The sequence below is a fragment of the Poecile atricapillus genome, chromosome 3 (genome assembly GCF_030490865.1).
Source record: "Poecile atricapillus isolate bPoeAtr1 chromosome 3, bPoeAtr1.hap1, whole genome shotgun sequence".
NCBI lineage: Eukaryota > Metazoa > Chordata > Aves > Passeriformes > Paridae > Poecile > Poecile atricapillus.
The window spans coordinates 24,782,550-24,910,367 of NC_081251.1; the positions used below are offsets into that span (position 1 = coordinate 24,782,550).

At 36.4% G+C, this 127,818-nt stretch overlaps 1 protein-coding gene across 2 annotated transcripts; it reads right to left on the bottom strand.

Moving 5' to 3' along the window:
• Positions 1–7,669: 7,669 nt before the first annotated feature.
• On the bottom strand, positions 7,670–94,293 carry HMGCLL1 (3-hydroxymethyl-3-methylglutaryl-CoA lyase L1). 2 transcript variants are annotated; one of them, XM_058836596.1, is made up of 9 exons: positions 94,204–94,293; positions 61,228–61,305; positions 60,108–60,215; positions 56,592–56,687; positions 55,241–55,389; positions 40,994–41,057; positions 36,257–36,445; positions 13,323–13,448; positions 7,670–9,143 (listed from the first exon to the last, which is right to left on the bottom strand). In XM_058836596.1, the coding sequence occupies exons 3-9, from the start codon at positions 60,213–60,215 to the stop codon at positions 9,030–9,032; spliced, it is 846 nt and encodes a 281-aa protein (XP_058692579.1). In that variant the 5' UTR covers positions 61,228–61,305; positions 94,204–94,293; the 3' UTR covers positions 7,670–9,029. The 2 variants fall into 2 exon arrangements, with proteins under 2 accessions (XP_058692579.1, XP_058692578.1); XM_058836595.1 differs by lacking the exon at positions 94,204–94,293 and adding an exon at positions 82,784–82,926.
• Between the last annotated feature and the right edge of the window lie 33,525 nt (positions 94,294–127,818).

The following is a 127,818-nucleotide window of genomic DNA, read 5'->3' on the forward strand; positions in this document are numbered from 1 at the left end:
CATTGTGGGTGTCAGCAGGGAAGAGTGAAATACAATATGTATCTACAATGCCCTCCATTCATGCAGAGATTCCAGGTTTAGGAAGTTTCATTTCCTGTCCCATGGCAGGGAAAGGTGAAATCTGAATTCAAAAATTCTGTGAGACTACCTTCCTAGCCCCATAGCAGGCAGGGCTAATGCAAAAAGGAAATGAGAATATTCAGCATTATAACATACTTAGAAACCAAATTGTGAATGCTGCTATTGTAGTTAATATTCTTGTCAAATGCCATTTTTGCTCATAGGAGTCTGTAAACATCACTCACCATCCCTACCATCCTTTCCCTTCCCCCCTCTCTCCCTCTGTCCCTCTCTCCATATGGGAAACTGCCCTTACACCAATGCTTTAAGAAAACAGAAATGTGCATTCACTTAGTTAAATGAACATGGCCTTTTCTTAAATGATACATTTTCTTGGACCAAATTAAATGGCCAGATTTCAAGAATTACACTGTCAGATGATAGGTAACAGAACATGATGTAGCAGGAGCTATATATAGTGGGAGGGATATTGGGTCAAATTTCATTATTAAATTCCGAGGCAGATCAAAGAGGAATTGCAGAAAAATGCAAAAGGCAAGTCAAGGATATATGGGAACAGAGGCTTTCTCTCTAGGTTTGCAGTTACAGGAATATCAGCATATAAAGAAAATTCAGATTTAAAGAATACAGAAAATAGAAGAAAGAAAAATGCATTAATAACAATGAAGGGGATCATTTTATACCACAGTGTTCATCATAAAAAGAAGGGAATTCTGCCACTTATTTCAATTAAGCCAAAGTTCAAACCAAAATCTGGATAGTTTATTGTTAAATACATGCACATTCTTTGTTTTCAGAGCCTGCAGAACAAAATATGAGTCAAGAAGTCCCTCGCCAGACCATTCTTCTGAAACATTTATGGCCCATTATAAAAGTCACAGATGAACTCTGTTGCTTATGCTTTTTAAGGGTATTCCTGAAAGCCAGCCTGTTGTACATATGTGATAATAAAATATACATTAGGAAAACTACTATAAATTATGGAATTTTGTAGTTAAGCATACTAAATATTTTTTATATTTATTAGCTTATTTTAAGCCTTTCAAAAGCTGAAAAAAAGGGTAAAAAGTGGTAAAACTGTGGTATCTCTTATTTGTGTAGATTCACAGATCTGTCCTGAGCTGTACATTTCCTACATTTTTAGATGCACATAACATCTAAATGGTATAAATGGTGTATCAACAAAAGCAATCTTTGAAGCCCACCCTTTCTGATCTCAACTCATCTGGAAGAAATAAAAAAAATCCACTCAGAAACATTTTAGAGACCTGATAAAGAGCACATATGTGGCAGTTTTGTACACCAGGCTCCCAGGTACCAAGTACCTGAAGCAGCAGTCACAGCTAAGCTGCCTGGAGTTTGATGGTGGAGCATTTGCAGGGTAGGAGAATATCACAATTACAAGCCCCTTCAGAAATAAAAAGACTTTCTGGAATAATGCTTTGACTCCAAAATGCTGTTGCTGAAACCATTTCTAATTTCTCCTCCAATATGCTTCTAAAAGAAATGAGTGAGGTTTGGCCAATTTGAATACAATAACTTCAGAAAGCATTTTTTGGTCTAAATGCCCAGTCAAGAAAGTCACTTGTTTGGGGCTGAAGTGCCTGCTTCTCAAGAGAGAAGATATGACCCATCTCTTTATCTGTTTCCTATTCATTGTCCCTAGGCAAGACCCGAAGTGCCTAATTGTCCCCTTGCACTGTCCTGGGAGTCATGGTCCCTAAACACCATTCTGGATCCCACTTTGTGGCTATGAGCCCTGGATTTCTCTCTGTAGCTGAGTTGTTTTGCTAGTTTTAAGCTTCTGTTTACTACCAGTGAGTTGTCTTTGTTAAATCTTTGTAACAATCTGGTTCTGATGAGCACAGAGTAATGGACTGCCATTTCTTATTCAATTGTTACCATGAATAGCTCATGTATTGTCTTGTTATAATAGCATCTGATTAATTAACTTTATTTTGAATGTGATTAATTTTAATTTTGTTTGAATTATCACTAAATGTAACTCACCTCCAGTTTTGACCATGAGATGACTGATCTAGGGCCATATCTAGTGCTAGATGACAGATGTAGGACTAGAAATAACTGTGATCAAAAAAGCAAGAATCTCTGCACTTCAGTGTGACTCTTGCTTCTGGCTTTGGTAGCTCACAAAATTATTACTGTAGAGCAAAATGTTAAGTGTGCAGTTCTGTTGGGGAGAGGCTTAGAAATCTTGAACAACTATTACAACATGGATTTTCTTTGTCTTTATTATCTGCACAAACCAAAGAAAGTCCTTTTTGTTTTGCAATCAAATGTTCTGTCATTACTAAATCAGCATTTGGACAGAAATACAGAAACAGAATAGTGAGGTTAGTTTTTTAATCAAAAACATTTCCTTTAGCAATCCAACAATTTTTACAGTATCTGGCTTAACTCTCACCAAAGTGGCATTCATATTCTGAATTTCAAAACTGTGAAGTGGGAAGTCTTAAAACTGAAAATACTGTTGAGAATATGTTGGATAAAAACATTTCATTATACAGGAAATTTAATTCTGACATGAAACCTGTGCTGGTTTTCAGTCTGACTTCAAAAACCAGTGAATCCTCTGCATCACAAAATTTGAAGAGATCTATTTAAATTCAGATTTAACTAAACCTCGATTGACAACAACAATAGAAATTACCTTCTGTCTTGGAAACTTGGTTTTCTAATTATGTTATATCTAGACACTAGAAACCCATCTCATATATGTGCTTAGACACACACATGCTCACAAACAAGTATGTAAATGTGTTTGAAACTGAAGTTATGTTACTCTGAGAGGCAGCAAGATATTTAGTGGCTATTGTGTTCTGCAATTTTACAGGCTCTCTCTTAAGAGATTACTAAAATGCTTAATGGGAAAAGTACATTCCCCCCACTCTATGTGTAAAAAGTAGTCTGTCTGTATCTAGGTGTATCAAATAAAGGAATTTCTGCTGGGATGATCTGTATTTCTGTGATCCTGATTATACTCTAACTGCTTCACAGTTTTCTGAACAGAGAATGATAGAACCAGTTAGTTTGGAAAAGACCTTTAAGATCTTTGAACATGATGGAAGAAAAAGCAGTATTTTGTAAGAGCTTCATTACGAAAACATTTTAAACCATCTGCATCCAATACTCAGATAAGGAAAATTAAGTCTCATTGCTGACAGGATGCCCAGGACACATAATTTTGGGTAAAGATGTAGCCTTCGTCCTCTTTCCAATGGGACTGGGACATCCCAAAGTGAAGAAATGAAGGCTGATTTGGCTAGAGGGAGAAAGCATGAATTTTTGCCTTAGAGAACTCTCATCTGAAAGGGAGAATGCTGGGTTCCAGTATTTTCTTTGAAGATTGTTTATGTGTTTTATCTAACAAGTTTCAAATTAGATGTGTGCTGATTTTTTGAAACAAGTACACAGGACTAGCTCTTCCTTATGCATTGTGAAGCTACAAGGCTGTAAAGCCCAAGTTTCTACTTCTCTCATGCCACAGCGAGTCTTGAATTCTCTAAAAGGAACATTTTTCCCTGGCTGTCTCCCCTGCTTGTGTGGTCAAAAGAGTGAGCTACTTGGATAGGCATGGGCTCAGCCTTTTGAGGCTGTGGGGAATCACATCCTGGTACTCTGAGCTAGACATCAGACCAAGCTAGGAACACAGAAGATGGATGGAAGCAGCACCAACACCAGAAGATGGTGCCATAAAACAGAGAACACCATTCAGTTCTTTTAAAAAATTACTGTGGCTGTCTTTCCACCAAAGAAAATACTAACCTTTATGTTCAAGCTAGTGAAGATAACTAACTGCAGCTCATGTTGAGGCACTTCAAGAGTAGCATGGGGTAGAGAATTTTGCTGTTGACTTTGCCAAGAAAGTTCCTTCATCAGCATTTTCATGTTTCAGACCACATGCTGAAGTCATTCAGTCTCCCACAAAGTGTATAGGGAATCTTAGACATCATTTAGACGGCATAGATTTCTATCCTGCATTGGAACATCTGAAGTTAGATAATGCCTCATTGAATTTTTTCAACTCCTACCTCCATTCCTGCCTGTAGCTTTTAATGTTTAGTTAATGGAGGAAAGAAATGTTTCCCCAGTAACTTAAAAGAGATTTGTCTGCTATAAAAACACACAGGAACACCAGATTAAAAGGTAATCCTAAGAAAAAGCACTCAAAATGGATTACAAGGTAACAAAGTCAACACAGGCATACACGTTAGTGACAGTTTATATTTGCTAATGCTGTATGCATGAGCTGGTTAGTCAAAGCTGCTGAATCTGGCATAATACATGAGCATATCAGTTTCAATAAACAGCGAGACAGATTTTATTTCAGCTTCAACACCACATATTGCAAAATCACAAATGCATTTAACCAAGCGGATACATGACAATTCCTTGACAAACATCATCTCTTTGACATTGGTTTCAAAGGACTAAGTTGACTTTGGCTGTAGTCCTTCTGCCTGCCGTGTTATTGCAGCAAAGAAGATCAACACTGCATTACAGCAGGACTGTAGAGAAAAATAATCTTCAAAAATATAACAAAAGAAAAGCATTTATCAGCAAGTCAAGAACTGGAATTCATTTTCTTCTTGCCACTCTTATACCTGTTTAGCCACTTTTCTAGATATTTCACAATCAATGAAGAGAACTTCAGGCAGTGTCAGGAATCTTAGAAAAATTCAGTGGCAGAAAGTACCAATTTTCTGATAATCACAGTAATTAAAAATATTTCTACCCCTTAAAACAAACTCAGTGAAAAAATAGGCAGATCTTTCTATATTCACACTAACTCTTTGGATAAGTATTATGCACTGATCCCAAACATAAGAATTTTACCTCAGACTTGAAGTCTTCATTTTGTGACTCCTTAATACGATAATAAAAGTTTTATGAACTCAAATGACACTATTAAGAGAGGAAAATTAGCCAAAGCCTCTCTGGACTTATTCACAGCACTAGAATATTTAGTTCTTATTTCATAAGCTCTGGTTATACATGAAAATGAACCATTAAAGTGCTGGTCCAGAGCCAAGTTGTCCTAATACATCGAAGTTTAAACTACAAAGCAAGCTGCTGCTGGAAGACATTAGAACTGTATGGGATCTATGTCATTGCTGTGTTCTGGAAGGCACTGAAGAATGATTATGCCATACTACTGGAACTGATCAAGTTCCCCTCCAACAAAGCACACCAGTCATGCCTTTAACAATGGAATATCTTGACTTACGATTTTTATGACACAGAGTTAAGAACACCTGGTCATGGACACCTGGATGTAAGTAGCCAGGAGGCTACTTGAGGATGAAGAGACAGCAATGTATTCAGCTGGGACAGTGACGGGGACTAAAAGTGAAGACACCACTAGTGATGGGTCACTCTGAATATAGGCATAAAGGTTTAGGAAGTCAGAAGCACTGGAGAGCCTCATCCCATGTCTCGACAAGTTTCTGAAGGGGTATAGTCTCAGCTGTTTTACTATATGCTGAATTCAATGCTGCCTATGTGAGTGGTGCACGCTCATGGCATAGCTATTGGATTAGCCTTTGCTATTAAAAGCAATAGATCCTTATTTTGTGAAGCCAGAGATTAGGTGTCAAATGTTCTGCGTAGTCAAAATTATGCCAGCACAGGAAGGCAGAGCAGCAGCATTTTACACACCTAAAAAATGTCAGTAGGCTGAACGTAAGATGTTGCAGGATTCTCAGTCACACTACAAGTAAACAAGGATTTTATAGGGACTGCTCACCTGGACCCACAGACCTAAATTCATCCCAGGTGGCAATTTTGGCACATAAACACTGGGTTGAGGCTTTCTTTCTTTTTTATTCTGGCTCTATGTTTCTTTCTCTCCTGTAACCATCCTGACAAACAATCTGTCTGTGACCTCCACCCTGGCTTACGATAACTCACAATGTGGTTGAAGCTGAACATGTGGGTAAAGTACGGGCTCCAGATGTGACTGCTCATCTTTTCCAATGCTCACATCATTACAGAATAACAGACCTGCAATTAAGGCTCTCCACAAGTTTCCAAGTAGTTTCTAAACAGACCCAATAAAGAACTGAGACATTTTAGGTTGTTCATCCACATGATTTAATAGGTACCCTGTTTCACTGCGTAGCAAAAATCAAGAGCCTTAGAATTCCAAACTGACAGTCCAGATGCTGAGAAGCCTAGGATGCACTGTGCACAGAGGCATAAAAATGGACACCAGCTGTTCAGTTCCTTACTTGGATAATTGAAGGTCTCACCACCACCTTCAAGGAAAAAGAACCCTGCCGTCTGTTGCAGAGGCACTGACATTATTTCTTGGGATTTTTCTGGTCATAGGAATTTTTCATTCCATTCTACCCAGTGGCACAAATTCATCCAGGTTTACTAGAAAGTGTGTTATTTTTCAGTTCATAATCACAGGATAAGCTGAGTTGAAAGGGACCCACAAGGACCACGAAATCCAGCTCCTGGCCCTGCACAGCACCATCCCCAAGAGTCACACTGTATGCCCAAGAGCAGTCAAAACACTTCTTGAGCTCTGTCAGGCTTGGTGCTGTGACCACTTCCCTGGAGAGCCTGTTCCAGTGCCCAACCACCCTCTGGGTGAAGAATACTTCTCTAATATCCAAACTAAACCTCCTGTTACAGCTTCACGCCATTCCCTCAGGTCCTGTTATGGGTATGTATTTAATCTCCCCAGGCTGGTAGCCAGCTTAGTCTCAGTTCAGTTTTTAGTCTCACATTCAGGTTTGCATCACAACTGCTTTTTTTTCCAAGGGCTGACTTCATTTTCAGTCTTTGAGAAGCTCAATATTGTTTATGTCAATTAAACATGCTTGCTCATAGGGTCTTGGATGGAAGAAAATTCATCAGGACCTACAGTAAAACTGCATACTTCAGCTCAAAATGAGCCAATTCTGTGCCTACAGAGAAAACTAAACAGGAAAATTTATTATTAAACGGGAAAATATTACAGTAAGGTTAGTCACCTTCAGGGGAAAATGGTACATTAATTAGGGAGTCTTTAAGATGTCAATTCTGGCACCATGTTTAGGCTTAACTACTAATTATTAGACAGAGTACAGTCTAAGTACTGCTCACCCCTTCACTGGGTGAATTTCTAAGCCTGTGAATGTTTCAAGACCTGGTTTTATTTAAGTTTGTGTTTTGATATATGAGCTACAGTGGCTTCTAAATAGCAAAGCCGCAGCTGAAACACAGGAAAAAGAAGAAAGAGCTTTTTTGTGGTGATCCAACCATGCATCCAGGGCAGGTCAAGAAAATCAGGGTGTTCACACCTTCAGAAGTATTTGAAAGTCTTCTTACTAGACAGCAGGAGAGATTTAGTATTTTGGAATGATAGGCAAGATATTTCTTGCCTCATCTGAACACATTTCTTTGTTTATCCTTTGACTTTTATCATGAGAAGAGTGAAACAAAGTACCTTATATTAATTTTGACTATCATTTAGGTCATAAACAGGATAGAGATATTATATCAAATTTATAGTTTTGTGTTGCCTGGAATGCAAAGACTGACTTAAGCTATGCCAATTCTAAACTACACAACTGGCTAAAAGATCTCAGAAAAATTCACTTTGGTATTTCAAAGGCAAACTGTGCCTCAGCTGTAACTTGTCAGACTTGAGTTCCAGACAAAAAAATATTCAGCCTTTTCTTTTTTAATGTGTTATCTTTCACTTTATTTCATCTTATCCTTTTGACAAGATTTCATATTTTTGAGAAAAATCGAGAATATTGATGAAGAGCACAGTCCAGGGTTTTAGATTTTCATGTCAACAGGTTCAGAAAAAGTATAGTTAAGCACACAGAGAAGTACAGACAGATCCTACACAACCAACCAGTAAGAGTACTGAAGTTTCAGGCTGAAAAACATGACGATATTTTCATGGCACACATGAACATTTATAGATAGGATTAGGCTCTTTGAATGTGTCCATTTGTTCATTATTGATCTAGAAATGACAGTATCATTATCAGTAAAGCACAAAAAAAAAAAATTTTAAACGGTGTCCTTTGTGTAAGCTAGTCCAGTAAAATACTATTATCCTGAAAAACCTGTGACTTCTGAATGAGAATATCAATTCATAGCCTACAGAATGAAAAATCTAATTGTTTGATGAAACCTTGGATGAAAATGTATCCCCTTCGACACCACTATGAACCTGAATGATGTTGAAAACCTTGCCAATTTTTATTTGCTTCATATAATTAGGTTTTAATAAGTTGACCAAAAAAGGCAACTACAACAAATTTAACATATGTAACAAATAATGAAATTTGCAGGAGGATTTGAAGCATCTGGCAGAGTGCCACTCACCACAATGTCTTGGAACAAGATAAAGTCATCCATAATTTAACAGATGTTAAACAAAATTTAAAAGAAGTTCTATTGCTAAAAAATTCTTATGGTGAATTCAGATTTAGCTCCATGTTCAAAACAGAGTGACTTGACAAATGAAAAGCAAGAATTCATATAAATAAAATACATAATAGAAAGACCCCACACAGTGTGAGATCTCATAAACTACTGAAAATATTTGTACTGTTCTGAAAGACATCTTGATTAAAATTTAACTATGTATTCATTGCTTCTACCTGGTTTTCCTGAAAAGAACTAAAAATTCAATTTAAAACGTGGTAAAATGTCCTAATGTTTATACATTTTTCTCATCTGTAGAAGTACCAAGTACAGGGTACAGGGTTCTATAATGCAGTCATTTTTTTCTTACTTACAAATCTGACAATTCCTGACAAGACAGTACAGTACAATAAGTCCTCCCATTAAAAAAAACCAAAACAAAACTATTTTGCTTCTTTGATTCAATGATTTTCTTGTTTCTTTTCCTGATGCAAATGTCCTTGGTCAAGGTAAATGGAAAATGTAATCAAGCTGCAAAAAGAAAAATCCATTTAATTGATAGTTCCAGTACTGAAGGAAGCTTGTGCAACCTTCGAGTTTGTTTTCTTGCTCAAAGCTGTGCAGATGAAATTTCCAGCTTCCATCACAGCACAAAGATTTACTCCCTAAAAAAGAGGTTAAAAATGTTAATAATAATAAATGCACATGTTGAAAATGCTTAGACTCCAAGTTTTTTGCTCCAGGGTCTAATTTTTTCCAAAGGGCTTGATTCATGTTATAGGTCAGTAATGGAGATCAGTAAAGCTACAGTGATTTATGGACAGTTACAGCTTCTAGTTGTTTGAAAGGTTCTACTACTTTGAGAGTGATTCCTTGTCCCATCAGAAGTGGACCAAATACTGGAGTAATATCTTTCAATCCCAAAAGAATCTGGAATAAAGAACTGGAATTACAACTAGAAGTTAGAAGAAAAATATATGTCTAAATATGTGCTATACATATTTATCATTCAACAGTATAAAAATTCTTGCTTGCAAGTGCCCTACTTGCAGCTCAGGAAAATGGAGGAGACACACTTGTATCAGCAACTGAATCCAGGAGAAATGGGATCCTGTATTCTCTTGAATAATTATAATCTCCTTCTTGAAGGAGTCCATTTCAATTCAAAATTACAATTTACCTTGATAACACAGCTGAGCAAAAACTCACAACTGCTTCATCTGCCCATACTAAAAAACAAGCCCTCTGAGCAGCTGTTTTTAAACTACATATCAGTACTGCTTGATTGCTAAAATTTAATCAGATCACTGATTAAAGAGGCAAAACCACTTCATTAAGTCTCCTTTATTACTCATGTATAGTAGAAGTTTTAAAATTAGATCATATTTGTGATTTAAGTACTTCCTCCAAAGATTGCAATATAGAAGCCAGAGTAAAGTTCCTGTAGAAAGGATGCAAAAGGAGACTTTGAATGACCAATACACCAAGCAGTCATTCAAAACTGGGAGAAGGGTGTCACTCTTCTTTAAGGAGTACAAGGTGTATTGCAGCAGAAATTACACTTTCATCACACTTCCAAATTGATGCACTAATATTCAGACCAAAACCTGACTTTAACACTTAATCCTTTAACTGGATCTAGCACTTATTTCCATGTTATGTGGTAAACTTTGCCTTTTTTATTCTTGGAATTGGCTAAAAATGTTAATGAGAATAGAAATGACTTAGCAGAAATGTAATCAAAAAATATTTTTAACTTGAAAAAAATGCTAGCACCATCTAAACCACATAATTAAAAGACATCTATCTGTCTATCTATCTATCTATCTATCTATCTATCTATCTATCTATCTATCTATCTATCTATCATCTCACTTTAATACAGTTATAACAAGGTTTATTTCAGCTTATTCTGTTTATCTTTTATTGGTCATTACTTAGATTTAGTTTCTAAAGTGCTACCACACATAACATAATCTAAGAAATTTTAATCTATCTGCACTTTCTAACAAGGAAGAAATGAGCAATTTATCCCCATAGACATATTGGTAGTTAGATTATGAAAGTTGTCAAAATAAACTCCCCAAACTACACAATAGTCAAGTTTTCATCACTGCAACACTGCACCATGTGGTATGTGTTGGTAAGAAACATACTTTCACAGTTCACATTCATTAAATGGAATACATGAATCTCTGCTTTTTATACTGTCTTCTTTAATATAAGTATTGTGAAAGAGGACTACCATGAGAAAAAAACCCAGAATTCATTAGCATGACTCAGAGATAGGAATGGGACAGAAGTAAGCGTTTGCAAGGTTGTCAACAAAATAATGTGTCTTCAGATAGATACCCAGAATGTATTTCCTAAGTATACTTGGTAATCACTCAATATATCCAGAATTACTCCTGCACTCCAAGGAATTCATTTCCCCCCCAAAAAATCCAAAGAAAAGTGCCTCTAATAAACTTGGATAGGTGCCTTAAATCACAAAAGCTTCTGCCAGAAGGCAAAATCCTTTAATTCTCATTGACTTTAAAATCATTTCACATTTAGTCTGCCAAAGATTAATTTCACGGGTCACTTACTGTTTATGTGTACTGAAGAACAGTATAGAAAAAGCAACCATTATTATTTTGATGTATCTTGTCAATCTGAACTCAATAATTCACTGATATCACAGAATACTCTGAATTGGAAGGGACCTACAAGAACTATTAAGTCAAATTCTTAAGTGAATGGCTCATCCGGAGATCAAACTTGTGACCTTGGTGCCATCAGCACCATGCTCTGACTAACTGAGCTAAAATAATGTATGGTTAAATAATGTCCAACATTGCCTGACACTTAAGGTGAGTTCACTCAACTAACTTAAAACTTTAGTGTATAGTTGAGATGAACATGAGAAACTGTTCCTTGCAAATGGACAACATTAGCAATTACAATTTCATTTTTTGCCATTACACAAAAAGGAACATATTAATATTTTTCTTCAATAACGATTTTACAGAATTGGCAGTGGTACCAAAAACAGCCAACATTATAAAGAAAAAAGCTCATATATTATGGTAACGACTTTGAGTGTCCAGGTCTCTCATCCAGTAAAACATTTAATGAGCCAGAAAGGATTCAAAAAGCAAAGTCTTGTGTTTTGCTATTGCATAATCTAAAATCTAAAATTAAACAAAACCTGAGTAAAATCACTACTAAACCAAACAAAAGAAGACTTAAGCATTTAATGATGAGATTGTCTTCATGGGATTTGGTATCAACCTTTAGGACAAGTTGGATTCTTGCTTAGCCACCAGATTGTTAAAAGATTAATCAATCTCATCAAGAAGCCTGGGACACTTAATATTTCATATAATCAGACTATTTTTGCTTAATTATTTTTTTTTGCTATGAGTCAGTTGGAAAGGTCAATGAGTATTTTGCCCAAGGAAAGACTATACTAAAAGCCCAAGTCTAAGGTGCACAGCAATGTAAAGTGAAATGCATTATTTCTCCTCCTTATTACAAAGAATTGTGTTGTTTCAAAAGAATAAACATCTTCATGAAGAAAAGCTACCCCAAAGTGTGTACAAACAGTTCAAAACAGAGTCCACTTGTACAGTGGACACTTGTGATTGAACATTTTCTAAATAAGTGTCTGACATCTACCCTGAACTTCCTAAAAAGCAAATGAGAGCAGAAAATTGCTTACAGTGAACTCTGTAAGGCACTGAATATGCTTTAACATTGCCCAGAGAATGTGCAACTCAGAAACAAGTTCTGTAATCCTTTTATGTCAAGGAACTCCACTGGCATGTACACCACACAGAACTGCTGCCTACAAACATGTGATAAGTTCCAATGAGCTCCTCAATAATTCAAATCTTCCTATTGCAGATATCAGGCATTTAGATTTCTTTCTGCAGTAGTTTAAATGGAAACCACTCCCTTTGTAGTTTTCGCAGTTCTTTATTTGTTCTCCTTTGAACTTGGCTCTCCAAGTCTTGCGCAAATTAAACATAAAGTTACTGCAATGCCTGAGTTAGCGCAAACTCATTATGCCACATATCAAGAAAAATGGGGGCCGACAGGAAGACCAATGAGCACATTTATTGAAGAAGGCAGTAATTGAGTCCTAGGAATACAGAATAATTAATATGCTAACCAAGCCAGGGATACTAAATATGTGCTCTTAAGGTGTGGATATTCACTGGTAAGGTTCATTAAAGTGCAGCTCAGTGCATATAAGCTGCTCTGCCCTCTCCTCCAAGAACAGGGCTGGTAATAAAAATGACTGTTAAGCCTCCTAGCCAGTAACAGTTTCTGTACAATTTTGAAATATATTAAGTGGAGACTTGAGAAATAACAATGTCCTGTGCTTAGGTGCCAAACATCACAAATTTTTTCAACTCAGAAGTCAGAAAAATTGACAACAAATTAATAAACACTATGAGCCAAATCCAAAACTAAGACAAAAGCTGAGCTCTTCTCAGCCTTTCCAATGTTGAGATGATCAGCCGTTATGAGCAATGTCTACAGTAATTATTTTTGTGGTTACTGAGGCAGAGCAATGACACAAAGCAGCTGCTACTAAGTTACTCATAGCTCCAGGTAGGAAGAAGTGGACTACTCAAATTATGTTAAATACACAAACCATTTCTAGTCTAAATTGATAATGAACACAACATCACTCCTTATGTGTCAAGCCATATTAAAGCATTGAGTTTGCAAAAACTACTATGGGCTCAGAATATTTTATTGTACAGCACAAGTTTTTGTGCGGTATGTATTGTACGTTTCCTAAAATTGTTTTTTTTCCTTAGAGTCTTAAGTAGAAAATAAAAATATCTTACTGTGTTGATCCCCAGACCATTCAGCATGTATATCACATCCTCTGTGGCTACATTTCCAGTAGCACCTTTTGCATAGGGACAACCACCAAGTCCTGCAACAGATGAATCCACTACAGCAACTCCCATCTGGAAAGTAAAAACACAAAAATGAAGCGTCAGCACAGAGTATAATTTATAATTTTTCATAAATGGCAGGTCATATGTATTAGTTACGATGCATAAAATATGCATTTCTCCACAAATGGATGTGTTCCTTGAAAATTCCTAAAATTAGAACATTCCTAATAATAGCTTTAGTCCTGACATCTTTATAAAGTAAGACTTTTCAAACACAGGATATGGAACAAAGAACTAATGGTCCATTACATGTGATTTTGGCACATAAGATGATTGCTGTTTTATAGACAGAGGTTTAAGTCTTTTATCTCTTTATCTTTCAACCTGATGTTTTTAAATAACCTGCATCTAGTATGAAAGGTTTTCATGAAAAAAAACCAATCAATGGAAGTTCTCCGAAGATCTAAGTAGGTTCTGAGCTTGGAATCTTTTTAAGAGAATACTTAGTGCACTGTGTTATGCTTTTTCATTTAAACTGGACTTAAATACTTGAAAAAACACTCAGCTGTGGTAAATTCATAATTTTTCGCTTTTTATTTTCGTCCTTCTGCATTCAAATGTCTTCTCTCTTCTGAACCACTCATCATATTCATGATAAAAAGTAGTAAACCGGTTACCAACTCCACCCAGGAGATAATATTACATTTCCTATGAGTTAACGTCTTCCCTAGGAGACTAATAATGGAAGAGACAAAAAATCGAGCCAGTGACTTCTACTGATATGTGTAATGAGCTTTTGCTCTTCCTTCTTTCTATGACTTGACTTTAAAATAAAGCTGAAACTGGAAAGCAATATTTTTCTATTACATCGTATTAGGTATATGATTCAGGACACTGGGTCTCTCTTGTCAGAGTAGGCTCTTCAGTCTTTTCCTTGCTTCTGGAAGCGTTCAGGCTCTACAGAAAATCAGAAGCAGGCAAGGGAATTAGGCAGAAAAATTATTAGGTCTTCAAAGACACTAGCTACTTTCTGCTTTAAGCACACTAGAGGGTTCCCTTCCCCAAAGGAATAATTTAGAGAGACATACACCGAAACTGCAAGACACGTCAGGCAGACTGAACTTCAGAGCAGTATCTCTTGTGCAGAGATAAATTTTCAAAACCCTGACTTTGGGTACGGAGAGATTCAGAGGTTAAACCATGCCTGTTACAAACATATGCACATCAGGAAGTTTGGCTTAGAGGCCTGACTGCACAGATTGCTGATCTCCCTTCTGAGAAACCTACCTGTCCCTGCAGGCTGGCCAGGGAGCCTGAGTTTCTCCTTCGCAGACATGTACACAAGTAGCTGGCAAGGAAGGAAATGATACATTGTGCATGTTGCAGTTGCTACCCTTCCCAAATATACCTACTAGTTGGTTTTTAAGTTCTGAAATAAATTACTCTAACATTTTTGGGTTTTTTGCATTTGCTTCTGGTTTTAACAGTGTGTTCCATAGTTTTATCATAGGACTTACAGGTTCTTTGAACTTTCAGCATCTCTGGAAAGCAATAATAAAGAATTAAGTGTTGTCCCAGGTTCTATTCTTGAACAGAGAATATTATCTTGATCTAAGTAGCTACTCAAAGCCCGTAATGAAGACCTCAAAGGAATCGAGGTGCATAATTGTGACAGGCAAAAGACTATTTAATATTGCTCACAAAATGAGTCTCTAAAAAGAGATACTGCACTTTAAAGTACAGTAATCTGTGACTTATGGAGTGAATCACCAAGTGTATATTTCACATTTCTGTCTCTTTTCACACTCTTTGTTTGTGTAAGCTACCAGTCAGAAAATGTGTTACATGACACATCTGTATCCATTACTTGGAGGACATGGATTCATGACCACTGGAAATTCTGTCTTTTTTTGCACTAGCTCCTAGGATTCTTATATTTACTCTAGAAGTCATTGTGCCAAGCTCCACAGTGGCAGCTTTCAGCTCACAAGTGTCCCTGCAGAGACACACATAAGGCTCCTTATTGTAACAATTTGGAGTATGGTGGAGATATGCAGAAAAAAGTATCTAGTATGTGGATGTACAGGTTGATACAAGCATGATCCCACTACTATGCCTGCTCTCTTAGTCTGATTTTAAGATTTCCATTATAAATTATTGTTTCAGAGATGAAAAGATAAAATAAAGTGTCTTTCATTGAGGTTTTCCCAATCTGGAAGGTTATATCGTAACTGCTAGAGCATTCTTCTTCATGTTATCATTTTCAGTAATTTTTACATGGGGATAAACAATAGGCAAATAATGTGGTGAGGTACATCATGGCTGTTAAATTCCCAAGGAATATCGGCAGACTCAGAAACAGCTTCATTAGCATATAAACAGTCACTTTCTAATCCCAGAAAATTATCTCAATAAATTCTTACCCTTTTGCACAAATGGGAAAAAAATATCAACTAAATAGTATTTTGTAAAAAACAGCCAAAAATGTCAGTAGCCTGCTCTAGTCCTTCACAGGGTACTCACTGTAAGCAAAACCAAGAAAAATATCCTCCAGCATTAAAAGAGCATTTTTTCTAAAGGCATTGAATATATATACACATATTAATTCTTGATATCCTTGTACAAACACTAGTGATGCCACCTTAATTCTGAATTTGCAGTGCAAATCTCACAGCAGTGGGGTACGTTGTTTATAATTGTTCATTGAAAGTGAATATCACAGGGATATCACAGTGACTTGAAGGTAACATGAAATACCTATCTTTGTCTAACCACACCCTTGTATTCTTAGGCAGCCTTGTCTGAGTTACTGAAAGTACCTTCACTGGAAGCCAGAGTAAGCTCAGACAATTTATCTTACCATAGATGCAAGAGCATATAAAACCCTGATGCCTTTGGTTGGCTAAGCAGTGGGAGCAGTAATTTCCATATGACAGTGATAATTGCTCTGTATTTTAAATCATTGACTATTTTGGCTAAATATAAAAAAAAGGAGAAAGTCTAATAGTGCCTTTACATTGGTAGCATACTTGGGGGGATGGTTTTAACCCTAGTACAGGACACTTAATCCGTTACTTCCCAGAAACAGTGTATAAACATGAAGTCTTTAAAATTGTATATCAGGATGTATTTACTATTTTAAAATTAAGCCAGTGGTAGACAAGATATAAACATGGCATATATAATACAGCAACCCTGACTGACCTCCAAATTTGACAGTTCTTCAAACCAGTGGTCTTAATATGCAGTGAGCAGGTGCCTCTCCTTTAAGATAATGTCTTTTAAAGTTGTCTTCATAAGGCTTTTGATAGGATATCTACTGAAATGTACTTCTGTTTCAGCAACAGGGTCAGCTGCATCTCTGCTCTTGCATTTTGTACAGACAGTTAAAATATGTTTGCTGACTCAAGCACAGAATCACTCCAGTTCATCTTCAGCGTGGCCCCATCCAAAAAATTCCTTAAATAATCCATACTCTAAGCCCCAATCTAACAGTGCTAAAAACAGATGTTGGAAAACATCCCTCAGTAGTGCTACTAACTAATTTGGAGGTTGATATTACAGGCTAGCCTGTCCAAGCACAGAGTCTGCAATAGCACCTAATAAATAACTCCTCTGCACATTTGAGCAGCTATGAAGCTGTTTTGCTTTTGCAGCCATTAAAAGCACAAGGAGCTCTAAAGTAAAACCTAAAAATTGACAAAATATGTAAAACAAGGTCTTTTCCTTCATCATATCTTACATATTTGTCAGACTTTTACAGGAGATAATGAGTTTCAATCCTTTTAGCAATCCAAGCTTGCAAAAAATTCAGTCAATCTGACATTTAAAAAGTCCAGTCTCACTGTCACTTCCTGACAGGCACTAAATTGTGCTGACATTCATGAGAAGTTGTACTGCAGCTCTTTCATAGGATATGTCCTAGATGACCACTCACTGAGCTGCTTATATATGGATATGTGTGAGGGTGAACAATGGCTTGGCTTCCAGGACAACTATAGTACTTCAATATTTTTTGACACTTTTTGATAATCACAAAATTTCTGACAGTGGTTCCTGAACACCTCCCAAACCTTAGCTTTGGCTAGCTTTAGGTTACTCTCTAGAGAAGGGAGAGGACTTTTTGCTCCTGTCCCATGCTAACTTCCTAATTCCCCAATGAGAAAACAAGGAATTAAATTCATCACCTTTGTCAAAGAGCCAGTTTTAACAGGAAACCATTATTTCCAGTGAATAATAAATGCTTCATGTTTCTGAGTTTGCTTTACTAGCTCCCCATAACTTCTTGTTGGGACAGTCAGTCTCCTTCCTTACTGATATTTAAACCTGGTTTGTCTGGCAGAAGTTTAACTTTGCTTCTCTCTTAAAAATGGCAAGGTCAGAATCAGTAACTCCAGGAAAGTATGTGGTATAAATCAGAAGCTATAAATCAGTTGTTTCATAAATTAGGCTTATTCTAAACTATGAGATTTTGAAAGCATAATATCAAGGAAACAAGGTACACATTAAGCAGGAAAATATTTGTGCCACAAAGTCAGGGGGCCACAGCACTGTGAAGTTCAGTAACCAATGTCTTAAAGATAGGTGCATGTAGATATGGCAAAGAACCGCTGAGTTAGTTCAGCATTTGTTCAATGAAGGGAGGAGACAGGGAGGAAGAAGTAGGATATGTCAGGTGAAAGGCTGCCCACACAAAAGGCAGTAAAAGACCAATTCTATTTAATCCTGCAGCCTGGTCAGTGCCCAGATAGCACTCTGGTGTGGTTCTGTCATATCACTGTGTCTCTCTGGCATCAGTCTGCTACACACTACAGGGTATGCCACTAGCAGAAATACCCTCTCCTGTAGAGAGACAGAGAGGTAACCACAGAAACAGAAATAACTATGCCAGCAATGCTTTGTAAGGTTCAGTGGCTACAAAAACCCTTCTCTAATTTACATTGTCAAGTTGTCTAAAATCAAAGCATGCCATTCTTCTGTATTTCAATAAAATAAATATATGCAAATAAATATTATTTTGGTATTTAAGAAATTAAAAGCATCATTTTCTATGTATAAGGCAATAAAATGGGATAACATATCTCTGTGGAAATCCCTGAAAGTTGTCTGCATTTCCTTCCTGCTTCTTTTTTTCTCTGCTTTTGCTAAAAGTTAACACATCACAAAACTGCCTTTCAGTTACCACCATCCCTACTGACCACAGGGTGTCACTGTTAGATTAAAATCTCTAATTTCCCAGTTCATGTCGTTTGAAATTAATACATTCATTGGGGAAAAAAAATCCTTTTCTTCCAAAACATATTGAGATGCAAGCAATTTGTGGGCAGACGTGCCACATAAAATAGGTTAATACTGCATTCTTTTAACTTATCATACACATCTTTTCATATTGCTACTGACACATTTATTATAAGCAAAGCTGGCAATGACATCTAGAGTTAAAGTTCCCTAACACTTTCCATCATAAGGCCCCACTTTAAGTTGTTTATTACTTTGTCAGTCTTTAACTGCTGGAACTTATATTTTCCATGCCTTGTCTCTGCCTCAGACTGGATTGTTTTGAAAGTTTTAGTGAAAAATGGGCTTGGTCACTTCGGGGAACAAGTTTTGGGGAAGAAAAACACTTTGTTACGTTAATATTCAATAAGTTTTACATGCGTTTCTTGGAGATATTTTTGTAGCTTTGCACTCTCAAGTTTGGCACAGATGGGATACTGATCTTAAGAGATCCCAGTCTGGACTTAGTTACAAGCTTCCACCTTATTTCCACCTTTTTGTCAGGAAATGGATCAGTCTGGGAGTTAAAATGTCCAGGGGTCATGAGAGCAGCAGCTGACCATAATTTTTTCTTAAGCTCGACAAAGAATTGTGAAGCAATTTCTCTCAGACTGAGTTGGAAAATCTGTATCTGACTGACAATGCATTACCTGCACAAAAAGCCTGAACAGTGAGGTCTGTGTTGCAGATCTGGTTCTTCAGAAAACATTCATGGATGTTCAGGGGGAATCAATTCCATTCAACATGAGACTGGTTTTGAGATGAAATCCTAATAAAAATCTTATGCCATGACACGATTAATGAAGCAGCTGTTCACAAATCATTATTCTTATTGCCTATGCAGGCTTATTGTGCTGCTTTTAGGGAATATGTGCATTCTTTTATTTAAAAACAGTGCTGGTGTGGGGCTGTGCTCAACTCGAGCTCTCCCTTGCTAAGGAGCACAAAGCTGCAGGGGGAGCAGGAGGCATGTTAAGGTCTTGTTGGAGCCCATGAAGATGTAATGATCATCAAAACAGTAAGTGACCTTCCACTCTCCCTTCCTTCCCTCCCTAGGCAAGCCAGGGCATTGCCAGATGCTGCTGCTGACGCTAAGTAAGTAGCTACTGCCCCGGATGCTCTTCAGCAGAATTTGCTGCTCTCAAGCAAATCTGTGATGGTTTAATAATTTATCTGCTTACTATGTCATGAAATAATCTGATCTATAACCAAACTGTATTTTTTTCTATAGATAAAAGTTTGGACACAGTCAGAAGAGCAATGAAATAGGTAGGGCAGAGAAGATAATAATCTGGGGACCTGGAGGGAAAGGGGGAACTAGACAGAAAAGGCAAAGAGAAGCTTTGGGGTAGGCAGGGATAGAATTGTCTAATCCAGAGGTGCAGCAGGTGTGCCAGGTTGCCTGTGCCCTACATGTCATCAGGTAACAAGGTTTTTCTCATATTCTACATGCCACTGTAAATGAATAAAAATAAACTGGAAAATAAAGAGAGCTTTGAATGGACAGGGGAGATAAATGATTACTTAACTCCATGGTAAAGTAATTGAGGGTAGCTTTGGGAGAGGAAAATTTAGCTGTGACTAAAGAAGAATGTTTGGAGCTGCTGACTGTTAAGGTCCAATGAAGAAAGAAAGAAAAAATCCACTTACTTCCGTGGATGGCTCACGGAGGACAAGCTGAGCAGACACTAAAATAGAATGGCTGAATTATCATAATATAGCACATCAGCTGAGAATGAGTTGAATGAAGGACAGAATAGGTAAAAATCAATGTTTGAGATGAAGGCTGCAGACAGGGCACTTCTCTGTGAGCCACAATACTGAAAAGGGCAGAGGACTACTATGAAGAATCAGGGAAAGGCACTGATTTGAAAGGTCTAGTATTTGAAGTGCACGTGGCAAATGTGGAACATGTGAATCTATCAATGAAAATGACAAATCTATCCCAAGCAGGACAGTATTTGAAAAGCCCCCTTTTTCCTACATTAAGGGAGCACATAATAAATTTAATCTATTTTATGTATCCCTTTTACTGTATCTGCACCTTAGAAAGAAACTACAAATTCTTTCAACCTTGGTTTTTTTTTTTGTCCTTGCTAGCTTCTGCCAACTCCTAACCCTTCTAGTTACTAGAAGACCAATTTGTGTTGAGTCACTCTTCAGCTTAAGCTGGGTGACCAAATACCAAATTGTTCCTGGAGGTGTAATTTCCCTCACTTCTTACAACCAGAACACTTGCAGCATTATGCACTAAGTGGCAATGAACACTACCTTGTAGTAATGTGAGCAGATGAAATAGACGGATGGCAGAAAACATCTATTGTTTTAAAATAAATCTGCAGCAATGACAGCATTTATAAAAACACAGGGAAAGTAGAGCAGAACTATTTTCATTCCACAGTAGCATAATTGTATATCAACATCAGGTTATCTAAAGGAAAAAATAAAACCATTTAAAATGCCATCTGACTTCAATTCAGCCTGAGCCTTCGTGCATCGTTACAATTTTTCAGATTATTTTAGAAGATACTCCAAAAATTTGTAGAATTTTGAATCCTAGTTTGGTCTTTACATAACCCATAGTATCTTTTGCATTTTATATTAACATACGTAATAGATGCTTTATACTTGGAATACACAATATATTTTTATAGCAGTTATTTTCTAAGGTGAGAGATGCCTTTTCTCATTTCTGGAGATAAATCTCACAACACAAATGAACAATTGTACATCCTACTCAAGCTGAATAGATATGTATCTCCATCATTCCCTATCATTATCACTATCACTATATCACACATTCCTTATCACCTATATTAGATTTAGAGTCAACCAAAAATAATTTGTACAGTTAATGCTGTTAAATAAAACCTGCACTTTTTATTCAGACTTAACTACTATTTCAAATATCTCTTAATTCTATTTTCAGAATCCCTTGAGTGAAACAATACCTAATTCTACTTTAGTATGTAGGATATATGGCAGTTCAGAGACTCTGTCCACCAATATTCATTGACAAACCACACTCAGCATAAAGAAAAGTGTATTTCCAAGATGTATGGTAAACTAACCTTAGAAAAAAAACCTCCTGGCATTCCTTACATCTTCTGGATTGCACAGGTGCACATCCATCTTCTCCCATATACGGAAAATAAGAATTGCATCCTCATTCAAATGCTTTTAACTTATTTACAGCTAGACTGGAGACAATATTTATCATCACAAAGTATAAAGCCAAACATCCTTTTTCTTCAGGAGCACCAAAGATTAACAGATTAGAATGTTTTCCACATGTCCACTTTACTGTCAAGAGAATATTAAAGAAGTTTTCCAGCTTCCGCAGCTCAGCCAGATGTCAATGGATCCCACAGCGAAGCAAAATTGGCAGAGTAGCCTTCTCATGACCCCGGCATTGTTTTATCAAGGATCAGTTTAAAAGTATAAAGGGCCATTTCTTGCTGAGATCTGTAATGTTTTTCAGCCCTTTTCCCCTGCAATTACACAAAAGTGCTGACTTTGTTGAACTACTGATATGCAGTAGTATTTCTTATGACTTCTCTCACACTGTGCTGTAATTGCTGTTTATGTTGGCACAAGAAAAGTACCACGTCTTGTTTCCACTGTACATTTCCGGACTCTGGTTTCAGTAACATCAGTGTAGGATATTGTACTGGGCATATGTTTTGTTGTGTAAACATTAACTGGTAATTTACCCTGTCAATCTCCACAGTATGGCTTCTAATTACCAGTGGTTGAGGGGCTTCAGATGGACATTTTACAAAATATTTACAGCAGCTATCCTGATGGCTTTTTTTTTTTCCTTCACTGGTATTTGTGTTTTGAAAATCATTGCAAGATAAAAAATACAACTCCATCAAATGCCATAAAGCAAAACACAAAACCAAATGCATCCATTCTTGTGCACCTCATTCTCTAGAGTAATTAAAGACTAATTTCCCAATTGTTAAGCAAAAATCATGGCAATATTACAGTAAACATGATAGTATAGTAAAGTACCAGGTATTTCTGTTTGCTTACAATTTGATTATTCCTTTTATTTTCTTTTTTTAACATGAAAAAGAATTATTTCTATTGGCATTTTTTTTCCTTTAAATTCATTCTTGCTAAATAGCCTGTGAACTTGCAAATGGCTGTGCACATCCTTATTTGATTCAAGACTCAGACAAATGTACTTAACAAATGGAGCCACTATGGTCTTGCTGGAAAATCTACTGCAAAGATTTAGAACCAAGGAACAATCTCCCTTTAAGAGCTATGGAATATATGTTTTAGTCATTCTTCTGTATAATTTCAAGGAAGTAGCACTTTATATTTTGTGCAAAAATACAGTGTCTTGAGTGGAACTCCAGGATGGGATTATACAGTAACAATAAGTACAGTAACATGGGCAAAGAAGATTCAATCAAGTAAGGCATTTTTTGGCCACCCTAGGCAGAGAGAATTTTTATTTCAAATAAAATTTTCATCAAGTTTTTCATTATAATGCAAGAAACTCTTTTTTATAAGTATGATAGTTTCTTACCTTCTACTGTTCTGTTATATTTGGATCAACTTTATAATGTTCATCACATTACAGTACTTTAGCATATTATATTGACTCTCCTTCAAATACATTGATTAATTAAACGGCAGCATTAAGGTGGGGAGCCACAAAATGTAAAATGTCTTGAAAATATTTTTCTCTTGTTTTGATGGAAGTTCCCTTTTTATAAAAGGACATTTGTAATTGTCTATCCAATGTATCTGCCAGCAGTAAAGCCAGAACACTTCTTTTATTTAAAAAGACATTCATATTAGCATCTTATATTTTGCTATAGATGCATGTTACATTGCTCTGCTAAATCTACTTTTATTTTGTTTACTTGGCTTATTCTTTAGAGGAAAAAATACTCCATCAAGTTAAAAATTATTTTCTATTGTTGCAACTCTTAGGGCAAGCAAAATTTAACTGCTATGAACATTGATTACAGAAAAAAAATCTTTCTTTCCAGAAGTGTTTACTTTATGCATTTGAATGGACTCTGTTAAGCAAATCACATCATTTGCCTCTGGCAATCTTACCACATATCATTTGCACTAGAAACAAAGAAGAAAAAAGTAAACAAGAAAACATGCAAGCTGGCAAAATTATGGAGTATATAGAACTACCATTCATTTATGTTTAAAAATTGTAAAAAAGTTTTTATTTCTGAATGCCTGGCTGTTTCAATTAATAACACAGTATTTCAAAAGAAAAAAAGAATGACAAATTATTTGACTCAGGAGACTGTTTCTGTGTTGCTTCTGCACAGCACAGAAAGAAAAAATGATTGTCATACTTTAAGTACTACATCAGCTTTGATTTCTGTCTTAGCTGAAGAGTCATCTTCAACTTATTCCACTTATGCAAATTCTCACTTGCTCTCCCAAGCTACAAAGATCCACCCAACACTCATTTGGATGAGGTCAGAACTCCAGCCTCCTGATCACAATTATCTACAGAATTTCTGCAGTTTCATTTACCTTAGAAAACACCCTAAGATCTTGTTTAAAGCAACCTGATGCCTCTCAGAATAGGAAGTAACTCTCCCTCCTTCATTGTTTGCTAGATGATAATAAAATTCCTTCTGAGGAGCTGTAAATATGCAAGAATGGCCAGAGTTTTAGTTCCACCCCCTCAGCACAGCTGTCTGTAGAGCTGCCCAAAAAGGAAGGAAACATCATCCTGTAAACACTACACTTCCCTACTGGAGACTCTGGGATTTGTCATTTCCCAAGTCTGTTCCAGCTATGGCAAACTCCTCTGATCCTTGCTTAGGTCTGAAATTCAGATTCTATGTAATGTCCTCTTTTTCAGGCAAAAGCTAGAATACACACACTCACAAATAATGAAAGGTCATGAAAACAATAATTTCCAAGAGGGAACCATTGCGGTGATTCTGTCCTTTTTTTTTTATAGTTGCTAATAAACTTTAAGAAAAACTACTTTAGGGTAAAAAGGAAGGGGGAGTCATTCCCATCAAGCAGAAAAATAAACATGTCTAAAAGCCATTTATCTTCTTCTAGCTGATGCATATAAATTAAAGTTCCATATGATTATAGGGAGAACTTCTGAAAACAATTCAAGTAACACTTATAGAAATAATTTATTTTCAAAAAAGAATGTAAATTAAATGAGGAATTAAACTCTGAAAAAAAAGTTATTTTAAGGGTACTTAAATTTTAATTGTTTCTTAACCAAATTTTTGAAATTTTTCTTTTATAATTATTTTTAAAATTATTTTGAAATATACTATTTTATTTCTTTCACTGCTCTACATACCTTTTTAGTCCAGCATATAAACTCAAATCCCCAGTGGCATCAGCAGCACACTCAAAACGGACCAGAACCTCTGAAATCCCATCTCCAGAGACATCCTTAGATGTTATTATGGAATGCCATTTGTGGAATGCTACAAATGTTACTAGGAATGACAGTAAAAATCTCTCTTTTGTGCAGCTAATGCACAGGAAGTTGTGCTCTTTTGTGGCTATATATATGACCAAAAACCAAAATGGCATCAGGACTGGAATTCAGTTGTCCACTGTGTGTAACTCTTGCAGAATCCTTGGCACAGCTTTGTCCTGGGGCAGACAGAGCTCCACCAAGCAATTTCAGGCACAGTCTGGGAACTAGCATCCTTTAGGGACCATCCATAGTTGTCAGTCTGGATTTTTGGAGGGTAAGAGTTTGGTTTTCAGGATGCAAGCTTTACACAGCAATTTGCCTTAGTGCCACAGAAGCAAGGAGTGCTGAGCATTGCCACCCTTTAAAGGAGACATTGAGCAACTGTAGGAATGCAAACCCTATTAAGACATACAACATCATCTCTAAAATTACCATGGCAGCTGAAGAGCTACCAATTGAGGAAGAAATGCATGTTGTAGCAGGGGTGCTGAGAAGGGAGAATGGGATAGGCTTGCAAGCATGGGTTCTGAGATGAGCCCGTTGTGCAGGATTGCATTTGTGGAAATCCCATTTCATTTGTTGTGGAAGTTGGAAGATGTGGGAGACACGAGCAAGACACAATAAAACTAAAAGGGATAAGTAACAATTGTGGAGAACTAGCCTTTCTGTGGATGAGAGAGTGCTTATGTAAGTGTGCTTATAGAGTGCTGAATAAGGCACAAGATACAATCTCCAGACCAATGAAAATTCTTTATTTTTTATTCATCTAGCTAATCAAGACTTTCATTTTTTAGGAATTAAATCAAACACTATTTTAAAGCAACAGTTATCAGTTCAATTTCTGATTGCTACAGGCAGTCATCTCATTAAACCTACAGCCAGTCACTATGGATCATGCAAAAAAACACCTCAAAATACTACCTTTTATGCACGCAATCCAAGGTGCAATAGAAATATGCATGGGGAATTTGATATCAGTGTGCCCTCACCATACTTTCTATGCATGCTAAAGATCAGTGATTTCATGTTTTTAATGCTGTATTTTGACAGCTTCCAAAAGTACTAAATATTTATTTTAAATGTGGCTTATCATTTTGAAAACTATTTTATACTAATTTGTTCTATAAACACCTGAAACCCCTTTTTTTAAAAAAGACTTCTTACATTTCCAGCATTTGGAAGTAATTTGTTTCTAGTCCAAAAAAATGAATGTCTGTCTCTAACAAAAAGAGCTGGATTGCTGCCCAATCCACTTCAGAACTGGATGATGCTGACTCTTAGCCATTTAAATAGTCAAGTTAAAAAAGACACAGTTGGAATGATAAAAAGAGGTCTGTAAAGAGACTATTGCTCTGACTATGTGGACTTAAAACTGTCGAACAATGACTAGGAAAATAGTGAAAGAGAAAAAAATTAACATAAATACCAAGGAAAACATTTGGGTTAGGTGAATGCAGGAGCACGGTATCTGTTCACGTCGTTTTTTCCTCTTGCCAGTGAGCTGCCAGCAGGATATTTACTCTGCTTAAGCACTGACGGAGGCAAAGAATGGCAAAAAGGCATTACAAAGGACAACAAAGTGAAGGGGGACGCAAACACTAACAGGCGGTGTGGAGTGTTATCCTAAAAAGCAACTATAATCTGCTAGTTTTGTATCTAAATTGTATTCTATGCTATTTTGTGTGAGCCTTGTTTGCAAGCGCACTACTTTGCAAGTTTCTTACAGTCTGGAAAAAGATGAAAAATACAGAACTGTCTTCTCATATCTGATTAATACTAGTTCCTTTCCCTTTTGCAAGCTCTAGTTCCACATATGACAACTAAAGATGCAGCAGAACAGAATGTGATGAAGACCAGAGAACCATTTAAAGTAAATTCTCTGAACCTGCTTATTTTTGCATAGGAAGAAGTGCATTTACAACAGCACAAATATGAACAGTAATGAAAACAATATTAGAAATGCGTTTTAGGTACTGATCAACTGAATCCATATGGCCTTAATGTTTCTAGATTTAATGACTCAGAAAATGATCATGAAGCTTAAACTGGAATGTACCACTGACACTGCAGAATTAAATGTGTAAACAAATGCCACTTACAGGATGGAGAACTCAGAAATTAAAGCATTTAAGATGTGATTAGGCAAGGTACAATAAAACAGCATTCCAAGAAAAAAAAAGTAGAAGCATGCAAGGAGGACATAAGCACAGAAAAAGAATATTTGAGCCAAATTAATTTTTTTAATGAATGCACAGCTTCAATACTATTTGTATAGAAATGATCTTTGCTTTTAAGACAGAAAACTAAAACCACTTCAGATTTTTTGTATAGCTGCTGCAATGATTTTCCATTCATATTCCATTTAGTGATAAGTATGTATGAATTTGCAGAAATATAAAGAAAGAGGCATAGATTTGCATGTGAAAATCAAATGTTTAAAAATATTTTAGAAGACAATTGAGGTTCTATTGTAAGCCATAGGAAAGTCATGTCCACTGTTCCAAGTCAGCTCTAGTGAGGTAATTTGAAGATGAGAATAATCTATACCTGATGAAGGCTCTCTTTTTTTAGTATCCTGAAACAGACTTAGACTTGAGGTTTGTTGGTTCAGTAACTAGGTCTGAAAGCTTCCTAAATCAAATCAACATATTACAGGCAGCTAAAACAATGTACATTTCTATTACTCAGTAATCCTTTATAGCATGCTAAATTTCATTTCAAATAAAACCAAAAAACTTTTCATTTTTCATTTTCAAATAAAAAACAAAACCCACAAGACCACACATACAGGCTATACTGTTGGTATATGCATATAAACAAATCTTTGCCTCAGGAACTCTCACTGCTATTTCAATACACAATAACAAATATATTCCCCTTCTTTTCCAAAAATGTTCAAACAATAAGAACCTTGAAACAAAGTCTACCATTTAGATTTTTTTCCCAATTATACTGTAACATTTGTAATTATAGTAATGATTAATTTATTTGTTGATTCTCAGACAACTAAGCTTTTCTGAAGCACAAGGATGGGGATCAAAAACCTTAATTTCCTCAGAAATTGCATACTGTGCACATTCTACAAAAGCAGCAGAACAATAAAGTTGCTAATTCTTTTGTACTAATCTAAGAAAAGAGCATGAGTAGTGCTGCCTGTTCATTTGCTTAATTCCTTATTTTGCTGATATTACAGGCAAAACATAGTACCAGTACCAAAAAAAAAAAGACAAAAAAAAATACAAAAAAAAAGAAAAAAGAAGACAAAATACTAGAAAACATCTGATGGATTTTGAGCATGAGCACCTATGTTTTCATTTTCTTCCCATATGCAGGTCTGATTTATCCATTTGTGCAGTATGTTTTTTCACTTACAATAGTAACTAGCTGACTGTTCACAGTAGCAATATTATTTGATCAAATGAAAGTTTTTTCTACTTTCTCAGACACCCTTTTTTTAAGTTTTCTTCAGAAGAAAATGAGCACTTTGCAGCCTGGTACCTTTGCCATTTTCCCCCTAACTTATCTGCTTTCAAATAGAGTTTTATTCACCTGTCTCATTAGCTTTCAATCTCAAACAATTCTACTCGTGCTTTTCTAATATCATATACTTCGTCTCCAACATCTGCTTTTTTAATTGCTAGATTTAGGTAAGTGCTGTGTCATTTCCACAGTGAAGGGGGAATAAAAGGAAACAGAAACAAAAAGGAAAATTGATGTTTTCTAAAGAATTTTATTTTACTGCCAACATTTTGCCTAGCTTGCTAACAAATAATCCAAAAGTAGTGTTTATACTTTCAAACCCAGAAAATACCTAGGAAGTGCCCAGGATAATTAAATTCTTAGAAAAATCCAAAAGCAGAAATCTGGGAATAGCCTTATTCAAAAGAAGAGGCATGTTGTAAAAAAGTTTCTTGTTTTACCTAAAATTTTGTCTATTCCCATTTCTTACGTTTGATCTCAAACATTTCCTTTTGCCTGTTTTAGAATATTACACAGATTTCCACTTACAAATTGTGCTAGCTATCCTGTTTCTCACAATGGAAATCTAAAATTTGAAAAAAAAAATAATTTCTACAAGTTAGAACAATTGCCCCTAACATGAGCATTACAGTCAGTATTGCAAATTATTTATTTATTTAAGCAAGTCCACACGCCAATAAATCCACAACTCAGCTTATGGGTGCTTTCCAACTTAAAGAAATTCCTTTTCATAATTTAATTTGTTTCATGCCATTTGGCTAACTTTCCACTTATTACATGCCTCCACACATTAATATTAACTTCCAGTGCAGAACACTGTAAACTGTTTTCTAAAAATTCAAAGCATGTGATGGCCATTGAACATCCTTTGTCTTCTTTGGCAGTGATTTCCTCAATGAATTCCAGCAAAATACTGAAGCATGACCAGCCCTTCCTGAATTCTGTAAAGCTATTCTCAGTCAAGCTGAATTTTTTTGTAATGTTTACCTATCTGAACCTTGAAATTAGTTTCTGGAGATCTCTGTTAAGTCTTCTGCAGTTTCCTGGCAAATATTTGTAATCAGCAGATGACAGCAAACTTGTGAGGTCTGCTGAAGCCTTTCCATTTCTATGCTTTCCTCAAAAGGAGTAATGCAAACATATTAAATTTTTTTCAATATCCCCATATATGCGCATGCTTCATATGGCAAGTCTCTCCTATGCTCACATTGTGCTTCATAACATCTTCAGAGTGCCAGGTTGTGCAGAATAAAAGAAATGCAAGGTTACAGGGTTCAGATAATTTAATTAGGCATATATGTATTTTCACCATTTGCTCACTCATATACTGTAAGTTTTTTAATCTAAAAAGCGCAAAACTAGAAATCTATTCTATTTTTAAATTTCAATTTCAAAAATTAAGTTTTAAATCTTAATAAAACTATCTGTACTGGTCTGATGATCTTCCTTTGTTTTTTTCCCAGCATCCTAGCACTTCACAAAGTAAAACAGAAAAGCCTTATTTCTGTTTTACAAATAAAATAAATTAAAAAAACAAAAAAAAAACAAACATGAGTACAGTGACATGTCGAAATTAGGAAAGGAGAAGCCAAGGTGTATGTTATGGTTCCTGTCCTCTGTACCTCCTTAATTCCATACAATACCTCCCTGTTAGCTTAGAAAAACAATCTGTAAGACAGTGTTGAAATTTTAACTGAATTGTCATGATTATTTTTTGCTCTGTTAAAATTTAGTTCAGATATAATAATTTAATTGCCAGGTAGTAAGTGCCCCAGCATACTGCTGAAAAAAACCCAAAATACTAGTATCATTTAATCCATAACTGAAGCAAGAATTTTGGCAGGTCAATACTTACAAGTTCATTTTGTCAGTTACTACAGAACTCCCCAAAACCAGTATTTTTTGATGAGTGTAGCAGCAGACAAATCTAGCTGGACTGGCTTCCTTATTCAAAAATTCATATTCACTGTTAGAGGAGAAATTCCTAGCACAATGAGAACATGCAAGGCTTCATACTTTTTCACAGTGACTTATCTATCTTCTCTGCATTAAAACACAAGTGTCAATTCATTGTACTGCACTATAGCTCTGGATGATTGTGCTTTTCAGGGAAATAAAAAGGCAGTGTTGCTCACAAATGAAGAATGATAAGGTATTGTTTTGGAGTGTTTTATTCCTTTCTTTTTCAGTACATAAAGCTTGTGAAAACTAAACTAAAGGTATTGTGCTTACAATTTTTTACAACATAGTTTCGTAAAACTGTACTTGAAGAAAATAATCCCGTTGCTTCTTTTTAAATCAAGAGATTAACTGGTGACTGTATACATGTTTGTATGTATAATTCAGTAAAAAGGCAATAAATCACCAACAGAAACCCTGAAACAATTTATCTGGAACTCCTACACACATGCATTTGCCTTTTTCCCATTCAACCTTCCACCAGTTCTATCATGATATTCATGCCATTTTACCATCATTTTATTTTATCGTTCCTCTATTCTATTCAGGTACCTTGCTTGGCTTCTAGCTGTAACTACCAGTGTTCACTGGGATAAGCTAGGATGAGCCCTCTTCCTTGTATATATCTACTAAAATATGCCAGACAAATACAAGGTGAAAGAACTGACTACAGGATACAAATGTTAAGTGAATTTCCTAGTACAGAAGTGTTTCTTACATACGATTTATTTATTTGGAAATTCATCACTACAGGTATTACAGGTATATTCTTTTATATCAGTCACAGAAATGCATATCTGAAAACTTAAGAGGAAAATGCCAGTGAATGTAGTCTGGCACCTGAGAGAGGCGTTTAAGTGCTGTCAGACACCAACACCCATTTCTCAGGCTTTCTTAAGCCATTTTTATACCAACAGAGCTGCATGTGGAGAACTGTTAGGGCTTTATGTACACTCAGACACCAGGAAATGTTTTCTGAATTTAACTAAGTAGGAATATCTTGCCTCCACAAGACAAAGCCTCCAGCTGAGCTCCAAGATCAAAGCCCATGAGACCTGCCAACTCTCAGCACACACTCCACTACCTACCATTAAAAGCAAAGCTCAAGTTATTGGTTGCCAGTCCCTTCGCTAAAGACTTGCAGTGGTGGCAACATCACCAGAAAACAAAGCCAAGAAGTTGAGTCAGAGATTCAACATTGGAATCAGGTCTGGACACAATAACCAGGATCAGACAAGATCAGCCAGATCTGAGGGTAAGCCAGTAAGTCAAGCTGGCAGGTGAGGATGAGAATGAGAATCAGGGAGGTACAAGATGACACAAGTGCAAATGGCAATGCTGCTGCAGAGTAGCTCAGGCAAGGGCCAAGCACTAGAGCTTCAGGTTTTAAGCCACTGCCAGATGAGGGAGAGGGAGACTGCACTGAAGATACTCAGTGCAGCTCCTGGACAAGAGATCTCAGCAGCACCTGAAAGGGGCCATGACAGCTTGTGACTTTAAGCAAGTTCAACAGCTATAAAAAACCAAATCCTGTATTTGAAAATTGAAAAAAGGACAAGATGAAAAGCTACATCTAGGAGACAGTTTTGTGTAGAAAATTCGTCTCATCTAATGTTTTGCATGGAAGTTCATGTAAATCACAGAAGAAGGAATTTTAAACACAGGGTTTTTTTAGTCACTTAACTTAGGCTCTACCATTTCATGCTGCTGGCTGTAGTGAACTCTATTCCTGTAAAAAATGATTCTTGTAAATTAAAAAACCATGAACTTCAGCACCTACATTTAGAGTCCTTTCCTGCTTCTGGCAATTAAAGCAGCCAGGCCAATACTGAGTGGTTTTGAGTGAACTTATATTTTACTATATAAGTACACTGGATGCACAAAAATATTCAGTTTAGTTAGGGTCTCCAGCATGCACCAAGAGACTAGAATAAATTTAATTAAGTGATGCAGGGAAAAGGTCAGCAGTCAGCCATTCTTACTTGGATTTACTTTTCTCTCAAGTTTATTTAATCTTTAAAATTCTAGGATCTTGAAGAAATTCATAAAACATTATTAAATATTTTAAACTCTCTAAAAAGGATATGTTGTTTATAATAAAAATCTGTGCTCTCAAGTCTGGATTTTGCAGTCTGAACCTTGAAAGTTTAATTAAAGGCTTGCTAAATTTTGTTTTTAAATCCTCACTAAAGTGGGGATTTTTTTTTTCAAAATTCCTGTTCTAGAAAAAGAAAGAACTAATAAAATGAAGTTTCATTTGGTATGTAATCAATTGCATTCATCTCATTGTGTCCAATAAGGTGAACAAGGTGATAAAAATCCTTGGTCTTTCTAAGTCATTACAGTTTTACGCTTGTTTTCCTTAAGTTAGAATTTCATCCTCATAGTGCAGGGATCAGTTCATTTTAATGAATTAGTATAGCAATTTGAGTTTGATAGAATTCTATGGGACTATCATGTGATTGTTTCCTTTATTCAGGTATCACGGCCAGACAAATATCCTCTTTGCCTCATACTCTTTCTCATGTTTGAATATATGTTATAAAGACAGACAAATCTATTTCTGACAACTACACAAGCTTTACAGGAAAAGAGTTCTATAACACTTCCATTAAACACTTTCCCTTCCATACCCTATGTGTACATATTCTGTACACGCAACGGGAGTCAATTGTCAATGGAACTCAAATCTCCTAAGATCAATGAGCTACCTTACCAGGGCCTCTCCAGAAAGAAGTTCCCCAACCCACTTTTTTACCCTTCCTTGGAGGTCTGTAACAATCTCCCATAAATGTTTTACTATTTCTGTTAGCTACACTATGTGTTTATCACATTTGCTAACCCACACATGTAATTTTACTTAAAATACCATAACCTCTAACTAGATCTCCACATCATTTCCCATCTTCTGAATTGTCTCTTTGGTAAATTCTATACTCTGGTAGTTTTATATTAAGCCATGTAACCAAGAGCCAGGCATATATCTACTTTAAATGTTTACTGGCTTGTTTTGAAGCATCACTTCATGTTCCTCATATTTTCATATAGATTCTTTTAATAAATAAAGTAAATTTCCTTTCTATCTGTATTATTCACTTCAGCAATTCAAAAAATTACTTATGCTTTAAAAGTTGGCTAATCTCTCTCCCATCTTTCACTACCTATCCCTTTGCTAAAACAACACATATAAAACTGAATACTAAAATTGCAAGACTACTGCCCTGCTAATTTCTTATACAGATACGGCCTGTCAGTTCTAGATGACTTTGGATCAGCCCCAAATGAAAGAAAATATTCTGGGTAGCATAATCCTGCATGACACAATGTGATCTGTATAAAAAATCACTTACTGAATCACCAGCAACTCTTTCCACTCCTAGGAGATCTCCCATTGAAGCAATGCCTGAATTAGTGCAGAGTGATTTGTGGCTTTCCAGCTGTCATTCATTAATTCTTAAGAAATACAATATACAATGCAACGGTACTCAGCCTGGGGTTGTTCAGTGATGTCTTAGGAAGAGTGTAATTTGTCTGCTGAATGTTCTTTAAACTTGTTTTCAAGCACTAACTGCAGCCTATTATTTCTACGACCCCCCAAACACATTTCACTCTTGCTGAAATATTGTGTCGGTCACGCAGACCCATAAAGGGGGAAGGGAAAGAGATTGTGTCTAGGAGTTTGGTTTAGGAAACAGCAGCTGAGTTGAAGACAAGGGTTTTTATTCCAGTGCTCTGCCATTCCTGTATCTCTGGCAGAAAGGAGAGCACAGGCAAACCTGACAGCAAGGACTAGAAGTGACCTGGGCACTCTGATCCACTGGCTTTAGCACTTCACCACACAGCCAACCTGCAACTAAGAAGGAGTCCCTGTTTTAGAAGGAATATTGCTTTAGAAAGAGTTATAATCCACTGCTAGCTGCCTTGGTTTTTTGACCAGAGACAAGAGAGGACGCTGGGAGGTGCAGGATCTGTTTGAAGATCCAAAAGCCTGGGGACCTTCTTTTGAGTGAGCCAAGGAGCTGCTTGCACAAAGCCAGTCACAGAGACTGTGTAATGCCTGCTTCATCAAGGACTTTTGGCAAACTCTATGACAAGTTCAGCTCAGCCAAAACCACTGTACCTTTAGACATGTACTGTAGGAGACCTTAACAACAGAGGGAAGTTTTCTGGTGGGTCTTAGGCACCCCTGCCTTCCCAGAAATCTGAGAAAGTTGCATAGGAATTTCTTTTTAAATATTTTTCTCTCTTGAATTTGCAAGTTATTTATCCTAAGCTGTACATTGGGTACCTAAGAGGTTTTTTGTTTTTTTATCTTTAGCTCTTACACAGCTGGTTTAAGAACTAAACAAAAACATAGGAACAAGAGGTAAACATGAGACAAGAATCACTTCCAACAAATACTGGAGTTAACAAAGCATAGCCATTGTTCAGTGTTTAGCAGGCACCATGACAGCAATTATTTTAAGGAAGGATTTAAAAAACAATGCTTCAAGTATTTTTATGGCCAACTCCTCCCATGCTCAGGGGTTTTCATGCTTTTAGCTATTGCATCTGCAACTGAAGCTAACTGTGAAATTAGCAATTTATTTATCCCATGGTACATACACACACATTTGCAACAGTATAAGTGAGTAAGGATGAATACTGAATGCTGTGAGTAAAAGTTAGAACCTTTCTTACCAGATTTTGTCATTCCCCGTTTAATAGAATACCTGTGGATTCCCATATTGAAATTTTCCTTGTTCTGTCTTGTGGTGTAATACCACTAATACTATTAACACAATTGTATCTAAATAACATAGTTTGAGCTCTGCCCAAATAACAAGTCAGACAAAGGAAACTTTGACCTCCAAAAGGACTGACTGAATTGCAAGGAAACAGAACATGCCATTAAGTATAAAATAGAACAATAAAGGCCTACAATTTTGATTCTGTAATGCTTAGTAAAAGTAAATCTCCTTAGGAAGGCATATGCATATTAATATATTTCCCAGGATTATATCTTCACAAAAACTACATTAGAACTTGCAGTCTATTTTCTGCATTGTGTCCTATTCTGAAAAATATATTAACATAAGGGAAAAAACCTCTTACGGAAGTTAACTCTGATTATTTAGGCACAGATTTGCAAGCTGATTAAATAAGATATAAAGTTGTTGCTAATCTTACTTGGAAGGCATAACTGATAAACAAAAAAGAATAATGAAGACATATGAATAGTGATAAAATTATCTAGACTATTCTGTGTACATAACTACCATTATTTAATATTTATCCTTCTGAAATCAATATGTAATTATATATTATTCCATTTTATTTTTAGATACATCTATAAAGCAGAAATTTTAGTTTAGTGGAAAACAAACATACACAGCTGTTCATAAGAAAACTGGAATGTGAGATACCAGAAAAAAAAAATTATTTAATGTCCCTCCTTCATCTAATGTCAATTAAATATAATAATCATCACTGTTTCTTAGTGATTTTGTATGGAATTGAAGGTAATTAATAGATAAGGTTTAACATTTCCTGGTAAAAGCAACAGCAATAATACCAGTAGACAATCTGATGTGTGAGCAATACTTTGCTGAAGTTTAGTGAGTGCCTTCTTACTCTTATACTGATTTCTTTAATGGCAGGATTTTTTAAAATTGCACATTGAATTAAAATAAGCATACTATTATTGTATATATAAAATAAGAAACCAAGTCACCTGTATGGCTGTGAGGATATTGGCTAATGCCTGACCATACGTGTCATGACAGTGAACAGCAAGAGCACTCAAAGGAATTTCTTTCATAACAGCTTCCAGCATTTTTTTCATACTTCCAGGTGTCCCCACACCAATTGTATCTCCCAGAGAGATTTCATAACAGCCCATACTGTACAGCCGCTTAGATACCTGATTAGAAACAGAAAAACACCAAGAGGTCAAGATAAAAGAGTATAAAATGAGGTCAAGAACATACATTATAGAGGACATACTTCTGTACAGGTTTTAGGTTTTGACCTAGTGAGGTGGATCAATCTATCAGACACTCTATATTCATTCTTGAAAACTGCCATCAAAGAAAAACATCCCACAGATCCTCTTATTTTAAAATTACAGTTCTGCTACATTCTGTACATGGAATTGCTGACCAAGTAAAATCCATCAAAAGCTTGCTTTCTGACTTTCCCACAGAATCCAGATTTTAACATTATGAATTAAGTTTCTGTCAAGCACTTTCCTAACATTTTCTTCTCTCTGGAGACTTCCTAGCTGTTTGGTTTTCTCCATGTACGTTTCAGCTTACAAGCTGTGCAGTATAAAGACCTGTCATTTTGTTTGCATATTACATGAAGCCAACAAAAATAATAAATAAATAACAAAAATCATGATTTTTTTCTTAGCACTTAAAAAATCCAATGGAAACTGAAATTTTAACATGCTGCAGTCAACATTGATTTTTCAATATTCATTTTTCTTGTTTTTCATGAAATCAAACATTAAAATACTAACAAAGTAAAACTGCAACTTAATTAACATTCTAGTCCTTAAGTTTTAAAAAAATTCTTAACATCAAACAAAACCATATACAAGTAGGTCTTATTTATGTAAGCAGAGCCCTAAATATTTCTGGAATTATGTATTTGAGGAGTTCTTTGCAATAGTGAAAACTGAGGTCTGGCTCCATAATTTTTGCATGGAGAGAAACACATTCAGAAGCACAAAATCATGTTTTCACTGAAAATATTGCTTCAGGAGTTGAATGCAGGATCATTCCATCTTATTTTTGTTGGATTTATTTGGAATGACTCCACCTTATTTTCAGCTGCTCAATATGTTTGTCCCCTTTAGAATTCCCCACTGCATATGAAAGATCCCAAAAGACCGCTCCAATGGAATGGAATCCCAGTTTAGAAACTAACTGTTTAGAAATGAAAAAGCACAACCCTGTTCCAGAAAGACGTCTTATGTCACACTGCAGTCTGCTGTTAAAACAATTCCAGGACTTCAACAGTGGGATTGCTGCAAGCATGTCTGAGGAAGTGGACAAAGTGCTGCAACAGCAGTCTCGGAAGTGCTGGATTAATATTGCTGTTCACTTACTTCAAACAGCTGAAAAAGAACTTCAGATGGTCTGAATCATCCTGCTTAAGGCTTGGAAGTGTTATGACTATTGCAAATGTGGTGAAACTGTGCTTTAAACTCAGATTACCTGATTCATACACACATAAATTCAACATACATTTTAAGAAAGGGACATTCACTGGAATGCAAAGGGTTCATCTCACAGAAATTTTGATGACATACATTTTGATGATATTTTTATATCATCAAAATATAGCAGGCATTTAAACTAGACTACTGTTGTAAAGAAAAAAAAAAAAGGATCATCTGCAGTTAATGGTGAATTACATTCAGTTAAACTCCAAACCTTAGTGTTTTTTTAAGATCAGGGCAAAGAAATGTACTGCATTTTTCCCCCTGTTCTTTTTAATGCATGATTCAAAGTTTTTCTAGATGAGTATCTTAGTCATAACTTGAGCTATATAAACTGCAAGAAACCATATTGCATTCACTTCTTTTTCATGCTCAGTCCTTAGGCCTTTCAGCTTCCTGAATGCAGAGTTCTGAAAGATGGAAGAAGAGAGTGTGAAGCTATTAACAAGATGAGCATCATCACTGACATGTCATGATCTAGACTTAACATGATCCTTAGAAAGAGATATATATTTAAAGAAGAATAAGTATGCTTGGAAGCTGAATGGGAGTTTTTTGTACTGAATTTTCTATTCTACTATATATATACATCTACCATCTATAGCTTGTTAGTTATAGTTTCATAAGTTTTCAATGTGGTTTTTTGGGAGGAGAGTGTGGGAGAAGAGAACACACTGTTTTTTCTATGTAATCAGGATGTGATTATGAGCTTGCAGATTTGTTGATTGAACAAGGTTGTGCCCTGCAGCACTGAGAAGTTTAGCTATGCATGAGTCTTGTGCTACTCCCCTTGGGAACCTTGTCCCCTTGACACCAAGTATTGATCAAAATGGGAACTGGGGAAGCAGCACTGCAACATCTTAGCCATGTGAACAGTCCTACTCCTGGAAATAATATCTAAAACTATACTCTTATATTCAATACCAAAGCTGATAATCCAGTTATAGATTTACTTGTGTAGATCTATTTACATAGATTATTATTAATCTATATATATAGATTTATCTAAATCTATTTAATGCAACTAACAATCTAAAAAACCTGCAGTTCTTGTGCTGTAAGGGAAACTTTATTGATGCAACAATATTCAAACAAGAGTAGATACATTTTCTATAATTTAATCAGAATGTGTCCTGGATAATATTTAATCTATTTAATTCACTGCTTTAGGTTAAAAGGAAGCTAAGGTAAGAAATAAGCAGGCATAAAGATAAAAACAGCCAAGGATATGATGGAATTATATGATAATGGATTATACAACTGACTTCAAGGATGTTATACAGTGTTTCCAACAACTTTCAAGCTTTATACGCCTAAAGTTGAACTGCAAAATGATAAATGGTTAAGCAGTGACTCAAACCACAAAATGACAAATGGTTAAACAGTGACTTCTATTCAAGAATCAGTAGAGTAATAAGACTAGGCAATTTATTTTAGGATATGAAAACGGTTTGCTTGTTTGTTTGTTTGTTTTAAAGAACCATACAAATATACCAGTTAAATTCTACAAGTCTGAAGGCATCTGAATTTTGCACTCACTAGATTACTATGTGTAGTTATGTATCTAGTATGCTAGAAATTAATGTAGTCTGTGACAATCTGTAATAATGCATGTAGTTTAAAATAATCCACCTCTTCTAACTGCTTTTGCTTCAGTTAAAAAAATCTTTTGTTTAAAAAAATATAAAAATGGTCACTGTTACTGGCTGCAAGAGAAGCTGCCTAAATCTTTCAATCATAGCAGCTGATTGCAATACACAGAGAGTTAAAATGTTCCCATGCCAAAAAGATGATGACCAGAGCAGCAACACTCTGAAGGAGTTTGGCAACTCAGCCAGTAATTTTGATAATGCTGATTCTGTGCATATATTTACATAAAAAACACTAGATGCTTCTATGTACACAGCAGAGCTTGCTGAATCAGGGATGGAATTAATAAATTTAATGCAGTAGCTTTTATTCATGAACATATACACAGTGGTATACAGGTATGCAGGAATACATTAGGATGAAGATAGAGAATAAAATAGCTGTGTGAGTAAAATTTTGCAGGTCTGGAACATTAAATAGCAATCCCAGTGGTAAACTGAGAAGGATCTCTTCTGTGCAAGGAGAGTCAGTAAAAAACAAGCAACACATGGAAAGAAGCCTGTTGGGGAACATGGTAAGCAGTATGTCATCACTGCTCTAACTAAAGCTGTGTCATTTCTATCCCTCACTTCATATTAAAGCAATAAATTTAGAAATACTGGGCACCTTCCAAATTAGCTTTTCTTTTTTTCTTTTCTTTTTTTTTTTTTTTCCAAAAGAGTCTGAGTATGTGTGGATGGTGTGGGAGAAGTATTACCACAAATTTCATCTGGAGTGTATACTAGAAGAAGATGCAGGAGAACAGGACCTGGAGAACGGGACTTGAAAACCACCCACACAGATAAACATCAGATAAATGTTGACTAGCTGCTAGTGCTACAAATTAAAAAATAATGGTTTGGATATTCTGCTAGATCAACAAAAATAGTTGATTAAGTGTAACAGAGAAGACAAGTTTGTCTCTAGGTGGAAGGCCAGCATGTCCTGCCTTAAGCCTCTTCGAATTTTTACTCCACTTTCTTTTTTACCTGTCCATTTAAGCTTTGATGCCCTCTTTGCCCTCCTGCAAAATTTTACACTTGTGTTTCACTCATTTCTCTTCTGGAAAAAAGGCTGGACTAAGAGATCTTCTTCCTTATCCTTTATTCTAAATGGGAAAAAAAGGGACAGGGAAGGAAGATGCAACTTATTCCATGACGGCACTAGAGCAATTTAAGAAATTATATTGGGGATGAGTTTTGGTTCATGTGTTAATCACATGACCCTCACCTGAAGCACAGTGTGTTTATTCCAGCATGAAATGGATTTAAAAGCAAGAAGCTGTGCTGGAAACCCTCTTGTACAACTGCCCACTGACATATGTGCTTGAGTCTATTTCCTTAAGTAATTTCTTACCTTCTTTCTAGATGAAATAGTGCATATTTTTTCTCATGACTGATAACAATCAAAATATACTATTTTTCTCACATTTGACTGTACATGATTAAGTGAAGTTATGCACCAAGTTTTAGCATTAGCTAGGATTTTTGCTTGCTTTCCTTAAATTTATCCATTAAAGATCTTTTTTTATGATTAGGTAGAGAAAATTGATTATAGACATTTTAAAATGTATTTTTGGTTCATTAAAAAAACGAGCCAGAAATTCACTCTTACTTCTGCCACTTTATCTGGTACAACATTTCCTTCATATGGGCATCCCAAGGCACAGGACACATACCTATAACAAAAAGAACACAAAATGTTGTTTTATATACATCTGTATTCATCCATGTTACATAAAAAAATATGTTAAATATAATTCTGAACATATAAACCAGTCAATGTAGAATAAAGATTTGAATGAAAAGTTAAAATTACATCAGATGAAAACAGAAGGTTTATCAATTTTCTTTTCAGATCATGGAATAGTGATTCATAGCTTTATTTATGCTCAGTATGTCACGAGTTGTAAAAGGCTGGCAATGCGGTCAAGTTTACAATGTTGTAGGAGATTCGGTTTTTATTGGTATTTCCTTCTGAAGTTGCAAGAGCCAGCTCAAACTTTGCCTTGCCTTGCTCTCACAAAGTTTTGAGAAGAAGATATCACTTTCTTTCTTGTACTACCTACCCAGATCATAGTGAGCAATCATGGACACAGTACCTCTGACAACCCCATCATCTCATCAGAACTGTGTTGAGGACATAAGTCATCAGGACTGTGGTGAATGAGGAAGCTTTCACTCTGTCTCTCTGTTCTGGCATTTCTGTCCCAGTGCCCCATAAGAAGTATAGCTCCATTGCAAGCTGTAATTTAGGTATGCCTTGGGACAAGAAGAAACTGAGAAGCCAAACTGTGTCCCTCAGCAGCTATTGGATCCACAAAGAATAAAAATTGAAAGCCACAACCAAACTTCTGTTGTTCAGCCCAAATGCTCTATTAGCATAGAATTCAGTTTAAATTTCCTCTTTTTAATGACAATTAAGAGCCATGAAATTCTAATTAAACTTCTAATTGTGTATCTTAAATTGATCAGGAATATGGTTAAACTAACCAGAAACATCCAGTCAAAATCAAAAGTGTGACTGTAAAAGGATTTACAACAGATTCAGAGGCCTGCAGAGCCCCAGTCCCAGTGGGAGGTTGCTCAACTGCTTAAAAAGAGAACAAGAGCCTTCATCGATCTCCCATCATTCCCTTTCGCTCAACACTGAAGAATATAATGTAAAATTATACACTGTATAATGCAAAAGGGATTGAACAGATGCCAGTTTGTACGTAGTCAAGGTCCGTGGGGTAAAGGATGTATTGTTTCTTTGCAATTGAAGGAGAAACTGATTGATAGAATGTGAAATTAGGATCAGTAACACGCAAAAACAAATTGTGAAAAAAATTACATATTTTAATGCATAGCATATATTTCATCCCTTATATGAAAGCATGGTGCTGGCTCACTAGAATTAATGGTAAGAATGAAGCAAACCTTAAATCTAAAAAGAGCTTGATTAGCTCTGACAAAGAAATGGAAATGAATTTGGTTTCCACAAAAGTGGTTGGGTCCATTACATCCTGCTCATAATTCTAACCCAGATGCCTACTAGGCATGATTTCAATGTCATTATGAAAACCAGGTTTTTGAAACTTGGCCACAGAATTCATTAACTATCAGCCCCAATTTAGATGTCACTGTTTAAATTCTAAAATTCTGTATTTTTATATCTACATTAAAGATAAAAATGTAGCTACTGTTAACAGTTAAACACTGTCCCGATTTTCAGTGACACATAACTCAAAAGCAGTGAAGGATAATTTCCTTAATTTTTTTTATGCATACAGTTTTTCAAATGAAACTAAGCATGAAGGATTTCAGACCCAAAGGATTCCTTTTTACATAATACTACATACAGTGCCTTGAGCTAGTGACTGCATACACCTACTGAAATTATTTTCAATATCAGACACAGTACATTTTGCAATGTGATTAAGAACAGTACAAAGTAAATGCAAAACACATAATAAGTGTGTGCACATGTTCCCTTTACTTACATATCTTAACAGGTTCCTAATAGCTACATAGATCAAGAAGACAAGTATTTGGTAGTGATAATGTGGCATGAATGACATCTGGAATGGAGTAGGACAAACAAAAGTAAAAGCAGGCCAAAAGGTATCTAGAGAACAACAGAATACTCCCTGTGGTTCACACCAGAGAGCAGTAACTTGCCTGAGCTCACATAATTCAGCTGGGCCTGCTGGGGTATGAAAATATGTGGTGACCTGAGGAATCTGCCTACTACAATACACAAATCTGTTTGAGATTATGAACTCTCTGCATACTTACACCATTGTGACTAAACTGACATTTTAAACAAGGAAAATATGGTAGATGTAATCTATCTGGGCATCTGATATTCAATATTAAACTGGAAAAAATAGGGATTACTGAAAGAATTTAACAGGAAAGGAACTTTCTTCCAGAGAGACAACGAAGTCCTGTAGAGAATGAAAAAAACAAATTTTCAGTAGAGTTCATCAAGAATGAGGTTGGCAGAATTTTTTCTAATATTTTCATTTAATGAGTTGGAATAAAAAGTAGAGATGTGGTGATAACATTAAATTTGAAAGCAAAATACTTAAAATGTAGCTATAAAAGAGTAAAGTGCACTCCAGACATGTATCAGGATAAGCATTTTTAATAGAGGACATAAAATAGCAGACAGAATCACAAAATAAGCTGAGCTGGAAGAGATTCACAAAGATCACCAAGTCCAGCTCCTGGACCCCGCACAACACCATTCCCAAGAGTCACTTCATGTGCCTGAGAGCATTGTCCAAATGCTTCTCAAACTCTGTCAGGCTTGGTGCTGTGATCACCTCCCTGGGGAGCCTGTTCCAGTGCCCAACCACCCTCTGGGTGAAGAACCTTCTCCTGATATCCAACCTAAATCTCCCCTGACCGAGCTCCATGTAATTTCCTTGAGTCCTGTCACTGATAACCACAGAGAAGAGATCAGCACCTTCCCCTCCTCCTCCCCTCACAAGAAGCTGTAACTGCAGTGAGGTCTCCCCTCAGTCTCCTCCAGGCTGAACAGACCAAGTGCCCTCAGCTGCTCCTCATACAGCTTCCCCTCCAGGCCCTTCACCATCTTTGTTTCCCTTCTTTGAATGCTCACAAATATCTTTTTTATAGTGTGGCACCCAGACCTGCCCGCAGCACTGCAGGTGAGGCTGCCCCAGCTCAGAGCAGAGCAGGACAATGCCCTCCCTTGCCCCGCTGGCCATGCTGGGCCTGATGCCCCCAGGACAGGGCTGGCCCTGCTCTGGCTGCCAGGGCACTGCTGGCTCATATTCAACTTGACATCAACCAGGACCTCCAGGTCCCTTTCTGGGGCACTGCTTTCCAGCATCTCACTCCCCAGGCTGTCCATACACTCAGGGTTGCCCCATCCCAGGTGCAGAACCTGGGACAATCCCTTCATATGGCTGGTGATCGCCCAGTCCTCTAACTTGTCAACGTCTCTCTGCAGGGCTTCCCTGCTTTCAAGGGAGCTGACAGCTCCTCACAGATTTTGTATCATTTGCAAACTTGCTTAGTATACCTTCCAGTCCTATGTCCAAGTCATTTATGAAGATGTTTCAGAACACAGGGCCTAAGATGAAGCCCTGTAGAATTCTTGTTGAAAAGGTCTTGCTATATTCTTATAGAAGTTGCAGAAAACTACATGCAAGCTGGAACATATGCAGGCAAGCACTGAGTACTGCTAGTGGGGGTACACAGAGCACATGAAAGGAGAAAACATGCATGTCTGTGTGAAAGAGCAAAGATAATCATGTGCCTGGTCTGCATACTTGCCAGTATATCTAGAATTAAGGCAGTGCTGAATGAAATGCTTTGTAATTGCATTTGTGTGTTTATAAACCATTAAGTGAATGTGTGAGGAAATAGGTTTCAACATAAAGCTATTTATTTGTTATCTATAAATTTGGCTGTTATAATTTTCTTTAATATTTAATATAATTAATATTAATATGGGTACAAAAGAACCCATAGGGCATTAAAATGTAATCAAATCAGAGCCCCAGGACCTCCACCCACATTAGTCCAACATGGGAAACAACTTTGAAGGGCATTCTGCAGAACTACTTGGAAAGAAGAAAATTACCAAGACAGAGCCACAGAGAGCAATAGAAGACACAAGTTAAAGGAATAGCCTGGTCAACTGCAGACAAATCAAGAAGAATGAGGATAGACTACTGTTTCCGAGATCTTGTCATCAGGGAGTTTGGTGAGAGCTGTTGCAGTTGCAAGCAAGGAACAGAAGCCAAAGTGTAGGAGTTATAGGAGGGAATCACAGAAGAGGGTCTCCAGACAGTAATTATAAACAGCGCCTTCAATGAGCTTAGGAATGAAGAAGAGATAGGCGATGAGATATGATATGAAGAACCAAGTAGGGTCAAAGGTGCAATTTTTAAGAGGCAAATGCTTGCTTATATTGCAAGTGGAAAAGAGCCAGAGGACAGCAAGAGGTTAAGAAAGAGAGTAAGGGAGGGAAGAAGTAAGAGGAAGAACAGAACATGGGGTCACTGGGGCAAGTGGAGGGGGTACAGATGGAAAGTAGACAAGAAACTTCTGCTGCTCTGACAGTGGAGGAGAAAGGATAGAAGGAAGAGGATATGGTATCTATTTTTCTTAGGAGTAAAAGCAAGATCCTATGTGAAGAAAAGCAGCAGAGGAAAGAGAAGAGTTTGAGCAATAAATTACAGAGGCAATTGGGATTTAAATTGTGAATTCAATTAAGTTGGAGAATACAGCTGTTTTCTAAAAAGATAGCAGGACTGAAAGAAAAAAATATACCATAATGAAAAAGACTGTCCCAGTCTCAGAATATTCACCAGAGACACTCCACAGTATGAGAGCAGAAGCAAATATCTGAGAGTGCACAAAGTGAAATCTGGAATGAAGTGTTTAATTCTAAGTATGTGCTTAAATCTTTGCTGAATAAAGGCCAGACATAGCTTAACTACATCTTCAACACACAAAAAAAGAAAACAGCCTATGAAGCCAGAGATGGAAAGACTTGCAAGAGAACACATTGATACAGCTGCTTTAGCAGCTCACAGGTATACACTGTTTTGCTCACTCAGGTTTTGAGAAATCAGAACCTTTCCCTCTAAAAAAAGCGATAAAAAGTTTTCTACTTTTTTCACCTTGCAAAGTTTACCCAGTCTCTTGTCTGTCTGCAGGTTTCACTGCAGATGAGTATCAATCTTCTACTAAATTGTTCCCTATGCACATAAAACAAAAACAAAAAAAAACCTCACATCAACTTTACTGTGTAATATTTTGCACAAAAATGCTGAACAGTCTCTGGGGATGGGGAGGGAGAAGGAAGAGGAAGAGAGTTTTCAATTTCTTCCAGTATGCCAAAACCAAATTTCAGTGTTCCGCAAATGGAATAGACAGTACAAGGTCCTCATGATCAAGGTCACTAGGAATGGTGATAATTACATCAGCCCAGTGCCTGTGAAGTGAAGGATATAAAACCACAAACAGGGTAAATGAGCAAACATTTCTTAAGTTAAACACACTTAATTTAAGTGTGTTAAAAGGAAAATGAATTCAAGCAGAAACTGAACTCCATGTTGCAATCAGCCCTTTGTCAACTTATTTCAGCAGGAGCCCCAGAGCCAGATCCACAGCTGCTACCACAGCTGGAAGCATGAAGCCTCCTGAGAAGCCAGTTGCAGACTCAGATGCTGCTGTTTCCTGTTTATTATTATAGTGTAAGTTTGCATATAATTTACCATGTTCACTGCAGATGTATTTATTTTTATTGGATGTTTGTGCTAAAATGTACATGCCTATCATTCATAATATTAAGGCTGATCTATTCTGTCTCTTTGCAAAGAAAACCATTTGTTAAAAACAGAATCATTACTGTAGGGAGAGAGAAAACACGAAGAATAGAGGAGAGAGAGAGAGAAAGGAGAATCTTCCAGAAATAGACTCTCCAAGCCAAGTCCAAAATGTGTAAATAGGGCCAGGATCTTTTTTCCACATTTGATTTAAAAAACAACCAAAACCACCCCAAACACCCTCCCTCCCTACCCCCCCCCCCCCCGAAAAAAACAAACCCAAACAAACAAAAAAAAAACCAGACAAAAAACCACATAAAATCCCCCAATCTTTCCATGTATTTAGTGCCCAGTTACAAGTAATACATATTCTTTTCTCAGCGAATACTACAGAAAAAAAATTTGGTCATCTCTTTTAATGCCAAAAAAACACTGTTAAATTGTGAACTGATCTAGAAAATAGTTACTTCTCTAAAAATATAATGAAACTGTTACAATAATGAAGGTCCACTTAACCATTTAACTTTCAATAACTCTCTCAAGTTACCTATGGAGCTATCAGTAACATACTAGCAAACACATCACATTGTTACCTTATCATTTCATACTAACATTTCACATCTGATTTACGCTACCCTGTAAGAAGACACGGGGATTATTTTCACATCCCACAGGGATTACACTTTTTTTTTTTTTCTTTTTAAAGCAGCTCTTCTGGCCTGCCAATAATATTTTCTCTCTGCCGGTACTAAAACAATGGGTAAAAGTTGGTATAAATTTATTCTTCAGGAAAACCTTCATATAGTGTAATCATTTGATACAACAGAGTCACTACAATGACTCCAAGATCCTTTTCTTTAACTGTTCCCAGTACAGAGAAATTCACTAAGTCCCCACATCCCAGCAATCTCTGGATTCTTAAACTTCTCCAGTGCACTGATTCCAGCTGGCTTAACACTGCATAACACTGTAGATTTCTTCATCATTCACATACAAAATCATGTTTCTTCCAAGTCTATTAAATGCTCATCTACATTTTATTCTTTCCATAACCCCAAATATAGGCTCACTTTTAGTGACATGAAGGTGTTAGACTGGTTTTACTATCTCAAAAAGTAGTAACAGTATAAATCACAATATTCTCAAAATAATTCTGAGTATGCTAAACTACACAGTGTAGTCTTTAAAATGGGCAATCTAAAGCAATGTGAAAAAATGTGTATTTGAGCCCTAAGTATTCCAGAATACCAGAAAATATGAGTTCTGAGTTTCTGTCTATATTTGTAAGACATACGCAGCTTCAAACTGTATGTATTTGTGCAAAACTGAATTGTTGAGTTTATCTTATGGTATTTCTAATTACATATAAAAGATTCACTACTGTGAGGCCAACCAAATATCTCAAGTCATTTAGGATGAACTGTAATAAAAGAAGAAAAAAAGAACATTGTTGAACTGAATTATAAAGATCTGATTATCTTGATAATGAGGAGTTTTAGATAATCAGGATGTGTCTTTATAAACAAAACAGGCATCTCTATTAGTTTCTAAAACCAAATAAAAGGTGATAGTAATAATAATAATAATAATACACAACAAAGTTTGTTATCTATTTGTTATGGAAAAAATATTGCTATCTTTCAAGTATATCAACAAGTATTTGAATTCTGTACAAAGACAGATGCAAGCCAAATAGTGATAACATTTCAAAATGCTTTTATGTACTATGAACTGCACTAAGAGGCATAAGACATAAACAAAGAAATTACATAGAGCAGCTCAGAATTAATGTGTGATTGCATGTGCTTCAATTTATGAAGCAGCAGCTTTGTAAGGAAATGTCTCTAGAGGTATTGTACAGCAATCACTTGTGGCTGTTTTTTTTAACACTGAGCCTCTAAACATTTGCATATACATTCACATTTGAACAAATGGCCCTAAAAGAAGTATTCATATGAAAATTTTTCAGGTCTGGGACATAAATACAGTTTTTAATTGTTGGCCATAGAGAAGTGGTTTTTTTAGTAGAGGAAGAAAATTACAACCTTTCAGGCTTATATCCCTGGTTCATTTTTTATTAGGAATAAGGCAGTCCTATATTGAATATTGAATGTTTCAGAAGGATATAGTCTGATTGTATGTCATGGTCAGAGGACCCAAAGCACCATTTCTGGAAAAGAGAAAAAAATACCAGTCCTTACTTCCTTTACTGTTCTATTATACTAAATGCAATTCATTCCTGTGTATTTTTAAATTTTAGAATACATTAACTTAGAAGAATCTAGCTTAATGGAACACAGTAACTTGGAAGAAACCAGCTTATTCAGAATTTACTCAACATTTTCTTCATATGTACATTCATGATACACAAGTTAAAGGACAATCCAAGTGACTACTTCAAATTACCATTTCTCACAATTTTTATCAATCCTGGCTGTTAAGACTTAATTTTTAATCACTGAATAAGCTGTGATATTTTCAATAGTACCTGAATTATGCATTGCAAGGTGCAAATAAAAACTAGCACTATTTTGTGTCACTTTACATGTAAAACACACACAGTAGTAATTAACTGACCACACAGTTCATAACTGATTTGGCTCAGTGTCTTCACAGAGTGTGTCCCAGATGTTATTGTAAAGTTTTTATGCATGTAATAAAAAAAACTCCCAAAAAAAGTCAAATCCCCAAAGAAAAACCAACATAACCCTACCCCTTTATGATGCTAATAAATGGTCTAACTTCTAAGACCATATGCAACATTTCAATTCTTCATAAACATTTGAACTGATTTAGTAAACATTTAGAAAATTGTGGACTGCGCTACAGATTTTAAATGTGACAGCTGACAACATAAATTTTCTGGATGATGATGGAGTCAATGTTAGTGCAGCTGTAGTAACAGTAAGACATGTGAAAACTTAAAGTTTAGTTTCAACTATTTGAGTGCATTTTTCATAAGATTCAAGGATTGCCAATGATTTATGCTCACTACATAAATTGTAAATTGCCAGAAAAAATAGGAAATACAATTTGAACCCCTTAAAATTATTTTTGGAAGTATTTTTCAACTGCTCAAACATGGAGTTAGGGCAAGGCATGAAATTATCCATTTCCTGCAAATAAATAACGCTTTAAACAATAATAATGCTTTATAAAGGAAACAATCTCTGTATTGAAATGAACACAAATCCAGTTTATGCATATTATTATTTTTATTACTTTAGTAATTCTAGCAAAATATTTAGCCTACAAAATTTATATTATAATTTAAAATGTGTGGTCCTGGGAGCTTGCTTGAGGAAGGGCTGCAGGTTTTGACTATGGTTCTTTAAATCAGCCAATGTCTAAAAGGGTGATTAAAAACTAAATCCACAGAGTAAAAATCTTTCTCTGTACAGTCAACAGCTTCATTTTGTGACACCTTGCAGCACAAAGCCTATTAATACATTTCTTCTATTTCTTGTAATTTACACAAGTTACAAGGTCCTAATCCTTTGCCTATGCAGAGGTAGGATGGAATTAATTTGTTCTTTCTCCTGAGTTCAGAGATAGTCTTCCACAGCCTAGCCTTAGACAGGCTACCTACAGAATGACCAACACTGTATGGAGCAAACTCCTTTGCAGCCAAAAGGATGGACCATCCAGAGAGTGTTTCATCTTATCTTATGGCAGGTACTTTTAAAAAGCACATACAGCAAACCACAGCAAGAAGGTTGCCTAATTCGCTCTAGTAACAACTAGAAAATTTAGGATGACAAGTTCAGGCTTGTGTGGTCATGATCATGTTACAACAATAGCAAAAAAAACTATATATAATTATTTTCAGTAAATAATAGCCACACAACAAAAAAACTGAAACTAATCTTCAGTTGAGTAACAATCAGTCAAACCACGAGCATCTATTCAAATACTGAATATCAAAAAAAACTTACCACAAACCCTTGACTGCAACAGCTTCTAAAAAATATTGTATGGAATCAGGATACCAGAATGCCACTTAGTGTATCTGTCACTAAAAGCAGCTTCTGCAGCAGCTAAATAGGGGATCATATATCACAGACTTTAATAGCTAATTCTTTTTTGATTGTTTTATTTCCTGGAAAAAGTCACCCAGATTGCACCAAATACTTCTATAAAATCTCAGTTTAAGTTTTACTTTCTGATTATCTTTTCATTTTTTTCTCATTGAGGAAGAAAAACCCTTCTCTGAGTGTTTAATCTCATTAAATACAATGAAAAACTCCAGAAGTCTTTCAAATGAACTGCAATATTTGGGAACTAATAAAGTATTTTTTCTCGAGTACTAATGAATTCCCTATAGTAGTGCAGACTTTTCTACCAGAGAAAATCATAGTTTAGTTTTCCAGGATTAAGTCTGAAATGTCAGACTGCTTCCATAACCTCCCCGCCACAAGCATCTGAAATGTTGTAAACAGATTTACTTCCTGGATTTGGCATTCAAAACTGATGCTTCTTCTTTACTGCTATTTTTTCATTTCTTAACTAATTAGAAGTTTTAAGTCCACCTTCTAGACCTTTTTTCTACTGCTGGGAGATCGACTATTAAAAAAGAATAACGTGAATTTTGGATCCTCTCCATATTCATGCTTCTGCTATTTTTTTTCTGGTCTTCAGAATTCTACTCAAGAAAATAGACCAGAGATTTAAAGAAAGTAGTGAAGTATATGGACACTAAACAATCCCTTTTGGTTATTATTCCTGAGCAATCATTCTGTCTCAATGCTTCCCACAGACTCCTGTAACTCTGCAACACATGAGGACTGCACCTGAATGAGTACAAACAGGGAGGGTCATGAGCCAAAATATCACAATACTTTGTAATTATTCTCTTTAAAACATATTTGTCTACAGTCTGATCCATGTACTATTTTATTTCTCATTAATTACTATTTTGACTCCTCAAAATCTTCATGGTCTGGATTTTTTAAAAGTGTACTTAAAATCCAAATTTATGGGGTTAACCAGTTCTCTTTTATCTTCTAACTTATCATAGTGTTTAAAACCTTCTTTCCAATATTTTCATATACTGAAATCAAGGTTCAGTGGATACAAAGAATTATTGCCTCAGAAAGGGTTTTTTCTTATGAAATAAGGCTCCAAATTCTGCAATTTAGATTCTCAGCAGGTTTTTAGCAGATTGGCTACTTTATTGTTGAGTTGTATTAGATCACCCTTGGAAAAATACCAGCAGTTCTCTCTTAAACATTTCAATTTGTTAAAGTATAACATTCCTTCATCATCTTACCTCTTGTGCCTCAATCTCTGTTTTTTACTGGATGAATTAATTCTCTAACGAATATAATGTGATGAAGATACTCATAACATTCACATAAATGTAGCTTCTCTTCAATATACATATCCTCTCTATTTGGATCCTTTACTTCATTATAATCCCAAAAATTGAATTATTCTGTTAATGGCTATTTAATTCTGAATCATTCACTTTTCCTAGCCCTGTAAGCCTAAGGAAGAAAGCTATAGCTGGAGTGCACTTACATAATTTCCATTCACAGCTCTGAATCTGCTCACTTTGTAGCTTATCTGATATTAAGCAGTTCTCTGTTGAAGTGTTCTGTAACATACAGTGCTTGGCATGACAGATGCAACAAAGTTTTCCAGTATGTACTGTATGAAGTTTATCTTATGTTTGCATATTGCACTGAAATTAGAGATATCTGTACTGGATACACAAAATCAGTGTTTTCAAAATATAATCTGATTGTATTTTCCCTGAGTTCAATTATCTCTTTTCTCTTCACCTCTGCAGCGTTTTGTTTGCTTCACCACCTGGTTCTTGATATTCTTCCCTTTTATCTCTTTGCTTTGTTTTCATTCTTTTTTTTTTTTTTTTTTTTTTTTTTGCTGTACTGTTCTTCTACTTTTTTTTGTTGGTTTTTTTGGTTTTTTTTTTCTCTTTTTCTCTGTGAAGAAAAATAAAAGCCACACGGTTTGTCAGATAGTAGACAATAAATGTTTGGGAATGTTGTAGAATCCTGTCATGGGAACAGGACTTCCATCACGTCAGCATATCAGTGCCAGAATAATTGCTTCTGGTATGTTACAAATGCAGTAGACATAATCTGTGGGGGAGAAAAGCACCAAGCTGCCACTTTTTTAAACACATGAAATATAGTGCACAGAAGACAAGTTAATATTTTAAGCAGAAAGCCAATCTACAGTGACCTACAGGGGCTTCTTCATCACCTACAATTTACATCTTATGGACAAGTTGAAAAGTCCCTTTTTTTGACATCCTCTATAATTATCCAAAAACTTTGACAATACATAGGCTTTGAGGATTTCCTGGATGGTTGGTTGCCTACATTGTACCATTTAGTTGAATTTTATTAGTTAAATGCAAGAATATGAAATAGAAAATATCTCCTGACATGCCTAGAGATCTGAAAAAAACAGAAAACAGAAGTTTAGTGTAAAAATGTTTGCAAGTGGATAAGATTTGTTGCTATACACTTGCTGTTTTGCCTGAATTGACTGCCTACTCCTTTAACTGCACCTGTCTGAGACCTAAAGTTCAGGCATCCCTGAGCTTAATCCTCCTGGAGAACTCAAATTGCTAGTTATGTTCTCAGATCAGAATTCAATTTTAGAAAAAATGTGATAAACAGTGGTGGTAGAGAGATTTTAAGTAACAGGCCTCTTATATGAGAAGTTGCTCAGGGAGGCAAATCATGACTTTACTGGCAGATTAGCAACTGGAAAAAGTATTTAAATTCTCTTTACTGTAACTGTTACTATTTCTTCATACAGCAAATGTCCTTACTTCTCTATTTGGTGATTTTCCTCCTGAAATATACCCAGGCTAAAGAAGAAGAACCCAAGCATTTATGAGCAATCCTTGGTTAGCTCTTGTGTGTGAGTGAAAATCATGGAAGCACAGTATAGTTTGGGTTGAAAAGGACCTTAAAGATCATCTAGTTTCAACACCTCTGAAATGGGCAGGAACACCTCCATTCAATAGATCAGGTTGCTCAGAGCTCCATCCAACTGGCCCTGAACAACACCTCCAGGGATGGAGCATCTACAACTTCTCCAGGCAACCTGTGCCAGTGCCTCATCACCCTCACAGTAAAGAATGTCTTCCTAGTGTTTAATTGAAACCTACTCTTTCATCTTGAAGCTTTTCCCTCTTGTCCTATCATTACAGCTCCTGGCAAAGAGTCCCCCTCTGGCCTCCCTGCAGATCCCTTCAGATACTGGAAATTTGCTATGAGGTCTCCACAAAACCTCTTCTCCAGGCTGAACAGAGTCAGCTTTCTCTGCCTGACCTTGAGCCATGCTTCAGTACCTCTGCTGGACTTGTTCCACCAGTTCCATCTTGTCCTTCTTGTGCCAGGGAACCAGAACACTATGCAGCACTCTAGGTGTCATCTCATCAGAGCAGAGTGGAGGGGCAGAATCTCCCTCACCCTGCTGGCCATGCTGCTTTTGATACAGGACACAACTGGTTTTAAGGGCTGTGAGCACACACTGTTAGCTCAGTTTTTTTGCCAATCATCATCCACAAATCCTTGGGTTGGACAAGATGATCTCCAGAGTCTTCTCTCAATCTAAACCATACTGCTGTTCTGTGATCCTCTGGGGCAGAGGTATAACCAGAAATCAGATTTAAGGTAAATACCCAAACAACCACACGCTGCTGTGAAAAAAAGCGTGCAGTAGCATTACCTCATCACTATTTCTGGAAAAAAGAGAGAAACCAGTATTTATTCGCAGACTGATTTTAAAGTACTCAGTCTCTGAGATATCTACCTCTACCTACTTTCAAGTCCAGGTATTTTCTCAGCATGATGCAGTTTGAACTACTAGCAATCCTAGTAGATTAGGATTAAGTAGATTCTAATCCTAGTATATTAGATTAGATTCTCTGCTGAATTTCTCCTTGAATCTATATGAGCCCTTCTACATCACAAGGACCTTCACAATTAATCTTAGGTAAGTAGTTTTTACCTGTGATGCAAAAGAAAATGGAAATGAAAATCAGTACCGTTCAAGGGTGAGTACCATTCAGGATAATTTTAAGTTAAAAAAGAAATGCTGGACAATTCTAGTTTCATGAACTAGAGACTCAAAAATTTCAATGTCTGGGTTTTCAAAATAATTCATATACAGAAAAAGTTTTTTCTTTGGAGTAAATTTGTTTTCTCACTTTTTTACCTTGATGCTGCAATGTATGTAGTGATATATTATGAATTCAACAATAAAATAAAAATTTGTAAGGCATTTTATTAAGGTACCAGAGTTACGAATTCTCAACAGCACAAAAGAAATTTTATTGTCATCTGTGATAGTGAAAATTAATTAGAATAATGAAATTTCATAAACACAGTTGTCATTTTTCAACTTCCACAGCAAGAGTCACCATCAGTAGCTAAAAATGCAAAAATAACTAAGTACAGTAAAGACAATTATTACAATTCATCTAAATTGTAAAAATTTGGTGATAAACTTTTCTACTGGTACCAAATAGCCCCTGTAACAATGACTCCAGTCACTCTGTATTACTTCAGAATCTGTATATTTACCCACGCACTGGAATATTCATATTCCTTGCAGATTTAGTGACTTCTTCAAACCTTTCCATGCTTTCTTCAATTGAACAATTAATATTCATTTTGCTAAAAGATTCAGACGCTGCACCAAATACTGAGACTTCTGTAGCTCCTGCTGCAATCTAAAAATACATTTAAAGAAAAAAGAATCATAGCAATATATAAAAGTATCAGATTAGGCATTTAATTCTGTATAACATTCTAAAATTTTAAAGTACATTAAGTATATCATCCATATCTAAAATCTAACTTTAATTCCAATTTTTTTTTAAGCTAGAGCATACAGATAGATTGAATAAAATTTTGTGATCACTCACTATGGCATATTTTCTGCCTCTTCTTAGCAATTAATTAAACTTGTTTAAATAATGAATGATAAAGGTAATAAGATGTAAGAAATCACATGAATCACCTATACAAACAATGATTGATATCTACATTCATCTTTTCAGAAACGGAAAAGATCATACAAAAACCCTGACACTGTCTGTTCCTCCTGAATACCAGGAAGTCATTCTCGGGAAAGCTCTCTGTGTGCATGTGCCCAGAGCAGCAACAATAGCCAAAAGGGATTTCCTTGTTAGAGCCAGCTCTAGGATCAAGGGCTCCATTGGTCTTGGTGTCACAGTCAATAAGGATAATATGGAAAATGTGTACATGAGAGTCTGCTGAGAGAAGTCTCAGAGCAAACACCAGTCTAGAAAATGTGTAAATGTGGTGACTTCACTGAACAGGCAATTAGCCTGAGCTTGTATTCAGTTCCTCAGTAAATCAACTAACATGAGGCAAACTAGAAGGCTGAAAGCCAACTGATAGGAGAAGAAAACATTTAAGCTTAGGAGAATAGTTAACTAACTCTCACTCTCCAGTCAGAATAACACTTTTGTTCAATGAAGAAGTATGAAGTTTTTGCATTTACTCTCTGCAGGGTAATGTCTAAAATTCAGCAACGCTTACACAAACAAATATTCTTTCAAACAGAGGGAAAAAACACCAGCAAGGAAGAATGCAGGAATAATCGACAACTAGTTGTTTTCCCTTCATTATATCACTAAATACAGGATAGAGATAAAGCTCAATTAATTAAACTCATACAGGCTACCATAGAGGCAAAGTTGTAGCACTATAATCTGTCTGTCAATACTTAAGTCAACTATATACAGGTTTCTGTTTTAACAGATATTTCATTACAGGAACTGAATTTTTCAGTGAAAAAAAACCCTACAGCTTACTTCTAACATTAAAAGCTAGTTTCTGGTACTGAACAGAAAGTGTCTACAACATAAAAGAGGTAAATGTGGACAACTCTTATGAAGGCACTTACAGCAGAATGAAAACCTTGAAGATTAGGTGTAAGAACGGGATACTGTACTCCAGGATGCCGCTCAATACCACTCATTACTTCTTTGTGATCTGCCATCTAAAATAATTTGTATTGATCAACAGTTATTTTCTGATTTTATATAGCTAAATAGAAATTTACTTAGACTGTGGTTTTGCCTTCATTACTTATACGGTTCATATAAAAAGTCTAACAATAAAGGGGTTAAACTGACTTTACACAAATACTCTTCTTTAATTTTTTAACTTCTGACTATTTGTCGTGTGATCTTTTTAGATCTATATGATTATAGAACTGGGGCTGACTTCTACAGTGTTCCTTTGTGTGTATTTGTAAAAATATAATGTCCATCATAAATGGACAGACTTATGACCATGCTGTTCATAAAGTGTTACAGCAACTTTTATTTTGCTTCACTGGACTTAATAGGTGAAATTAACAGAATAACTGAGATTTAGAAATCATAGAAATCTTGAAAACTTCAGGACTGATAAATTCAACTTCACAATGTTAAGCATAACTGAACTTGAATTACTTAACACTGTAATCAGAACATTTGAAGATTAAACATGTCTATTCTTAAAAATAAAGCAAAATCCAGCTTTCCACATAGTGCAATGTTTTAATATATTCAGAAGTTTCTTTCTAAAGAAGAAAATACTTCTTCATTATAGCAAAGATCAGAGTATTTGTTTTCCTTAGTCTCCCCTCACAAAAGAAAATCTGCTTTTTTAAGATACTCTTACATTTTTCTCATACATTTAAGATTAAATATATTCCCTGTACTAATGAAGAAGATGAATGAAACACTTACTCATTTAATAAAAGACAGACTCTTTAGATAAGCACATTTTCTTAAAAGAATTGGGTTAAAAACAAATTTTTTCAATGGTGTGCATACCTGAAAACAATACAATTAATAAAACATATCGCTCTTATTTAATGTCTTAAAGATTCTGAGTTTTAAAAAAAGAATAGTGCATTTTAAATGCTTTTTAAATGAGCTCTCAAAGGAGCAATCTCTCAAGCAAACACTATTAAGTTGGATTTCTGTTTCTTTCCACACTGGTGAAAAGTATTTTGAGAAGTACCATGTGAAACTATACATGAACTACAGAGCTTTTATTATTCCTTACTTTCAGCAGATACCTTATTGATAGCTATGTAGTGCCACAATTCTAAATACATGATATTAAATTATAAAACATTATTAACTAAGAATACTACTTATAACCTGGAATCTTCCTGTCACCGGCTTCCTTCTATGAAATGAATGGATTAAAAATATCAGAAAAATCCATGTATTCATCTTCAAATATAAACCCAACATGTATCTATAAGGAAGTGGATGTGTGGTGCAAGAAGTGTTTTAAAGCCAGACACAACTTGCTTCTTATCAGGAAGTAAGTGATAGCACAAAACTTTATATTTGCTCCTATGTGAATTAAATTAGTCTGATAACATCACAAAAATCTCTGTTAGTATTTTAGGAACAATTTTTCATTCCTCAATTTAATATAAGTAGTAGCTACATTTCTCAGGGCAAAAAAGAATGTCTGAAACCAAATGATAAATTACATGGTGAATGCTGGAATTAAATTCACTCTCCACAATTATAGCCTGTCTTAGAATATACTGGAAAACCAAAATGACACTTTTTCAACCAGTATAAACCTGCCAGATCCAAATAATATTATATGTATTAAATCTGTCCCATTGTTATTTTTCCTGTAAGTAAAATCCCATCTTTGCACATATTGCATGTTATAAGATTTTAAATTGTAATAATATATTTCTTTTCCCAATTTCTTAAAAAATAAGCTTCCTAATAGTAGATATTTATAATTTTTTGCTGTTTATGTTATAGGTGGGGGATCCTGTTTTATATGGCACCTTGCTACTGTGAAACTTTTTCTTTTAGATTTTTCAGTAAAAAAAAAAAAATCTTTGCCAAAAACAGCAGTGGATGGGAAACCATAAAATACCATTTTAAATATGAAAATGGTATAAAATACTAAAAACAGAAATAAGTGAATGAGTGATCTAAACCCTCATAATAAATTCTATTCCTATGACCTATGAAAAAAAGAAAGAGCAAAGAAAAAGTCAAGACTGCATTCTCTGTCAAAGCAACACAATCTTATCTTTTAAATAAAAATAATAATAAAAAAACACTAATAAATAAATAATAAAAAACCCCACTAATTAAGCCATTAAAACAAAGTATTCAGACATGGATTTAAGACAAGAAGGGATTGCTCAGTTTCTTCTAAACTGACAAACCTGTGCTAAATTTGGTCCTCATAAAGGATCACAGGAGAAGGAAATAACTAAGAAAGGAAGAAATACACCTTTGCTTCAGACTTGTTTTTCTAACATTTAAAAAACTACATCATTATCTGTTGCAGTAACTGACAAAGCGTGATGGCACTTAGAAAAACCTAACCTTTTCCAGTTTAGCAGACAAGATATCATGCCCCTGCATTGACGCCAAAGAAATTGTCCATTGTCACTCTTCGCCTTTCCTATTATCTTTCTTCTAGACTCTTCCCTGGTGACCCTGAGAGCACTTAAATAAAGCAAAGGGGTCCCTCAGAGCATTGTACAATTTGCTTTGCTAACTCATGAATAAGAATGGCTGTACTATGTTTTTCTCAGAGAAAAGCCTAGAATACAGACCAGGCCCAGGATCTATTCTCAGTTTAAAATGTAAAAATTTTATCTGCATTTTGTCAGATGCGCAACATGCAATAGACATTGTTAAAATGGAAGTATTTTCTCAAATTAATTAACTTCTTGTTTTAATTTTTAAATAACTTATATGCTCCTTGTCCAATATGAAGTATTCAAATGCTCCTGTACAAACAAGTGTGCAGTTTCTTGAAGAATAGTTTAAATTACATATACAAGTATTTACTTATTTCCTTATTTGCAGAAAATAATTAATTTGCAATTAATTATTTTAATACAAACAGGTGCTAAATATTAAACTTCAGGACTAAGCCTGAATTTGCAGTGTTAAATCTCAAATGGAAACATGGCAATCTAATGTCAATGCAGTTCTGCTGCCAATTCAAGAAAGGCTAGGTTTCTGCTGCATTCTAGCAAATGTAAAAATTAATTCTAGAAAAATAATAAGCAAATTATTACAATCTTATAAAAAATTAAGTGTAGTTGCTGCTAGAGTGGTAGAACTCCAAAATAAGTAATGTGCCTTACTACTACATATACAGAAGTCCCAAATTTAGATCTTCCAAACACATTTCCAAATGTGGAAAACTATATTTCATTTAGAGTAAAAGAAAACAACGTATACTAATTTTCTTTTTTACATCAATGACTACTAGTTTTAGAAGAGTAGCAAAGAAGTAGGAACAACATTAAATTATATTAATGTTGTGCCACCATCCCAAATCTCTATTTTCAAATTAATGTTACATAAATAAATGGAATGTCACTTAAACTGAAATAGTTCTGAATGAAGCTGATTTTACATACCTGAGGCACCCATTTGGATGAAACAAAACTGGTCACTTCTATTGCAGGCAGGCCTGTCTTGGAAAGCTGGTTGATGAACTCAATTTTTGTATCAGTTGGGATTATCATCTATAGACATGAAGATATACTTTAGCAAAGTATTTCATGCATAAGAAACTTTAGTAAGACAAATGTTTCCTGTACATAACCAATACTTTTTTAAAAATAATGAACTAGACTTACACATTTTACCATAATTACCGTTTCCTGAAAGAAGGAAGTATAAGGAAGGTATCAGGAAGGTACTAGGCAGTATACAATGATCTTACTCCATTTTCTCTCCATCACAAAAGGAAGCACTTCTGTGTAACTGGCTATAGACCTGTCCTTGTTATTTCTTATTAACTAAACACCAAACTAGCAAGAACTGACAAAGGAAATACTAACAGTGTGACCAGCAAAAAATGGGAGGAAAAAAGTTGCACAGCTGAGGCAGAGTAACTCTATTCTGCTAATACCACTAGTATCTCTGATATCAGTAACTGTAATCAGTTAATATGTGTATCAGTAACTCTGATATGTGATCTTATCCTCCCATTTGTGGAAATAGATGACTGTTTCTACACATGTACCCCATAATCTCTTTCAATCTTCTTCCCTGCTTCCCTACCAAGCAATTTCCCTTCCCCTCCCTTCAGGCAAATAATGCTATCAAAAGAGCAATATTTTTTTCCCCGTGTCTCTCCAGCAAGAAGCATGACAAAACCTATTTCACTATTCCTTCTACATTAACACTTGAAGCAGAAACTCAAGTTACAAAGATAGCCAGTGTTTCATAGTGTCTACCAATTATGTCACGACAGAATGTTACTGACTGACAAGACAAATTCCAGTAAAAAGAAATGTTGAGTAACAGAAAGGCTAGATAGCCAAGTATAGAAAGAAATTATATGATCTAAAAGCTGGGTAAATAGGAATACTTTCATTCTAATAAAAAGGAAAGTTATCAATATGAAAATAGATATATTTAACATTACAGAATGAAAGAAACATAATTAGCAGGATGGACATGTTCTACACAATGAAAATAATGCTAACATCCAAGTCAAAGCACACATGAAAATAAAAAGAGAAAAGTTACCTTTTCATTTTGTAAACCATCCCTCGGCCCAACTTCTACAATCTTTATGTACTCAGGCAGACCAGATGCTTGAGGCTCCTGAAATAAAAATCAATACTGAAATAAAAACCCATTAAGGTCACCAAGATCAAAAGGTACAGCTTGTACTTGTCCTTTTACATGATTCAGGGTATAAAGTTATATTATCAACATTAAGTTTGCTCAGCGCATTTAAAAATCTGTGAGAGCATGTTCCACACCTTGACCTAAGGAATAAAAGTTAAAAACAGGAGTTAGTGAATGTTCCATTGCTCCTTTTTGGTCACAAAAGTTTATTAAAAATGTATATAGAACCTTATATGAACATTGAATTTTACAGAGAGAAATATTTCCATTTCAAAAATCTTTCCAATGAACAATCCAGTCCTCCAAACTTATAACTGAATGTTCTCAATATAACTAAACAGGTACTTCTCTGTAAACGTTTGTAAGACTTGGCTATAAATCTGAAAAGAACATAGCAGTCAAGAAATGTTAAAGAGATTATTAATGAAAAATTAAAGCTATTTCTCTGACTGAAAATGAAGGTTTTAAAAAAAGATTTAAAGGAGAACAAGGAAAGCCTCTAGTAGAAAAGAAGAATTTTTCAGGTGTAAGAGCAGCTATGGAAAGGCAGGAGGCTGACAGAGACAAGAGGGAAGGAAGGCAGCAGTAAGGTCAAAGGGCTAAGGAGAATATGGGGAACTGGAGGGGGAGGAAGGAGAAATTAGAACAGGAAAGCAGGTGAAGGGAAATGAAACTTCCTTTTTGATTATTTAGCTGCTCTGTGATTGAATCAAGTTGACAGGTGTGGCAGTTAATGTAAACTGGACCTATAAATCCTGAAACAGTTCAGAGCAGTTGGCTGGATTAAACCCCAAAAGCTGTGTGCCCTTAAAAACACACCCCATGGCTAATTTGGGGCATGCTGCCCATGATCAGGAGTGGACAGGAGAGACACAGGCAGCCTCGCCAGAAGCTCTGGAAATTTGCTGTTTTCTGTATTGCACTGAGGAAAAAAGCCAAACCAGTTCTCCATTCCAGTGTTGAAAGCCTGAGCTGGGACTAGCATGAGCTACCTGCAGGACAGCTGCTCCACTGAACCCACCACCTCTCCTGGGATTTTAACACCACTGGAAGGGTGACACTGTCAGCACAGGGAGACAGCTCCTGGCCATGGGAGTAACAGCTCCTCCAGACCGGAGACTCTCCGTAAATACAGCCACTAATCTCACAACATCCACAGGCAAAGGAAAACCCCATATTTTACTCCTCCCTGACTACTATCATCAGGGTTGTTCTAACCACACAGCAGCTAATTTCTCCTCAGTAATGGAAAATGAGCATGCCTATGAGCACCCTTGGTTTCTCCCTGCATTCTTGGTGCCTGTGGGCAGTTCTCTGCAGGACTTGCCAAAATACAATAAATATATTTCAGACCATTTACTGTGTATTTATCTGAGCCCGGTAAAAAGAATGGGAAACAGCTGTATAGCATCTATTTGATCACATGGAACATCTGGTAAGTTGAAACTCTGTCAGGCCCTGCTAAGCCCACACTCACTGACAGTATAAACCTACTTAAATGTGAAGGTAAAACCTTCACATCTGCTGCATATTGTTCCTCTTAAGTTATTTTCACAAATATGGCACTACTTCAGCACTAAGGGCATAAATCTGGGTTATTTCATGATTATCAGATCCTTCTTATTGCAAGACAAATGCCACAGCTGTGCTATGAGTGAAGCTGTGACTGGAAAATAAAAAGAGAGCTAAGATAGATTATGTGAACCAAAGCATAATTTAGAGCATGGAAAATGTCCATAAAACTTTGAGAGAAAAAGTGTTCATTTTCTAGACCAAATCTTGTAAATCCTGTTCAGTGCCCACTATGGCAAAATTTTGTGGAAGTGAAGAGCTGTACTTGTCTTTTCAGAACAGTTCACACAGACACATCAGGTGATGTCCACAGCCCTTGGAGTTCATAGGGGTCAAAAGTTTGGAAGGTATATTGCAGAAAGGCATTCAAGTATTGGTTTTATTTTCTGTCTGTGATATTAGATAAACAATCTATCTGGAACCATAGTCCAGGCCTCTCAGCCCTTGATTTTCTCTATAGCCTTCCTGTTCACTAGTCAGTCTCAACTTCAGTTCAGTGTTTATCAAGTGAGAGCAACACTGAGAACCACATAGGGAATGATTCCCACATACTGGAAACTCAAGGCAATACTATAGACCAATCTGTATACTCTTCAAGCTGATGAATTTACAACAGCTTGGAGTAAACTTCTTGGCTCTGAGTCCAGAAGAGTCTTGTTTTGCATTGTATTTAATCTAATTTTATTTATGGTACCTTGATTGCTCCTATCTTCAATGCTACTCAGTTTCTCCTGTGTGGCATCCAACATTGTACTGAAAATGTCTCCTGTCCTTCCGTTATCAGCAGATATTACCACCTTGATACTTTCTTGTGAAAACCTTTGGACTAACATCATTACCTTATTTTAGTACAAACATATATTATCTCAAAAAAAATAGATTAGAAGAAAGATGTTTTAAAAAAATCATGGAGAAACTCCACCAGCAATGTCTTTCCAGTCTAATAAATCTGCTTTCAGTATTATCTCCTATTTCCTCCTCAGCCAGTTTCTTATGCATCTCACAAATTCTGTTCTGATCATCCTTCTCACCAGCATAACTAATAATTTCTCTTGTGCTTCATTCCTGAAGCTCAGATAAGAAGCAAGTCAAAGACCGGCAGAATACTTAGGTTCAAATCCCGGTGTACTACTTACACATTTTACAGTCCATTGCTGCTGGATAGAACTCAGAAAAAAATTGGAGACTATAAGAGTATGTGTACCATCTTCTGCTAAAGTGACTAGCATTCTTCTATGATGTGGCCCAAGTGGAACCCAAGGAGTAAAGGAATCTTGCCTGTCCTGTGAATAATCTGTAACTCTTGGGACATTCTTCCAAGAGAGAAAGAAATATGTACTTGACAAAGCTGTTGGGAAGAAAGAGGAGACTCCACTTTCTAGGAAGTTTTCTGATCACAGTTGCACACTTGCAGAATATCTGGACATTACTTAAATAACATCTGACGAAATCACCTGAGTCACGAGTCACATTCTGTGCCAGGCTCAATGCCATCTGCACTCACTAGTCAAGCTCCAAATGTAGAGAACACACTGAAGTCTGTAAGAACTTAGGCAGAGTTTAAACATTTATCTGTTTACTACCTGGATGGCATCAGACCATTGAATTGAAGGACTCATTTCCCCAAACTCTGACTGGAGCATTTCAAATGTACAGCACACTCTTGGGTAAAAGGGATGATTTTCTGAACCAACGAGGCCAACTTAGAGAATTTAAACTCCTTTAAGTATGGTATTAAATGCCCTACAGATAATAATTAGAAAATAGAAACAGAAAAATGAAAACCAATTGCTATATTTTCAATGAATGAGAAATCGTGAACTTTGCAGAAATACACAAGTACCAATTTTAGTACGACTAAACATGCTAGGTATACAATTTTGTTTCAGAAAAAATATTTACTAACTTGAACTATATGAACTGTTTTTATGTAACAATATATGAAAAGTAGTAATGGCAAATACCTAAGGATGACTGCTTATTGAATAATACAGGGTCTCTGTTAAAAAAGTATCATGTTTTAAATATCAAAAAGGAAATAGCTGACATAAAAGACTAAGAGCCTGGAAAATTTTTTTTCCATGTATCAAGTCTTGCCAAGGGAGCACAAAAAGCATATAAAACCACAAAAAAAAGCCTGCCTCCCTCAAAACAGAATGCAGCCAAAGAGTATTTTTAAAAGAAATAGAAAAAGGAAAACCAAACCATTTAGCTTGAGACATTGAATGCCAAATTTCTGCATGGAAACATTTTCTCCCAACTATAAATAGCTGCAAATTTAGGTTCATTATAGAAAACCCTAGTAACTTTTAATTAAAGCAGTAAAATCTCCCTAATGTAACAATAAATGTAAACAAATTAAATAAACACACCTTTTAAGCTCTGTCACTATTTCATTACTTCTACTAAAGGTGCTGAGGTTCCTTCAGCTTTCTGATTTTTATTCCATGAAGGTCATTCATAAGGACAGACACAGCAATGGCAAATATTCCCTAGAGCTTCTCAAAAGTAACTGAAAAACATAAAAGAGAAGGTTCTGGAGGTTCAAGTCTTTTCAATCCTTCTTAACAAGCAAGATAAAGCTCTGCTTTCCTTTTCCACAAGGTGGTGTTCTGGCACAAAGGACAACTGAACAAAGGTAGGTCCATCTTGTACAAAGAACTACTCAAGAAAACAGTTTTCAACAAGAATCAGCAGAGAGGTGGCATCAAACTCCATAATGTATATCTGCAGTGACATGGAAAAATACCCAAAAAACCAGGAGAAAGCTCTATGATATGATTGGTGAAGGAGAACAAAGAAAACTGGTCAATCTTCTAAACACATAGATGCCTCTAAACTTTACAAGACCTAGACGAAATAAACGGGAAGAAATTAAAATCCTTGTTGACATAGTTCACACTACTAGAAGGCAGATATAAAACATATTCATTCCCATCTTAACTAGATAAAAAATGGAGAAGATTCAAAAAACAGTGCGATGCACCTGAGGAATATCCCTCAGTAAAGATAAACTGAGCATTCTAGAACTGCTGCTGTATGCTGCTGACGTGACCACTGGGTGAAGAATAGCCATGAATGGACCATGACTAGCAAAAACTCTCAACCCCTGATAATCTTTCTTCAAATGAAGTTTTCTTATGATATCGCTTTATATGCATGACCTGAATGTTAACACAGACATACCCCAAAAATTCCATTGACATACCAGATGTGTTTCAATAACAGCAATACATAAGATAACACTTAGGACCCTCCATATTGTTTCTGATGCTGACTAAGTAAAAAAAAATGAAATGGCAAAACTGATCCTGGGCTATAAACCAGATGTCATAGATAAAACAGTAGCCTGGCACTTAATGAGTAGAAATATTGGGACTTCTTACTTCAAAAAATAATTCAGTCAACAAAGACATGTCCAAAATATAAAAAGCAAGTAAATCATCACAGAATAAAATTAGTTAAGAACAGAGATAACTTATCTGAAATAAACCAAATAATTGTTGAGGTCAGAAGGCCTGTTTGAGCTCACGAAAGAGTAGTGATTTACATATATCAAGAGATTGTCTGAATTGACAGAGAATTCACTGTAGGGATTGCTATGGTAAAGTATTGGTCCTAAGATTCTAGCTGTCATTTACGTTAATTATTAAAATCCAATATAATCTGATAGTACACTACTTATTGCTGCAAAGTTGTTTACAGTAAAAGTCTTTCATATGAAAATGTAAGAAATATGATTTTAAACAGAAAGAAATTTAACTGAACTACAAGAATTATGCTTATGCTGCTGGAGTGGCCAGTTATTTGCTCTAATCCTGCTGACAAAGAGGACTTTAATGGTAAAGGCAAAGGTCATAAAGTACAAATAATATTAACGAATAAACAAATAAAGAAAAAAAAACTATTACTTTTATTTAGAAAATAGAAATTAGGACTTGGGAAAAAAATCTGACAAGTATTCTGATGTGCTGGCAAATCAAAAGGTAACAAATTACATTAATAATAAATGCCCAAAAGACTGAAGAAAAATGTTGCTGTATTAAGAATACTATTCTTATACAAAACTACAACATTCAAGTCACACTCAACTGCACTACTCATGAACACAGCTACAAGTTTTAAAAAGCAATAGAATAGGTCTTCTAAAGCTACAGCAGACAAGGTATTCAGATCAAGATTAAGAAACTGCACCTCACTGCTGTTGTCTACATAGATCTACCTGGAGTCATTCTGGATGACTTCAAGAGCTCTGGCCTCCAAGTACTGCTCAGAAAGGGAAGGGTCCCACTTTGTCCATTTAATGCAGGTCTCATTTCAAATCTATCAAGATGTCTTTAAATAGGCAGGCACTTGAAATGGCACTAGAACATCTGTTTGGCAACTAACTGAGCCTCTAAATGGTCCCCCCCGTGCACGTTTATGAAGGCATAACAGATGTCTAAATTGCCATTTCAGCTGAAGAAGCTCCAATATGGCTGATGGAGATAAAATATAAGTCAGGTCATCCTAAGGTTCACACCTAGCCTAGTGGCTGATGATCTCAATTTTCAGGTGTGTTTAACTGCTAGGAGACTGAATGACACTCCAGAAGGGCACAGGTGTCTTGTGCATTTTTCAATCCATAGAATATCACTACACCAGAAAGACGTCTCATGTATTGTTTCAAATGTCATTAGGCACCTATGTTTAGGCAATTGAGTTCTGTCCCATGACTACAATGGCTATCACAGGAACTTCAGATAGAAGTGTAGATACCTACTTATGTCTTAATTCAGGTGCTGTAATCTCAAGGAAACATTTCCTTCATATGAACTATGTATTATCTAGAGATGATTTCAAGACAAATCGGAGGAACTTCTTTGAGTTCCTCATTCCTTCAGTAGGGAATATATTCTTTCCATCATTCTAAATCAAGTTTTCAGCCTTCCTTGATGACGTAATTCCCAATCCATCCTGCTGCTGATTTCACCTTTGCCATTAAATTCTTCCTCACTGAAAAACTCAAAGGAATATAAATATGTAGAAGAAAAGATGAAACTTCACTGTTTGCAGCAGACAATCCAAAATATACTCTATGTAACTGTCACCTTGAACATCAACAATTTTCCAGGTACATGAAAGGCATCATACAGCACGTGGATACTTAGGTAGCATCAGGCCAATTAAGATACTAAGTCATTTCAGACCATCTCTTTGGAGCAATTGGTATGATCTCCATTCTTCTGCCCAAACAACACCTTAGAAGCAAATCAGACCAATTTAATTCTTGCCTCTTTGTTTTCCCATGACTCCTCTGTAAACAGAGAATTCACAGTGATCCAGACCTAAACCCATGGACCAAGTTTGCAGTTTGACCCTGGATCTCTCTCATCACTATGGACCTGCCTGAGGGGCACAGAGTTGCATGGCCAACTCTGCTTACCTCCACTGGACACAAGCCAGACCATGACTCAATGGCCTGCACTCCCAGCTGTAACCTTGGACTTCCTTTAGCATCACAAACTCGCCCAATGACCTGGACTTGTGCTTGAACCCTCTCTAGGCTTACCCTCTAGGATACCACCTCTAGGCCTACCCTTCTCATCCTACTTAGCTCCCATGGAATGCCTGGGGACCTGCCTGTTACCACCCTCAGGTTCCTCCCTTAGGGAGCTGCTGGCCCTCACCTCTCCTGACAGAGGAATTTCTTATTCTAGAGTTCCTTGCAATATCTGAACCTTGTTCCTTAACATCCAGTTCAGATATATACTCTTTGAGTATTTCTGTACCCCAAGTCAAACAGGCTGGGATTAGAATGCAGCCTATTTCTCCCTTTCTTTGCCCCTTTCTATCAGTTGCATCTGAAACAAAAGTGTAGTTGTTGTTAATACCTAGCACTCTAAGGATAAGCTTTGTTGATGAAGGCCAGAAATACCACACTTTTCAAATTAGAGTAGCAGCACTCATAAAATACATTGAACATTAGTGTTTTGTCTATTAGCTCTCTCTGATTTATCTCCTTATACACTGGAGGATACAGCTATCAGATGTTATGACAGTAATCCCAAATAATAATGTTTTATTCAAGCAATGAACAAGGGTTTGACATGAAAAAATACACTGAAATCCAATAGTAAAAGAGCTCTGTCTGATAGACAAACAGAACCATGTTTATAAAAGAGAAAACTTAAGTATAATATGTAATTGTGGTAAATCACCTATAACACAGACAATTACCACACAGGTACAAAGTTTGCAAACCAATTTCATAGCACTTCCCTGGTCTAAGCAAAATGCAGTGAGATGTAGCATAACAAGTAAGGAACTCCTTTCTATAAGAATGAACACTTCTTTCAGACAAACACAAAATAGCACATTTTCTAAAGAGCTACAGAGTTAATAAATCAATATAATCTCTGTCTGCAGGAGTCTGAGAGAGGGGAAAGGAGGAATTCCTCACTTTCCAGACTATTTTTCTTTATATTAGATCAGAAGAGATCAACTGTCACATACTTTGGTGAAACACCTGCAGATTACTTTCTATGATTTGTAGTTTACTATTTTGCTTACAGTGGATGTACTTAACGGATGGGAAACCAGAACCTGCAGCTGCCCTCAGTACACAATTTACCTCATATGACCAACTGAAGTAAACTCAGCTTGAAATATGAACACATAAACTGAAAGCCTGGAACTGTTTGATTTAATTGAAAGGGCAGTCATACATTTGAATACTGTTTGGAGGCGTCTACTTTCATTTTTTAAAAAGCATAAGAATAAAATATAACAATAATACATTTTAAAATGTATGAGAGGGTGAAAGCTGTTTTCTGTCATACTTTTCATATCACATAAAAGACTAAACTCATGCTCCTTCTTAGGTTATTACCCATTTTTGCCTTCCATGAGGAAGTGCATAGTTCAGAAGTAGTAAACAAGCTTAAAGAGTCCTCACTGTTTTTTACCATGTCCCGGGTTTGGAATGCATTCTGAAACTACTACTCTTAGTCAAACTAATTACATGGGTTACCATAGTGATCTTGCAACAATATTATTCTGTATTTCTTTATGACCTTCTCAGTTTCTTCATAAACTAGGTTTTCTTCTGGATCTCTAGATTATTTGAAGACAACACAAAATAAAAGAGTGCCAAAACTGACAAGTTACATGGAACTACTACACCAGGCAAGTGCTTTTCTGAGTAGCAAGATATAAAGCCATGATTTGTTAGACCATATTCTTTAGCTTTACTCCTGATTAAATCCTTTCTTTCTAACTTTTCATGTATTGCTTTCAAACTCCAAAACTCAACAAAGCATAGATATGGTGAAATGATAGCACACAGCTTAACTGGTGGTGTTATCTCAGGGATACAGTACAGGCTATGATGAATAGAGAATCAATAAAACAGTATTTCCCACTTCATATAATAGTCAGGAGCAAAATCTATTAATATACACATTTATGAAGAAATACGTAAGTTTTACATAAAATACAATTACTAGTAGTATTTGAAATAATATAAATAAATAAGAGGAAATATAAGCACATAATTATTAACATTTAAGATTTATTATGAATTTAGACATTTCATTGTTATTTTCATAACTCAATAGAAACAAAGCCAGTGAAAATATACTGGAAAATATCTATGAAGCAATTTTGATGTGAAGATAGTTACAGACCCCCAGAAGTTTTCCCCTTTATTAAGCAAAGGGAAAAAATGTGAATTATATACATTGAATTATATACATTGAATTATATACATATTTTAAATTGTGATCATCAAAATCATGAGAGTCCATGCTACATTCTAACAATGTGGCCAAGGGCAACTTGTCAGTATAAAGTCACACAGACATCTCCGATAGTCATGGCTTAAAATTTACCAAACACAAGCTCCAGTGGGTCAGAAAATCCCACAAGCCTATGGCAGGTTAACAAAACTGCTGTTCTGAAAGCTCTTCAAAGAAAGGAATCTCAGGAACTGGAGACTGAGTGTCTAACAGAAGCAGCCACTAGTTCTAAGAGTAACTGGAAACTATGTCCAATGCTCTGCTATGATGTTGGATGCTCTTAAAAAGAAATGAAGTAGCATAACAGGATGAACAGAAAGATAAAAACAAGCCCAAAATTGTACACTACCTTTGAAAACAAAGAAATACCATCTCTAATATTCATGTCTATATTTTACAAAAATTCATTCATAACCTGACAACAAAAACGACAGGCTACATTTGTCAAATAACAGTCTCCTGGATGAGATTGAACTTTCTGAATTATCACTGACAACTTGATACCTTCTAAAAACCATTTGTTGCTGTTTTCAACAAATGTAGAGTACGTTTGTATACCCAAATCTGAAGATCTGAATACCCAAATTACAGCAAACAGTTCTGCAACCTAAAAAAGCACATAGATGTGCTGGAGTCACAGACAATTTTTGGTAACTTGAAAAATAATGATCAAGGAATCAATTAGTAGCGTCAGGTGGTAGCAGGGGCATACACAACCACAGTAAGACTTGTGTTACAAGGAAATCAATAATAAATGGTACTAGATATCTCTATTATTAACAGGAGACCAACACAGCCACTCACTTCAGCAAAAATTAAAAATGTATTTTCAGGACATGGTGTATACATTACCTTTTTCTATTTCCCTAAATGCTTCCCTTGGCTAACAAACAGCATTTCTCCATTAACCAAGCTGATTTACAGCCAACTCACTTTCATCCATATCCCTATCTTGGTCAAAGCCTGGAAAAGCAATTATACTCTGCCATCTGGGCTGGATTAAAATGATACAGAGAACAGAGATCAACAGCACACTGATGACACTGGAGCCAAAACCTCCCACACTTTCCTCTACTATTATTTATGGTAATAGTATTATGGTGTATACAGTGTTTTACAGGCAAGACTAAAGACAGAATTCAAGAAGGCAGAAAGAGTGGTGTTTTTCCACACACATTGAAAAAGCAGAGGCATGATCATCATTACAAATCCAACATGTGCAAGTAATTGTCTCTTTAAAATACTTTGGGATATCAGTGACGGGGAAAATGAATATACTGACAATTCAACCCATCCACCCTATCAGGTAAGTCTCTCTAAACAACTCATTGTCAATAAAAGTGAGTTATGCATAGTTCTTTAAGAATTAAAATTAAAAGCTGAAAGTAAATCAACTATTCTTCATTACTATTGCAATCAAAATCATCTTCTGTGTCCAAATGCTGGGCCTAAAAGATCAAGTAAATCATGAGTTCAACTACAGGTGGCCCACCACTATGTTCTCCATAGCTCTTTTTCCAAAAGATACTAATTAAAATTACAGTATTTTAATGGCTATTTATTTCATCACTACTGGCAACTCATCCTGCAGGAGAATTTGAAATTTATAAAGCTCTTTAGAAAAAAAAATCTGTAAAGTGTTACCATAATAATTTCCCAATAATGGTAAGGAAATTATAACTTGAACACTACACCATTCTTGATGCTATAAAAATCTTCCACTTTCACAATGAAATTAGTCAAATGTGAGCATATTTAAAGAATATAATTTTCTTCCTATTTAGCTGAAAATAGTTAAAGGCATCAAAAATTTTCCTTATATGAAATTTTAAAAAATGTATAGATATAAGGTGCTAGTTTTAAAATAAACATTTAAAATAAATTATCACATTCTATAAGCTTACTAAAATACACTCATGTAATAAGGATATGTCACAGCATCTTCTGAACTGGTTAAATTTCTAATTTATTACAGTAAATAGTAATGTAATAGTAATTTTAGCACATTCTAATCATGCAAACCTGAAAACAGTGAAATGGAACAAGTGGAAGAAAATATAATGGTACTGGAGGAACTATGACAAAGACAAACTCAAATTGGTAACATATCACTTCAGACAGTTTGAGAAGATTAAGGGTTGTCACGACAAAATGAATAATGGTACTTCCTCATTTTTTATTGCTTTCCCTTCTAGACTTTCAGGAAGTTTGGGGTTTTTTTAAGCCTCCATATTCTGAATAATAAAGTGATGAGAAAGAAATGTATGTTATTGTAAAACAGGTAATAAGACTAGTGTTAACGAAGGACAAAAAAAAGATATATAATAGTACTACTATTTGCTGTACTTTCATTTTACTGTGACACATAATCTTAACTGAAGGATTTTTCCGAACACTGACAAAAGATAATGCTACATGGACTAAACGGCAATGCAGCCATACCACTTTTTAAGTTCAAAATGTCCTGAAACGTTCTTAATGATAGGACTCAACTGGACTTTAAAACACATGAACTTAAGTATCTACAAGTTATGTCTACAGGTGTCCTAGGTATCCCTGTACAGCCAACATAAATATTAGCATAAACTGTCTTAAGGTTCCCTAAACACAGCATGCAGGACATAGGACCTGTGGCTTTTTGGAAGCTGGAGATAAAGGAGGATATTAAATGGTGTCATCAATGAAGAATGGCCAACTGAATTAAGCCTCTTCTCAGCACAGTCAGCAATGGCCAAAAGTATATTCAACCACTCAGCTAACAGTAGGGGCACAAGTCAGATTGCTAATTACAGGCACCCTTGTGCATTTGGGATGCATCTGACTTGACCTCTAGCCATTGTGCCAGAGAGCACAGGTCTCCTGTAAATCCTGTTCGATACCTGCCAACCCTATAAGCCATCTCAGCTACCTTAGGGCATCTCATATCTAGTGCTTAGGAAACTGAATCAAGTCATGAATATCAAAAAATGGCATGGAGACAAGAGAAAATTCTCAATCACCAGTTGATTCCTCTCTGCATAGCCAACAGCAAACTGACTTAGCAGCTTAATTTTCCATCATCTTCATTCATCCCATTCCAGCAAAAGTGATGTGCCAAGGCCAATGAATTGGCCTATACTCTGTCTTCTCATTCCCCAGTAGAGTATTCATGTATGCTGCTTTACTTTCTATGAAGCTAGTATGTAATTCAATTCAAATTATGTTTCCAGGGTTTTAAAAATTCAGCTGTGATCAGCGGCAGATTTTGTTAAATCTCTTCCCTAATCCCAGTGTTCCACATGATATACCTTTATCACTTACCTTGTTCCTCCATTTCTCACATACTAACACCTATATTTAATCTCATCTTAACTACTTGCATTAAAAGTAAGCCCTGAAGCCACATACAGTTCCTTTCCAGATGCTGCTGTTGAATTATTTCCCTATGGGTTTCACCTAACATTCCGGCAATGTCCTCTGGCGCTTCAGTCCACACATCTCATCCATTCAAAGCCTTTAAATGTGTTTTTCCAAGAAACTCATAAACTAACACCTTTATTCCCACACAAAACAGCTAACATCTGCGGACAAAAAAACCCCACTCAAACAAAGAAGAAATGTCTACACAGCACAGTTTTTTCACCAGTGCACCTTTTAGCAGTTTTTGCATGTAATAAATCTGTGCTTCTGTCACGAGAGCTGCTGAGAATGACTCTCATAAGAATATTTAATCCAAATAAATTCATGTGTAATGCCGCAGTTGGAGTAATTTTCATTCATTTACACTAAACTGTAAAACAAATCTCCATTTAACCAGGGAATTATCTAAAAATAGTATCAGCTACAACAACACTCCAACAGTAAGCACAATTTCCTTCTGATCACCTGCAGCATCTTTTGCAACATTAGAATTTTGTCCCAAATGTTAATCAAAATCTTCACCATTGATATGATGCCTAAACCAGTAAAAGGTAGAAAAGAAAAGCTGTAATAAACTGTAATAAACTCAAGTTTGAAAGGCAACCCTTAGAACTGTCCCTGGAAGTATTTTTTTGAAATATAGACCATGCATTTAGCAGTTTTCTGGTATCTCTGAAGTGATTGATTAAAAGAACAGATAATAAAATATGTATCTGATTAATAATCTCTTCATGTAATAAATTTTTATTATTCATTGCACGTTATGACCCTATCAACATATTACAAAACAGAAAAAATCCTTCATTTCTATTGCACTGCTTAATTTTAAAACACGTGCATCGTTTTGGCACTTCTACCCTCAAAAGGGTTATAGAAACATATGTTAACACAGCAGTAATAAAATATTTCCCTTTTACTGAAAACCAAAGATGCTGAATTTTTTTACAGGTATTTAGCACAGTATGAAAGTCTGATTTTGATCATGCTCTTATCTCAAAAATTTCAGATCAAGCAATAAAGCAACATCTCTCAGAATTTCAATATCCTGATGAGTTTTCCTAAGAGACAGAAGATGATGGATTAGATAGAACCTTTTCCTACAAATTTCTGACTGATTTTTATTCCCATTCTTAAAATTATATTTTTTTCTGTTTTAGCATTTTCTGAGGTTCTATTAATTGATGAGCCTTACTGAGTGCATAGTATATGACATGTATGTCAAGGTCCTCATTTTGCATTATCATGAGCACCGGCAAACTTTTAAGGCAGCACATTTTGCCCAGCAAGTTCACAATACCACACAACATCATCTCTTTCATACTTCATCTATCTTTTTAAATATACATTTGGGAAAAGAAGGATGATACAGAAAAATATTATACCTTTGTTATATGAGAGATTATGCCTTTGTTAAATGAACGAGAGAGCTAAACAATAGAAGTGAATTCAACATAGCCTGAAGTACAAAATAACTACTTTTCTGAAGCCCTCCACAGTTTCTTTAAAGATACCTTCTTTCATACTTACACATGAAAGATTCTCAATAGCCTTCAGTTCCTAAAATTTCAGAGAATCATCACTTTTTTAAACACCTCAAAAGTTTATGTAGGCAAAGCAGTATGGATGACAAGAACTCAGGTTTATCTCTGGACTGTACCTACAGGGCACCAGTGTCTTACTGCATGATATTCACATACAAACTGAAATTCAAACACACTTCCATAAACATGTGAATCTTTCAACCCAGGTGCTGCAAGAGTTGAAGATACCTTTTTCCTCAGAAATACCAAAAAATAGTAGAAAATAGGTATAACTTCATCCTATGTACCCAGCATTCCACCCTTAAGCATTCTAGGTATTCAGCATTCCTTCTAAATGAAAAAAACCCTAAGGTGACATACAAGCCACTCCAGTGACAACAGTTACTACTATTTATTAGTAACCACATCAGACAGTTCAAAACCTGAAAATTTGATTAATTAGGAACAGTAAATATTTTGCTTTACGATAGCTGCTATGTCTAACCAGCTGGTACAGTATTCTTCTAAGGTGAGATTTCCTTACCAAAACATAAATACAGAAGATCCACAAATTGTAAATAAGATCCTTATTAAAAGATACTTTCATTTATTTTAGTAGGAATTAAATTTGGATGTGATTGATCTTTGGCAATTCACTTATTTTCACTCTCAGGTAAAGCAATGAGAAAAGAATTATCTCAAGATGCATGAATTTTAAAATGATGATTTGACATGATGGGGTGTCTTAAATCAATCCTCCTCCTTGAGCTGGCATGCAAGGAAATGAACATCATTGTGCCCATATTTAGGCTTTGAAGGAGATGGAGGTGAGTAAAGTCAAAAATGGGATCTCACCGAAAAACAGATATGGGGTCTGAGTAAAAACTTCCTGTGCACTTTTTAGTTCCTAAATTTACAAAGCAAATACTTTACAGTATTTCCACCTTTATTATAAAATTTTAAACTCCCTTAATAATCCCAGTATAGCAGAGCTATTTATCAACTAAAAAGCTCCTGTTATCTGTCCAGTATTTACAGGCCAATGGTATATAAGAACTGAATGTCAATGACTGCTGTAGGCTTGACCGACACCTTATTACCAGCTTCTTAACTTCTAACATGCTGTTTAGCACCCCTAACAAACCAGCTGCTCAGCCTTTTCCAACTGTCTCTCTTACACATTCTGGAGATGTTATTCAGCATATAAAATACCTGACTGAAAAAGTTGGCATGAGCCTAGTGACTGGATCTTGACTTCAAAGGACATTTTACAAAGACCTCAGCATTGCACTCTTCCTACTCCAGTTAAATTCAGTGTGAGGGCATTTTATTTACCTTCAGTGTCAGTATGTATCATATGTCATTCATAATTTCAAAATTCAACAAGGAAAAACAGCATGTTGATACAAACTTAATATATATTGATATATCTCTTCTACTTTATTCTTCTATTTATTTTATTTTTATAATAACTTTGTACGCTTTACATCTTATGAACACTAAGAAAATAAATGTTCCTTGGAATCTGCAGCAAAGCAGAAAACAAAAGTCCCATTCTTGGGACATTCTTGTATTCACTGAGGAAAAAAATCCATTTACTGGGTTCCGTATTGACAGGGCCTCTGCATGTAGAATAATACAGAAGGGCTGGAAGAATGTAGGACTGGAAACCAGGAATTTTGTAGTATCTTAGTGATCATTATTTGGTCTTAGGTTATATGAAAGACAACATAAGATCAGAATGAAAACACAGAATAAGGGAAGAGCAGCGGGCAAAGGAAAGAGGAGAAAAAAATATCTTTGTCCAATGAAATTAACATACTTTTTCTATAAAGATTTAATTAATTATCTTTAAATAATGCCATCCTTTGGAAGAGTTAAGAAACAAAAACTTCAACATAGTCCAGGAAATCTACCTTGTTTTTTCTCTACTTATATGCAAATTTCATCAGATAACAACAAAAAAATGAAAAACAAAAAAACAAACAAACAAAAAAAAAAAAAAACCAAAAAAACAAGGGTGCAAACAATAATGTATGGTAATTGTCATATTATATTAATAAATTTTCAATATTGTTATCAGCAATTCTTTTAGTACTTCTTAACTAGATAAATTAAATTAAAAAATGAAAATAGCCTAAATAGTTCTTTGATGAGAGCCTGAAAATGTTAATTTATTACTGGAATACATAATTAAATGGAGATAAAAAGAACATGAAATACAGTATGTCTCAAATCAGCTCCTCTGAGGTGTACCTAAAAGACTCAAATAAAAGAGATCTGCTGTCTCCTCCCAGGCTGCATAATACCATATGCCTCATTTTTCATGCTGTAATTTGAATCAAGAATCAAACATAAGTGAGTAAGACATACATAATTGTCACATGGACTGTGGGTTTTGTTATTCTTGAGTTACTTTAAAAATAAATGAGAGGTTTCTAGCACATGCTTAAAACATGACAATCTGTTACAAAATCTAAACTAGCAAATTAAAACTCCAAAAGTAAGACACTTGTGTGCATCTCTTGATCCAAGAGAGTCATGCAGTGAGGAGATGAGGGAGTCTTAGTCTGTGTATTTTCAGTCTGGATATTTAGGCATATAACATATAAATCATTGCAGTCAAGGCTCTGAAACAGAAGTTACCTGTCTAAATTAGAGGACCCAAGATTTTGCTCATTATTTTACATATTTAGCACCTAGCATTTCTGCTAGCTGCTAAATAACCTCTCCAGTTATAGAACTTTCCAATGGTAATATCCTGAACAATTCTGGATAATGATTCTGAATATTGTATTCCATATGACAGCCTTTCTGTGACAGAAATCATACAACATAACATAGCACACATTAGAATTGCTTAGATTACACTCCTGAGAGGCACAGCTACATCCAGCAGAATAAGAGACTAGAGTCCTATTTTTGTCTTATTTTTGCTTTATTTGTTGTTGGTGTAGGCAGCCCTCATCAACCCATATGACTCCTAATATATTCTTATTTTACTATACCCATTAGTACACCTAAGTAGTAGTACATAAATGCAAGGGTTTAAGAAAAAGATGCTCATAATTTAGCTACGTTTAACCACTACCCTCTTGCAGAGTAGGATTCTCCAGGTTAAAGTGGCAGATGAATACTCATACTAAAGTTGACAATGTGACCTTAACAAAGTACTGTAAGCCATGCAATATAATTTTAAAAATTGGACATGGAATTGTCTCTATTTCATAACATTTAAATTTCTAGTCCTCTATTCTTTATATATAATCTTTAAAAGATCTTAAAAACCAAATAATTTTCACTGCTATCGAAACCACATCATATAATCCTTTTAGGAAACCTAAATCATATCCTCATTACTGTAATTACAAAGCTCCTAAAGAATTCCAGCAATGGACAATTGCCTTTTAAATTTCTACTTTATATTTATTATATGGACTCAATATAAGTTTGGATTTGTGGGTTGCAATGTTATCCTTTATTTTAAGCAGCTCTTCCCACCCTGCACATCCTCCATGTCTTAACACTTGATACCAAACAAGCCCAAGTCATTTTACATTTCACCTCCTTTTTCCCAATCATTCCAGTGGCGCAAAACCTAACTTATCCCTTAGCTAGAATTCAATTTCTTGAACATGACTAGCCAAAATTTAACAGATAACTGTTCCTTTGCAATGGCATCAACATCTCCCTGTTCGACTGGAAATACTTGATCTACTCTATTTGAGGACCTAACTTGATTTTTTTTTAACAGCTATATTGGCAGCTCATAGTCATCCTTTGATTTGTGAGGATTCTAAAGCTCTTCTTCAATCTCTTCTGACAATAAAGTCAAAGTTTCTAGTTTGGCTTATAGGTCTCAAAGCACCTAATTATTCTGTATCCTTGAATTTCATCCCAGTCTTTTACACTTCTTTAGCCATTCAGCTCTTCCATGCTGTGTCCTCAGCATATTCCTAGTGCATGAAAATTCCATTCTAGCCTACATGAAAACAGAACATTAAGTCTGTAAGATGAGACTAATGTCAGTTACTCTCAGACCATCTCTTCTCCAGCAAGAAGGTTCCTGCTAAACCAGAGGACACCAGCAGCAGAAAAACACCTTCCCTGCTGCTCAGCCTGAGCATTTCACAAAACAGACCATAAAGTACATTACATTACACACTCTGGTCAAATCCTGTGAGTCACCATCAGTAATGACATTGATTGCTGCAGAAATATCCCCAATATTGCAATATCTACAGCCACCTTTTTTCTCCATAGATGCAAACACATTTTACAGTTCTGATATAAATTCATGTCTTTAACAAATTCTTGTATGACTGTAGCTCTTATATAGTAAAAATAAATTCGACCTTTAATATTCAGTTAATCAGGCCTGTTAATAAAAAACATATACATTGGGGCAATGCTAAGCAACTGAAGCTAAACTGTTTTCCTTGTGTGAATCATTACAGAAGCATTCTGAAGCAAACGCTTAAGAAATTAAGAAAATGGAGAAAGATGAACACACTGAAACAGGAATGTGGTGTCTCATGGACTAGTCAGGTGTTCAGTAATTTTCTGACATAATACAGACTAGTCTAAATAAGACTGAAATAGGTATTAGTAACTTCTACAAATAGGTAGTAGAAAATTCTCTTTACTGTCTGTTTAGTCACCTAGCCAAATTAACTATTATTTTTCATCTCTCCTTTTTAATAACTTTACTACTCAAGCAAGTTTTAAAGTCAAATATTGTTCTAAAAATACCACATAAATAGCTGGCTAAATGAAACAGAAAAAATAAGGGAAAACAAAAACTAAGACATCCCACTACCCACTTTAGAACCCATTATTTCACCTTCAGTACAGCTTCAAGTGGTTAAACCTGGACATGACTACAAATTAGTCAGCACAGTATATAACTAAATTTTTATATATTTGGGGTTTTTAGACAAAATAGAATGTTTTTATTTTTACAAGAGCCCTGGCAGCAACATTTACATTTTACTTGGAAGTTAAAGAAAAATCCTGAGGAACTCCTGAAAATATTTCCAGCAAGTAAATAAACTCTTTATTTTTATCAGCCATGAAAGCATTATTTCTGGGAAACTGCTCTTGCACCTAAACTCCCTTTCCTATTTTATTTCTTATTTCCTCATAAATGTCATTATAGTGCTGCTGCCATAACTATCTTGCATACACTGGTCATAAAAAAAAAAAAGGACCAACAAACCTTTTTACAACCATTATTTGAGCCAGTATAGTTTCTAGATCAAGTAACAAGAAACACTTTTTTTCTTGAAAAGGATTGGTATGGAATGCACTCCTACATCAGGAAAACCTTTGTGGGTTGTTTAAGAATCCACGTGAGAAAAATGGAAATTTGAACAGATTCATGTAAAATCACAGCAAGGTAATGCAGAAGCAAATGTTAAAACAAACAATGACCAACTCTGGATTTAATTAGTGTGCTGTGCAGCTCACACCCACACTATGTGCACAGGGAGGATGTTTGCTGTTAATTCTCATGTTTGCTGTTTACTGATGAAGACATCTTTCTGTATCCTCAGAGGAAGAAAAATGGTGGTGAAAATGAAAGAAGAGCACTGCAAAAATTAAGTAAAATGATCCATTACAATAAAGAAAACCTTTTTTTTTTAAATCTATTTTCTAAGAAGATGTTAATGATAGTTTTTGACTGCTAATCCACACTGTTGCAAAAGCCTTTTCAAATGCTTCATCTGATAGGGGGGGAGAGAGAGAGACTGACAATCAAGTAGCATATCAAGGTATTTTGAAGGAAACTTTTAAAAAATGTTCGGATCTGAGAGGAAATGATGCACCAAAATGTAGCAAGGGCACATGAATGGAATTATAGTGCTTTGCTTCAGCCCTAATATATAATGGTCCATTAATTCTATTTTATTTCTTTACCATAAAAAAATATTTTTCCACTTTAAAAAAGTTTATTTTTTCCCCAAAATTTAATGCTACTGGATAGACACTATTCCCAGGGAAATATGATAGCTGGAAGCTGTATGGGGCTTACCTATACAAAGCCCTATGCTCACAACATTGCTTTGGGTATTCAATATATGCATTTTTTGAGATATGAGGCTCAGACTACCTGAAGCAAAATTAAAATGTTGCCACTCAGAACATTTTTCATCATCTCTACCTCTGAAGACACATTGTTACCTAGCAATTAAATTTCACTTTCTAAGAGTGGAGAAAAATGGAAGATGATCCCACCGCCTATCTGAAAACAGAAGATGCAACAAACAAGAGGTGCTCAAAAAATATATATAAATTTATTTAAATATAGTTTAAACGATTTTGTTCTAGGCTTCGCTTATGTTTTTAAATGTTTGAAGCACTGATTGCTGAAGCTGGAGTGAATAACTATTCAATGAGGATATGCGGGTAAACTTTCCTTCACTTCTTCCTCTACAAAGCCATGTTTAGGACAGTCATGGCCTACGGTGTTGACCTGGCAGCCTGCCTGGGCGCCTCATGTGTCCCTGCAGCCGCTGTCCTCACCTGCTCACAGCTCACAGCTCACAGCTCGAGGGTGAGCAGCCCTCCGTGACAGCGCTCCGGCTCTGCCCCCGCACCCCTGCGGCTGCAGGGACTCCTCCCTGGACAGCAAATTCGCCTGAGCAATACCAGCTGCGTGGAGCAAGGGCGGCGCCGTGCCCCGCCCAAACGCGTGTCACTCTGCCATTTTATGATTTTCACACAGTGTACGATCACGCGTGGCGAGGACCACTGCTGGGTGGTTTGCCACCTCCTCTCCACTGTCTGTGTGTGAACACCCACCTGCGTTCGCACTGCCTGGAACACCGTGTAACACCGGCCGTGTGCCGAAACACTGCCCAGGCACAGCCCAGCGGCGCGGGGCGTGGGATAAGGGGCTCCCCCTCTTTCTCCTCCCCTCCCCCGCTGCCGGGCGCTGCCGGGCAGCAGCGGAACGGGGGACGAGAGGGGACGAGAGGGGACGAGAGGGGACGAGAGGGGACGAGAGGGGACGAGAGGGGACGAGAGGGGACGAGAGGGGACGAGAGGGGGCGGCGAGGGGGCGGCGAGGGGGCGGCGAGGGGGCGGCGAGGGGGCGGCGGCGCCCCGTCCTCCCCCTGGTGGCGGCCGCGCTCCGTGGGGCCGGCCCCGTCCCATCCCTTGACCCGCGCCGGGCGGTACCTGCGCGGGGTGCGCGGCCGCGGGCGGCTCCGCGATCCACAGCTGCTCCTTGAGGAGGTGCTGGTAGCTGAGGCAGTGCTTCAGCGCGGACGGCACCGTGCCCATGGCTCGCCCGGCAGAGGCCGCCGCAGGGTGGGTGCAGCCTCCCGGCCCGCGCGCGAGCAGCTCCGCGATTGGCGGAGCGCGAGCGCCGCCGCGTCCCCTCCCGCGCGGCTGCGGCGGCCGCCGCCTCACGCCCGCCGGCCCCGGGGCTCGCTTCTTGGCTCTCCTCGCGTGCTCCTCTCGCCTCCTGCCCCAAGGCCTTCTGCCTGTCCTCGCCTCCTGCCCCTGTCGCCGTCCCGGCTGAGGAACCGCGGCCGTGGGTGGCCGCGCTCGCTGCGGGCTCGGCGGGAGCCGCAGCAGGCTGCGGTCGCGGGGTGTGCGTGCGGGAGAAGCCCCTGAGGAGAGCCGGGAGGGCAGAGCGTGGGGACCGCCAGCCGTCCTGCTCCACGTCCCCCCTGGCGCACCGCACGCCCCCGGGACACCGGGCCCAGCTTGACCTGGCGAGGCTTTGGGCAGCAGGGGGGAAAGAGAGGAGCAGGGAGAAGGGACAGGGCTGCTTCCAGACCAAGCCTACGTGTCCTGTTCGGCATCCCGGAGCTGGGCAAACGATACAAGATAAGCGTCCAGGTGACACGAGGCTTCGTGCTCACCCTGGCATTTCTACTTTCCGTTTAGGTAGCAAAAACTTAGAGCATAGCAAATAGAGTACTGTTCAGGTTTCAACAGCTCTCTCCACAGCAGCAAGTTATATTTTGTCTGTTCCCTTTCATTGTGTCTGCCAACTCTCCAAACTCCTCTCAAGCACAAATTGTTTCTGGATCATTCCTTTTCTGGGGTATCAGGGATATTTGGTTAAATATCATTAACCATCGATCATTTTCTGCAAAAGATTATCACGTTTACCACCAAGTCTCTGTTTCAGTTTTTCACAGATAGACATGATGCTCTCAAAGCCCCATATTTTGCAGGTTTGCATTTCATCTTTCTTGTGCTGTACATCTAAAACTTGTATTTCCACAGCCATTGTAAATCAAAACTGGATGCTAATTGATTGGCTGGGAAGCTTTTGTTTTTCAAGGATAATCATGGCTTTTCAGAAATAAGATATTTAAAATACAATGTAAAAAATTAAAAATATTACTGGTGTTCATCTTTGCAATTTCAAATCTGGCCACTGAAAAGTGCCAGGAGGTTTTTTTACTGACTACCATCTGATGCAGTTAGTATCTTTTCTGCCTTTTTCCAGTAAAATATTTGTGAATTCAACATTATTTTATTTTCACAGTTCAAAATTCCACTAAGCTTCCATTAAATGCTTGCTCTAGGTACTTGCTTTGGTCTTGTAACCTCTATAGTTAGGGATAAAATATAGAGAAGCTGGCAAAAAAATCATGCCTTTGTTTTTTGTGTCTCAGTGAGAGAAAGTTTATCAATGATGTGGTATATGTGAAGGGAAAGACTTTGTTAAGATAATTTCTTTATTATAATAAAATTAAATAGTTAATTAAAATTAATAATTTCATTTTCACTTTTCTTTACATTTCATAGACAACTGAAAAAGGATAAAAACTGCAATCACAAGAAAGTTAAGAGTATGTGAATAAATTGTACCTCTCCTACCTACCTACCTCCCCTGTTCTCTAGTTACTCCAGTTCCAAAGTCAAATTTCATATGGTCTTTAATCATCTTTCTTACAAATACCTCTGAAATTAGCTGCGTTGTAATGCTTTGCAGGTAGCTTATATGTCAAACTGCTATTTTCTCCACATTAAATCCCTTCTAATGGTATTGTTTTTATGTCTGTTAGTGTTTTGTTTTTGTAGGGCCTAAAACCTTGGTGTGCTCTTCCAGCCTACATCCAGTGTAAATGTTTACTGTCACAAACATTTTTCAAGACTCAGAGTGCCACCACATATGCTGAAAAAGAACATCTTTATCTGCAATCCTGGTGTTGTTGGGCAGAGAAGGAAAATATAACATAGACATTTAAAGTAATCCTAAACTGCGTTCTCATGTAACAGTTTTTCATTGTTTCTTTTCTGTTCCACCTCTCATTTTCCCTGCAATCAGAATTTGTTTTTCACCCTTGCCAATTTTGCACTGAATTTTTCAACTGGTCCTTCTAAATGCAAGGAGTTGTTTCAAAAACAAGAGACATATAAATAAAACACATTCATCTGAAACATGCATGTTTCTTGGGAGAAGGGTGTGATAACTTTTTCTACTGAAGGGGGCCCTGTGTGTTAAAACCCTCAGAGCTGAAATGGATTGTTGTTGCTGAACGTGAGTCATATTGGACAGCACAGAGAGAAAGAAGCTCCAAGAGGATTGTGTTTTAGGCACACAGAATCATCTTGATACTCTGCTTGCACAGGCTACAAAATTTACTCCACCCCACTTTATGAGTTAGCATGAAGGCAGATACCCTGGTCCTGTGATAGTACCAGTATATTTCTTTACAAATTGAAGGGTTTGCAGGGTCATGTAAAGAACAATGGATAAGGGGCTGGCAGATCTTTCTGTAAGAGCAAGTGGGCCTCTTGTGGTCTGGACTTTTATGTGCCCTGTGCTGCTCCTTATTTTATTTCTGCACATCTTTTGTTCAACAACAGCATTTTGGAGCAACTTCAGTTTACTAGAACACATGGAAGGGCTCAGATGTGTTTAGTGCTGTATCAGGATAATGAGTAGAAATTGTGCACAACTGGCTTTTGGCTTTCCATCTGTCTCTTAAAACTGTTTATCATTCTGATACTCCTCCGAATTTATCATTGTCATTGTCTCACACTGTGTTCTGGTCAAAGGTTTTAAAACGTTTATTAAAATAATGCTTTTCACTAAAATAAATAATCTCTCATAGAAGTCATGCCACCAAGCCAACCAGATGGTGAGAACAGGCATATTTGTGTAATATGCAGAGTAACTCCAAACACTATCACAAGAGATGTTTCTGTACTCCTTATTGTTCCCATGCAGTTACACAGGTAGTTGGCAGTCAGATCATTAGTGGAAACATAAAGCTGTTGGATTTCCTGCAGTGTGACACAGAACCTTGGCCAAGAAAGGCATGGTAAAAATAGGTTGATCGTTTATAAGCATCTAAAAGAAAATAAGAAAGTTGTTTAAAGAGTGATTTGATGACAGCAAGAAGGACAGAATCAGAAGCAAGGGAGCTATTCATACTGATGATAATCATAAGTGCCAAACTGGCAAGCAGCCAAAGTGCCTACTAGGCAGGGATCAAAGACACATATGGTGAGTCTCAAACAACAAGCCATAGAATTCTGGCAAGCATTGCAGAAATAATATGCTCCAGCCCTGACAAAGATGAGGGCTAAAAAAAAAAAAACCAATGGGGCTACCAATACTGGATCATACCTCAGGGAAAGCAAAGCTTTCATCATTTCAGTTTTATTGGAGAAAAATGTAGATAACTTCTCACATATGGTTGGTCTAGTTGATCTAAATTGATGGGAAGTGTAACACAATGTTAAAAAAAAATCCTTTACAGTTGTGGCATTAAATCAGTATTCCATTAGCTGCAGCATCATTCGGAGACAGCATTCTTCAGAGAGTTAGTAATAGATTTGCTTTGCCAAAGTAAAACTATATCCCAGGTGATAGACACCTGGCATTTGAAACAGACACAATCAAGAAGAAAGTCCAAGTTCATGTCTTGCCAGATGTTGGAGCCTGTTCTTTTCTATTCTTTCACTAATTTGGTCAGATGGCAGGGTGTATGACAATTAGAGCACAGTGTAAAACAAGCGAACACAAAAAGGGGCACATTTTAACTTTATTCTCACGCTACTATGCAGCATCAAATAGGAAAAGAAGGAAATTCTGTGAGTTTAGACCTGCTTTCATAGTTGTACACCCATACACAGAGTCATTAAAAAGGGGATGTGTCATAAGCTGTGTTATTTTTCATTTTTCAAGTGTGCTGACTTTTACACTGGCAAGAATGGTACTCGGCAGCCCTTTGGGTCTTTGGGTGGTCTCCAAAGAACCAGCACTACATAGCTACATAAAATTGTGATGAGGCATATCAAGGACAGCAGAGAATTGCAGCAGAAAGTGATTATTTATGGCTAACCTTTTCCATTTGAGATATTTCCATAACTGACAGAAATGCTGCTGAACCTAATGTGTTCCTTGTCTGACTCCATCATTTAGACTGGAATTTCTTTGTCTCAGTGACCTGACCTACCACTCGACAGTATCAGGAGAAGCTATGAGCCAATTCCTGAATGGATTTTCAAGGTGCTATTATAATATTTAAGAAAATATTTCCTTTTCAGAGCAAGTGTTTTTCCTACTGTTATATAGACTTTGTTTACATCTCTTTTTTTCACATCAATGTACTTAGTATCTGCATCTCCACCCAGCCTCCTCTGCCAATAAATACTGACATGATTTCTTATAGGGATTATAAGGTGCAATATGCAGTAACCTCTGGTGTCCTTCCTCTCTTTATATTATTAAGAAACAACAAAATAGTACTGATTGTTACTGAAGCCAGTTTTCTTGTTCTTCAAAAAAGTAACCCTTTTACATCATATAGGATAAAGAGAAACTATAAATTACTCGTAGGAAGTGTTTATTGTATAAAGAAATGCTGTGACAGCTTTTATGCTATATCCATTGCTTCTCTTCTCAAATAGAGAGCAATTATCAGAGTTTAGTCAGAACAGAACAAAATAACCACCTGAAAATTGTACCTCTGCTACATTCTGAGAGTAGTGCTTTCCAAACAGGAAAAAAGGGTTAAAGACCTGAACCTTTTCTGTTTTCTTAGGGAAAAAATATTCTGATTTATTTTAAATATATATTTTAGTATCAAATAAGCCATCTTCTACAAACCGTATGCAATTTCTCCAATTCAAACTTGTCCAGCAAGTGAAAATGAATTAGGCATTATCTAATAAAGCACAAGTGTATGTATGTGCTATGAACCCAAAAGCTAAATTTACATGTTCTTTTTTAATTTTATTCTTCTAATTACTAAGTTAACACACAAAACATATTTTGTACACATACCAGAAATAAGTGTTTGAGGGGTTTTTTGAGACATTTGCCATATAATGTACTTTTAAAATTACCTGCAGTATGTCCATATTGCTATACATCTGTCATTAAATTTTTACAGAGCAATAGCAACAGTTTAAAGTCTGACACTAGAATTTTTCTATTTCTTCTGTCACCAACATTATTCAACTTAGAAAAAAAAAGTCCAACAATGGAGAAATTTTCTGGTGCAGTATAAACTTGATTAATTTGGCAACTAAACAGTAAAAAAAGCAGAGTTATTATTTAAGAGACAAAGCAAAGTTTGTGTTTGCACATAAAGGATGTGCTTGACAAGGTAGTTTCCTCATGTTTAATATGGCAGTTTCATGTTTTTCAATTTACTTCATATAATTTTGTCAAAACAATGTGCAATTAAAATGTATATCCACAGTAACTGAAAGCAGTTTTTAAATTATCAACACAACAAAAACTTTTGGACAAAATACCAGTAAATAATGAAAAATAAATTAGAGTAGTGTATAATGTAGAATAAAAACAAATATCACATGTGCCATAATGTAAAGTAATCTGAGATCATCAAGTAGATGTGTGCATCATTTTTTTCTCCATTTCTGTTCGTATTTAACTTCAGAGTCAGATTGAAGTTTTCAGCTGAGTCCTACGATCTAAAATTCTCCTTGGTAGTATGCATAAGTAGGACAAAGAATTGTGTTTTTTGGCTTCAACAGTAAAGACTGAACCAGGCAAATGAATACTGTAACTCTAGAAGAAGGATTGACATCAGAATTACTGGAATGGTATTGACATTCAGAGATTTCCTTTTTAGCAGAATGGTAGCAACAGCACTATAAAGTAAAAAAAAAAAAAGTGAAAAAATTTGGAAAAAGACAAGTTTTTTACATCTTGTTTTGCTATCTTCATCACTAATACAAGATTTAGTCACATAAAAACTGATGTGCACTACTTCCTGTTGCATTTGCAACAAAAAGCACATGCTTGAATTCACAGCATTTCTAACAAAAACTTATCTGTAAATTCCATCTGGACAGAAAAAACCTACAATATCTTTAAATTAAAATGCTAATGTCATATTGTGAAGCAGAATAGTTTTACTTTTGTTATGTTTAGGACTCACAGTGTTGCTTAAGCAAAATTCTGTGAAACAGAACAGTGTTCTTTTTCATAAGAATGCTATTTGCAGTAAGAACCATTCCATGCTAGCCTTAATTATTTCTTTCCCCAATTAAAAACACAATTCACCTCCAAAGCAGATGTTTGTATATAAGGATGAGAAGAGATTTGTTTCACATACTACATCTGGGATTTTTAAGGTTTATGTGTCAGCTCATAGAATTATCTGAGAATCATAAAATTGCTTAGGTTTGGAAAGACTTTTAGAATCATTGAATTCAGCCATTAACCCAGTACTGCCAAGTCTATCGCTAAAACATGTCCCTAAGCATCACAATTACTTGACAACATAAGAACTAGAATTTTTTTAGGAAAATGCATAATTTTCTTATGTTTTTGATTGCAAATAATGACTTTTAGAACTGTTAGTGTGGTCCTAGTACAACAGGGTGCTAGTTTTGGCTGGGATGGAATTAATTGTTTTCATCACAGCACAGTATGGTGCTGTGTTTTGGATTTGTGATGTAAGCAGTGTTGATAAGACACCCATGTTTTATTATTTTATTCCTGATCATTGTCAAAGCCTTCTCTGTTTCTCCCAGTGGTAGACTGGGGGAGGGCAAGAATTTGGGACACAGCTGGGACAGCCAGCCCCAAAGTGATCAACATACTAATAAAAGATGAGGAAGGAGGAAACAGGGTTATGGCATTTGTCTTCCTAAGTTGTATGTGATGCTTTGCTTTGCTGAAAATGGCAGAACACCTGCCTGCCAAAGGGAAGTGCTGAGTCAATTCCTTATTTTGCCTTGGTTGAATGCACAGCTTGGCTTTCCCTATTAAACTGTCTTTATCTCAACTCACAAGTTTTGTCACCCTTGTGCTTTTGTTTCTTTGCCCCATCTCACTATGGGGAAGTGAGTGTAGGGCTGAACTGCATACCAGGGTTAACTCACAACAAACAGATCCAATCTGCATGAGACTTCCCGCAGAGGAAAAAAATAGACATGGACAGCATTAGTCAAACCTGCTATTTAAGGCACTTAAATTAGGCAGTGCAGCATTTATAAGCCTTTAGAGAGATTTTAGCTGCCTAAGCTGAATTTTTTCCAGAGTAAGTGGAGGGATCTAGGTGTCCACATCACCCTCAGGAAGTGTTTGCTCTAGTTTGGCTACAGACTTGCTTTTCCAGTGTGATGAAGGAAACTTCCGTTTTTTCTAAGCAGAGCAACATCTGCATATGTTGAACGGGTAGGCTCTGAATTTTGGCCAGTAGGAAACATCAAACACAGAGGAATAGCTAGAAAGTTCCTGGTTGAGTTTGAGAAGCCTTCTGAGTATTGGACCTACACTTGACATTTACTAGGAGAGAATCCTAAATGCCAAACCAAATATTGACAGTGCGTCACTGTATAGCCAGGAATTTGAGTGATAAGGAATCAAAAAAATAGTATAGAATGTTTCATTAAGTTCTGTAGTAATACATTAGTGGTACCGTTCTGACTTTTCTTTGACCTTTACATTTCATGGGTCCTAGTGCAGAAAGATTCTTTAAGATCTATGGTTTTCCATGAGGTCAACAGGTAAACAGACTTTTGGACTTAAAACTACCGTGTTTGGGTTTTTTTTTGGTTTGGGCTTTGTTTTGTGATTTTTTTTGGTTTGGTTGTTTGAGGTTTTTATTGGTAAATTTTTTGTTCCCTTTCTGCTTATGCAGAACTTCAGTTAAAATTTTTGAAGTGTTCTGTGTCATGCTAAGGAACATCATTTGACACAATGCCTCAATTATAAATTATATGTCAGATTTGTTATTCTGAGCTCAGGGAGAGTGCTAACTGAGATTGGAGGTAGTATGAATGAGTTTTTATAATTCTCTTTTAGTGGGTCTGTTGAGATGTACGAGCAAAGGAGAACAGGTCACCATGGGGTGCCAGAAGACCCAGTGCAGACGGGAGAGACAGCATTGCAGCCACAGAGGCAGTAGGACTGCTCCAGTGCTTGACAGCCAGGAAGGGGAGCTTTAACTTACTTTCACAATTGGTCCCAGAGAGACTTTGGCTCTTCAGCCTCATTAGCATCCATTTCCTGATCCTTCCCATAGTCTTGTCACCACATACATTCATGAGACAATGACCCTGTGTTCCCATTGTAAACACAGTGGTGTTTACCCATGTTACATCTGGACCTGATGTAGTGACCACTCTATTTAAGTTGCCAAAACTTTTCTGTTACAAAAGTATGTCCAACTGTTTCTAAAAGGACAGAGATCTCCATGTCTTGTAGCAAGAATTTGGAGTTTAGCAGTGGTATAGCCTGGAGTCAGGAACATGTCTTCTGTTGTCTCAGTGAAAATCACTTTAATTTCTAAGATGTTAAGAAATGTCATTTTCTAGCTATGATTTACTCTTTTATGTTTACCAAAGACTAACAGCTAAGCAGTTTAATATTCCAGTTGCTCTGAGCAGATTTTGCTCTTGCATGTTACTCCAGCATGGGAAACAATACTGAACCTACATCTGGAGCCCACATAACTCAATTCCTGCCACTGCTCCACGACAAACACTCTCAAAGAGTAAAACTTAGTGAGACACTAAAGAGGAGTTCTGGAATGAAGATAAAATTTCATGCTTTTGGACTTCAGACAATCTCTTAAGTATCAGGGTTTAGGATGAGACCTCCTTAATAGAGAAATAATCCAACATCTGCCTACTGTAGGGGGGTTTTGCACCTTTATGTAAGACATCTGGTGCTGGCTACCATCACGGACAGGATGCTGTGCTTCAGAGATTACACATTTGATACATATGTTTTTTATAGTATGGATAGAAAGTTTATAGAATGCTAATTCAGAAAATGCAAGTTCTAAAGGAATTTGGTTGTACCTGTAGACTATTTTATTTCTACTAAAACAATGATTTCCAGCCAGAGATCATTCAGTTAATGTGTATAAGATGCTAATGATGAACATATGAAAATATAACCATACTTGTGTGCTTGCCTTGAGATCGACTGTATCCAGACATAAAACATATTTCCTACCCCAGTTTATCAAAAGAGAATAGAAATATGGTTAGAGAAAGGTAGTCAGAAAAAATACCAACTTTTAAAAGCCTGTTATTGACAAAATAATATAAAATATAGCCAGCCCTGTTCCTTTTAGACAGAAGCATCTAGGAAAATATGATAGACAGAGTAAAGGATTTCTTGCTGTTCTCTGTTTATCTGTGAGTGGATTTTAGGAGTTAACATGTTAATTATGAAGAAGTTGCATGCATTGTTACAAACATTTTAACAAAACCAAGAAAGATTTTTATTTGTCATAGTTAGATATCTGAATAAATCATTGCTATGGCATTTGAATAGTGATATGGTGCAAAGGGAGTTTGTTCAGCCATTCTTAGAGGGAAGAGAGGTCAAAGCTAGCTCTAGCAGCAGCAGAGTAGGGGGGGGATATCTGAAGCTGGAGGTAAAATACTAACCAAAGCATAAATTTCTACTTCAAGAGATAAATTTGATGAAGGCTACACCCAGAAAACAATTGTATAAAAAAATCAAAAATAGTTTTTTTCTGGAAAATATAGAACAATCAGCTAAATTAATGAATACTGCCTGATGAATAATTCACCACCATTATTCTCATTAATCCTCTAGTCTGTCCAAACAGATTTGGGATCATTCTGTAAAAACGTAAATGGCCTGTTGCATTATATTCAAAGTGTGGTTTATCTGAAATATATAGTCATGAATTATTGTCCAGCTGGTACTATATATACACATGGAATAAAATAATTCATTGAGGAATTAAAGAAATATAATTTTTTATTGGACCTTAAAGGTCTTTATGAACAACACCAGTGATTTGGGCTTTCCAAAGAACGAATCAAAGTGAGAGTGAATGAAGCCCACAATCTATTAGATGCACATTCAGGATTAACTGAGCATAAAATAAGTGGCCTGTTATTCTACATATTCCAACAAAAAATGGAGACTTGGAAAAAACCATATTTGAAAGAAGTCTTTATAAAAACAATAATATGCCTTGCTTAAATAGGTTGTATCGCTAGTCTGAGAGGAAAAGGTGGGGGGAGATATAACTGAAAACATATTTCTTAGGAATAATATCTGAAAACAGTGATTCAGTTTTTAAAAACAAACCCCAAATTATATCTCCATACCATTAAGAAAACAAGTGATTCTTTTGATTCCTAGTACTTCATCATGACAAATCAGGAAATTACGACTTTTTAACCAAGGTTAAAATTGAATGTGTCACGTTTTCTCTTAAAACTTCAAAACAAGGATGTATCACATGCCAGGCAGAACACTTTAAACTCATAACAATGTTCTTATTACAGTACAAATTTAGACAATTCTTAACTTGTAAGGATTGTTTTCTTTGCCTAAGATATCTTGGAAGCTAAGAGCTCATCAGAATCCTAAGGACTACTGCCTATATGCAAGAAAAGATAGCTACAAAAGAAAGTTTAAAAATATAATAATTATTTATCCAGTTGACATTAGCTGGAATTAGAGACTTCTACTTAGAAACATATTTAAATTACTGTCTGATTTCTTATAGTAACAAATGGATTCCAGATCCTGAGACAGTTTACTTCTTAGTGAGACCTTACAGCTGGTGTTAACTGTTCCTTAAAGGAAAGGTATCTTAATTCATACATCTGATGTAAACAAAACACATCATATGCACCAATATACAATGTTACATTTTTAATATGGATACTAATCCGGTCATAATTTTAAAGACTTGATTGCTCCCTTTTATGTTGCCATAAGGAAGCCCTTCCATCTGTAGCACTACAAACATAAGACTATATACAATAGCTGAATAGACAATAACCATGATAACATGAGCAACACATGCTCAGTTGTGACTTCACCTAGCAACACAGTGAGGGATGATGTCAGAAGTCCATAAAGTTGATGGATCTGTGGCTGTGATTAAATCAACTCTCTCCTGAAAATGCTGCCTAGCAGTAAAGGATATCAAGGCAGCAGGGGATACCTGACTTCATACAAGATATGAATCAAGACTTTGATTGTGAGTCATCTTTTTTTTGGAGGGGGGGGGCTAATTAAATGGAGTATTCTATTTTTGGTCACTCAGTACTCTGCAGAAGGAAAAAAGCTCACTAGCCGCTGGTCATTGGGCTGGTAATTCTTAGCCATTACTGGTACGCTGGTCTGTACAGATACATACCGCCAAAGTCTCTTGTACTGCCCTGTGCTGCCAAAATACAAGTGCAATGCAGAAGGAGTAATCTTGGCCTCAGAAGTAGGATTTGCCCCTAGGCAAAGAGAAAAAGGAGAAAAAAAGGAGAAAATGCACTTTTTTTTCCCCTTGCAAAATAAGAAATCCTGAAATCCTGCATAGTGATGAGATAGTTGGCCTTTGTACAGGAGTTACATCTAGGGTCTGGAGGAAGACAAGTAGCCACATGTTCACTTTTGCTCTACTCTTGCACTACCCCAATGAGTATTCACAGATTCACTGAATCAATTAGGTTGGAAATGACCTTTGAGATCATCAAGTCCAACCTATGACCAAAACACCGCCTTGTCGACTAGACTGTGACACTGAGTGCAACATCCAGTGTTTCCTTCAACACCTCCAGAGATGGTGACTCCACACCTCTCTGGGCAGTCCATTACAATGCCCAATCATCCTTTCTGTGAAAAACTTCATAATGTCCAGCCTAAACCTCCCCTGGTGCAGCTTAAGACTGTGTCCTCTTGTACTGTCACTGGTTGCCTGGGAGAAGAGACCAAACCTTAGCTGGCTACAGCCTCCTTTCAGGCAGTTGTAGAGAATAATAAGCCTGAGCCTGCTTTCATGAACAACCCCAGCTCCCTCAGCTGCTTCTCACAGGACTTGTGTTCCAGACCTTTCATCATCTAGTTGCACTTCTCTGGACATGCTTCAGCAGCTTAACATCCTTCCCAAATTGAGGAGCCCAGAACTGGACACAGTATTCGAGGTGTGCCCTTATTAGTGCCAAGCAGAGAGAAAAGATCACTTTCTTAGACCTGCTGGCCATGTTATTCCTGATACAGGCCAGTATGTCACTGGCCTTCCTGGCACGCACTGGCTCATTTTCAGTCTGCCATTGATCAATACCTCCATGTCCCTTTCTACCTATTGTCCAACCACTCTGTCCCTAGGCTGTAGCGCTGCAGGGAGTTGTTATGGCCAAAGTGTAGGACTCAGAACTTGTTCTTGTTAAGCCTCATGTTGATGGATTTGGCCCATCTATCCAGCCTGTCCAGATCCCTCCCAGAGCCCTCCTACCCTCCAGCACACTGACATTCCCCCCAGCTTGGTGTCATCTGCATATTTGCTAGTAGTATTCATAACAGATGCAAAGCTCACCTTTTTATGATGCCCACTATACTGTCACCCCTATTTCCTTACTTATCCCTTCTTAAGAGCACTCATATAATTTAACACAGAAATTTTGTACATGAAAGTTCTTCTGCCACACAAGGCTCAAATATATCTTAGGATAACATCTGTGAAACTATGTGCCTGGGATTTTACACTGCTGTCTCTTCCTGCAGTGTTTGATTACTTCATATATAGAATCAATAACAGCAATTACTTTGGGGGGGGGGGGAATAAAAACCTCCCTTTGGACTACAGTTTGTTCTTGAGAGGCAAGATTATAGTTGCTAATTTTTGTTTATATGGATATATTCTCAAATACTAACACTAGAAGCAGCGTTGTGACTGTGATGGATATGCACAAGAAGATTTTTGGTCAGATGCACTATCTTTAGTGTATTCATCAATATTTTTAGAAAGAAACAGATGATCTCTTGGGCACATTAAGCCATCCCAGTCCATCAGTTTCTAGCTACAGGGTTAAAGAAGTTGACTAGTTGATAGATTCAGTGTTTTTATGAGCAAACGACAAGTCAGGGTTACAAATACTGTTTTGCAGCAGCAAGTTTCTTCACAGAAGGATTTTGTTAATGGAATAAAAAGTTTAATGTTATAAAAAAAAAAAAAAAGAAATCTGTTTTGTCTAGTCTTACCAGATTAACTGGTAAAACAAATGAAAAACTTAGTTCCTCTGGAATATGATCCTGTAAATTTCTGTGTGTTGCTGTTAATTTAATGCTTTGTATGTACTTTTACAGCTGGATTCATGAGCTAAAGCTGTTAAATTTAATTTCTACCAAGCTAAATAGCTTATGGTCTAGTTTTATTATTATTCATATTTCTGAATCTTAAGCAATAAGACATTGCCTGCAGGGATGTTTTGAACACATGACCAATCTGCCCCACAAGAGCATGAGCAAAGGAGTGGCAATATATCCACAGCAGATCCCCAGTGACTTTTTCTCATTATTCCTGCAGTCAAAATAATATCATTTTAAAATTAGTATAATAATAGAGAATAAAGATTGGTGATTAACCTGATGAACTGTTTAAAAAAATCAGTAAAGTAAAACAAGACTGAAAGATAAAGTGGACTGGAAAAGGTCTTCTTGGTATCATTCTTCACCTTTGACACACTCACCTGCTGTGAAAGTAAAGGAGATTTCCCACTGAGATATTTTAGACCCTGATCTGAAAGTCACAGAGTATGGAAACCAGTCTGAGGTGGGCTTACTCTCCAACTGGAATTTATTTCAAATCATTCTGGAATTCTGAGGATCCATACTGGTTTTTATACCAATACTTATCTTAGTGATAAAGTATATTTTTTCAAATGAAGCACCAGTCTTTATTAAAACAATAATTCTCTTTGATATTTAAAGTCTACTTAAGTGGTTTTCAGCAAAATACAAGTTATGCATATTTTTTTCATGAAAAAATGAGTCAGACTGCAGTTGTGTTATTTGATGTATGAGTTATGCTCTAAATTACAACTTTCAATTTGACCCATTTTGTTTAGGGGAAAGCCTCTGTATGGATGAAACCTACCTCATGTCAGATGAATGCGTCAGACACTTGCCTCCCAAATTTGATAGCTCAGCAAAACTGACATGCTCATGTCTGTGATAATCCTGGTGTGGCAAATCAGAAGCAAAGTGGAACAGGAAAACAGTACTAGGGATGGTTGCTTAGCATTTCTGCAATATATTTGTTTTTACCAAAGTGCAGCTGGTGGTGCAACATTGTAAACTGGCCTCTTACTGTAAAGCAAAAGCAACAAACCTGAAAACAACAAGCCACCAAAACATGTGAACAGTATAAAATTGATACCTAGTCTGGAAAGTGTATGTTTAATGTTAACATAATGAAACACAACTTTATTACTGTGTTGCTTAAGAACTCTCTTTTGTGAAGTGCTCTTAACTTAAGACATATCTTAAAATGAGGAGCTGTGCAAGGCAAAAAGAAAGACATTTCAATATGTCATCAGGTCTAATAACCCAAAATGACAGCGGTTGAGTGCATATATCCTATATACCAGCTTTATATGAAAGCTATTAAAACTTAAAAGCATCAAGTCCATAACACCTTCAGTGTCTGAGCAGATTCATTATTATTATTATTTTGTTCTATATAACAAGGCTGTTACACTAGAAAAGCATTAGCTACTGTGTTTAATGTAAAATTTAGAAATCTAAATAAATGTAGCAATTTTTACATAGGAAAGATACTTATTGATCCCAATTGGATTTTATAAGCATGTGAGTTAGACGATGGTACATAATGCATATCAATAATGTATGTTAAGTTTAAAGAAATAGTTCCTTCTCGGTATGTGCGAAAATGTACTAGATTAGGATTTCCAATAATGTATTTTCTAGGGAGAAAATTTGCACATGCAAACGCATGCACATACACACACACACCACACAAACACGAGGGAGATGTTATTGAGACATGAGCTTGCACATCGTTCACTTATATTTCTGCCAATATTCACATATTGATGTATCTACATCTAAATTATACACAGTACTTGTTGACCCACAAAAGCACCACCAGATATAACCAGTGAACCATCCGTCATAAACTCTTGCAAGGACCGGTTTCCCTTATGGCTTCTTCACAATTAGTTCGCCAGTGACTCAGGTTCATAAACATGGATGCCTGATACCTTTAAGCACTGTAGTTAACAAGATATTGTTGTGAAGATAACAGACAAAATTAGAGAGGATACTTTGAATGGCGTTGGCAGACATACGGGACTGTGACTGCTGCCTTTCTAGAAGGGCTGTGCATCTGCCAAAGTTGCCTAACAAGTGGTTTAAGACTAAGAAAAAGAGTAGCAGTTTTGGGTCCTCTGAATTTTACGCTCATACTCTGTCACAAAAGCTTCTGGTTTTATTTTCTAATGAACAAAACAGAAAGGAAAGAAAGGGTATCCATATATATCACTCCATCTCACTTATTCAGCTGAGTATTTTGCATAATTCAGCAAAGTCAAACAGCTTTTCTGTTTGCTCAGTCCTTTTGATTTCATGTCTCCCATATGGCCATGGGGAGTGTCAAAATCTGTAATATAATCTCAGAAAGATTCGTTCTTCTCATTCTGAGAATCATCCCCAGTGTTTTTGTTCAGCCAGAATTAATTATTTTTTTCATTTGCAATTATATGTTTTGGGCCTGAAAAATTGTGTATTGCCACAGTGAGAACTGATTTTGTTGGGTGCCAGCACTGTCAAAAAGCCCCAAAAACTTAATTTTCCAAATTAAAAAAGATAAACCATAAAAAATATTAAACCTATATTTTGATATTTTCCCTCTTTTTATATTTTGAAGGGGTATTTTACTTTTATTATTTTCACAAAAAACTGCATCTAAAATACTGAATTTATCCATAACTCCAAAAGCCCAAATTTGAATTACAGCATATCAGCCAGCAGTTCAGAAAACTGGCCTCTTCAAACATTTCAGAATGGCTGGAAATATCATCTGCCAAAAACACATAGAACACCTCTTAAACAGATGCAGATCAGCGTGCTACAGAGGACACTGAATTCAAGTGCTCTTTAAAACAGTTATCCACCCTTAAATACAAGCTGAAATGAAAACCAAAAGATATTCATGAGACTGAAACAGCTTGGACTTCCTCAAGCTGTGTGCTGAAGAAAATGCTGGACTGTAAAAAGTCATGAGCTGAGTTTCCATTGACCTTTGCTTTGCCCTCTTAACTGTGAAGAGTGCAGTGCTTCAGGACTGTAGATAACTGTAGTCATGCTTCAAGAAGAGATATTCCAGATTCAGGATACCTGCTAATGTGCATAGAAGTACCAGAGAGGGTAAAAAATCAAATCCTCAAAGGTAACATATTTCTACTGGGTAATTAAGCAAAATAAAGTGGTTTAGGAATATCATTTCTATTTGATAACAAAATTTTAAATTAATTTTTTTTCTAACTCTATGCTAGTTCCTTTTTTATTCTGGATGTTCTCCTGTGTTGGTTTAATGGAAATATTACAGAAGCTGAAAGATGGAAAACTACCCTCATTTTTGTAGTCCAGATTATTTTCTATAGGTTGAAAGCACAATCTTGAAAGCAGTCCTGTTTTGCCAGATCTCATAATGGAAGGAAAAGGAATAGCATGGTCCATTTCTAACTCCTTTTCCATCCTTCTTTGCCCTTTTCTAGTCACCAGTTGCAAGAAATTTCTGTATGGCCTCCCCAAGCTTATGCCCTGTGGAATTCTTTTACTTCCTACTGAGTTTCACCAGCAACAGCAGAAGCAAATTTGTTACCATGATCTCAAAGGAACTACCTAAGTTATGTCTTGAACTTACAACATAACTAAAAATTTACGGAAAATCCAGAAAAAAGTACCAAATACTACTCCCTCTTAACTCTATTATTGATCTTACCTGGTGCAAGATGGAGTCTCATAGATATATATAAACTTATGTTGTGTAAGTGAAAGACTTATAACTTAAAGTTTATTCATTCCTGTGATCACTGCAAATAAAAAGCCAATTATCTGGTGGCGTTTTGATTCAAAAGCATAATTTCCTTTTTTTTTTTCTTTAAGCAACTGTTTTTCACAGCTCAAATTGTTAAGAACTGCACCAAATTCTTCCTATAACTGTTGATTTCCAGCTGTTGAGATTTGCACTCTGCCCACACCTGTGAATCTCTGCAAAGTGCCTGTAAGCAAGGTGCGGGACCAGGAGGCCTTCAACTCTTTCTATTTGAGAAAGACAGCAGAAAGGATAGCTGGTAAAATGATTAAGTCAAAAGAGAAAAACTTTCAACAGGTAAGAAATACAAGTCAGAGAACAAGAGAGAAAAATGCTCCTCAGGAGCATCACAGAAGGGTTCACTTGCTCCCACTGACATGAAATGAAGATAAGAGAGAATGTCAGAGTGGGAAATAGGTGATTAGCATTTCGGAAGAGCTAGGAAGCAAGAATCCCACTGGAAGGGACATGAGCCACAAATATGATCCTTACATTTATTTTTCAAGGGTAAAAAAGAACTGTTATGAAGTACATCAGGGAATACACTAAAGAGAAAATACAAGTAACAAGTTGTAAATGGGGGAGAGAGCGAGATGTTTTCTCTACATGGGACAAGCACCTACACAGAGCTCAGTCCTGTGAATTCACATGCCTTTTGAGTAGCTCTGTTGAAATCAGTGGACTCACTCCAGATCAAGGAAAGACATAGACTTCAGTGGGCTTTCAGTTTTCACTTAGGTGTGGATATAGAGGGTAAGGGGGTGTTGTCAAGGCTGGGGACAGTTCTTTGTTTTGGAATCAGGAAGGTCCTGAAAATCTAATGTTTTGAATTGTGGAATGATGGGAGTGTCTTTCTCAAAAAGAATCCATTCATGATATGTATCTCATGTCAGAATATCAGTGAAACTGGGTTTGATCCCCTATTAAGTTAGCAGTGGGGGATATTTTTTTTTATTTTTAGCAGAAGGCAGAGCTTTTAAAACCTACATGGAATCCAGAGGTTTGCCTGTTTTCCATAAAAATACTGTGAAGAGAAGATGGAGATATCTCTTTTCCACCCTTCCCCAGTGCTACACCTTCCATAAATTATGCCACTATATTTGTGAAAGGCTTTCTTCAAGGTTAGAGTGGGAAGAGCTGAAGCAACTATAGGTGAAGGTAAAGTCAGCACTCAAAGGGAGTGATAACGGTGTCTGCTTTTAACATTCCTCAGCATCCTCTCTTTCCTTGAACTCAGGCCCCTCAGTACTTATTATAGAAAAGTTGCTCTCTTCCTGTAAGCTGTGTGTAAGAGTTCGATTGCTTCACCATATTGAAGGCAAAATACATACTTTGAAGAAAGCACAGTTCATATTTTAAGGTATTTCATCACTCAAGACCACAGCTGGCCAATACCAAAAGAACGATCAAGAAACTAAGGACTGTCAACAAAGAATAGTTCTCTACATCAGAGAATCAGACACATTTGCACTCAATTAACACTTTGCTTAAAAATAGACAAAGATAAGCCCTAAAGAGTGTGATGCCCAGCAACCCCATCATTATATATACAATAGCAATGCATAGCAGCAGTTATCATCATGCCTTACCACTCCATTTGCTATAACAACAAAAACATCCGCTATCAATTCCTTATCATGTTTGGATATATTTGGAGATATTATCATAAAGCTGTGTCTGAGATATGGTCAAAGGGATGATAATCTAGTTTGTTTTAAAAGTGAAATTTATATAATCTTATTCTTTTCTACTTAAATTCCTTACTAAGTGCAGATTAAGCACAAGCCCCTGTCATGTATGGGTGGGAAAGATTGTTTTATGTCACTTTCACTGTTTTTGAGGTTCAGCAGAAACTATTTTGACTGTTGTTGAAATTAGCTCTGCCTCAAAATGACACAAATCTGTGCATAGAGCCAAAGATACAGGACTCAGTGGAGTGCAAAAATGCTGTGGACTATCACCTCTTCAGGGAGAGCCCACTTTTTTTTTTATGGCTGGAAGTCAATTGGTACATAGTTTTTCATTCCTTCTCCATCCCCATGACACAGGGATTTAGGCACACAAGAAAATTCAAATCTACATAGATCAGCTAATCCAGCAGCTGTTTTGCAGCACCTGAGTAATGCAAACCAGAGAGAATTAGGTTAAGAAGAAAATTTATATTTTAGCGGGTCACAATTCAGTAAGGCATTCATCCTCACCTCAGATATTTCCATCTGCAAAGCAGTATCTGGAGAAGGCATACAACGTTTACAGAGCACTCAACAAAAGAGTAAACTCTGTCATTTTCCATGGCAGCTTTCTAATGAAGGAAAGCACTTGTAGAACAACAGTAATAACTTTCCTTTTACAGAAGTACAGTTCACTTGAGATGGTTCCCACATGGAGAAGAAATGCCTCAGGTTTTTTTTTAGCATTTACTTGGCAGTTGGGACCTATTTATTACTTCATATACTTGGATGTAATGGCAGTTAACACACAGTTATGATGGGGAAGTGATGTAGGATTCTAAAAGATACAAATTGCAGTATGTATTAAACTTTAGTTTGCTGCCAATCTCAACTTCTTCAGATTTTTTAGGACTGGAGTGCCCTTCCAGAAGTGTGGTGGACATGAGCTATATTAGCTGTTGGTCAAACCCAGTGCTGCTAGATAGCTCACAGGGGGAATAATGTCAATGTGTTCTGTTCTCTTTGCACTTTCCTGATGCTGTGGAGAAGACATGCATAAATAATTGCAGTTTTTGTGAAAGTTCACATATACAATACCTGGCTTCCATGGCCAACTTAGAGTTAGGTGATTTTCAACATTTGCTTTTGCATCAATATGTTCTCTAAATCCTAATAATTTTACTGATCACAGTGAAAATAGTAGAAAATGTGACAACTAATTATAAGATTCAGTGCATGATTAAGACACCTGAATTTATATGCAAAATAATATATGAAAAAAATATATCTACATGCAAATGTTTCTCCTTGTGCTAGGCACATGAGCTCCAGTGGCAGCCAACAAAATCTTAGCAAGTGCAGTCCTTAGAGATGGAAAAGCTATTCCCAGCTCCAGGCACAAAGAGTTAAATCACTCTCTAGACCGTGCTGATTAGATAACTGCTATCACACCAGCTTAAATGCCCTTATTGGGATTCAGTTGCCTAAATTCAACATCCTGCTTAAAAAATTTGAGATGTCATAGTCCCCTGAATACCCATCTAGAGGAATAGTCTCCTGCAGGCCCTATGACATCTGTCAAACATGCCACAGATGTCTTGGACATTCCTGAGCACCTCAAATTTAAATGCTGTAAATAGGAGATTATCTTCAGCTTCATGCCTTAAAAGTTTGGGATGCTTAATTACAGATTAAAGAGATACCTCTCTCTCTTGATGTTTCAGTTTGAAAACCCAGAGCAAATTTTTTCTTCAAAGGAAACCAGAGCAATCAAATACCTGCTATTTAGTCCATAGTCTAGTGGTAGTGATCCATATCCTGCCTGGGCAAGGTTGAGAGTATTTAACTGCAGAAGTTCCCTAGCCATCACCATAATTTTTCTGGCGTTAATATGAATCAGCAGGCTGTGGAGTTACTTAATCACAGCCACTGACTAGAAAACATTTAATCATGCAGTGGAAAACATTAATTAAGCAGGAGAAACTGACATCTCCTATTCCCTGCAATCTCTGAAGCCTGGCAGTTTATAAACACTGTTAGATTCAGACCCTTTCAGCCAAAGGATGGAACTGAAACCATGTTTCTCAACAGTGGTAAGTGCATTGTGCACTATGGAATTCAAAATTAAATCTGCTCTCTTTTCACCTTAAGACTGAGTTGTCTGTGTGTGTGCTGAGAAATAAAATTTGTGATACTAGAACAACTCTGAAATGACAAGTTTAAATCCATAGTAATTTTATATACTGCATAGTCAAGTAAGGAGTCAGAAAATCTGTGCTTTAGAGTTAAGCTGGTAAAGAGGCATTTAGGTATATAAACTCTTCTTTAATCTCCATTAACCCAGTTCTTAAGTAACTGGATGATCAGTCAGGAAGGTAATTGTCTGTTCATTGAAAAAAGTTGATTTAAAATGTTCAAAATTTTAGAAATCTTTTAACCTCAAGTTAGAAGTGAGTTATCACATGTTTTGTATATAAATCTTTTGTGGATTAACATTTAATTTTTCTGTCTCGTTTTCTACCTTAAATCATTATATTGCCTAAGGAAAAAGAAACAACAAACACAAAAACAAAAGCAAGCATATAATTATTTTATTATTTAGTACTGAAGCATAAAAATGTAAGAAAATGTCACTGAGAGCTTGCTGCACTGAAGTCAGCTAATCACTGCAGAAATAAATACAGATTGGAAATATAAGGTAATCTGAAAAATAACAATGGCTATTTTTAGATAATGGCCTCCTTCCACTCCTTGAATGATGATACAATAACCTTCAAGCTGGGAACTTATAAGGAACTTGGACTGAGTTCCACACAGCACGTATAATCTCAAGAAAGGACAGTTCACAGAAAAATGCATCTGAAATTTTTCTTTTGCCTTTTAGTATTTCCTGCTGGAAAATGGTATAATGATTTCTTTCTCTTTTTAATTACATTTTTCTTGCTTGTCCCTTTAGAATATTTGTAGTTTTTCAGAATGAGGACAGCAATCAGAAATGCTCTGGCAGCCTAATAGTGAAAAAGCACATGAAGTCTAATAGTTGCCTAAGAGTTAACATTTATGCTACTGAAGGGTTTCTCAGTTTTCAAACAATACTAGCGAGCCTAGTGAATTAAGTTTTACATATTTAAACAAGAAACATTCTGTGCTCAAGGGGAAAAAAACAAGGATACAGTCGGAACTGTACTATACTTAGGTTCAAATGATGAGCATCTTTCAGAAAGAGAAAAAAAGGTCTGTTAGCAGTCTTAGGCAAGAATGGATTAATTTTTATCTTAATCTGGTTTATAGAAAAGCATTTCCTCCTCTTTGATGTGGTACATGCTAAGTGAAAACATCATGCTCTACCCATCAGAATCATGCAAGTGGTCACTCTTTCTTTTGCACTGATGTTACAAAAGGAGATAGCCTGCATGGCTGGAAGGTATCCATGATATTAAACAGTTCATGGGGCTGTGAAGTGCTGAGAGCAATCATGCAGAGCAACAGGCCACAGGAATGCAAATCATCCACAAAGCCAAAAGTGGAGCTAGCAGGTGGCCTTTCCTATTCATCTGATGTCAACACACTGTTCAGATCAAGCCCTTTTAACATCTGGGTAGGCCCACTATTGCTTTTAATTAAATAAAATACAGCCATTCAATGTTCTCGCATCCATGAAAACCACGCAGTAAAAAGTGTATCTTCTGCACACTGAGGGTCACTCTAGTTATATAAATAAATAGTACCATTTAACTTAGATTGTGAGGTAGTTTAAATTTCCTATACTTTCCATATACTGCTCAGTTAGAGCCTCTTTGACATTTCAGTGACTGACCATATTTCCATGGAAAATGTTCCTGCTCCTTCAGTGGATTTAGAACGGGGGAAAAAAAGCCTTGTAATTAACTTTTTCTACCTTTGAAACATTTCCACTGTAAAAGATTTTGAACAGAAACATTTGTTCTCAAAATTAGTTTACAGAGACAATTTAACTATGTTAACATATAAGCCATGGAAACTGTCATAATATCTAATTAAATTATTACTGACATTCCAATCAGTAGCAAAAAAACATCTGTAACTGTAATTCTGCTACAGAGAAAGTATAATTAAATCTATTCAGTAATGGGTAGCAAGCTATTGCAGAAGTATACTGCAATGCTTTAGAAAACTGGAATGCTTCAAATATCTTTTACAAGTATAATAAACCTTTTTTTTAAGTGGGAACATGAATATTCTTCTGAAGACCCTTTATTAGGATTTAATTTCAATGCATTTATGATTACATTAGTTCTTCTGTTTGAAAAAGACTGGAAAAAATGCCATCATTCAGAGCCCAGGATAGAGAAGCCTGTAAGCGTGTTTTCGTTCTATCTCTATGGAGAGCAAACGGTAACAGCATGCTTCATTTTGATTTCAGGAGATAAGCAAAATAAAGCACACAGTGGAGTGCTTTCTTGAACAGAAACATTTTCCAGAACTGGAGCCAGAAATGTGTGACAAAGCTGAAGAATATTACTGTAAAAAATTAGGAAAATAGATGACTTGGGAGGAAAGTAATGGGATGTGAAGCATTTAATGTAAGGTCGCAAGGTCAACTGTTGATAATGGACTGAGAGGTTTTATGTGAATGATGGCTGCAGGGTAACTCTGTGTACAAAGAGAGATGGATGTCCAGCCCCTAATAGCAGATGTGGTCACCCCAGAACTCCATCACAATTACCTTTTTCTCTTTCTCCAGTCAGAAAAGGCTGTATCCAACTGGAGTCTCAGTCTATGATGCCCTTTCCCATCTGCACTGAGGTAAACTGATATTTGTAAAGGAGCTTTGCCTAAATTGGTCTACTTTCTAATTATGCACATAACATGGATATTTGCTCTCCCTCCTCTAAAGCTGAAGTTCTTACTGAATAGCAGTTTCTCAGGAAGAGACAATAAAACCAGCACCACATCAAAATTCTGTTTCAGCCACTCTTTATGTCAGAGATTGAATTATAAGCCGTAATATTTTTCTACTTCCTTGGACATACTATCCATCCATAAATTCCATTTCATTAATTCAGATGTTCAATAGCATATATTACAAATAAACAATGTCTAGTTTTCATTCATTATTCTGATATAAAAGCCCATATGTCTACTAACAACCATACTATATATAAGAAAATGGCACCTCAGTAGCATTTTCACAGTGAACATCAGGTTTCAGCTGCATAATCTGTGTTGTTTTCAAAAAACCCATTAAATGCTTTCAGAATTTATGACTATATAACTTTTCCCAATGTTAAGTTAGTCTAACTGCAAGCAAAAATATGTGGTACAAATATGCCGCTGTCACTGTCCAAATAAGAAGTTTATTGGCCTGCTGGAGTAAAGGAGGTTTAGAAGTGCTGCTCTTACTGAAGTCATTGGCAAAACTTCCATTGACTCCACCTGCCACAGAGTTAGGTGTGAGGGAATGAGATTTTCTTTCTCTTTGGCAGACTATGGAGTTGGGTTGGGCAGGGTTGGGTTGCATTGTGTTGGGTTGTGTTAAGAGTGGTTGCCTGCACTGAAGAGAGGGGAAGAGGAGAGAAACTGCTGCCCAGGGCCTTGACATTTCTGAAACGCTTCAGGACAGGAGGCACCATACTGAGTAGAGATCTGCCTGTTCAGCTGATTGCTCTTGAAGAAGAAATCTGTAACAATGCCAGTTACTCCATTCTGATCACCTGGAAGCTGATATTAAGCAACAAGAGCTGGCAGATTTACCGACTACATAGTTAAGGAGCAGCTATATGTGGTTATGCAGTTCAGACACCTAGCATTGCACATTTTAATGTATAAACAGAAAAAGGACACTACTTAATTTTGATAAATGCATAAAATTTCTAATTTTTTCCATGCTGAAAACATCTGTTTCATATATTATTATTCCTTTTTAGAAATATATGTTAATATATATTAATATATATTAAGGGAATTTAAATATATACTGAATGAAAGATCTTATCAGATGTCTGTCTTTTTAACAATTCTTTTTTTTTTACCCAGATATGCTTTCTATAGTTTGCAATCTCTTCAGCAAAGACAGAAACACTACCTGAAGTAATCAAAAGGAAATAAGTGTCTCTATCTAAGTATAGCTCTGCAAAATTTTGAAATCTCAGAAAGACAACAGAAAAAAAAAAGACTCCAGATTTGCCTTAGTTTATAAACCAGTTTGGCAACTATACTTATTCAGAATGTTATGTCTTGTAGTGAACTGTAGTGGTTTTGAAAACAAATCATTAGAATAATTTTCACAAGCCTTAGAGTTAATTTTAAAGCCCAACTAAAATACTTTTCCTACCAATCTATGTCTTAAAAGTCCTAAAGTCACATTAAAAAACTGGTATTTTGGAAGCCCTCCTTAGAGTGCTGATATTCTGCCCTGCTCTCCCCCTCTCCCTCCCCCCCCCCCCCCGCCCCCCTTAAGAAGGTTCAGCACTTTTCTTGGAAAGATTGGTCTTTCTTAGGTACTTCAATAAAATATGTAGGCTTTCAGATTCATTATATTGAAGCCTTTTTTTAAAATTAATTTTAATTTGGAAGCAATTATGTTTTGGAGGTGTTATCTCTGTTAAATAATTTCTGAAATGTTGTACATCTGTCAAATCTATTTTGCAAATATGATACTCTTCAGAGGAATTCTGAGGCATTCATACAAAATTCAGCTAGATTAAGTGCTGTAATGAAAATGCTGCCCAAGTGTATTTTATACTACAGTAAATACTTCAGAATTCAGTTATACCTACAAGAATATATTCTATGTCTGACTGCCTGGGAATGCCAAAGATACACAGTGTTTTGGCAGAATGACTACAACTGTACTAACTAAGTTAATGACTTTGAAGAGGAAACTGGTTGAAAATATTACATACAGACTGAATTTCTTCCTCTGGTTTACCAAACAATGGCATTTACTTGATAGAAGTGTGAGCAAGAAGGTTTGTATCTTTGCTATCTCTGTACAAGCTTTACCACTACAGCTATATGATTGGAAATGTAGCTGAAGAAAAATAAGAAAAAGAATATGACAGTCAGGGCAAGTACTTGGTAAGAGCTAGGCTAAGATCCTCCTGCAGTACAAGCAAGAAAGAAGGGAAAAGGGAAAGAAATTGCTGGGCAGAAGAATGGGTTGTCTCAGTATTTCATTCTGAGTATGTTTTGGGAAGTAGCAATCTTAAATTTTTACTGTGTTTGATTAGCACCGAATAAGAAAAATAAATAACATTTCTGTTTGCGTTTCTTGTCGTTTACATCATTCACTCCTAAACAGAATTCCTTGATAGTCTTTCCCCCTTTTAGCTGTAGTAAGTTCTTTTGATGATATCTTAATGTACATTCAAGAGCATTTCAGTTTTACTGGTTCATTGACTACTTGAAGACATCATATCCAAACAAATTCAATTTTACCATCAGTTTAAAGTAAATTTTGTAGTTTTATTTAGATGTCAGATTTACGAGCCATTTAGGACTGTTCTGTTTTTAATTACTTTTTTCATTATCTTTATTCTTGTATTATAATTTTGCAAATCAGTTTTTTTAATCAAAATAATGTTACTGTTAGTATTAAATATATTTCTGCTGTGCATATAAAGAACAAAATATACAAAATCTGACTGAGAATGTAATTCCTGCTAAATAGTATTATCATTTTATTTATAATTTTGCACCTCTTAATCTTTATCAGCTATACTATTCCTAACTTACTGACCCATCCTTTTGTCTTTATTAAGAGCAAACTAACACATTCCTTTCTTATCTTTCTGGCATCGTGATACAGTGAAACATTTTAAACTTTTAAAAGTTTTACAATGTGTTATATGATAGTTCCCACATAGAATTGTCCATGTCTTATCTTTAAAAGAGTTTAGAAAACTCTGTATATTTAGCAGATATCCAAAATGAATTTACAGACAATCTCAGAATAGCTCACCTACAGATTCCTTAATCTGTGGTTTTCAATAATACAGGGCAAGGATTTTTAGGGGGAGTAGGTATTTAAAAGATGGTGTTAGAAGTAACAGATACACTTAGAAACACAGAATCTGGCTGTTCTGAAATGCAGGCAGCAAACTTCAAATTAATTACAGACTGATTTTAGCACTTCTGAATTAATTATATTGTCCAGATTATTTGAATAAAGATGTCAGCAACAGGAAAACTTACAAAGTTTGCGTTCCTTAAAGAGACAAGAGACACATGTTAGGGAACTCTGTTCTCTGAAGGATTGTATTCAGAGCTTTTTGACTGTAGCTGAAATAGAATGTTAAACATTCTATTCTATATATTACAGTGAACAACTTCTGTCCTAAGATTCCCCCAACACTTCCTTGCTAAAAGCAAGCCAATGGCTATGTCAGGCAGATAATTAAAGAAACCTTTCTAGTATATTCAGGATACCAAAATATCAAGTATAAGGGGGAAAAAGAAGTTTGGAAAGAAGTACAAGTGAATACAGAGATGAGTTGCTCCCCAGTTGATCCTCTGCATGCAACAACTTATTTGCGATTTGAACTGCATTGTAACGTGCACTTGGTTTGACTGATACTCTCTTGCTTGGGCACGTTCTGAGAAGAGTATGTCACTGTGGCTTAACTACATCTGATTTGCAGGTGACACTTTTAGGAAATGGAATTCATAACACTGAGTCAAGACTCTGCATTCCCTATAGAATAAATTGATAAAGACAGCCTCCTTGGGAAGGTGTGGATAACATTAGCTTACGTGAGTATGAGGGACACAGCCAAAGGAGAGTGCTCAGACTTCTGACCCTCACACATACTTCACCTGCTCTTTAATATGGATTCAGATGTTGAAACTGCTGTTCTAAAGCATTACATTTGTTTTTTTGATGCAAATTGTTGGCTTGTTCTTCAAATAAGAAGTGACAATAGTACTACCACCATCCAGTAGTATTGTGATGCCTATGGTATACAGCCAAGGTCCCACCTTAACTTCAGGTGATTTGGATCCTTATCTTCTTCAGAAAATGAAACCATTTAGTGACTGTTTTGCTGAAGGTGCATCACAGGACTACCAAGAACACAAATTGTGGAACCTAAAGGAACTATGTTTCTTAAAATAAGGGTGAAGAGACACTGGAATATATTGCCTAGAGAAGTTGTGGATGTCCCATCCCTGGAAGTGCTCAAGACCAAACTGGATGGGAATTTGAGCAAGCCAGATGTCCCTGCCCATGGCAGGGGGTTTAGAACTAGATAATTTTTAAGGTTCTCTCCAACTGAAACAATTCTGTGATTGTACAAATGCTGTGTACATAAGACCAAGAACATGCTTGCATTTTTTATCTATATGCTGAACATGCATAGAAAAAATAAAGAACATCATCTTGATAGCAAAGACTAAAACAGATAATTTATTAGATTATACTGATAGATTTGGCTAGAGAAATATTTTTTATATCAGTGTTCTGATGCTAATTATTTTTTCAATGAACTTGACAAATATAACCATCATCATTTTCACTTCATGAAGAGCTGTGTTATAACAGAATACAAGAATCACTGAGTACACTCCACTTAATTCTACTGACATGACTAAAATCAGAAAATGTGAGCCCATGTCAGACAAAGTTCTATTAATTTTCAGATTATTAATATCTTTTGGCTTGTCAATGTTAATTTTATGGAAAACAGTTTTGTTTAATTACAGTTCTGTAAAGATTTTCAAATAAAAATGAGTAACTACATCAATTTTCATATTTACATTAAGATAAAAATATCTGTAGTGTTCTGAAATGAATCTGGCAATAAATTGTTATGCTTTGACTGAAGAATTCAGTGTTTGGCTTCAAGATCTTCTTAGCACTTCTCTCATCTAGGCTCCTACGAAGTCTTCAAAATATGCAGAATGATATATGGTGTTCTGTTTAATCACTGAGCATATGAATTGATGGGAGTTTTTTAGATGGGAAAAGGGGCTCTGAAGTGTATTTTTTATGGTCTACACTTCTTTACTCATGTTTAAGCAAACACAGACGAGCCCAACATTGTATGTTCTCTTAGTGAAATAGTATTATAATCAAGCTGATATTCTTCTCATTTATATAAGCATGGGCCCTTTTTTTCCTGTTTGGAATCTTCTTGACTAACATAACCCATCTGTGACAGCTGCTGTTGATAAAAGCTTTTTAAAAGCTGCTCTACTTGAAAACATCATGTGCTGTTTTAGGGGTTCTTTTTTTCCTTTCACAACACTAAAAATTTTTAGAAATGATTGATTGGCTTTTTAATCTGGTATTTTCAGTATCTAAGTGATTTGGTTCATTATCCACAGAAGGCAATTCTAGTAAGAGGGAGCAATCAAGCTGAGGAGTTTTTCAGCAATTGATTAGAATTTTATATTAGACAACTAATAGATAGTTAATTGGAAAAAAAAAAAAAACCTAGTTCAAGAAAATTTTGCAAAGCAGAGTAATAAAAAATTACATGTTGGGAAACAGAGAAAAATGTGATTAAGACTTGTAAAAAAAATCTAATTGTGTTTTATACCAGTGCAAACTATAAAGTATTTTCTATATGTTTTATTAAATCATAAATAAAATCAAATATTTAGAATATGTACTAAGAGGGTGGAAATGCCTTTTGGTCTGGAAATTCCTATATTATGAGTATCTGAATAAACTATTAGATTAGTATGCTTTTATGTATGAAGAGGGTCTGAGTTTTTCATTTTAAAGGAAATTTAAGGAATAAATAAATAAATAAATAAAGATAAAAGAGAAACCTGATATAACAGCTCTTTGATCTCCCACTAAACCAGACAAAGTTTCTTCCACTTGAACAAATGAAGTAACTTGATATCACACTTGGATGGGTCTTCTTCTTTGTTGATTATCACTGGAAGGGATAGGTCACATTGCTAGCATTTGCTGATAGTGGTGTGATAGTGGGGACAAGTGTGGCTCTGGATGGAGAAGAGCTGCCTTTGGTGAATAAGGACTGCCTGCTGTGATGTACCCCTTCTGGTCCTTCTGAACCGCTTTGATTTTGTCCTCTTCACCAATCAGTCTGAAAATATGATTACTGAATATCAGAGTTTTGCTATAAATACCCTTATTTTTTTCTTCCACAAAAAAATTTATCCTGAAGGGATTTGCATACCCTATCAGTGTGCCTTTCTGGTCAGGCAAGTAGCTAATTGGGCTACTGAGTGCTGAGAAACATCAAAGGAATGGCTACAATGCACAGGCAGACTTGGAGGAGTAGTGAATTCAGTACATCATATAGAAACAGGTCAGTACAGTAATTTTAACATGTCACAAATAAAAAAATTTAAGTGCATATATACTGCACATATTTGGGGACACTAGATTGAGTGTTATATAGTACGGATGCAGCCAAGTTATCAGGTGTCAGAGTTAAAGGGTGGTTCCTGGCCCTTTTAGATTGCTGAATGTTGGTCACAAGCGTAATGCAGAGCTATCAAATGGCATAATGCATTGTGAGGCATGTCCTAAGGACTTGGAGGATTGGTGTCAGCCTCTTGAGTTCTGGGAACAGTAGAATCTGGAGCCCTGTCAATCAAGGGACACTAGAGTGCAGCTTACAACCAGCTGACGTTCCTTCAGGTGGCCGCAGCAACAGCAAACAAAGCTGCAGTTGCAGGGCATGTTGCAATTTTTGATGTGTTCACTTAAATCTCAGCCAGATCTGGACATATTATCAGTAAAAGAGCATTCACCTAGATTAGCAGCTGCCAATATGCCAGCAACTGAGTTGGCAGACACTCCTGCTGCTATGAAGGCATCGGTTCTCACCAGAGAACTGTGTTTTTTAATGTGGCAAAAGTACTGCTTGTAAAGCAAAGTATCGGTGATCTTAACTTTCAGGAAACTACTGAAGGGGCTTGCCTGATAACTTCAAATAAATATGCACTTGCCCTTTACAAACTTCTGAATCAGAGGTTAGCTGTTGACTTGAAATATGTAGGATCAAATAGTTCAATTTTGGCAACGGGAAATTAGATTTTGTAGTGGAAAGTGCCAGGCAACTTTAAATAAACAGAGCTGCCAGCCCTGCTGGTAATAAAAAATTGTGCATACACAAATGCATACACATGCACTTCCTCAGAAACCTCATTTGTGCCCATGTGTCTGCTCCTGGATAGACTCAGCAGAGCTGGCCAGAGGCAGACAGGAAGAGAGTTACAAGAGCAAGAATAAACAATCTGAAGTCAGCCAGAAAATGAAGCTCCCACCTCTGCAGATGTTGCTCGTATGTCGTGGTTGTGCAGCGTGTGTGAGTGACAAGCTTGAGAGCTATGAGTTCTTAGAATGTCTTCCAGGTCATATGTGTGCAGACATGACCAAAGGGGAAGAGCGAAGCTGGACATCAGTTCTGCCAATAATGAGAGTGGCACCATTCCTTTCTCATCAGCATTAAATCAACCCCTCTGTAACATTCCCTGACTGAACAAATAGCTGTCAAACAGGATAAGGTACTCATGAAGACAGGAGTAAAGAGACACACAGAGTATTTCATTGCACCCCTTGACATCATTCCCATTGGGCTAGCTGCCATTTAGAGAGGATAGAAATGTGAACTGTACTTCTTGAATAGTGGGTGGCCTATTTAATGCCTAGACTAGTGTGTGGTTATTAATGTACCCTCTCAAAACAGAGGAAAACCGCTAAAGCTGCATGTTGAGGGAGTTTAGGGGAACTCCCATAGACTGACAGCTTCAGGGAATGCTCTCTAATAAACACAGGTCCCTAAGAAACAAACCAAATGGTAATATATTATGAAAATTAAACCCACATTATTAAAAGAAGGACTTTATGAAAGTACTTGGACTATTTTTCAGGTTTCTTGGCTCACACTTTCTTCCCTGCTGTTCCAGACTTTCCCACAAGCATTGTCATAGCTATAGGATTCGACAGCCCTTCATCTACTCTTGAGATTCTTACAACGTTTTTTCCCCCCATTAAAAACTGCACATAGAGCTCTTTACTAGTGCCAGTTTTGTTTTCTTTTAATTTAAAAAAAAGTAGCTTATAATGGGAAAACTTCTTTCTTGAAATGAGAAGTAATAGTAAAAAACCACTAAAATAGAAAGAGAAAATACCAAAAATGTTCTTCTGTTTCTATTTTACATACTTTTTTTTCCTGGCTTGCACTTATATTGCTTATTGCATTTCTCTTTTTGCAGTGGTGGGTTCACCTTCCTCTCCACGATGGTTTTCAATCTCATCCGTGATAGCTATAGGGGGGAGGGCGGGAAGGAGAAAAGTCAAATTTGAACAATAGTCAGATCCATGGCTCAGAAAACAATTGTTCCCTGCTTTGGACAGTGGGGGATTAAGAAGTAGCTAAGTACTTGTTTGGGCTGTCTGAGAAATGTGTAGGTTCTGTATGTTGGAACCAATAATCCATTTACTAGTACTTCTACTATATCACAGTTGCTCTGCAAATAACTAAGCAACAAATAGTATGGGGATATAATTAATATAATTTTAAACTTATTATAATTTGTATTCTCTTACTTTAATAAATGGGCAAAAAAAAGGAAAACAACTGTCATGGTATAAACAGTTAAGTCTGTTGCAATTGGTACTGCATTTTAATATCAGATGGCAGAGTCAAAAAGAGGTATTTGTATGCATTGTGCTCTAATTATAAAACAGGATGTCTTTTTATTTTCCTCCTTTTATCTTCTAGGTTCATGACACAGTTAACTTTTTTGTCCCTTTGCAAAATAAACTATAGACAAGCAATGTTCCCTGGTCTCCTGAAGACATTTAGAATATCTAAACAATACTCAGGATATTGTTCTCATAAGAGTAACAGCTGTTGTCAGGTCATATCTTTCCAGAAAAGAGTGAAGACATTATATTCAAAGAGATCATGTCCAAACATGAAGTACAACTTTGTATGACTAAATGTGTTAACACTTTAACATAATTAAAAGTGTTAGAAGAACATCTTAGCAGTAGTTTACAATAGTAAGAAGGCACCAGGTTTTTTTTCCCTTGAAAAATTCTGTCACCTAAAACTATACATAAATCCTGCTGAATATATACAATAGCTTCATTTGGTTTTCTTCAAGCCAAAATTTTTCACAAAATATCTGGTGTGAAGGACCTTTCTCTGTTCTTTTTATCCAGGAGTTCTGGGGTTTAAGCACTAATCTAGGCAGCAGCCAATGAATTTTCTGGGTTCAAGGATTTTAATCCATACTTCTAAAGGGCTTGAAAATTAGAAACCTTGTGGAAGCAAGTTTAGACTCAGCTTCTGTTGAAGCATCACTCTTTTATACACTATTTGTTTTATACACTAGATCATGTGTATAAAATTCATGTGTGGACTGAAATCCAAGCAATGAATAGTTGTGTGGGTAACTTAACTAGAATCAGAATTTATATTGCTGAGTGGGGAACATAAATCAGCCCTGTCCTATGCATTACTGGGTCTGGCTCATTAGCCTCCCTCTTGCAGTCTGGTCACAAGACCAGTATTGATACTGTCCTGCAGAAACAAAGCAATCAGGTCTAAACATTAGTTTAGACCTGATTGCTCACTCATATTCTTTGCAATCATGCCTTATCATCCAATTTGGAAACCACTGGTCTAAGGTTTACAGCATTCATCTGGAGCAGAATGACCAAAACTTTAATTTCCCTGGTGTTAGAAGACAGGATAGTGCTGGAAGCTCAGCCCTAGCTTGCTTGGAGGTGTGTTTTTCCAGGAATATGGGAACATGTTCACTTCTTAATCACTGAAAGTTCTCCTGTTGCTAGCTTAAATCTTCCATACTGTAGTTTCTGCCTAATACTTCTTGACCAGTCTTTATCCGACCAAGAAATCAAACTTTTTTCTTCCTCTATTTCAGACCCTCTCACCAGGCACACTTCTTGAAGTTTAACATCATTAATTCTTCCCAGATAAATCACAACTTCAGGACCTTAGATAAATCACTCTGCTTTCCTTTCTTATTTGAAATACATCTTTTTTCCTGAAGTGTGAGGCACAAAACTGGGCACAGCAAGACTTGATCAGAATAGGATTATTTAATGAGTCCTTCAGTCTGTTAATCTCACATTAGAAAGACTTTTCTTTATACTTCAGAGACTCCTGAAAAATTCATGCTCTGTACATGAGTCCATTTTACAGAGGCTTCAGAATCTTCTCCCCACTCCTGCCACAGCTCCCAGGAAATATTGAGGATCTTAATGATTAATTAAACCCAGCTGGCTTTTTCCTACCTCTGATAATTCATCCTGTCACAACAACCATGTAATTAAAACAAAATAAAACAGTCATTAAGAACCCAGGTTATCTCATGTAATGGTCACTAAGAAGTAAGCAGTCTTTAGACTAGTGGCTAATCCAGTCAGTTTTTGGACCTTCCCCTACCCAAAACACAGCATCAAATTTCTGTATTAGCTCAACATAATGTTTCCAGGAAATCATCACCCAAATATTTAGGGTGTGAGTAGCAGACTGTGCAAATAATTGCTTTTTCTATATGACCACAGAACCAGAATATACAATGCGATTCTTATTTCCTCTCTCACTAATCAAAGTAACATTAACTAATTGTTTCCGTGATGTTTGAGGAGTTTAAACTGGAGTTCACAAAGAGTGGCAGTGAGAACCATCACTCTGCATTCAACTGGAAGAGGTTTGAAACACTTCAAAAGAAAAGACAATAGAAGTCTTGAGTAGGACATAATTTAATCAAACATCCAGGCTACCATGTTACATTTTACCTATGGGTGCACTGACATTGGCAAGAGGGTTTTGAATGTTGCCTTAGACTTGCTGTGAACAAAACCATAGAATTTAAAGCATTTGGAAATTTCTCATTACCAAATTTTGCCTTTATTTATCATTTGGCAGGAACAATTAAAAAAAATGCAAGTCAGATTTGCAACTTTTTTTATAAATCACCTCAAATTGTATTTTAGAAAAGGAAATGAAGGGGTAAAGGTAATTGTTATGGGAAGAAAAAAAATCATCCAGTTTCAATAGTTAGACAGTGTAAGCAGAGTACACATCTGAGTCTCTATTTACAGCAAAACACTTGGAAAAAAAAGCCTGCAAATTTATCATGACAGTATAATAAAAATTTAGACAATATAAACCACTTTAAACTGCTATAAATAGTAACTTCTACTTAAACTCACATGCAGATGAATTTTTCTTAGAATGGAGGGAAAGAGATTAAAGATGTTCTGCCAAAAAAACAGGATTAAAAGATAGACTTCAAATGTATATTTAGGGCTGGGAAAGATGAGGGATGGTAGTGATTATTTTAGAGCTCCACCAAGCACCTTTGTCCAATTATCCAAATGCTTTCTTTTTCAGAACAGCTTGGAGGAGTCCAAAGTTGCTGGCTGGTCTATGGAGCAGATGTAAGTACTGTTGCTGGAGATTGTTAATCTTATTGTTTTTAAACTTGGTACTCTGTAGAGTGAGAGAGAAATACTACCACTTATTCCAAAATGTTAAGTGCAGGTACAAGGGCTGAATAAACACATTGAGACTTTGCTTCATAAGAATTTTGAAAATGTATTCTTTCATTTCACATTTTTTCTTTCTCTCACCTAGACCCCAAGCTTGAGATTCCTCTTTCAGAAAAAAAAAAAGTTTGGGTTGTCTCCCTAAGGGGCCCATTTCCCTGATTGACTCAACAGTCTCTCCCTGGTGTCTATTTTTCTTGAATTCCCTACAACCCAGCATGTAACAGTTTAAATGACCTAAAATCTTTTGGTTGATGTGCAGGAATCTTCATAAAGATTACTTTAGCAAATGCTTTTTATAAAGCTGATCATCTTCAAATCACAAATATTAAATGGCATAAAAAAATTCCATCTGAAGGTTGCTGGTAACATCAGACGGTTCTCATGGCAAAGTTTTAAATTATGACTAAGACCGAAAAACAATAGTAGTAGTAGTAGTAGTAGTAATAATAATAATAATAATAGCAGGTTTTCCCTCTTCTTTTCAGTATATGTGAGAAAAACTATCAGAATAAAATGTCACTAGGCCATACTCTAACTTTCTCATTGTTAGAAGATGGTGGTTATTTGTGTACTCAAGAATCCTCAGATAGTTCCAGAATCCTGTTGCATTTTTTTAATTACATCAGCTTCAAAGTACAAAACACACCCCAGGGGATTTCTCTTCAGCACTAGAATAATTAACACAGTGGTAGCTGTACCACTAGAGCAGTTATTATCAACATAATGAGTCAGCCCAATGTTTGCTTTAACAAACAAAAAGTTTGGGTCAATATAAAATGATTAGCTAGGCTCTTTTGTTTAACTCTTTACACTTAGTTAAATCTTTAAATTAAAATCTTTTCAAATGCAGAAATAAGCTTTAGCTTTAAAAGTTCCAAAACAAAAAGATTTTCCGCTTTTGTCTCTATGCTCTGAATTCATTGGCATTTGCTTGTGGTTTCAGTCCTCATGAAACTCCTATTCTGTATGAGTTTACAAGGTCAAAACGTTTCAGCAGATGTACTTATACACAGTGAACAAGTCACCACTTTGCCTTCTTTTTGATAACCTAAGCAGATTGAGGGGGTTTTGACATTTTCTCCAGCTCTCAAATCATGTTGCAGCCCCTCCAGTTTCTCAACGTCCTATGCAAAATGCAAATACCAGAGATGTCTATGATGTTTTTTTAGTATCCATCTCATGGAAGAAGTTGAAGGTGCTCCCTAGAGTGTCAGGAGAACAGGATAGGAAAAATAATAATGTGGAAAATTCAAAGCATCAGAAGATATTATGAATATAGTGGAAGTACTCTTCCTTTTCAGCTCAGAATAAGTATGGATGGTAGGAAGATTATGGCTGTGTCTCACTTCACTTTGGGCAGTGAAGCGAGTTTTCTGTGAGCAAGTTCAGAGCATCCTGCACATCTCTCTGAAGGCAGTATGAAGGCTTGTATCTTTTAAACATCACTAATATAGCACTGATTTTAGAAAGGCGGTGTCTCAGTTTCAGAAGTGAACTGATACTGAATAAGGAAGAAGCAGTTTCTCCAAGGATTGTGGTGGTGTGCATCTCGGGTCTCCCTGAGGAATGAAGGTAAAGATACAGAAACCAGAAGGTGGAACTGCCCATTCTATTTGATCAGATATCTGTTTCAATCTCTACATCCTTGTGGATTAGATTCAACACAAAGCACGTGCTGCCTTGAGGGCTCAGTGTGTGCTTACTGGTATTTACGTAATGGAAATGAAGGAGATGGCCTGGAAAACAGTACAGTCTGAAGATATTTGCAGAGGAAGGAAGAAGGGTGTAGTCTTCAGGCAAATACTCTTTTGACAAGCCTGCCCTTAGTCCCATCTCTGTGGCTCCTTTGGAGAACAGCTGTCACACAGGTGTAAGAGAAAAACAAAGTCCACCATGAGAAACAGCCCAGCATTAGTATTCCAAATTTTATGTCCCAGTAGCCCCACTATATTGATCTTGCAAACACTTTCCTTCTGCAAAGACAAGTGGGAAAGATTCCTACCACTGTTGTCAACCTTATCTTGATGATGATGATGGCGATGATGATGACTATTATTATTAGTGGGTGGTGGTTTTTTGCTAACTTTATTTCTACACTCCTTTCTTAATTTTTTTCAGCATCCTCTTCTGTTACAAATGCCCAGAACACTCCATTAGATACAGTGGAAAAATCAGTCTTCCTGGCATGCTCTGACAGATTAAAAACAGGCTGTTAGAGGAATAAAAATGCAAAAGTAATTGCAAATATATCGTTTCTTTATCATCATTTTGGAGTTATGTTGGAGACTGTGCATTTGTTGAGACTGGGGTCCTTAAATTCTTGGATCATAATCCCACTACAGTGTCAAATGGCCATGCCAAAGCCAGTTAAATCACCCAAATTCCTGGCTTTCCATTTGCTGCAGTAGACCATCTGTGCCAGAAATGTCCACCAGAACACTTCCATTCCAGGAGGGGTAAAACATCTCGAAGGACTAAAAGGAGCAATTCAAAGATCAGTGGCCACTAGAGTGGAAACCTAACCCTGTTAAAGCCCATAAAGTATAGTGGGGCCAGGATTTCACCCCAGCCTCTTTTTTCCTGCTTTAAGTGTGTGATTTGGCAGGGGAAAAGTTCAATTGAAGGCACACAGTTAGGCTATACATACAACAAAGAGGCAGGGAGGGGGGGAAAAAAAGCAACACAAAAGATTACTTTAAAGTTAGACATCAGCTCCTTTAGCTTTACACAATGAAGGAAAGCACATAGGTTTCAACAGGATAAAAGCAGACTTTATTTTGTAAAGAGATCTCAGAACGAAACAAAGGACTGTAATTGTACCTCCTATCTCCAGATCTGAGGTGGTGAAGGAAAAGAAAGTGGGTGGATGGTTAACAAGAATAGCTTGAAACCATGCTTTGTTAACAGAGTAAAATTAGCTTGCTGAGAACTTTTATTTTCCACATAACTTTTAACAGGAGCATTATTTTACATATCTCTATGGTAGAGAGCCCATTTACAAATTTGCAGCAAGTAACCATTGAACTTCAGCTAATTTTTCTCTGTTTTCTGTTTCATCTACTTAATTAATGACAATACATCTGAGGTGGGTTGCTAGCACTTCTATAGCTGAAAATTTGTTAGAATTTCCATTCTAGGCACCTCAGGCTTTCACACTGGCTTAATTCAACTCTGTGAAATCAAATCTGGAAATGGTTTAGAGGTAAAAGTATTGTTTGGTTTTTAAAAAAAGCACCATTCATATAGCTCTGTTTGAAATGTTGGATGAACCAACTCAAATTAAAACAGCAGAGGATTCAGTTCACATGTCCTTTTTGTTTGCTGATTTTTAAAAATATGAACAGCCACAGATGGGTGAGACCAGATATTTGGCCAAGCTGAACATCTGCCTGCTTAGAGAAAAGTGATCCCTCTGTCCCTCCTGCCGTGCCTCCCAGCTACTGTCATAGCACTCTCTTACATGTTCATTATAGAAATGACTTGAGAGATGTGATTTATCTTTTTTTTTTCCTTTTATGGTTGCATCTTAGCAGACATATACTGTACTTGACATCATAAAACCTGCTTCTAAGTACAGTTATGTTATTGTCAATTCCTTCTGCCATGTCTACGAAACATCTGTGATGGGGTATGTGGGAACATACTTTTACTTTTGAACATTTCTGTTTGCCTAGTGCTTAGCACCAAGGAAGTGGTGAGATCTATCAGTGCTGCCATCCAAAACCAGAATTCACAATTCTGCTTCAAAAATCTGACAACTTCTCTTTTTCTTTTCTAACCTTTTCCGCAATCTTCCAAATGCAAGATGCAGGCTATCCCTGTCATCCAGTTCAAAACCTGATCGGGTTTTGGCTGGAAGTCCCCTCTACAACTCCACATCCAAATTCAGAAATAGAGATTTTCCACTCATTTTTTAGGACTTTTCTACTTTGTGAAGTGAATTTCATGATGACTTATGTCATGGCAGGTGTTCATCTCCCCTCGCCTTCTTAATGCAGGAAGCATATGGGGCATTACCCACAATAATAACCCCACTGAATGTGTCTACCAGCAACGATGACTGGAAAGCCAACTGGCCAGCATGGAGTTCCCTTTCATAAGGGAAATTCCGTGGGAGTTATGGGGCTTGTATAATAATAGCCTTATTCGAGAATACTTTCCTATATGAACTTCATGTTCAGGTTATGGACTTGGGAAAACATTTTTCTTAAAGAAAGAAGTGTTTCAGAATAGCAATTCAAGAACACATCAATTCAGATTTAATTTCAAATTGTCATGTTTTGGAGATTATGGATTCAGACTCTTGATCTTATCAGACTATTTTTCACACGTTTCGTTCTTTCTTTAAGTGTTTTATTTCATTTAAATTTATTTAGCAGATCCCTCTTTGGAGCAGGAAATCCCAACATTATTAAATTCAAGGTCTCAAAGAAAGGAAGGTAAAAAAAATACATTATTTGGAAAAATCTGTTGATTAATACTGGAGGGCTCTCAAACCAATTTAAAATTAAGATTAATCTGAATTCATATAATATATGGAAAGTCATTCTAAAATTGAAACATGAGAAACTGTATTTTAATCTTGAAAACTTTTATTCCTTCTGCTACACCAAAGTTAATGTGCATTTACACTTGGAATTATATACATGACTCATCCTCCAATTTTTTTAGAGTATTCATTAACTGTTCAGGAATACTTTTCAAACATTTTGTACGAGCATTTTTTTTTTGTGATACAAGAGTCACACTATAAAAATGCAATACAAACCATGTAATATAGACAAATGTTAGGGGGTTTACAGTGCTTCATTATTTCTTGGAGTATTTCCAAATAATTTTTTCCTTTCTAATTTCCCTCTCTAATTTAACACATCAGTCGGTCTTTCTTTTCTTTTTCTGTGGTTTTAGCCAAACTGTGCTGCCCAGTCCAGACTGTGTGGTGTTATTTATGCTCTGCTCTCAGACTGGGACAAGGCAATCCATTTCCCTGTTAGTGGGAAATACAGGACATACTACACAGCACAGGGTGAAGATTGACCCAAATGCATATATTTCACAATGTTTTCCATAAAATTTTATATCTACATATCCCTGTCTACATATTCTCCTACTCTCCTTCTGGCCAAAAAATATTTGCCAAGCAATCTCTGAGATAACATGTGAAAAACATCATGAAAACTATTATTTGTTTTCTCTTTCCTCAAGTACAAGAAAAGATAGAAGTGCAAAAAGAACAGAAAATAAAGATAGGTTAAAAAATAAAATATTAAATTTACAATGAATATTGAGAGCTACTCAAAGATATTTATTAACACAGCTGAGAGTCTTATGGTCAGACACTGTGTTGGGGTAACCATGACTTCCTACTGCTACCCTGCTCCTGTAACAGGGAATGTTGCACCACCAGAAACCCTCTGCAATGGGACTGAATTTATAGCAATAAACTTGTGCAGAGGTTTACTGATATAAAGCTGCCTAAAAATCTTTCTAATGCTAAATTCTGTGTTTTCAATCATGTATGAGTTTCCTCCCATATGTTCTCAGGTATTGTAACGTAGGTTTAAGTGCTATAGCGGAGGAGGGTTGAAAATACTTTTATTTTTTTAAATATTTGGAAAATTGTTTTAAATCTCTTTGACACATACTGATCATTTGGAGACAAAACCCTTTAAAAATGAGACATTTAAGGACTCTTGTATATGGGGAGGAAGAAGTTTAAAAAATGCAATATAGGACCTCTAACTGTGCTTCTGTATAATCCATGCTCAAGGGTACAAGTAGTGCTCTGAATTGTCATTGCATTGCATTTTGAGCTATGAGATTTTTATCCCCTGAACTTTTCTGGATCTACTTAATGCAATATTAAGCAGAATATAAGTTCACCACATGGTTTCCACTATTTTAACATTTGGTGGTCTTATTTCAGGCATGCAGAACAGACAAATCAGGTTATCATCAGGATCAAAGGTTTTGTGACAATAAGGAGAAAAACATAGATTGTTCACAGAAGCTAGAAACTAAGATGGTTTGCTAGTTAAACACCACAGCATTAAAACTTGTGTTAGGACTCAAAAATGGTAGCATATGTACTTGGTGGGAAGTGGTCACAGCACCAAGCATGTCAGAGTTCAAGGAGCATCTGCATGGGGTTCATACTCATATGGTTTAGTTTTAGGTAGTCCTTCAAGGAGTCGGGAGATGGACTTGATGATCTTCACAGGTCCCTTCCAACTTGAGAGATTCTTTGACAATACCAACTCACTTTTGATAAAAACTGCTGCAGAAATGTTTGTTTAGGCCCAAATTGTATTGTAAGCAGCTGTCAAATTATAACACTGTCAGTCACCTGACATGATTGGTCCTACTACTGTTTTTAATCCAATTACAAATACTAGTGAAATAAATATGCAGTGTCAGAAGATGTTCCTGCAAGTCACAGAATCACAGAATGGGTGATGTTTGAAGGGACCACAATGAGTCCAACTTCCCTGCTCAAGAAGGACCATCCGAGAGCACATTGCCGGGAATTACATCCAGATGGTTCTTAAGTATCTCCAATGAGGTAGATTCCTCAACATCTCTGGTCACATTGTGAATGTGATCACTTGTGGTCACTTCCTCAGATGCCAGTGGGATTTCCTGTGCATCAGTTTCTGCCTGTTCCCTCACTAAGATGAGCCTGGAAACATCCTCTTGATAGCCTCCCTTCAGATACTCATAGACATTGATGAGGTTCCACCTCAGATGTCTCTTCTTGAGGTGAACAGGCCCAGCTCCTTCAGGCTTTCCTCATAAGAAATGGTCCAGTCCCTTAATCATCTTCATAGCCCCCACTGGATGCACTCCAGGAGCTCAGTGTCTCTCTTGTACTGAGGAGCCCAGAACTGGACACAGCACTCCAGATGTGGCCTCACCAGGGCTGAGCAAATGGGCAGGATCAGCTCTCTTGACCTGTTGTCAATGCTCGACCTAATAGAGCCCAGTGGCTTTTGTAGCAACAGGGGCACACTCTGGCTCATGGACAGCTTGTTGTCCAACAACTGGACAACAGCTGGATCCCCAGCTTATTTCCTGAAATGTGTGATGTTTTATGTCTCCTAGCATTCTCATCTGGAAATTTGGGTATTGCTAGTCTAATTCTTGAAGGCTGGAAATATACTTGTACATATCCAGCCTCCCTCAGATCCAGTCCCAATGATATCTTGCAGCAATGAATTCCACCAGCTAACCATGAATGGTATGAAGAAACATTTCCATATGTCACTTTTCTTTCCAGTTGCTGGCAGGAAATCACTGTTTTTCCTTCTTTATTTCTGCCAGTTGATCTTTCTACTGAACAAGGTGATCCACCCAGACCTAGCAGCTGTGATTTGCTGTGATTCACAGGGAGAGGAATGTGGTAATACTTGGGATTTTCACTAGGCTGAAGCAGATCAATGGGTTTGGAGGGTTGATCTATGCATGATGCACCATGGCTTTCTTTGTAGTCAAATTGTGTAGTAACCTGTAAAACTAGTTTGGAAGTGGATGAGTTAAATGTCATTAAAGTATTTTTTAAGTGTCACAGGTATTTCTAAGGTTGGTATTCTTTTGATGAACTTTGCCTGAAGACTAATGACTGTAAACATTCCTACATAATAAGAGGACTCATTAGCAGATCATCAGCAATTGTCTTGGAAAGAAGAAAAAATGTAAAATCTGCATGGCTTGAAGGAAATTATGTTTTTTCTTTTGTTTTTATTTTTTCAAAAAAATTTCTGGTGCACTGAATATGTTGGTGCTTTGGTTGCTTTTTCAGTTTATAAACAGTATGTTTTTACCACATTTTGCCCAGTGACATTATGAAACAACTATGTTTTTCTGATACTCAGAAGTTATGGGGTTTGCAAGGCAAAATTTGGATGCTTATAATGATACTGTTTGATTCTTCTTTTTTTTTTTAAGATCGAATTGTCCTCTAAGGAGTTTATTCACATTCTATATATTTGTTGAAAGTTGTTGTGAAATCTGGCTTAGTCAGTAGCATGACCTGATCCAGTTGCTCTCCCCATCTCTTGCCAACTAATGTTATTAGTCTTTAATATATTAACTTTATATTATATTAACTTCTATGAGTTTCTACCACAAGATATATAACACAGGTAAAATCATAGAGAATAGATTCATCCTGGAAAACACAACATCCATGGCAAATGTTCACCCGTACTTGAGAGGTTAATTATGCATACTTTTATTTCACATGCTTTTGTGTATAAAGTGTCCATTATGTGAGCAAATTTTTTCCAAAATATTTTTGAAGATTTTGCCCTTTTGTCGTTATGGAACATTTGAAGCAGACAAGTTTGGAGTCTTTTTTTTCTTCCAAGGAATAGACAGTGATACAAAACAATTTCTCTTCAGTCTTATTCAGGGAAATATTTAAAACAGTGCTGAGTAATACGTGGAAAATCGAACAAAAACATTAAAAAGACATGCATTAGAACATTCTGAAAATAAAAAATAAATACATAACAAAAGAAAAGGAAGTTACAGAGAATACAAGACGTTAATGGGTTTTTTAAAATTGATTGTTGGTAGTTATATAGACAAAACTTTTTCTATATCTACTAATCAGTAGAAATTTTCCCAAATTTTATTACATTTGTAGTAGTTTTGGTCTCATTCCACAACTGCTGTCAGCAAAGGCAGAAAGCCCACATAGCTGTTTTGTTCCCAGAGATACCATAGCAGCTACTCCACCTGTTATGACCTAGCTTTGCTCAACAGGAATGATCTTTACAAAATCTGCTATTGATTTTGCCGTGCTCCTTTCCCAGCAATCTGACGCTATGGAGTGCTGGTACCGTTGAAGTCTTTCAGCATGGAAGCCCTTCATCACCAAGGTAAATAAGGAAGCTACAGTTTCAGTAACTGAAGTTGGTAGCATGTCAGCTTTAAATTATCTCAGTCCTGTAGTGACTGCTAGTCTCCTCACCTTGAGCCTTGCTGTACCTGCTGGATTCTGCTTGGTGTATTTGAGAAGAACCCAGCGATAGTCTCCTCTTCCAAGACATGCTGTTCCTGACTTTCCATTGCAGACCCATTGATCCATCCCATCTTAAGAGTTTAAATGCACAGAAATGCTACATTTATCCACCACATTCTTGAGAGGCTAAAATATCGTTATCTATAGCCTTTTTATGGCAAATGAAGAGTAACCCCTAGGAAGACTTGGGGTTACTCTTGTCTTTCATTGGTTAGAGCTGACTTTCCCTCAATGAATTCAAAGTTCATTTGCTATTTTAGGGGAATTCAGTAAGATTTTATTCGGGGGGGAGGGGGCAAGGGGGGAGTGGGCACAGTACAGTGGGGAAACAATGCGGTTTGGCTTGCAGCCAGAATTAGCTGGAGAATTTCTGAATTTTGGCTGCACTTGCTGTAATAGTAGATTAGTCTATGCTGAGAGATTTATCAGGGCCTGCACAAAATTAGAAAACCAAATCTTATGGTGAAAACTTCTCTACAATGTCATAGCCCACTTAGGTATTCTCTGCGCAGTCCACCATTACCTGTTTCCCTCAGATATCTGATGACTGGATCATAGCAAAACATCTGAGAAATCATTTGTTTTGACCCCTTGGATCATCTTTCATGAGCATATTGAAGTGAAAACAAAGACAGAGAAAGAACAGAAAAAGCCTAGAACTTCATTCTCTTAATTGTTTCTCCATAGCCTAGCAATTATTCAAGAGATAAATGACTGAATTTTAATATACATGG

Bases quoted from the DNA above. Each gene is read 5' to 3' on its own strand.
- HMGCLL1 (XM_058836595.1), bottom strand. From the start codon at position 82,888: ATGGGCACGGTGCCGTCCGCGCTGAAGCACTGCCTCAGCTACCAGCAC. The intron at 61,306-82,783 runs GTACCGCCCGGC...TTTTTATTTCAG, and splicing joins CGGCCGCGCACCCCGCGCAG to GAGCCTCAAGCATCTGGTCT. The intron at 56,688-60,107 runs GTATGTAAAATC...AAATTATTTTAG, and splicing joins CATCCAAATGGGTGCCTCAG to ATGGCAGATCACAAAGAAGT.